Source organism: Cottoperca gobio, chromosome 10 (genome assembly GCF_900634415.1).
Source record: "Cottoperca gobio chromosome 10, fCotGob3.1, whole genome shotgun sequence".
In the NCBI taxonomy this organism is placed as follows: Eukaryota; Metazoa; Chordata; class Actinopteri; order Perciformes; family Bovichtidae; genus Cottoperca; species Cottoperca gobio.
Genome location: NC_041364.1, coordinates 8548569 through 8692747, shown reverse-complemented (window position 1 = coordinate 8692747; position 144179 = coordinate 8548569). Strand labels below are relative to the sequence as shown.

Here is a 144179-nt window from a genome sequence, read left to right as displayed (position 1 = left end):
ATATTAGGAAATTAATATGATCAAAGTTGCCGGACCACCCACAGGGAGGAAACAGCTGGAGCTCAAGAGAACAAGATTGAGCAAAGAAAACATAACGTGGAGCAAAAATGTTGATTTGAAGAAAAGGTCAGATGTATTAGGCTGTTAAAGCAACGCATGAAGAAACATGAAGAAAGATGTTAATCAAATGTGAAATATCAATTAACAGCTACAGTTTCCTACTTCGCCTGTTAGAAGCATGCACAGAAGGTACATGCACACGTCTGCCAATGCACCGAGCAAAAACACTAAACCAGTGTCACTTCACATGAACATGTCACTCGGATTGAAACGCAAATGAGAGCAAAAAGCCATAATCACAGTAATTACAATAACAGCTTCCCCAAAGAATAAATGTCCACTCTACTTAATTGGACAATAATAGCGCAAAAATATCACACTGCTGCACTGCAGACAGAAGAGATCATGAACGCTGCACGAGGAAGTTCATGTGAGCGAGAGAAAGTTTAAGGCAAGTATTACATTTAAAAGTCTTACTTTCTATGTAAAGTATATCAATTGTTATACCTTAAACTGATGACAAGATAAAAGAAATGCCTAACAATAAAGAGCCCCAAGGCAATGAAGTAAGGTTTATGAAGTTAATCTTGAATATGAAATCCAGACTTCCTGTTTTAAGTGTGAATGAGGGTTTTGTGGTGTGACTGGTTTAATGTTTAATATGGGGGAAGGTATGAAAAGTCTCCCCATAGTGACAAACTGAAACTGGCTTTAAGCTAAAACGCTAAATGCAAAGAGACTCCTAAACAGCGATGTGTAATAGCTCCTTCGTTGTACGACTGTTTCATTTGAAGCTGCTAAGTTGGCCGGAAATATTTGATGTTTTATCTTGTGGTGGTGAGATGCTCCGATTGTACCTTCCAGAACAGTCGTAGATATTTATATAGCGAAGAATGTGGAAATAAAAACCCCCAGAATTAAGTTTCTGATCAATAAAATACATTTCTGGGGAAAATGAAGGAATATGTGTCAGGACTTCAGCCTTGTATCAGCGTAAAGAATTTATTCCATATTTCAACAGCTATTTACAGAAGGCAACCCCAAGTGGCTAATTCTTTTCATTCATAAAATATTTGTCCTGCAAACCTCAATACGAAGTTCTCCTGGTGAGATATACTGAACCGCTTTACAGAGGATTTATTTTCCTCATTCATTTATTAATTCATGTTTAGGCCTATTTAGACATACAACACATGTTGTCATCCATCAGTGGTGGAAATTAACAAAGAATATCTACTCACGTGTACTTAAGCTAAATGTTGAGGTAGGCCTACTTCAGGGGTCGGCAACCTTTACTATCAAAAGAGCCATTTTGCCAAAATAAGATTTGTCTGGAGCCGCAAAACATACAGTATTTAATAACACAGCTTATACGTTTTATATATAGTTCTACTATATTTGTTGCATTTATGAAATTACAGGAAACAGGAAACTGTTGAGATCGTATTGCTATTTTTTATTTTAGTTGTTGAAACAACTAAAATTAAATAAATATAATATAAAAATACACAAAACAATAAAATAATGTAATATAAAAAGGAAAAAAAATGTTTTTAAAGTAGCCCACTTTGAAAAAAAGCCTAATAGCTTAAAAAATAAATTATAAACATAAAAGGATAAGCCAGTTTGTATTTAATTATGTCTGTTTCAGTGTGTTTTCATCCACATGGTGGTGGTGTTCATTTCTTTGGCTTTTAAACAAATCACAACAGCCTCACAAATGATATTTAAAAAGATTCTTCTTTCATGTATTCATGTGAACGGCTTTCCACGCCGTACTATCTGAGCGGCCACACAACTAGCAGCACTAGTTGAGTTTGAAGACTTCATCCATTTCTCCAAAAATATATTTGCTCTGCTCCGCTTTCAGCAGCAGTTCAGAAAGTGCTCTTTTTCACTCGTCTCCAGCTCGGTACTTTTGAGCAAATGCTGTGTGTTTGTTCTTGAAATGTCTTTCAACATTACATGTTTCTGTTGTTTGCTCATTTCTCGCCACATCTCAAGCACACAGGTAAACCAGCATCGTTGGCAGTGAAAGCAAATGTATCTGTCGGCGCAGAATTAAACTCTATTAAATTCTTTTTGTGGTTTTGTTCATGGTTAGCATAGGCGGGGGTCTGAAACTCAAGATAAGCCACCTGCAGGGAAAGGCGCCGTGCCCGTAGACGCAGTAGAATGTGACGCATATTTTAGTGGACGAAATGTTTTATTTCATTGTCACAATATCACCTCCAACTCCAAGATAACAGTTTGAAAGAGTGTCCACTGTGCAACAAAAAATACATAAAGATAAATATTTATATCCATGTTTTTTCTTGTCAAAGCTACGGGGAGCCACTGCAGAGGCGTTATAGAGCCGCATGTGGCTCCTGAGCCGCAGGTTTGGAGACGCCTGGCCTACTTGTACTTTAACTTAATATTTCCATTTTCTGTATTTCTAGTATAAAGTGGCAGAAAATGGAGAGTAGAATCTACTCCACTGCAATTCAGAAAGAACTATTGTACTCTTTACTCCACTAAATGTATTTGATCACTTTAGTTACCTTGCAGAATCAGATGTGTACAAATTGTAATAAATTAGTAATAATAAAGATTACATGTCTATGTCAGTACGTTACTGTCTTTGGGTGGATGTTTAATGCATATTAATGTCATTTAGTAAGGAAATGTGCTAAAATTGCTTTGCCTTTCCTTTCCCAGAGTGAATACGCTACATAATTAAAAACCTGGTTAGAACTGGGACAAAAAGGCTCAAACAGTTCAAACAGTCTGGAGAGGACGAGCATCTGCCGATTTAACTGTGGGTCAGTCCTGAGCCCTTGTAGACTTAACATGAACGGACTCACTAAGTGCGTGCGTCTGTCGTGGTGGACATTGGGAGTGGGCCAGAAAAGCCAGTGAGCGTACAGCTCTGTCTGCCAACAGCCAGGCGGAATATTGTGGTAATCAGTCCTAAATTGTCCCGCCCATCGGGATGTCTCCTGATCGTCCTGATTAGGAGTCTTCCACTGGGCTTATTGATTAACATATTGTGGGAAATATTAAAACTTACTAGATGATACATATTTAAACCACTCAATGGAAACCTGACACTCATCTGTGGAGATTGTTTGCAGTTAGGATGTATCCCACTATGTATCTGTATTAAAAAGAGAGGAACTGATTACAGGTGGAGTTTGTTGAAGGGAAGGAATCAAAGCTAAGCCGGACAATTTATAATTGTTCATTTATTATGTATATTACTGGACTGTCACCGTGGATTACATTTGTTCCGGCTTCTCAAACCTTTGCTGGGGTCAGAGGTGCGACAATATCAAATGGCTGAAGCTGAGGTTTAGAGATCCGTATGAGCGCCAGAGTATACCATCATGTGACCTATATTGGGAGTTTAAAAATACCTTTTAGTGGGTTACTTTGTGAAAACAGGCATGCCCAGGCTATTTGTAATTGTTGAGTTTCTAATAGAAGAATTCCTAAAAAATTAAAGGTCTGGAAAGGAATAAAAGGTTTTATAATTTATGTAATGACAACTGCCGGGGGGGATGAATATCATGTTTCGTTTGAATGTAAAAACACAAACATTGTTGAGAATAGAAAGAAATACCTGCCAAAATATTTAGTAAAGCATCTGTTTGTGTTTAAAAACCATTTGCATCAGGAAAGTGGCCAAGCCAGAAAATCATGTCCTTGACAGACATACAGACAAACAAAGTGATGGTTAGACCTTAAGTGCAGCTCTAACTTTGTCACACAACACCACTGACACTAACATGATGTATTACTGAAAACTAACATTCTGTTTCTTCCTCACTTCCCCTGTGGCCGCCCACTGACCCTGAGTCTTTAGTTGCTTCAAACAACAACGTTTAAAAAGAAAAAGGCTTCAAATCGGTCGGTTTTCACAGAGGACACCAGGTTGTCAAAGCATCTCTCTCAAGTGGATAAGGGGCACTCATTGCCCCGAGTAAGTCACGCATCCCCCTGCCAGCTCTCCCCTACCAGGATAGGGGTATGAGAGTTTAGTCATATAGCTGCAGAGGCTGCTTGTCAATTTAAATAGGACAGCCCACTGAGGTGCACTTCAACCACACAACACAATTCATCATCTACAGTGTTAAACCCCCCCCACTGTCACATTCATGCTGGCCAGATAATGAAGCATTTTGTCATTCGGAATGAGTGTGCACCGATTCAGAAAAGTCTCGGTTATATTCCAGAGGCATGAAACAGCTCTTGGTGAGAGCGGTGCGTTACGGGTTTGGATTGACGAAATTGAATCAAATTTATTGGAACAGACCGGAGATTAAAATGTGGTTGTTGGTCACCAGAAACAACTACAACAACCTATTGATAAGGAGAGAGGGGGCTCCCGGACACACACCGAGTAATTAAGATGCGTTTACACCGAGTTGTATTCTCTGAGAAGAAAGTAGAATTTAAAGTATGTAGGAGTGTCACTTTCAAATTTGAAACAAAGAAAGCCAATGAGCCAGCTGCATTAGCACAACTTTAAGCACTTTGCCAGTAACGTTAGCTTAAATGACCAAATGGGGATTACAGTGTCACGACCTCGGACACAGGGAAGGGAGACTCAAACGCACGACGCCAGAAACAAATGTAAAGGGTAAAAAAAACAATACTTTGGAGGAGGATATACGCTGGTTCATTTCACATGATATGACAAGACGAACTGGAACAAGACAAAGGGAGACAGGACTGTTTATACGAGAGGTGAGTGGGAACAGGTGGAAACAGGTGGAAACAATCAGGGGCGGGGCAGACGCTGGAGGGGCACCACACAAAGACAGGAAGTAAAGGGATCTGGATTGAGAAACAAGAGGTAGGTACAAATTAAAACAGGAAGTGACATAATCAGATATGTCCAACTCAATCTGAACTGCATTAATGCTACTAACTTAGAAACAAACATATTTCTCCATATAGAACAAAGTCAAACCAACATTTACAAAGAACAATAGAGTTTAAGGTATCATTTGGCCCCCTGCTGGCATGCAGAATCCATTACTACACTAAACACTAAACAGCTTATTAGCTACTTAATCATTTTGAGTATGTGTGTTACAACATTGTCAGCAGAAAGTAGTTTACATGCCATGGACTCAAATAAAATTCCAGACAGAAAACTATACAGTTTCAAGCCCCCAGGAAAAGCGTTTGGTTTTGAAGCCAATTCTCATGGTGACCAAAGCATGGCAGTACGACTTAGGGGTTCATATCATGATGCCCTTGTTCCAAAAAATACTTTTTCCTGTAGACTTACATTGCCAAAGAGATGTCTGAAAATCAGTGAAAAAAAAAAAAACAAGGTAAATTAACTTTCCAGCCGGAACACTGAAATAGCCCTTATTTAAATAATTATGTCCTAAAAGTTGTAAAATTCCCTTAATAGCCAAATCATCCAGAGTTATTTCCCTGGGTATAATGAACTGCCGTTTAATTAAGCCAACGACTGGAAGGTGGGGTTAAATGAACACTAGAGTGCTTGCTCTATGAGCCCCATGGATGTAGAAGATCAAAGTTATTTTAAGATCAGAGTCATTTTATACTCGGCAGTCGAGCAATTTTGGACTTCATGCACCACTGAGTGAACGGGGCCTCGCTTCCAACACTGTATCCAGTTCTCTTCGTACATCCATGTACACTACACTATAAAGTAAATAGGGATTGATTTCAGACACAGCCCCTGTTTAACTTAGTATAGTATAACTGGTTCAACCCATTACAAATATATACTGAGAAGAGCTGAACACATCCAACAAGCCATCCTAGGTACATGGCAGCATTCATCTAACACTTCCCATTAAGCCACAGTGTGTGGGATGAGAAGTGAAAGTGCTGGGAGGACTTGCTGTCATTCTCCCGCATTTCAAAAAGTATGTCAGCAATCCCATAGCAGAACCCTGCAGTCAGTGTTTGGAATAAGAAGTATCTTTACAATTATGTAGCAGCTAGGTCCCCGAGCACGCTGAAACTAGAGTCCTAACAGGACAGTGCTGTAATGTTTTCAGCACAATAAGTGACCAACATGATTCACCTGCCACCAACAATAAAAACTAAGCAGCCGAGTTGACCTTTAAGTCTACTGTGGGGTTATTTCACTGTAATTTGGTTGTTAAGATAATATCATTGTCACTTAGTGTTGTGGCTTCTGTTCTGCTGAGCAGGACTTAATAGAGCCAGTAGTGCAGCTTGGTTGCTGGCAAATATTATTGTTTTTCTAAAGCAGTTCAAAAGCAGTTCAATGTAATACAATTCAGTGACTGAATTCATCCCCAGTGGGGTAATTAAAACGTGCATACAGCAGAGCACAGACACACAAATCTCAATCAAACATGCAGAATGAGGAATACAATGAACAGATAAAGAGCATTAAAAGAGACAATATAAATGCCAAACATACTTTTGATTAGGGCTGTTTTATCATGTTTTTGGGCTGTAGTTTCCTCGGTTCAATTGAAGGGAAATCTGACTCTATACAATGGTGCTTAAGTCAATAGTGTGTTTCCAATTTTTGGGGAAGGTCATTAATCCCAGGCTCAGTGGTTCAACTTGGCAATGCCCACAGGCACAAAGCAAAATGAATGGTTTTCCCAGTTTGCTGTGAAAGAACTTGACTGGCCAGCACAGAGCCGTGACCTCAACCTCATCCAAGATCTTTGGGATTCATTGAAATGCAGACTGCGAGCCAAAAAAAGTTAAACTTTACTGACTCTCTTTTGGCTGAATGGGAGAAAATCCCTGCAGCCAGGTTAAAAGTCTTTTGTAATTACTTCCCAGAAAAGGGGAGGTTGTTGCAGCAGCACGCCTATATTTAATACAGACATTCATATTGTAATGAATTATTGTTACTTACTCTTTAATGGAGGGGGGGGGCAGATGTGTTATGTTACGTCTTTCAGCTACTGGATGCCTAAATTTCCCTCAGGATGAATAAAGTATCTATCTATCTAATCAATTTGATGATTCCTTAACTAGCCTACCACCATCAGATGATCAAAATTAGTTCCATGACCTGAAGAAATGATTCTCCCATACTTAGATGCTGGTGATAATAATAAGATGTTAGCATGCTAATATGCTAAACTAAGAGGGTGGCCATGGTAAACACGCGTGTTAGCATTGTTGCTAACACACGTGCATTGTGCAGCAGCACAGAAACGCTAATGGGCTGCAGACTCTAGTGTGAAAACCATCTTTCCAGCTTCAGCTTCAATCAATGTTTGCAGTTGCCAAGTTGTCAATCTTGCCATGCAGCAGAAAAGCAGAATAATCAGAGACGGCAAAACCCAATAACAAACAGCAGAATCCACCTCCCCAATCATCTCTGCAAAACATTTTGTCCAAAACGTATGTAAAGTATAAAATGAAAAATCCTGAACTGCCATAATTCAAACAAACATGATGTAGCACATAATCAAGAGCAGAGCAATGTCTACAGAACTTCCTGGAAGAGCTAATCCGTTTCCTTCACCTTTCTTGTCAACAAGAGCCAGAGAGTTGGCATCTGCCCACCCCGGTGATACAGCTTGGTGCCACACAGAGTGACCATCTCTGAGCCTGGCCTCTCCATTTACTGTGTCCTTGGTGTCACCCTGCTCTCACATTGCTGTCACTCCATTATTCATCCCCAAATAATGGCAGAGACTTCGCCAAAGGTAAAACAAGACAGTTTTAGAGTTTCTCGGTGCCGCTGGGGCCACATAGTAGGTGCAGCGGGGGTTTGCCCTTGGGGGACAGTGGCGGAGGAATAACAGCAGTATGATGCACACACTTCAGCACGGATGGCTGCAGTGTGAATCAGAATCATAACCCTTGCAGTGTCAGTGTTGTGCTTTACACATTAAGCTACAGCATCACTAGCAGAAAGTTTATTCTAGCAGTGATGCAGTGACTGGAGTGTACCATGAGCCTGTCATCCAGTCTAGTGTGAGCACTATATCTTAAAATGGAAAAACATGCTCTGTGCAATGCGAGAAATATGTTTCTCCAGAGTGCAGGGATTATGTGAGGAGACATGACTGGTAAAAACGTAGAGGCAGTTGTGTTGGGTGTTCCCACCCACCTGCAGCTCCTGTGAGCCGGTTTGTTGTGCTTTGATGCTTGGTTATCTACTTTAAGAAGTTTTCATTTCTTATCTCACTTTCTCATTTCACCACAACCACAATCTTACCGTCACAATTGTTGCTTTTTCATGTGACAAACAGGTAATTGTTGAGTGTGATTGGTGCTATTTTCACATAATCAGTAAAGCAATCATCACAGTATTCATGTCTGAGACAAGTAATCTGTATTTCTCCTTTGAGAAAGGACCCTAAATATTGCACCGCAGCCAACCATGGACTCAAAATGTATTTGTGCCGGGTTATGCGATTGTGTACGTAGCGCTTAGGATTCCAGTTGTGGAGCACAGCTAGTAATATTTCACGTGTGCAGTTACTGCATCAGTTGTCGCCTCAATCCCACACACCTCTGGGAATATGTTGACTGGCTCTGCTGCAATACTTTGCCTGAACTTTGAACAATTTCAGTTTCCAAATGGGAGGACATTATATGCTGCCCATGTATCCAGTCAGATGTGAAGTTTTTGCCCCTGAGTGTCTGGCGACTGGGGCTCTCCAGAGGGTTAAGTGTTGAGATTACTTGCGGGCCATCTTCTCTGGTAATGAACCCTGTCTGGGTACCAAGATGTAGCTGAAGGGGCGCAGTAGCCATAGGAAGCCTCGTTTTAAATAGCTTTTTTCTCCACCGGGAGACACGACCACAAAACTTTACAGCTCCTTATGAATAATTATGATGACACCTTGTGTTATTGCGGGCGCTCATAGTCCGTCTTTGATATCGCGGCCAATAAATATGACCATTAAATCTGTTTTCCCCCACATTAATAGTGCCCCTGATGCACAGCGATTGAATAACAATTTAACTGGGCAACAGAGGTAAATTAGTGTTTGCAAGCTGGCTATGTGACCACTTGTCACCTCTTCTTTTAACTCTCACTTAAGGATTTTCACAGAAACAAGAGTTCAGTGCACAAGAAAGAGTTTTCTTTTGCACAACTTTGTGAACCTCTCCCTTTATGTACAACCATCTTGTAAGCTTCTGGAAGATGTTGCCCTCAGGCACTGTTCCAGTATCAGCTCACCCCACCCACCTCCCTCCATTAACCATCAGTAAGACTATTTTAAGGTCTCTGTTTCTATCCGTCTGTGTTCTGCATACATAGATGTCCTTAAAATGCACTTTTATTGAGCAAAACATTTTTTTAGGTTGAGATCTAACAATGTACTACACAAACATTCACACAGGCAAGCCCCTCACGTCAGCATTATTCACTCCTATACCGTAAAACCCATTAGATGTAATTGCATTTTTTTATGAAGCTCCCATCGTAGTGTGAAGTGTTTGATTGTTAAGGAGAGGTCTTTGTGTGAGGTTGTCTTACGATCCTCCTTGAAGGGTCATCCAGGTCTATTACCCTGCAGGTCAGCATCACGCCACACCCTGCTGATCACAAGGAGGACTCCTTTCTCTAAGACCTATCTGGTCTTTTAATCACTCACCGTGCTGCTTTAATGGGCTTTCTGTTGACCGTGGTAGATTGTTATCTCGCTCTGGTTGATGCGTTAACTTGCTCTGCTATCTCGAGGCCGTATCGACCTGGATGGAGTTAACATTGAATTTTAAATGTATTTTATTTTTCTAAATCTAAGACAGAAAAAACAAACTAATTATTGCGGTGTTGGATATATTTTGATCATCCATGGAGGAACACACACTGCACTGCTAATTCCTGCTCATTAATGCTATTTGATCGCAAGGACCTCACTATGATCCTCTGGAGCAACAAACTAAAGCATGTAGTGAGATATGTACTGCTCAGCTAAATCATAAATATTTACTACACACAGCCAAGGGTGTAGAAAGCAGGTAGAACACAGGAGACAACGCTTCAGTGCTAAAGAGGATTACGTTTTGCCCTTCAAAAATCCAAAACAAAAAAGTATTGAATGAACTTAACTTCTGATTGTGAACAGGGTTGTGATGGGGACATCCTTCCCCCCGCAGGTAAACCAGAAACACAGAATCAAAGCAGCACTAATCAATACTATATATATTAGTTATAACCGTTCCCATCACAATGTGTCACAATCTTTCCCTAAACCAAACTCAGTAGGTGATTTGAGGGGGGGATGCCATTGTTATTGTTAACAAAATGACCCAAAAAGCACCCCCCTTGTTAATCTACCATCATTCTCTCCATCCCTCAGGGAGAGATTACAGGGCCAGAGGGATTGTTTAGGTGAATGTTAGTCTGGTGTGCCTGATTCATTGATCCTTTATCTGTCTAAACTTTGTGCAAGTTAGAATCTATAGCCCCGACCATGGCTCTGAAATATCAATAGCTAAACTGTGCTGTGTATTGATAAATCCATGGCGCTGTCCGTGGTGCTGAGGTAGCAGGATGCTTTGTAATTGTGACTTTTTTTTCAGAATCCCGCATTTGGTCAGTTTCGTCTTGGATCTACAATATAACTAACTATATAAGATAAGAACGTTTATTGTCCGTTCACATGAAAGTTAGTCTTGCATCACATGCTCCAAACAAGCCACAGAATAACATAAAGGCATCTGTCGGGTCACACTCCAGAAACACTAAAGCTCCTGCTGTTCAAATTTAACAAGTCGCCTAGTGCCTAAACTATACCGTAGTTGCCATAAACGGAAATTGCAGAAAGCGAAACAAATTGAAGAGTTTGCATTCAACATAAATAAAAGGCTGTAATCCGGTGTTTTACACAAACGTTTTTAAAAACTATTACATGATGTGACATGGACACAACAGCAAAGTGTTACAACCTGAATCATTATCTACAAACAGCAATCATTCACCACTTGATAAGTGCAAAGTGGGATTAAAGAAAGTGTCCCTGCCAAACCATCTGTACTGTTCTCATTTGTTCACACTTGGTTTTAGCACCACTCCACAATGGCTAATATTCACATCACCCACATATGCAGGAGAAATATGTCAGTAAAGCACTTATTGTTAATATTAGTTTCAAATGGAACAGAGCTCCCTCTCAGTGTCTATTGTTCCTGTTTGCTATACAAACAATAAGGCATCCTTATTCTTTCTCCTGGTTACAGCGTAATAAGAACGCTTGATTTATGTGGAACGCAGACATCGTCCTCAACCCCAGAGAGAGAAGACGAGCAACTGCGAAGTGCTTGTCCATATTCCAGGAATTTAGCTGCCGATGATCAGTCATCTTCCTCCTCCACAGCACGTAATAAAGTGACAGTGCAAGATGTAGGAAAAGAGTTGTTACAGTATGTGTTGGATTAATGCAGGCCAGAGACAGCCTCCTCCTCCTCACCAGACAAGGGCAGAGAGAGAGAGGTGCAAAAATGGTTTGATCTAATTGCTGTAAAACTAGAAACAGAGGAGAGGAGTCTTTTTGGAAAGTTTTTCTTTACCACGATTCAAATAAGTTTGACCAGACGAGTAGGATGTTGGATATCGTAATATCGCATAAGTGTCTTTTTCTGGTTTTAAAGGTAATGTGATGTAATTATTTCCAGACTGTTCTTTTATTTGTCTTTACCCACATTACTGATAATTAAAAAAAAAGTATTTTGTGAAAATACCAATGTTCATCATCAGAGGTGTTCTATCAAACATATTGTGATATTTGATTTTCTCTATATCGCCAAGCCCTACCAGAGCGCATGAATTTCACACTCAGACTTTGGTCACTAAATTAAAATGACTGGGTAAATATAGTCTGCTAAATAGTAAATAGGGAGAGATTATGGAAACAGCCTTAGGCTATAAAAAAAAGAAAATCTATATTTATCAACCTCAACTGCTCTCCTTCAAAGGCTGCCCGTATGAAAGAGGAGCAAACCTAGCACACATTTCATTTTAGGACACTCAGAAGTTTTCCAATTCATACACAGATGTCTTGCCATGTGGGATTTACAGTCCATCTCTTATGTCTACTTTCTAATGTCTAAGTTCAATCATGGCTGTCATGTTGGAATTGAAATGAGCTGCTCCTTATCAGAGCACGGAACCCCTTCCCACCACCTCCAAGCTGAACCTGTCAGGAGTCTGGAGGACAAACAGATGCCAGCTAACCTTGTCCTTGTGCTAACTGTGCTCGGTGCCACTAAAGCACTGATGTTACGAGACTTCCTGGGGGCTGTTTCTTCCACAAATCACCTGGTTATTGTCCCCTACGCCCATCATATGTTTCCCAGTGCTTCCTCTTTTAAGTTCAGGTCCTTGAAATGCCAGAGTGCAGTGGGAACCATGGCGGAGCTAAGCTAAATGTGGCTGAGTTATGTTGACAGATACATGGCTCCCTCAGTTCCCTCTGCAGCCTACAGCACCCACACCGCCTCCCCACAAAACAAAGTGACATTTCATGATGGATGATATTTAGGAGTTTTATTTTGAGGAATGAAATTAGCCGAGGTTAAAGACAGAAAAGCAAATGCAATGAGGGCATTGATTTTCAGGTAGAAAATGTCTATGCAGAGATCGATTGGTAGCAATAAAGAAGGACCATATATATATATATATGGTAGCTTACAGCGTTGCTGCTCTACAACAATACAGCATTACTGTCGTTTTGTTTTCATATAAGAAATACAGAGTTCAGATAGTGGGATGCTGTTTGACCAGAGGCATTTCCAGCCTTTCTAGCATAATTCCACACAGTTTATCCAAGTTCATACCTGTGGTGAGTCAGACAGTTCAGCATTTACTTGGATGCTTAAATTGCCATTTCCTCAGCAGGGAAACTGTCACCTGGTGAGAACCTAGCTCAACCACCAGAAAATTACTACCTGTCTCTGAGAGCGTTTACTTCCCTGTTTTTTACTCTGAAGGAATACGATATAAGAAGAGCAACTGTGTATCAAAAACTCTATGAATAAATGTGATGACAGCTGATGGATTTAAAAGACAATCAGAGTGATTGATAGCATTAAGAGTCTCTCGCGTTGGCTCCTATTCCTTAAACGTATAGTCTGACATTTTGTGGGATACACCTACTGTGCTTTGTTGCCAAGAATTAGATGAGAAGATCAAATCCATTCTCATACCTGTCAAATATGAAGCTACAGTCAAGAGTGAGTTAACTTATCTTAGAACATGAGTGCAAACCATAGATGTATAAAGAGAGCTGGATACAGCGTTGGAGGCAGGGCCGTGTCCATTCCTATAAAAAGTTGCTCAGGTGGACAGGAAGCCTAAAAAGTTTGACTTCCTGGGTATACAACCTTTTTACCTTTAACCCCGCCTTCCAGCCGCTTGGTCTCGGGCTCATTCACATTAACAACTCTGGATTCTGCTTCCATTTTACAACTTTTAGGACATAATGATTTAAATAAGGACTATTTAAGTGTTCATACTGGGAATGTGCAAGGGGAAAGCCTAGTTCTGTCCATAGGTAACAAACTCCACCTACCAGCACCTGTAAAGCTCACTAATTAACACATTTTATCTTGTTTGTTTAATCCGCACAAAGAAATCAGTATGAAACTAGGACTATTTCTTGACTGGGATGCCCAGGAGCCTCCCAGAAGAACCACAACCTGTAATTTGGTTTTTGTGCAGATTATATGTTTAAGTGTATTCCCCCAAAATGTTGCTATTCCTTAGGCTTCAAACTATAACTAACTACACCGTATTCACAATATTTCAAAGTAGCACAAGAGTTCATCTAAGTGATACAGCTGTAATTTAACTATCCTATTCACCATGAGGAAATATCTGATTTGTAAATAGGCCCTGGTAGCAGATTTCCATATTAATGTCACACTTCAAAGTCGTCTGGTATCAGTGAGAAGTGAGATAGACATAAAGCATGAAATAACCCTTCTATGACTGAAGGCCCAATGAGATCGACATCAATAGACTTCTTTCATTTAAATAAGAAATACATTGCAAGCAAAGTACAAATGGTGGGTATTCCACGCCCCTGAGCCAGACATGTTGAGAAGAATAGACTTCTTCCTTTGCCAATTCAGTAAAGCCTGCACAGCAAATTTCACACAACCATTTTGCGCTCTGCTGATAAAACACTTTGAAAGCCCAATGACACAGACAATGCCTTCAGATAGGAAAAAGCCACGTTTTGTCCCCATCCCTTTTCATCAATGTCCCAAATACAACCAAGACTAACTGAGAAGTGGAACAGAAATACCATACAAGACTCAAACAACCACACACTCTTCAAACACAGCGTCTGGCGTGCACGGCTCAAGTAGTCCTGCTAAAAAACCTGGCTGTGTGAGCATCACTGTTCTAAGAGCGATCTGTGATGCGGTCTAATAGGCAAGTGAAGGGGATCTGGCACAATGGCACTACAGCCGTGCACCTGTCGCCCTCTCATCCACGCCCCACTCAATTTTCATCATTGAGTGTGGTTCACTTAATTTCCATGTCACACTCAAGCTCTTTATTGATGAATAAAAAGACATCACTGGTGAATAAAAGATTGATTTTATTGCCTCACACAAGGGAAAATGAGATGGATTATTGAGTCAGGATCCCGTAAATTATATCACGCCTCCACCTCATTGGGTTTTACTGATCTTATGAGGGACCTGCCGTCGGTGGAAGCCTCATAGCGTATCTAGTGTTATCATCTACACCACTGAAGCACAGAGTCAACAAAGTCTAGTTGGTAGCCGTTTCCCCCTGGTAGCCTGTCTGAGGACCGATAGGAAAGGTTGCTGAATTGAAAGAGACACTTTGGGAAGTTGCCTCCGAGCCGCGTCTGCTCCTCTCAACACCCAAAGGCTCATTAAAACAGGTAAGCCCCCCCGTCATTCACTAAACTCCTCCCCTGAGCAATGATAGTCTGATCATAGCTTTATAACAGAAGGCAAGTCATTTTTTTTGCCTTTTCAAAACTCAAAACTCAAGAGCAGAAGTGTAAGGAATGTCTTTAAACAGTGTTCATCTGCTGCAATGTAAGATTTAAAGATTAGCATGTCTGGCTAGCTGTAACTATCTTCCTACCTACAATAGTAATCCAGCGTTGGACGAGGGATGTTTGCGTTACATTACAGTTCATTGAGCTGAGGCTTTTGTCCAAAGCGACTTACAATAAGTGCAAACAATCACGAGGATACAACTCCAAACAGTAAGAATCTTGCAAATACATTAGCTTCAAATAGGTGAAATCATTTAAGGGCAGAACAATAGTTTCAAATAAACCAAACCAATGTACGTGCAACAGACAAAGAACAGAATTTATTTTCTCTTTTCTTGCAGTCGAAACAGGTGTGATGTAATAATGTAATGTACAGTAGTAATCCATCATATGTTGGACCACAGCCAGACTTATTCACCAAACACATAAGTCCTCATGCTAAAAGCCTTTTTATGTGCAACAGTAAAACATACTATGTGAAGATATGAACAATATAACTTTAATGTCTTGGTGCTTAGCCCCTTGGACAAGTATGGTTACAATAGGTAGGCTACATGGGCTGTTAGCTTCAGCACAATATTATATATATATATATATATATATATATATATATATATATATATATATATATATATATATATATATATATATATATATATATATATATATATATATGTGCATATTTGAAACCCTTTTTACAAAACAAAGTAAGAAATTAAAAATTAAAATTAAAAAAAGACAGAGAATAGAGAAAGCGATTTCAACCTAAATCAAATCAAATCAAATGTATTTGTATAGCCCAATATCACAAATGTGTCTCAGTGGACTTTACAGACTGTACAGCATACGACACCCTCTGTCCTTAGACCCTCGCACCACGCAAGGAAAAACGTCCTAAAAGAAACCCCATAATTAAAGGGGGGAAAATGGAAAAAGGAACCTAATACAGCTATGTTAGCCAGCAGCAACAGATATTATTTCAGCCAAAGAAAAATCAGCAGTTGATGTTTATTTTATTGCAAGATTGAATTTGAAGCAGTAAATCTGCTGCAACAGGTTTATCAAACAATTACAAGGCAATTCTCTTCCAGTGCCCGTTGATGACACCTTGTATTGTTACTTTAGCTTCAACAGCACGTGGCCTGAGAAAAGAGAAACTGTCCATCGCTGAGCCCTGCACTTTCCTACAACAGTGTGGATGGAACAAGTGTTTAAGTGGCTCACTTGAAATTATAGCCACAAACACTTCTTTTCTGTTGGCCTTCAGCTCTTCTCTGACGCAGAGTGGCGATGCAGTGCCCATCATACCGCACACCGCCGCCCTGCCGGCTTCACACCCAACACAGTCAGGTCCATCCCACCTAATCCATCTAACGGCGCTTACCCAGCTCCTTGCCCCCCCTTTTCACAGCTTCACAGCACTGCTTCACCCATTACCCTTGAGCAGGAGCTGCCCTTCTCTGGACCACACTGACATTCAGACGCTATTTAGAGCCATTAGGCCACGAAGGTCATCACTTAACTTACATTTTCTGGCTTCAGGCAGCACCGTTTCTCTTTCTTTTGCCATTGTCTGTAATTGTTATGTTTTTTTGCGGCACACTGCACACAGGGCAGAGAAATTTCTCATTAGCTGCTGGTCTGGTGCCATAACATGTGCTGAAAGGGAGAAGTGGAAGAAAACCAGAAGATTCTAAGCGATATTTTTAGTCATCACAGTTACAGCATCTGACGAATAAGCTGGCACTGCGGGCTATCCTCGCAACCCCATGGAGAACATCTTGATTCTTTAGGGGGAAAATGGGATAAATGCCAAGGATATGTCAGTTTAATCTCAAAGAGCCACTTTGGTTGACACAGAATGTCAACCAATGACAGAGCATCAGGCAGATATCTGCAGCTTCCTATGATAGAGCAGTCACGGTTCCTTTCTTGATGGAGAGAAGGTTGAATTGGTCAGGAACAAGACTTGAGATGGAAAACCATAACTTCTCAGAGCTGTCCGTGGCAGGGCAAAAATTAAGAATGGTTTAAAAAAAGTCCAATGCACAATCTCTTTAAATTAAAAGACCTCAGGAAGAGATCACACAAATAACTAGAGGCGCACTTTGAGAGCACAGAACTCCGCCATGACCGTTAACATAAGTGAAAAATAATGTGTGATTTGGATCTGCTCCAAAATGTATAAAATGGGTTCTTTATTAGTTCTTCCGTCACTCTTCCACCAAGTTTCAGGAATATTTTGGCCCGTAATTTCACCATAATCTTGATGAAAAACAGACAAACTGAAACAATAAGATAAGGTCCTCGCAGGAGATAACAAAACAAACATCCAAAGATAGACAAATGATCTTGTTCCCATTACATTTAATATGTTGTTTTTTATAGTCTGCCAGAAAGAAAGTATGACAGAGAGGGATATTACGTCAACACTAATTTAGTTTTGCTTACTTTTTGATATCACAACTTTTATTTCACACCAATATAATAATTCCTAAGCACTGTTACATAATCATCTGGCATTTGTGCAAAGAATGAAACGGATGCAAGTGGGTTCTGATTATTGTGGAGTAACACTTGAAAAATGTGTTAAAGTTCTGGAAGCAAATGGAGAAAAGAAAGCGTTATAGCACTGAATATTAGTTTGATTTATAATGATATAAATATTAAATAATTGCATTCTTTGATACAAGATCACACATTTACTTTTAATTCTTCAATTTGTGTTTCATCAGAAGATTCATTATAGGAATGACTTAATTCCTCCGCTCCTTTTACATGGCAATTATGCCTTTTATATTATATTAGTCCTTGTGAAATTACAGAATGAAAACCGCACAGTAACTGAAATTAACTCGGCCCTGATAGCTGGCAGCAGAATATTCAGTAATTGCATTAAGAAAACATTTTATTTGCTGTGGTGTGTTTCTGTTAAGCCCTGCAGCCGTGTGCGTAGTATAGTTTGCTTCTTTTCTCTTCCCTGTTCAATATATTTGCCACTTGATCAGTTCTTCTGGAGCGAATCCCAATGTCACATCCCAGCTGAGCAAATGAGCAAGCTGTAAATGAACTTCAATTTCCTAATGACAAATGCAATTCTACTGCAGCAGGGGCACAACATTCATATTTGATGAGCTACTATATCTCACTTCAAAAGGTCTCAATAAACCAGCTAGCGAGCCTTTTTTGTAAATATACAGCACTGCACCGAGCAGACTGCTTCCCCCTCATTGCCTGGTAACTCCCAATAGACTGCTATTGCTCATTCACAGCTCTGTGAGATGTCAGGGTTTGGCGCTTATGAAAAAATTGAACTCCAAACTCATCTTCACCCCAGGCAAAAAAAAATGCTGAACAATGCCTTGTGATATTCACAAAGCGGAGAGACTAATCTGTGAAGTGAAGCAGGTGTCATCAAACCTAATGTTACTGTTTGACGTATTGACGAGGAGGGGAAGGTGCATGTCCGTGTGTGAAGAGCTGTAAAAAAGGAAAGTGTGTGTAAAAGAGAGAAATGGAAAAAGAGAGAGTGGGGAAGGGTAGGGTGATTGCCTTTATTAAATTCCACCAACATTTATTCCAAACATTAATTTCATTGCGCTATCAGAGGCGTTTCAGGGTTGAGGAATGAAGGAAGAGAAGGAACAAATTGCTTTCAAGTTCTACAGAGCATTCCCTCTGGATGGCACAGACTGGGACGCCTCTCCCTCTAATTAAATCCCTGTTGTATTTAAAAGCATAAGATGTAATTAGAACATTTAGTTTAATTTAAAAACTCTTGAATTCCTTACCTCCTACATGCAACAATTTAATTATATTCAGCAAATCGTGTAGTCCTGACAGGAACAGAGAGTTGCTATAGAGATGACCACGGCTCTGCTGTGCTTGGAAATCCTTCAGAGTGAGTCTCACACACGCGCACACGCACACATACACTGTATATGCAAACATGCACAAGGAAGAAACTACCATTCTATCATTTTTCTGCTGTAGATGCATCATGCAAATATGCAAACACAAGTACAAACTGCCACATTCTCAACAGCTCAGCCAGCAGCAGCAAACAAAGCACATTATTCAATCAGGTGCCAGCCTCTTGCACAGATAAAGGCCACAGGAGATGCACCTTTATCACTTGGAGCAGAAAAGTCACCACCACTCCTCCCCCTCTTTTTCTCCCTGTCAGAACCTCCCTCCCTCGCTTCCTGCCTCTCTGTGTCCTGAAGCTGCTAGTGCTGCCATAGGTGTCTTCTTCACAGCCCCCCCCCCCCCCCCCCCCTCCAACCCCCACGCCCCTCGCTGTCTCAAATGGTGCTTTGAAGACAGCACAGCAGAAATCAATGGCAATGCGATGGCCGCTGCCACAGTCATTAGATACCCTTTTCTGATGGAAGAATGGACTGCATTCCTGCTCCTCAATACAGATCAGTTATCCTGAACAAAGTCAACAGGACACCTCACACACATATTCTCACACACTCACTCTCTGACCCTTTTGCCCTTTACTCTCCATTAGCTGTAACCTCATGTAGCGACTGCAGAGAGTCACAATATTCTTCCAGTTGTGGCGCATTTAAGATGCCGAGAAGAATTTTCACAGAGCGATTCAGTCATACCAGTGATTTACTCTCTGCCTTACAGATCAATAGTTATAATACCCAACCAGCAGCCGGCAGAATGGAGGTCACAGATATTACAGAGACAGGTCTTTGTGTCATGCAGAATATACAGGAAAATGTTTCAGCGTCTGATAATGCTCAGCTTAGGCACGGCAGCTTACAGTTTGGTGAGCAGACAGCACACTCACCAAACAACCGCATTAAAAGCATTACACTGAGAAAATAACCTCAAAAACACAAACACTCACAGACTAACAGAGAGCTTCATTTCGAGTAAAAGCAAAGAAATGACAGAACATTTAAAAACCAGGATTTTAAATGTGACTGAATCCAAAAACTTTATGTACAGAGAGTGCAACTCAACATGCTACATTTATGAACAGATAATAGCATGAACGCGTAAATTAAAAGCTGCTAATACATATGACCATCTTAAAGCTGCGGTCCGTTGCTTTCCTGATGTCAAGCTTTTATTTCTGTATAAATAAAACAATCCTAGTGAAAATTGGTGGAGGATATGCGTTGTTTTGTGCCAATTTGCGCCAATTCATCAGATAGTTGTTGAGATATTTGAGTCTGGAACAAAGTGGTAGATGTACAAATGCGTTCCCCTACGGGGGTCTGAAACCTCTTCCACCCACACCTCTCTGGTGTCAGAATTGCAAGAGCGGCGTCTGAACATTTCTGTAACTTTTTGAAGTTGAAAATCCAACATCCCTCTTCATGAAGCCCCACCTACGAGTGTGGCCGTTGAGGACCGTTAAAAACACTTTTGCCTTCCAACGTGGTCAGACAACATGCTGTAAAAACAATTTCTCTCCGAGTACACCCCAGCGACAAGACATGCCGTGCTGCTTCTGACCATAGAGCGCTGACATTAACCTCCCGCTTCACCAAACATGACCCTCTCTGGGTGGCTTGCACGGACGTTAAAATTGAAGACAGAGAAGGGAGGAAAACGCACGTGTCCAGAGGAGCCTTGGTGAACGAGTTGGTGTGATGTCTGGTCTAATTAGCCAGCCTTGCCTGAGGCTCATTACTCACAGACCACTGGGACGAGGAGAGGGGGAGGGGGACGAAAAAGGCCACATGGGGAGCACTCACCACCATTTGAGCTTCATCTCTACCGCTTTCTCACTAGGAAGCGCGACAAGACTTTGATAAGGGCACACGCACCCCACTCAAGACCTCGTATCATCCTCCTCCTGCTCCTTCTTGCCTCCCCACGCTCCACACCTCGCTCCCAACATGCAGCTGCCTCTTCAAGCACTTAGAAGAAGACTCAGTGAGGAAGAAAAAAAAAGTGTGGGTTGAAATTAAGTTGATAAGGCCTGAGGTTCAGGCGCTGCTGTTACCGTGGAAACACGGTTGTACCCATGTTTAGGTTGATTGGAAAGACCTAACCTTAACGATGAAGTGGTTGCCAGCGAGGTACTGTATGTAAATGACATTAGAAAGACAGCAGAGGAATTTCCAAGATGAGGGTCAGCGGGTAGGAAAACAAATCCTTCCTGTAAACGCACGTTATTCCCAAACATCCTTGAAGAAGGCCTTCCTCAGTACGTCATAAAAATGATAAAAGAATAAAATATTGATAAAGTCAACAGGTTAATACTGAGGTACACGTGTCTGTGTTGAAATCGCAAACACTGCCCAGAACTCAATCTTTGAAGTCGTAGAATTTGTCAATTCTGTCTGCGACTGTTTTCACAGGGAATACAAATACCTAAAATAACAACTTTCCCTGGCAGTTTTCATTTCATCTGCTGAATGTGTGTTGCCCTTTGGATCCATTCTCAACCCCACTCTCCCGCCTTTTGTACCAGGATGAAAAGATGTGTAATGCATCACTTTGCCTGGCACTGAAAACAACTTCTAGTTCAGCGCCTGCTTTGTATTCACGTCAACATATCTGCAATTAAAAAAGGTACAAGATCATAAAGCAGTATGGGGGTATATTGATGACAAAAACATTTGAGAGAGCACAAAACAAATTGGAGCTGTTCTCTGGCTGCAATTTAACCTTTGAGAGCGCACAGGCACGCATCTGCGAGCAGAATTAGATTTGTGAGCAAGGGAGGACAGGATTGTCAGCGTAACAGATGATTTGAGCAGCAAGAGGAGTTGTTTAACTACGTTTGAGACAACAATAGAGATTTTCACGATCTTAGTGATCACAGCTCTGCACTTTCTGAATCCCTTGGGAGCAAATCCGAAAGCAGAGCATCACCTGTTCAATTTGAGCTGGAAGTGAAGGGTCATCCTGTTCGACCCTTCTTTCCACTTTCAAGATAAAAGCTTGGGCAGTTACGTTTATTTCTAAACCACCAGATGAAGCCACAAAGCAGTATTTGGTGTCTGTGTTATCTTAAACATTGACATTTGTTGCTAAAACATTATGGGGTGTGATTTTGAGTCAAACTCATTTAAAAGTAGTTACTAGCTATATATTATAGTGGCTGTTTGCTTTGTGTCCATTTCTAATTCTGGTTCTGATTTTCTAGAGAGAGATGTTGGGTTTTCTTACTTCTTGATTTTCTGCATAATTTGAACAAGAGAAGAAAAACATTTATGAATGAGGCTCATTGTCATTTTGGAGCTGAATGCTGCCTGCAGAAATCTAATGAGCATATGTGGTGGTCGGGTTTGCTGTGATCTGATACGACTCCATGTGTGATCAAAGAAACTGATGGTTCAAACCAAGAAATATATATTTAAATATATAAAATAATACTATTATGGGCTAAACTAGGCAAAAGTACGGGATCACTAGAACTTCAATCTACATTTCAGACACGTCCACATAAACAGAAATAGTAGGCTAAACTATAGGACATACAGGCATTAAATATGTAAATCACATCGCTAAATAGTCATATCCAATAACTCCTTACAACATCAGCACCACTGACTTTAACATGACCCTGACATGACTCTCAGAATTTGTTTAGTGCTCTCTCAACTCTTTTTTCATCAATATACTTGTTGGGTATGATGAAAGAGTAAAAGGTCCATGCAGGTTATGAGTATATGATATATAAACACATAACAGTATGAGAGATGACCTTAACATTTTATGAGAGTGCATGAAGGCAGTAACGCTGCCCTCGCCATTTGTGGCTGTCAGACAGAGGTGTGAATGCAGGCAAGTGAGTGTTTCTGTGCACGAAAAGTGTTTGGAGTCTTGGATCAGATCAAGACAAAGGGTACCACCTACTGCAAAAGAAATATCCATTACAAATAATGGGAAACAACAATATTAAAATGTAAGATTACTTTGGTGAGATGTCTTGGATTGGTCCTGGTCTCAGTTGTAGCAGCAAAAAGGGTCAGAAGAGCAACACAAATGTCTTTCGACGTTTTACTTCTGTGAAATACGGCCCTTCTTGTGGATGTGCAGGCAATGAGAGAGAAACCGGTGCCATTTTCTTTCTTTATTTATATTATTATTCATTATTCATATGACTACAAGCAGCTTTCAGCACTTTTGCAGCTTGTACCTGAACCTCTGCTCTTTGATGGAGTTTGGTTCCTCTGTTCCTAAAACAGATATTTAGCATCATCAGTCCAGAGGAAACTGTTTTTCCCTTTTCTCACTTAAGATTTTAAAATAATTAAATATTCATTCAAATTATATCCGTTTTATTGCGACTATATCGGCAGAATTCAGGCGCGAAATGATGAATGAGTTCATTTAAATGTTGTGAGGGGCTGCTGCACCTGTCGCGTCACGATCATTGATCCAACATTCATTGGAAGTTAATCTCATGGACAGTACAAAGTTCTTAACCAGTTTCCATTGTCCATATTCACATTAAAACCTATTGTATCTATTAATACACATGAAGCGAAGAAGCACCACAACCGACCAGAAATACCTGCAGCTCCATGAAATTCCTGTCGTTTTTTGCAGCAAAGTAACATGTTTGACTGCATTGTTTAAAGTTGTGTGACAGGACTGACAGCAGGTCGTACAAGGGCACACACAGACTGAACAGGATACAGGCTGCTCCATGAAAGGTCTGGTTGCACAGCGGTGAAGCGAGTAAATACTCAGACATATTGCTCTTTTTCTACTGACAGGAATGATATAGAGTCCAAGATGCTGCTGATCTCTGAAGTGAAGTGAATCCTGCTGGCGACACCATTTCACTTACACAGCAAAGAACCAGAAGGGGATGTATTGGAAAATAAAACGACAAGACATGAATATTTTGGCCACCTTTTGTAGGTGTATCAGTTTTAATGATCACAGGAAGGAATGAAGGCTGTTTTCAAGTTCTATAGAAAACTAATTGTGCTGATCGAAGCAGGACGGGTCCAGGAGCGAGTGAGTTGAATGCAGAGTGGGTAGGGGAGGGGGAGTACAGCTAAAAAGCTTCCCCAGTGGAGCTGCAGCAGTAGAGAAAAGGTTCTGCACAAGAAACTTCTTCCACTTCTGGGACACCTTAATGCCATTACTATCGTCCCTCCAGTATGTCCTGGGTCTGTCCCGCAGTCTCCTCCCAGTCAGAGTGCTTGAAACACCAGCAAAAGTGAGGCAGCCAGGGGCAACCATATCAGGACCTGAACAACCTTAACACTCCAAATTAGAAAGCACCGGTGACTTCCAAAATCTCATCGAGAATATCACCTTGGAAAGCTTCATTTTATCCAGGAAATAATTATGGTTTCTGGCTATGTGGTGCTGATCGTCATTATGCTCAGCTGCAAACATCGGAGGTCATGGTTGGATTGAACCAAAAGGACAATATCATCTGCAAATGGAGAGATGCCACCTAAATATCACCAAACCAAATACATTTGGCTGGGGATGGTCATTTCAAACAAAAATACTATTCGATAATCACTGGGAACTATGCAACCATTCTTCGAAGATCGTCGCCCACTGCTCTGTGTGCAGCTGCTCCGTGGGAAGAGAGAGAAACAGAGGGGAAAAACAGCTTTTGTGTGTGTGTGTGTGTGTGTGTGTGTGTGTGCTCGCTATATACACACACACACACACACACACACACACACACAAACACACACACACACACATAATTTATTAGATTTCTTTTATAAATTAATGATTATTCAAAAATCATGACCCATGTCTAAAATTAGCGTAGCTCTTCCTGTATCTGTCTTTTTCTGTTGGTCAATGTAAAATGACAAACTTTAATGTGTCAAAGTGAAAACTAATTGATCTAACCGATGTACAACTATATAAGACTAAATATGAGATCGTATGAATATTCCTCCCTTCCAATATTTGGTGGCGGTAACACTTGCAGCCTTAAGGTGATGTAGTCAGATCTGTATCACTGCAACACAATCTTGAGACTTCGTATATTCTTCCATTGTTCAAAACTGCAATCTGTCAAGCGGCCTAAGGATCATACATAACTGCGCTAATCTAAAAGGGCTCTGGTTACATGTTCTCCTTAACCTATCCATGACCAATACAAACAACAACACACCACTGGGGTTCACATTGCAGATACTATTTCTCTGAATCACACTCCTGAAAAAGGCAACGTGAGCGTTCAAGGTGGCCAGTAAACCAACCAAAGTGCTCGTTGGAGGGTTGAATTTATTACATTTCAAGAAAATTGCGTTCTCTGCTGGTGCCTAAATATATACAAACATCACTCTTCCCTTTATGCTTCCTGCATTCCTCTCCACAACATCCACCAAACTGTGAAATATGGATCCAAATAGACTGAAAATTGGAATTGTGTTTTCCAGCTATACTCTTTGAAGTGTAGAAGTAATCCGAATGTAATTAAAAGTTTGTGTGTGTGTGTGTGTGTGTGTGTGTAAGTGTGTATGGCGAGTGTATAATAACTAATATCTTCCATTCTCCTGGACGTCCTCATTTAGATTTTATCGTTAGTCGTAGACCGCCTGAGGCTCCCCTATGATGCAGATGAGCTTCGTCAGTGACACATACGCTCAGAGTCATGACATGATCCATGCAGTCCCACATGCAGAAACAACACTTTCACATCTCCAGGACAGCATCAATTCGAGGACTGTTCCTCCATCTTTTCTGGTCTTTGTTTTCTCTACCTTTCTTGTTCTCTCTCTATAGATAATGCACACTCGGGCACAAACTTTACCCTTACTCAAAATGATGAAAAAAAAAACGACTCTCGCCTGTTTCTTTGAATTTCCTCTCAGGACCATATTAAAGAGCTGGAGTAAAACACGCCTTGCCAAATCTCTTGTGTTTTGAGTAAAAGCATGAAAGAGTACAGGGATAAGGACTGCCAGTGTGAATTCTAGAGATACGTTTTGATGTTAAGGCTGTATCCACGCAAGACGCGATCAGAGTCTGGAGTACGCAGAAAAGACAAGTCTGACATTCAGAATCATGGCAGCCATGACAGCTGTAGATAAACAGTCAGGTGCTATTGAGGTCAGTGTCTTTCTAGCTCAGCACCTACTTAACTCTGTCATCTATCCATCCATCCATCCACCCTGCACGCTACTCAGCTGATTAAACATCAGTGATTGATCTACGCAGCGATGTAAAGTTCATGTCTTTCATTTGACGTAAGAACAAATTACTCTTTGAAGCATTCACTTCAAGTCCATTAGACGAAGAGTTGAAACCTTGAATACTTCATCTTAACCAATATCAGCTCGCACCAAGAAGGTTCTTTATATAAAACAGACTAAAAGAACATAATAAATAAGGCCAGCTCTGTCCTGGGGAGCCCTCTGGACACTGTGGAGCTGGTGGGAGACAGGAGAATGACATGTCCCACCCCCTCCAGGACACTTTCCTAAACCATTTGTGATTTATGAATGAAAAGCCTCATCATGACTCTGACAGACTGGAATCAAGTGCAGAGATTTGAGATTTGGAGTGACTTAGTTTTTTTTGTTAGGACTTAAGCTGCAGTTGAACTTTCTTACCCCTGAGAAAAGTCCATTACAGTATTTCAACCTACTGAGGACAAAAGCATGGATTCATTTTATTTTAAATATTATATGGACACAAATTCTCAAGTTCTTGCAAAGCTGCCTTTTTTTCATTGTTTTGATGTATTTGTGAGGGAAAGCTTCAAAGCCCTGTATGATGTTTAAAATTGCAGAAGCCTCAGTTTCATTTCTGAAATGTCTTCTAAAATGATTATGTAGCTCGGAACTGTTCAAGAACTTAGACAGGGAATATTTTGAGTAACAAAATCCAGTAGTGTTGACTCTGGGGGTCAGTGATGCTCTACTACCTTGGGATGAAGACAAAATACCCAAAACTACATGGAAATGTATTTATATGTATTTGATCCCCATGACAATTATTTGTCATATGTACATGTTAATTTCAGATTTAAAAAATAAGTTAATCACATAAGTTTATTCATGTGTACTAAATGTAATGACATACATCAGCGCTACGAGCAAGTCTTCAGCCGCTTGGTTAGTGAGCCGCAAATATCCTTCAACAAGAGAACTAACTGTTTGATGCCCGAGTGGGTGTATGAAGTGTTTAGCGAACATCCTGCTCCAACTAATTTGTGAAGCAGAAAGCCAAAAAGAAGCCAAATAATTGAGTCCTTATCCAGAGTCATGACATGGCAAAACACCATAAATCAAAGTCGCCACAGAATCCGCCAGCCGGATGTTTAACGGGCAAAGCAACATATTGTATCTTTAGAGTAATATAGTCGGGAGATGAGAGGTTCCTTTCGCACCATGGGAGTTTGGCAGATCACATTCATTGGTTTTGACATGAGTCACTGCCTCCTCACTAAGACTGAGCACCAACAAGAGATTGACTCTAAAAATAAAGACCAGGCCCCATCAGCATTTCCTCACATAGATCTACTATACATCTTGCCCTGGTACTGATACAGCCGCTGAGGCTTCATGCACAAAGAACCAGTCAGAAAACTCCCTCAATGTGAAAATCAACAAAGGCTTTGTATGAGCAGCACCGAGGAGTAGCAGGATGATCTCATTGACATACTCACAAAAAGGTTTTGGATGCAAATTTGGCAATGTGAACAAGTATCTCTGGAGTGTACGTCAGGATTTAATATGTTAAGAGCAAAGGCTTACAGCTACATCTACTGGCACATGTAAAGGTCAAGATGATTGGAGAGAATCTGAAAGGTCAAGCTCGTAAAATAATCGAACATTTGAAACACTGTGGTTTCGCTGAGGTATATTCCACAGCTCTTGGATCATTGGGAAAAAAGCCACAAGTAAAGCTGCTGTCTTAAACTCTCTGCCTTCAGATCAGTGACCTGCTGCCCTATGCCAAAAATCAGGATTTAACATGAAGAAACACTGTCTAACAGGGCAAAGAGTTCTGCAGTCTTGTTACATGTTACTGACTGCTGGATTGGTCTGCATAGCAATAAGTTTGAACTTTTAACACAGCCGTTTCCATAGGAACTAAGTAAGGCGGCTATCAGCTCACAAGACAGATTGATGAGACGCTTTAAGCGCAGAAGCAAGACTATTTATGTTCAAAACACAGCCACAGGGCACAGAAAATGATTTTGGCATTAATTAAGAAGGATTATAACCCAGCTTTATGAAACATATTGAAATAACTTGAGATTTTTCATCATCATGCAGGCTATTTCTACAGCACAAACATCACAAAAATAAACATTGCCTAAGGCAAGGTGCGTAATCTAGAATGGAAAGTCTTTGCATTCAGAAAACAGACCTAGCAAAACTAAAAGATGAAAAAACACGGCTGTTGTATTTGCTGTAGGGGGAATTCACAACAGCCTGCTAATTTACTTGACTTTTGTATATGAAGATTTATTTTCTCCCAGACTTGTTAACTTAATGCCATAGTCTGTATTTTAATTTAATTTATTAGAATTATTCCTTTAGTCTTTTATTGCTGTGTACACACTTTTACATAACTATATTTGCATATACACAATAGCATCCAAGCTCCATGTTTTAATTGTATTGAAAGAGATAAACTGTCAACAAAAAAGAATATGTAGGCTACGTGTTCAACAGCAAGGTATTATGTAATTCAATACAACACAATGTAATGTGTAATAACAACAAGAAATATGCTAACAATCTTCCAGGTGACAGATTTGATGCTACATAGGCTACCGTAGTTAAGCTAGTAGCACTTAGCAACGACAAAACAATAAAAAAAATGTAAATGCATAAATTAACTTGCCATTAACAAAGAATATACCATAAAACATTAAATCTATTTGCAGGTAGGGCCTTCTGAGGGCTAAAGCGATGGTGATGTAGCTATGGCTCTAAATCAACTTCCTGCTTTAGACCTGAGGCAGGTATTTGCAGTGCAGTATTATATAACTAGAAGTAACCAAAGGCTAAATTACTATAAATGAACTCACTGATACAAATTAAGTGAGGGCAAAACAGTACAAACATTCATTGTACTTGCTAAATGTTATAATGTTAGCATGCTGACGCTAGCACTTAGCTCGAAATACTGCTGTACCCATCTACAGCCTCACAGAGCTGCTAGCATGGCAGCTATTCTTCGTGGTATTCTCCCACTGGTGGGCCTCATAGCGACATCTAGTGGACTGCAGGGGTACTGCCAAATGGTTATATAATTATAATAAAATATTATTATTTTTGGTAACAAAGCTAGTTATTTACATGTACATCTAAATGTACTAAATAATTCACATCGTTATTAAAATGCATAATTTTAATGACCAGTCACTTTTGAATATCACCATGATCAAAACACATCATCAGGTAGAAAGTGTTTTGTGGCTGTTAGCTAGCTAACAATACCTCGGGGGCAGTGACACAAAATGAATCTGTTTCTGAAACAAAAACGGGATGTGGGAGACAACCCTGTAGCAGTAAAAGATGCAAAGTGTGTGGTGAGGAAATATGAATACATTAAATCTGGATTCATAATTACAGGTAGTGATGGGTTAGGGTAAGCAGAATTTATTTTGGTCATTACAGCTGACAGTGGCATAACAACATACAGTATTTACAGCCCTGCTTATTTTTTCTCCTTTTTCGTCATGTTCTGTTTTTTTTCTCATTTATTCTGGAAGCTTGTCATCTGAAAAAAACCCGCTAACAAATCAGATGTGGGCATTAAATTAAAAGAGGTTTAGAACGCCTGTCTGAGGGTCCTTTCACACCTATCTCGTTTGGACTTTCCAGTTTGATCTGAACCAAAATTACAGATGTGAAATCTCCCTTGGACCGAACAGCCAAACCTTGGTTTGACGAAAATAAGTGGTCGCAGTCCGGATCAAACTGAACTATGGTTTGGTTGGTTTCTAGTGTGAAGACATATTTTTGTATGGTTGGGACTTTTAGACCAATTAGAGGAAGTTCTAGCAGGTTATCGGCAGAAGCAGAAAAAAAAAAATAATGCAGCAAAACAAAATGAGCCGCAATAGCACATGGAGAGAAAAGGAGTCAACCCTCAGAAGGATCAACAGCTACTCAACTCTATCGGACACTGTCAATGTTAAGTAGTTACTTAACATTGACAGTGTCCGATATAGAGCTGTGCTATTTTTCATTAAAGATACCACCTCTTCCTGTGCTCCCATCCAGAAGACATCCCATGTAATGACATATGTCAGTAATTGAGCGAGCATCGTGAGCAGCACCAAATAAAAGCAGACAGAATTAATTGCTGCCTGCCGCAGTGACCTTTTCCGTTTGATAAATCATAAAACCTAAGAGACTGCCATTAGCCTCGTAGATGGGAAATATACAGCTTTGAGAAATGATCTCGGATCTCAGGGTCTAGATCTGTATCGACCAGGTTTGTGCTTTCAACGCACATACCGCACGCACGCACGCACGCACGCACGCACGCACGCACGCACGCACGCACACACACACACACACACACACACACACACACACACACACACACACACACACACACACACACACACACACACACACACACACACACACACACACACACACACACACACACACACACACACACACACACACACACACACACACACACACACACACACACACACACACACACACAAAGTTGGATTATTCTTCCCCTTTCCACTCGAAATGGGACAGAGATGCCTGGTGCTTTATTTTCTGAGGAGAAGTCAACCTTCTATTTTGTCATTCAGTAAAGAAAGGCATTTCCTTGGTGCTTAATTAAGCTTCAACAGGAGAAGCCACACTAGACTCCCTGGACTGTGAATAATGTAGACAGTCATTAGGTGCTTTTCTACTTCATTTTAAGGGGAAAACCACATTTCATTGGCTTCAGGGGACTTCTGAATTTGGCAAGTTTTCAATTCTATATCTTCAGCTTTTGACTGAATAATTTAAATGAAGAAGAATCGGGAGGAGCGAGACAACATAAAGTTAATCAGCTAGTAATATATCTTGGCAAGAGTAATTATTTTCAAGGTGAAATACAAAGTTATCGAGTCAAGTGGTTTCATCATAATAAAGCAGTTGGGCTACATCATCTATTAAAAACAACAATACGAGGTCATGAACTCAGCTTTGTCAAAATGCTTGAAGGCTGAAGTGTTTTTTTTCTATATCCAACAACTTAACATTTTATTAATTTACATTGTATCAAAACATACATAATGTTTCCTTTTAGGCAGGCAAACAAATCCCCACAGAAACAAATCCACAGTGAAGAGCATTAAGGTACAGCTGAGTTGATCCATTATTCTTTGTTCTCTTGGAAACGCTATTAATTATTTCTGCAATGTGTTTAAGTAAACATAAGTTCTGTTATTAAAAGGGGATCATAAATAAACAAATATTGAATATTTAGCACAGAAAGGCTACAGCGTGGTGAGATGAAACAGAAAGGACTACAAAGTAGCAAAACAGTTTACTTCTGTAAGGCAAGACTTGTTCTGAGGTCACTTGTGCAAATAGACCCAACTTTTTAATGTATCACACTGCATCTTAAACTGCACAGAAAATATCTTGTTTTCCATTAGGGTTCAGGAACATTAATTCAAATTGGGTTTTATTTTCTGAGCCTCCTACGGTTTACACTGGCTCGCTATCAACACTGATACTGACCTTGTTATGCCTGGTGCACAGTAGAGGATTTTCAAATCTTTACTTCTTTTTATTTATATATTTATATATATTTTTATATATATATATATATATATATATATATATATTTTTATATATATATATATATATATATATATATATATATATATATATATATATATATATTTTTTTTTATATATATATATATATATATATTTTTTGTTATATATATATATATATATATATATATATATATATATATATATTTATATATATATATATATATATATATTATTTTTTTTTTTTATATATATATAAATAAAAGACCACAAATATAACAACAGATTTAAATCGATTTTTATTTTATTTTTAAACATAAGACTGCACACACCAGACAATTCAGTCGAGACGCAGATCCAGACACTTGGCATTTATACTTAAACATTTCAGAGCATTTTCATTTCAATCAGCATGGCTTATTATACATTATGCAGCGAGATGCTGGATATGAAGTTTTATTGTTAGTCTCAAACTGGGCTAGTGCAAGCTACTGCTACAAGCTAACGTGTTGGTGGCGCTTCCCGGTCGGCTCGCTCTCATTTGCTACTGCGGGTTTCTGCTCAATATATCATTGCTGTTCCTTTAACAGTAGGATTTAAGAAATTGTGGAAACTCCGATCCAGACTGTAACATAAAGATGATGTCTGTAAACCCATCGCACTGTAGGATCATTTGGACAGACAATCCGTTTAGACAAGCCTAGCGACCTGAGATGGCACCCACCTGTCAGTTAAAGCGGCCATGCCCTTAATTATGCATGTACCTTTAGGCCTTAATACAATTTAAACGGGTGGGTTGTACAACAATTAAAAAAGCTCAATATACAGTAATGATCTGCAGCAATTGTATTGTTTGCCTCACTTTTGCCAAAGCAATTACTGTGTACAATGAAAATCCTGGTAAACTTATCTAAATGGCTGATTGTTCAACATATTAATCTTTTACGAGGCTGTTTGTAAGTCATTCCACTTCGATGACCTTTCATATTTATTTGAAATTGAATGCAGACAAAGAGTCGAAATCAAGAGCACAGAAGAGAAATGGAGGCGGAGACAGGAGAGCAACGTGTAGATCATCCTACATTGTCAATTTCTGTGGCCACTGCACGCTGTGAGGAATGAGAAACACAGCACGGCCAACACAATAGAGAGGCCCTATAAAACTAAAAATGACACACACAAATGATTACAGCAATACAGAATTAATTTTGTTGTTGAAATGACAGGATTAAAGCTCGTGTTGCTTGCACTAATGGCTACAGTTCTAACACTGTAATTAGTGGAGTCGCCGTCACTGCAATGTGTGCAATGGTGCATGTGAGTAAAATGTTATTATGGCCAAAAACTATGAAAATAACACCCAGGCTGAAACACAGGAAAGGAAACAAGCCAAGGTAGACCTACAAGTGTCCTCCAACCAGGAAATAAATAGAAAGGTGAGAGCATGAGTGTGTGTATAATTGCCACAATGTTCCACTTATGCAGATTATGATCTTATTTGTACATTTTACTCCTTCAACCACGCAAACTAAGACATCAAACATCTACCAGAGAAAAATACATAGCAAATGTTCATTCTAAAAGCAGATATAATACCTGCTTCGAATACTTTTTTTTCTCTATTTCATAGCCTCAAGGTTAAACTGGTGAGGAGGAAGGTAGGGAGTCATTTCTAATGAGTTCATCATCTTGTATATGGCAAAGGGGGATTTCAAATTGCCATAAATACTCCATTATGTCTCAAAAATGACATGACACCAGGTGACTCACCGCAATCATCCAAATGTGCCCTTCTCAGATGAAAACAAAAAGAGAAGAGCACTGTCTGCGGTGTGAGCCAGAGCCACAACACACATCCGCTGCATAACATCAACAATGTGCTCCATGAATTTTAAGAAGCGAGCCGAGGTAAAAAACAAAGATCGAGTTGAGTAACCGAACAGTGGAGGACACACTCGAGGTCACGCTGTCAGACACGACGCAGCGCTGATCAGAACATCAGAACATGTCAGCTTTAATTGGAGCGTGTTAGCACATGTGCAGAAGATGAAGTGTGACCAGTGGAGAGCAGACGACGCGTTACCCTAACCAGACATGACACACTAGACAAGCTTTCGGTTCAATGCACAAAATAAGATTTAGTGGAAACAGAATAGCAGCACTTATGTGCTTCAACACAGCTTCGGAAAGGAGTTGCGACCAGGGGAAGCAAACTCAGCAGCAGCCACAAGATGTATGTTGAACTCAGTGCCATGAACTCCAGTTAGTGTGGAACGGCTGCAGAGGACTGCTGATGTAAGGGCATTGACCAGAGTGTTTTCTACATCCTGCAAAGTTGTATATAGGAGTCCATTTGAACAGATTAGATGTAGCTTTGCATTTAAATGATACCCTTTTATCTCGAGCTAGAATGGACCAATAAAGCATTGCAGTGATAAACAATGATCGAGGATGTTGTAAACAATGGATTTTAACTTTAAAAAAGGGGCATAAATCAGTTATCACCGACTAATTGGCACAAGTTTAATCATTCATCCGCTGTGAGATGCTGCTGTCAGAAAGGGGAAATTCAGCGTAAAAGCAGAAATGTTCAGGCAGGGAATATTTAGTGAAACTCCGGTCCCACATGCTGGCAAACACAGATAAAAAGGGAAAACAACCGAAGACAGCATCTCAGGGGTATACTGACAGGATTAAGAAATAACATCACCTTCATATCTGCAGCTCACTGCAATGCTGCCTGATAGTCGTACTGGGCAGAATTTATGATTTATTTTACAGTTGGGAACTTTTCCTCTTCCCTTCGCCACGAACATGTTAAACAGAACTGCAGCCGTGTAGTGGGTCTGTGAGGCTGTCGTTAGAGCTACATATGCTAACAAGCTGATGTTAAGAAGGTGTACCATGTTCATATTCAGCTAGTTAACAGACATTTAGTAAGTTAATACTAAAGACAATTTACAGAGAAAGTTAAAGGGGATGTCATTAGTTTTGCAGGCATTTGGTCATAACCCACATTACTGGACACATTAAAAGTTAGACCGGTGGTGCAAGATGAAAAGTGAAGGGATCACCTAAGTTATTATGATTCATCCTGAGGGGAACATGAATATCTCTACCAATATCCATAGTAATCCATCCAATACTGTAGAGACAGTTCGCTCAAAACACAAATATAAGCCTCATGGTTGCACAAGATTTAATGTTCGGGGATCATGACTGTTTGTACGAAGATATTTTAGTCTGGACCAAAGTGGTGAACTGACAGACAACGTGATCCTTAGAAGGTGCAGTCGGTGATTCTAATCCAATACACTTCGTTGTCTAATTCAGAGAATATCTCCTTGCAGTCCGCTCGATATTCGTTCTGTGTGCACGCTGAAAATAATCTGGTGTTCATACACAACCCAGGCTCTGCAAATAGGAAACAAACAATGTGGCTCGGACCGAGGCACACAAAACTATTCCAGCCAATCAGCAACAGGGGGGGGGGCATTCGTACTTGTGCCCAGGACAGGGGAAAGGATGTAGATGTATAAAGAGAAAAACAGTGGGAGCGAGAGGGACGTAAAATCTGACACACAAACATGTCCAAGAAGAAAGACTGGCAGCGCTCACACACCTGCACTCATGCAAACTCAAACATCCATCACATACTCGCTTTCTCTTTCTGTGTCATGTAAATGTCTCCTTAGTAACACACTGGCAGAATCACCTCGTAGTTTAAAAAATTGGTAATCAGGCAACGGCTCCTCTCCCACTCCCCTCCTGCCATATTAAGGATGACTCGCCACACTGTGAGCCGGCCCTCAGAGCAGCGCCGAGAGCAACGCCTGCAGTGCCAGCAGTAAATAACCAGCATAAACGTGTCATGGGAGACAACCCACAGACACCAACCCATTTAATGTTAATAGGAAAGCATCGGTTACCAGATTCTAAATAATAGCTTGCAGTCACAATGGCCAAGGATAGGTAACGCAGGCTCAGGAATTTATGGAGTTAGCAAATTGCTTTTCTATCCCCATTCTTTCCCCATTTGTCCATTTTGCCATCTCTCAGCGGAGGGTGGGGATGATTGAGAGGTGCAGGGAGATGATGGGCCTGTTGCAGCCTGCTTGACTGAGCACACCTGTCCTCCGGCCACAGAGCTCTGGATGATGATGCTCCGAGGAGTACAACAACTATCCTTCCATCTGGGTCTCAGGAGGGACAGCCACTTGACAGGTCACAGGGACATATTTTTATTCCAGCAGGGCCTGAGGTGTTTGGTTGTGACCGGTGACACTTTTGTAGGACAGGAAGCACAAGCTAGTTTGTGGTCAGTCGGATTACGTTTGCTTACTCACACACACACACACACACACACACACACACACACACACACACACACACACACACACACACACACACACACACACACACACACACACAGGCATGGAGATCGGTGTTCATGCTTTGTAGGAGACAGGGTTGTGTTCTCATACTAATCAAAGAAGAATAGTATTATTACTTAGCAATTTCATTTATTCATTTATTATTTTTAGTTTGTTCATATCAACAAAACCCATTAAAAGCTAATAGTTTGTTTGTCTCCAAAGACTATATAAAGGTAGCATAGAGCATGTTTCTAATCTGTAACTTTTTATTCCAATATTATGTGTTGTGGAATAACTTCAGCTGTGACTTTCGTAGATATTTATAAAACCAGGACAGTATGTGGAATCACAAAATAAACGACATCGTCCATGTTCTTTGTAATGAAGGCTCATTGATGCATTTTGAATAATTATAGACAACAATGGATGTCAGAGGCTCAGGGAAATAAGATATATGAGGCTTTGGGTAAACAGACAACACTTATTAGTAGAATCATTCATTACTCCGTTTGGTCTTTTCATGGGACTTGTTGACAATAAACAATTATCCTTTAACGGAGAATACATGGATGTGATAATTAAATTTGTAAAGCGAGGAGATTACCAGTAAACTAAGCATTAGTGTAACTCAATCACAAAATATACCAGTACTTAATTGAGCGTCACAGACACTTACTCATCCAATCAGACAGTCTGACACGTTATCTGCTCTCTGCATGCACAGTTAGAAATTCAAACATCAAACAAGGCCAGATGAAATGCCACAACAGAGAAGCTTTGGCTAAACCCAATACACCTAATAAATACCTCCTGGTGGATTTGTTTAGTGGAAGTTGTTTCCCATACTGTGCAAGAATGAGTAGTAACAAAGGGCTTCTTCTGAAGGGAGGAAAATGAGTCCTGATAGCTCCAGCTATGCCGACTGTGTGCAGACATTAATGCTAATTGTACTTATGTAAAGAAGAACAGTCTTGACAAATGTCACAAACAGAAACAGAGACAAACTGAGTAATAAAAGCTCTTTTACTGCACATATTCAGTCCAGCAATACAACTCAATATGGAAAAACAAACTGAGGTCTGCAAGCTGCCCCAAGAGCTGACTTCAATAGATAGATATGTAGATGCATAGAAAAGACTTTATTCATTCTCTTGGACAAATGCAGGTGTCCAGAAGCTCACACAATCCTGTAAATATAATATAAATAAATAGATAAAAGCTGCCAAGAAAAAGTGCAATGCAGTGGATGAAGGGTATGGGGAAAGAGAGAGAGAGAGAGAGAGAGAGAGAGAGAGAGAGGGTCAAAGCTGGGGTCAACCGTAATTAAATCCCTGCAGCAGTTTTACCAGTTTGACTCCACAAGGTCTCACTGAGGCCACAATTTGTAAATTCATCACTGCTTTGCTCTGTGTAGCAAGAACATATGACACCAGACTAATTATTCATGATCACTGTGCTTTCAAGAACAGCATCTGACCTACAACCACCTTTTCATTTTAAATAAAAAAAATCTTCCTAGTGAGAATATGTAATGTCACTACAGCAGTTGCTAATTCTTAACGCTCTGATAGAGTTACTGAAGACCCGGGGCAGACTTTAACAGAGGATGACATTTTCAGATCACTCTCCTGAATTAAAAAAAAGAGGGGGAAAAGAAAAACATGCCCGAGACAATCTTTAACACAGATTGCTTCCCACATCACAGCATAAATAATGCAATCCCAAAATACATGTTTAGGATTCATCAGGGGCGACGAAAACAAACCATGAAAGTCACCAGCTCCTCATCTTAAAGTATTGCACATTTGGGATTGACCTTTCACACTCCCAAAACTATGGAAAGGCCCGTGAGCCCAGAAAAATACAAATGCCTTAAAAAGTAACATTTTTGCATTAACATGACTACTAGACTAGACCTTTTTATATGTTGTTTTGAGTTGTGTGGTACAGTTCAAAGCCGTATTTGCACAGTACACTTTTAGATCCATGTTGTCTTAACTATACATTATAACCACATGAAGGATTTTAGTTATCGGACGTCTGGATCTTAAGTTATCAGAGAAATAAGCTGCGAAAGCGTTGGTGGCGACTCAGCTAGCAGCTCCCTGTGTCTGCCCAACAGCGTCAGAGAAACACACTATTCTTTTATGTAAACTGCTTTATTTTGTGTTTTTACCGGTTTCTAAATCATCAGGTCCGTTTGTTTTTTGAGAGCAGGAGAGCTCTGCACATAATTCGGCTCCTGGTAAAAAAACAACAACTCCTGAACCATAAACAATGAAGGAATCCTAACCAGGAGAAGACGAATGCAATGACGTCAATAGTGGTGAAGATAACGACTCCCATGATCCCACGCTTCGTCTTCGATGTCACCAAATTCCGTCTTTTATTATTATTTTGATTGAGAGACTACTAGCGGCAGGAAATTGCATATTGTGCCAACCAGGGGTGTCTTGCATGTACCCCAGGGGAATGGTTGGTGTCAATAGAGAAGTAATTTTAGTTCATCTGTAAGCTGTGGGGGTACATCAGACAAAGAGGGTTAGTAACCACGGTCTTAACATTATCTGATCCAAGTGGCAGTGACACTGTCCTCTTCAGGATAAATAAAAGGACATTAAAATGGGATGACGCTGTGAGATTTAATCTATATTCTCCAAAACACTGCTGGAGGGAGAGTGTGCAAAATGCATAACATGAAACATGACCAGGAGGCATGTAGATGGAGAGAGGCAGTGACAATAGAACATCCTTGTAATCCTTTTAGTGTCTTTCACAATTATAGCTCACAAATGTGTGAAGCCTTAAGAAACACAGCTTCCATCGTTCAGAACTAGTGACGAGAGCAACACATCATATTAACCATTATTAAACCCACTATCTGCAGAAAGATTCCTTCTTATTTCTTACGTTTTCTGATTTTCTTGCAGCAGTCTTCAAGATCAAAAGACATGCAATCTCATTATCACATCAAATTGAATTGCCTGAAGAAAATTCAGATGTGCTCCTGTTAGACTTTTGGATTCTGAGGGAAATGATCTCTCAGTTGTAGGTACTGAAGGATTACAGTCCATGAAAATTACTTGAAGCTATTTTTAAATGAATGCAGATTGATAGAGCGGGAATGTCCTGCAAAATGACAACATGAAAGTCATTTTCAGATGAATTTCTCTGTGAGGCAGGATGTCGCTTCATGCCCCCTACGGAAAAGAAACATTTTCAGCTTTTTCTTTTCAGCAAAATAAACCATTTAAAGCTTCCAGAGACCTTCAATTTCATCCTGAAATGAGCAATGAACACCAAGACTTACCAAGCTTTTATGATCAAAGATGAAACAAAACAAAACCAGCCTGGTGATGAAGAGACCGATGAATGCTTTTGATGTACAAAACCAAGATGATTACATTTTTTTATGAAGGTCATTTCTGTTTATGCCTTTGACTCATTTTTTAAAAATGGACATTAAGTCAACATTGCACACAGCAGCAGTGACAAATGTACTCACAAGTTGAACTGAATGATACATTTAGATGAATTAATTATAGTCAACATGAAGGACATCCACATATTTGACGTTTTAGATGGAAGAAAACAGCTTCATTGGTTTACATATAGCCCTGTTTACCTAAGTGAGCAAACACATGATGCAAACAAACTTCCCTGGTGTTGTAGTGTTAACACCTGTCAATCACATTAGGAGTGATGAAACTTCAGATCATGCGTTTTAGACACCATTTGGTTTACATTTTGGTTCCAAATATAGGCTACTACTGCTGTCACATCCACAGAAGCAGGATTAGTCCTCCCTACAAATATATTCCAGAATTATCCCACACTGTGTTGCTTCCTCCTGGGGCCTTCATAAAAACAGTCTCGGGGCTTAAGACGCACACCGTGTAATTGTAACCATAATTACTCGCGACATCCAGAGTTCAAATCCGGCTCAACACCCCAGTCTGCCATCACACGTCAGTCTCCACCCACACAAACTGATGAGGCAGAAAAGCCCTAAAAATGCTGTTTTTTTTCTGCAGGAAGCGAGACTTGTGGGGAAACTTGCAATGAAAGATCATTCAGGCTGTTTTTTCTTCCTCCTCTGGGCTCCATAAAACAAGCGCACACCGGCGCGCACACTTAAATAAATCAGTGTCGGTAAATTTACTTCCATTGGTCCGCACCTAGTGAATGGACAGATTGTGCGTCTTGTTCCTTCAGGCTGAGAGCTGCACGTTGTTCGGAATAAGGAACAGAAATACATAAGAGGTTTTTCCTATTGCTGCCAAAACGTCCAGTTGCGCACCTTTTATTCTGAGCTCCACCGGCCAGAAGTGCACACACACACAAACACACACACACACACACACACTCGATGTAGTTATCCTGAAGCTCATCCAGCAAACACCATCCATCACACGGATGTCATCTGGTTGAATAAAAAAAAAAATCCAGCTGGCAAACTGTGACCAGGACGATGCACACAGTATCCTAACTGCAGCACATCAGCCACTCTGTACCTCAACATGCACAGGAGTGAGCCAAAGGCGATTAGAGAAGCACATTGTCACACACCATGTTCCTGTTTGCCCCGAATGTGAGGGTTAACCGGCTTTTGTCAAAAACACATTTTCTGCAGTTAAACACACACAAAAAAAAAAGCAGCCTTGAACAATCTTACCTTTCTCTCCCTGAGGCGAGGATTTGGCTCAGGTAGGACTGGCACAGATCAGTTGAATGTGTTGGCGAAGAGGCTGGAATGAGCTACTCCCGTGAATGCAGGCGAGACTGAAGAAAGTGAGCGCAGCAGCAGCGCAGCGCTGTACCGGCGGCGGGGGTCTCTCTGACATCAGCGGGCTGCTTTCTTTAAGGTGGCTCCGCTCACTCACACCAGCGCCGTGCCACACGCGGAGGGCTTCATTTGGATCTCAACACATATTACCAGCATCTCACAAAGCCGGGATGGGAATAAAATGAAATACTAACCAGAAAACTTCAGTGGCTCTGGTGCAGTTATGAGCGCTGCAGGGGGGGAGGCGCTGAAGTCAAGAAGGGTGGTTGTGTAGGGGGCGTCCAAAAAATGTCAGGATGAGATTTAGCTCAAGGTTGAGAGCACATCTTCTCTGCTACTTTTCATTTTCCCACAGTGGATTGACCAGTTCGATAAAGTCCACAACAAGTTAAAAAGATAAAGCAGTGATGTCCTCTTTCACCAAGTTCTCAGTGTTGTTATGAAGACGTACCAAAAAATAAATATTAACCATTAACACCTTGACATGTAGAGGATGTTTGTAGGATACAAAAATAATGAAATGTACCCTCTTTGAGAGACTGTCTCATGTTTGAAAATATTGAAACTGAAACAACTAATCATTTGCTGGATGAAACTGTATGTTGATAATTGGTTTAATTAGTTAAATCAAGCTTAACATTTGATGTTTCACCTTTTTCAAATATTTCATGATTAAAAATTGAATTATCTTTTGGGGATGTTGCACGGACAAAACAATACATTTGAAGATTTGTTTACATTTCATTAAAAAGAAAACAATCAATTAATAAAAAAAGAAAATAGTGGATTAACATGAATGAAAGTTAGTTGCAGCCCTATAGTGACATTGCACTATTGTTATTTTGGTAACAAATGATGATAGTGATTTGAACACTTTCTTAATATAGAAACACAAGTACTTGACATCAATATGTTTCGCCACAGACAGCTGATCACTATATCGCTGCATTTTCACAAGTAGCCGAGGAACCAGAGGACTGTTAACTAACCAGATGGGTCCATCAATTAAAGCAAAATGCTGTTTTCCAGATGGCAGAGCGACTGGCTGAAGAATACACAAGAATACTTATCCATGTCACAGATTCTCAAGCAACTGATGCCATTTGAAAAGAGGCGAAATGCATCATTCTGGTTCACGTGAGGGCACAAAACCAAGACACTTTTAAACTGTGACGTACTGCAGTGTAATGTTGAGACACAATTGATTGATTTTATTTGCTTCTAAAGTAAAAGTCTTACACTTATTTATTTTCAACAAGGTGCAAGAGTCAGGTTTTGCAAAAGGCAAGCTGTACAAGAATACAACACACACACAAAATAAACAGTAAACTGATGAAAAATGTGTTTTCAGCATACAGTAGCTGGTTTAAGGTCGATGTGTTGCCATTAAACAAAGAATGACTGATTTCATGTGGATTATAAATTGTAAATTATTTCTGTGACGTAAAAAACTTTTTCACACCGACCTGACAGATGAATGTGCATTACCAATGATCCCCTTTCAGGTTTTGTTTTTGTTGCAATAAACATATCATCTTCCCTGTTGAACGTGTATTCACTGAACTTAAACCTACTACTGACACTTCTTCTGGCAAAATGCCGCCAGGGCTTCATGGTCTATTATTGCTAAATAAACAGAGCATACACAATAAACACAGATACATCTATGTACATAAAAAGATCACTTGCAAGTAGCAGACGAAATATGTACAAGTCTTTTAACAAATGGGTAAGATGCAAGTGGTTGTTTTTCCTCTCCATTGAGTTGAGCATCTACTTCTGCTTTGTGGACAGGCTGTCTCCATGCCCGTCGCCGGCTGTCAGCTGCCGGCTGATGTTGCTCTGAACAAACTGTTTAAGGCCGTCATAACCCTGGCTGAACAAATACTCCAGGTACCAGCTCCATGGCTTGGAATGCTAAAACACACACAGAAACACACACACAGTCACATCCAAGACATCTGAAGGTTTCTACGATCAACGCAATCTCTCTTAATCTCCGAAACATGACTGTTGCACATCAAACGAACATGTGAAATCTATTAATGCATGCAGAAATTAAAAGGAGAGCCTTCAAACCTTTATGGAATTGAGGTCTATGTCCTTTCTCTCGGTCCAACACTGATAAGAGAGAAGAGAGAACATTATTATTCATCGTCAGCCCATCCAGCTAATTCTCACAAGATCGCTGCTGGATGTTGCAGCTGGACCGAACCAAAAAAAGGTACGTGTATTATTAAACATAATGAAAACCACATGTTATGCAGCACCCATTAATAATAAAATATCCTTCTGTATTAATGTATCTTCTATGAAAGATACATTAATATCACATCTGTCTCCTTGTCTTGCTGAAAGTCCATTAACCAAACTGTACAGACTGGCTGTACGCCGATTCATCGAGTGCCTCTTCTGGTTGAAAATAAACAGGAGCTACATAGGGTCCGAAGAAGAAAGATTTTGTGGTGTGCAGCACGTGGGACCCTACTCAAATATCTTTGTAACCGGCTCCGTACGGGCTCGCGTCTCGCGGGTGAAATGATCAAGTCTTATTTTCCGACAATACGCGACAATAACACTACTTGGTGTTATCATTTTATATGTTCTTATTGTCCGTCATTGTTCTTTGATTGTATTGTTTCTAATGGCATGTCTTCCATTATATTGCTGGTCACTTATGATTCTGTGTTGTGTAATCCTTATCTTAATGTGTAAAGCATTTTGAAAAGTAGTTTACAAATAAAGTTTTTCACCTTTAGGTTCAGTGTAAACATAATGAATGGCTTGTTTCTCAATCATGAGGAAAAAAATAGATCAGGAATACTCTCGCACATATGAAAAGGAAAACTGCACAGAAGGTTTGGCTGCTCTTCTGCTGCTCAATGCTTTGAAATTTGCGGCGAAGACGGAACCGGTATCGACCGTCGCCGTGTGGGCGCGATGCTGACGTGACGTTTACGACCCACACCAGGGGTAAGACACAAGACATCCAGACGGCCCACACTCACCTTCTGGTGAAAGTCGAAAGCGTAGCTCATGAAGGCGGGGTGGTGGATGAGGTCGAAGCTCGTCCAGTATTGTGGCACGTTGCTCTTGAGCAGCAGCTCCTCTCCCAGCTGTAGCCCCATGCCTGGCTGAAACATTTTGGAGTTCCACAGGCAGTTGACCATGACGACTACGTAGTGGTTGAACTCACGGAACGTCTGACGGCTGATGTGAAAGGCTTGCTGAAAAAAAACACACAAACAAAAGGCAGCGACAAAATGAGAAAAAGAAAGTGGAGAAAGAGAGTAAACCACTCCCCATATCTGCAAAGTTTCACAGCCGATTAATTTGCATGCCACTTACCAAGTCCATTTTTCCTAATAAAAAGTGCCGGTGACATTTCCAGGAGGAGCGTGTGTGCTGTCTGACATATACTCATAAATTATCAGCTCGCAGTAGCAGATGAATTAAAATCAACAAGTTCTTAAGTCCTCGTCTGAGAGGGTATTAAAGGTTAGCAGCTGAAGATAGACGCATGTGAATTCCTAAAGAGCTAGACTGAGAGATGGTAAATCTATAAAAGCTACCACAGTGAATCAAAAACAAACAGCGTGTCACTTCGGAAGAGTGCACCAGCTAAATGCCTAAAATGTAAAATAACAATGCAATAACAAGAAATGCTTTCAAAATCCAGATAAGTGTTAAATGATCTCTTCCAATCAAAACACTGCAGTACTTGGTGCAATGGACCAAATGTTACTTGTACAGTATCACAGCAATGCAACTCACAGAATGTTTCATTTACAAACATACAAGCAAGAATATATATATATATATTTTTACCTCTGTTATTTTTTCTTGACTCTTGGCTGATGTCAAGTTCACCTTGTACCTGAACAAAAAAAGAAACATGGAAAACCAGTGACCTCGGTGATGACTGCAAAACAGCTCGTTCTCTACGGTCTGTCAAAAATATATATAATGCAATTACGTTCCAATTTTCTTTTGCCACGGCATTTTAAAGCTCAACTTTGAAAGAATTACTTAATGCACCCTGGGGTGTAGTCAATTAGCCGACACTGTAAGGATTTGTGTTATTAAAGCCTGGAGTTACAAATGATGCTTTAATTCTACATAAAAAGGGAGAAGAGGGCTTAATTGCATTGCTTCTTAGAGTCTCATGGTCATAAATCATGCATTAAGATATATGTACAATTTATCCATTTGATTCCAGCTGTTCCGTCATCAAATATGCATCAACATATGACATACTACAGTAAGGGGGATGCCAGTGTGTGAATCGTGGAAGGTTGTAGCAAAAGTTCCTTTCACACATGGAGTCTATCCCTGAAATGTTCAGGAAAATGTTCTGCATTGGGGTCACGTGTGAATGGGAGAAGGGAACTTCTAACTCTCGCCAACTTATTAAATACATTACAATAACATTGGCCAATCGGACAATAAAACGCTCCTTGCTGGCCACGTTACTGAACATAATAAGAGACGTCTTCCGTGCACAGATGTATGCACACATACATCTGGCCTTGTTTTAGTTTTATGGCAGTTGGCATCCATAAGTGTTGCATTACCCCATCTATTCCAGCAGTGGAAATGTTTCTGAATGTAGTGCATGTGTGAGTAGTGAAAATCATTTGGGATGCCGGAAAGGTTTACCCAGTAATTTGTGTGAAAGAGGCTTAGAGAGGAGTCCCAACCTGTACATGATGTAGGCCAATCTGTCCACGCTAACGGGGTCAGTGGCAAACAGGGCTGGGTAAAAAACTCCAGGTGGAGGCATCACCACAAGGGGGAGCCCATACTTCAGAAACATGTCACACACCTGGGGGGGAGGAGAGAAATATAGAATAAACACCCACACTCTTGGCATCCTATATTAATATTTATGCAATTACAGTTTTTCAAGTAAAGCTGGGAACTACTTATGCTCCTAAAACGTATTTCCGACACTTCATAGCTTCTTAATCCTTTCTGAATTGGAGGCAATCCAAACCTGTCAGTGTTTCTCAAATGTTTATTTGGATGGAATATAAAGATATATTCTTTTTAAGATTTTATTAATTTATTCTCAAGAATTTCTAACCTATCTTTTTTTATATATTTGTTGATATATTTGTTGCCGTTATTTCCATAATCTTACATTATCCCTATGATCTGCTCTTTTGAGTGATACTTTATTTATTTAAAATATATCTTACTTATTTCAGGTCTGTCTTGTATGTTTTGTATTCTTCATTTCTTAACATGTTCCATGTGCTGCTGCTGACTTGACTAGGAAGCTCCTGGTTAAAGGTTCCCCTCCAGACAGGTATTAATAAATAAAATACTCTACTTTGAATAATAATCTGTCTAATGTGTTTAGTTTTTTCAACATAAAAAAAATATCTACTTGGTTAAAAGGTTTTTTAAGTACTTTTCTACTGTCCCTCCTTCAAAAACACAGAATCTATGAATATGCAAATAGTGTGAATGTTAAAACAGGCTTCTAGTGTCAGACTCTGCACGTACATCGTTCCAAACTGTGAAGCTCAAACATCCGAGTGAAGTAACAACACTAAGCAGAATACATTTTCGAGTGGAGAGGATCTTTAAATAGCACCAGTAAAGCCCAGGCACAGGTTGCATCATACCTTTATATAAAAAAATTAAAAATTAAAAGAAAGCCACAAAGCAGGTTCAATCATTAGCATCAGTTCATTTACCGTCTCATAGAAGTCAAGGATGAAGCTGAGGAGGAGAGAGTGGCAGCCTTCAATCTGAAGGCCCACAGAGGCGATGCGACCCACAAAGTCAACCAGCTCCATCACTGAATCCTTGAACCCCGACAGAGTCATGTTTCTGTGACAGAGGGCAGAGCAGAGAGTCAGACACACAATTCAACCAGAAGGAAGTGAAAATTGTAACACCAGTCAGCCAATTTGCCCTTGGAGCATTACTCGATCAGCGGGTCTCCGATACAACAGAAGAAAGCTTCCAAATCAGCCGTGTGGCATTTCATTACAATACAAAGGACAAGCTGAATCAAGAGTGATGTTGGGAACGTGAACACATTACACATAATCAATTATTCCTACATCTAATCACTGAGATGTACTCTGGCAAAATACCAGAGGTGAGTTTGGAAACGGCAGTGAATAAAAAATAGATCCCAACACTTATTGGATCGGTTTTGTTTTTGGGCTTAGACATGCGAGGACTCCATACTGATGCCCAGATATTTAAATATAACAGATACTGACTCCACCCCTTCATTTGGAAACTGGAAAATCATTTAACTAGAGATTAGGGCTGTAATTGTCTGCAAACAAATTAACATTAAAGGATTTGATGGATAAATGGGCTCAAAACCAAAAAGGGAAAACATGTAAATACTCATTTCTGCCAGAGTTGGGTTTTTTTTGCTAATGTATGATAGATGGCTTATATTTCATGCTAAATAGTTACAGTATAGAACAGTGGAGGGGTTCAGTCATGATTTTATAAGATAGAGTCCAAAAGGTTGTGACAAGATGCTCGACTATAAATAAGATGGCTCAGATTAATAGAACTATTAAGCCTCATATTTCAAATAAAAATAAGTAAGTCAACTGGGACACCTACAACTCTGAGTGATTCTTTTTTATTACACTAAACTACAGTACATAAAACTAAGGCAACACCTCAACACTTTTATTACATTTATGAGAACTGATGTGAGAGAATTCGTTTCTTAGCTTGAAAGTAAAACAAGCTATAACCCTAATGCTCTCGAGTAAATTCACAAAGCGTTTTAGGTCTATTACGTAACAGGAAGTAGATATGAGACTCACATGGAGGTGTGGCTGTTGAGGCTGATGTCCAAGTCGTCCTCCAGAGCATACACTGAGTGCCAGGTGAGCCACTTCAACAGCATGTTGTTTAGACACTCCATCAGTCCACACTGCAGACACACGATGAAGAAAAGACTCACTAAGCATACAGTAGTTTAACCACTAAGCTAATACAGGACCCATGATGACAAACACTGTTGCATCTTTTCTATTAACTTAGAGCAGACTGTTTTGATATTTCTAGGAGCTCATTCTACTGCCTCAGGGAGGAAAACCCACCTTGAAAAACAGTGATGATGTGAAGAAGAGCTGCATGAGGGGCTCAAACAGAAGCCGTCTGATTTCTGAAGTGGGGGAAACATAAGGTTACAGTTGTACCAGCGATTATAATTAGACAGGCCTTGCTAACATAGGGACTTTTGTTCAAGTGTAAAGCAAGGCTGGGCTGTGAGTACATGTGCGACAGAGACAAAGACATTATTTTACATAGCGCAGTCATATCGTCTGCAAAAGAAAAAATGCATTTCCTTGCGGTGAACACTAGGGGGCGGACTCCGTATACTATACGGAATAAGGGACACAAAACAAAACTGTGTGGAAATGAGGTGTTAATGTGAAGACAGAAAGAACCCGGGGAAAACTCACGAGAACTGGGGACAACAGGAATGTTGCTCAGCAGGCCGAGGATCTGTGGGCGGAGGAGGGAACCGTCCCAAACATTGAGAAATTTGTAGAGAAAAGCCTCCGAACTGGAAAACCCCTCCTAGAAATGTGACAAATTAAAAACATTGTGAAATCATTGACTGGTTTTACAGTGCAGTGTCAGCTAAGCATGCTGGTGCAGGTGCATTAATACAGGGAATAGTAAATGACATGTGTGAGGTCGCCATCAGGGCCTGAAATGTGAGGCTCACCTGAGAAAGTGCTGTGTGGACAGCAACCTGTTAAGAAACTGCAGAGCTTCTTCTGAATTCTGGGAGGCTCCTCCATCGCCACAGAACAAAAATTCTTCACAAAGACAGAAAAAGGGGTTTTAGAGTGTGATAAAGTCAAGTGAATAAAGGCTGTGACACACTAAGCCGGTATCGGCCGTCGCTCAATGCCTGGCTGTCGGCCTTTGTTTTTGCGGTGCGTCCTCAAATAAATCACTGATTTAGCTGCTCAGCTTCAGCAAATCAGTGCACGAGAAGGGAAACACGACGTGAGGAAAACAAACAACTAAAGCCCTGAGGGCCCACACAGAGGCTCTTATCATTTGTCATCTTCATCTCATCTGATCATTCATATAAATGGATATTTTCACAATGACATGACCACCTGGAATGAAGCTAAGTGATGAGCAAGAGTGGTGTGAAAATAGTTTGTTTTATTGTGTTTATCTTAACAACGGCTTGTATATTAACAGTCACAGGTTTTCCGCTTTACGTTTTCTAATGACCAGCTGTTATGGAGTTATTTCCTCTCACGCAGATCACAAGTACTAGTTTGCTGTAGTCTTTGCTGTGTGCTCAAATGCAACTTTTTTTGCCAAGACGCAGTCAACGTGAGGCGACGCAACAGTCGGCTCACGTTGCCATTTGTTCTTTAATGTCTGTTTGGTGTGTCACAGCCTTGGAAAGAAAACGGCAGAGAAATCCAGACTTGCTGCTTCTTCAAACAGTGACAGCCCCCCCCCAGTCTCTTTTAAACCCATTTAAACCCCACTGAAAGAATCCTTTTGATATGCCAAATAGGTAATGTGTTTGGGTTCAACTCAAGGTTATCTTTGCTTTGGATGAATCTTCCTGATAGAAGATGTCACAACATTTTGGTCGTCGCTTTCACTGCTCCCCCTTACCTTCGTGGAGAGCGTAGCCGAGCCAGAAGTTGAGGCGTAGGAGGGCAGACTCATCCTGTACACAGTCCAGGTACTGCAGTGCCAGACTGGAACCAAGCAGTGAGCCCATCTGAGCGGGCAGCTGGTGGAGGGGAAATGAAGAGATAGGAAATACATGCAATAAAGTATGATTGAGAGTAGGGATGAACAATTTGGAGAAAATAAATGGTGGTCATTTGCAGCTTTATTCTAATTTTTTTATTGAAAAATATATTTTTTGCAAGGATCTGTACCCAATCTGTACTTTTATTCCCAAGTAACTATAAACAAAGTCAAACATTGAATAACAACAGAACACTTAAAATGCTGCTTTACTTCCCTCAAATCAGTTTCAAATCAATCCTGCTAAAGAATAAGAATAAGCTGATGAAGAATAAGAATAAGCTGATGAAGAATAAGAATAAGCTCATGCTGATGTCCTTGTTTTCATAGAGAGGGCCACCAATCAGCTACTGAGCTAATTCTTCAGGGTCCAGTAATCCCCATAATACCAGCACTAGGACATGTCTGCCACCACACTGGATAGTTAATACAGTCCCTTATTGTGTATAAACAGCTGCCTCCTAATATGGGGACTTTATCAGTACAATAAATAAATTAGAATAAGGAGCGGACAGTCTGTGAATGGACACAGCTCAGCTTCAATAATTATGGAGCACCTCTATCATTAAACTGAGAAAGCACAATTCTGCTTTTGATAACAGGAGTGCAGTCAATGAGGGAAATAATCCTTTGTCAATGTCTTTGCTGAATAGTTTTACGAGTGTGATTGACTGTACTCATCTGTCTTTCCTAAGATACGGGAAAGAGAGCTTTCGTGGCAATAAACAAAGTTGACGCTATCGGCGTCTAAAAGGCGTATTGCTCATTTTGGCTTTGTAGTCGGCGAAAGAGGTGAATTGATGTAGCATGACGCATAAAAGTCAGCGGGCCATTTAAAATGACATATTAGTTTATCAGGTCACTGAATCTGCAGGACAAATAGACATTTATAGAGAACCCTCTTTAAATTACTATTTTCTATGAAACTTTGTCCAATGCATTACTCAGATAAATCTCATCTCAAGTCTGTTGCTTTCATTACTCATACAGGAAAGATAAACCACCATATCTGTAAAAACAACAATGGCCTGTTTAAAAAACAAAGGATAAGCACTGTGCTCTTTTATGCTCTAATCTGATAAACAAATTGCAGCCCTAGGCGACCACTGCTGTGGTTTTTTTAGGACAAAGTTGTTAGTGTCCTACAACAAAATTATAACAGTGACACAGCACCACCCTGTGGCTGTTAGGATACATCACAATGTAAAACAGACATTGACAGACAGAGTTACACATCCTCATGGAATGGCAAAACTGTTATTCTGCTGCATAAATCATTTAAGATCGCCATGATATTTAATCTGTTCCCAGTCCAGGTGTGTTGGGACCAACAGCTGGACTGTGAAAGCTGAGGCAGATGGGAGCAGAAAGAGCGAAAGACTGAAAAGGACGAAGACAGTAAAGGGGTAGAACAGGAGCCCAAAGATGCAGAGCTCGGAAATTTTCCCCAGGAGACATTACCTCTATACGGTGCATATTTTCCAGCAGCTGAGCAATAGAGCGAAGCTGCACCAGAGGGACCAGCTTTCTGCTGGATGACGACTCGGTCTGAGCCTCTTTATTGACCACAGAACTCAACACTGGCAGTTCCATGTGGCGGTGTTTCTGAGAAAGAAAGCACAGTAAAAACAAGAAAATAAATTAAAAAGGCAAGCCTTGGGCTAGCTTTTCTAAGATGCATTTTCAAGCTTTTCCAGCCCCTTACTGATGTGGTAAATTACATATTTATACACAGTACATACACTCAGTGGCCACTTTATGAGGTACACCTTTACAATGTAGTACAACCCAATAAGACTGTTTTGACAAAAAGTTTACTTTCATGATGCATATAATCAGTTTTCAGTCATAGAGGTGTTAATTAAATTATATGTTTAGCAATAGCATTAAGGACATAGTTAGTGGTGGTGTTGTACTGGACTGCATTATATTCTGCCCCTCACATGTAAATAAATAGGGAGGACAAAACAATTAGAAACATCTTTCAATATAATGTAGTCCAGTTCAACACAACTGCAAACTACAACCTCGATAATAAACGTAGAATTAAATTTACACATCCCCGACAATGTCAACAAAAAAGGCACATTATATATTTTGTAAAAAATGTAGAATGTACGGTATTAGCGAGCAGCAGCCGTAACTGTAGTAGGAGTGATTGCAAGCAGTGCATCTGACATCTTGAATAGACTTCCATACCCTTTTCCTGGGTTTGGTCTTATTTTTATTTGTGGAGGCCAGGCTGGTGCTGGGGTCAACCTGGGAAACGCCTCTTTTCTGGACAGCAATCAACGCTGATTTCCAGGGCATGTTGTGATTCCTAAACACACTCTGTAAGAAAAGAGAAAAGATACATTTGCGTCGGGGCTTTAGAGATGATGGCATTACCGTATTATAACGGCAGAATAAGCATCAAGTGCACACTCCATGTACAAACCTTAATTTGTGATGGGATGGAGAGCGTCACCAGTTCGGGGCAAAACACTTTGTACAGTGACAGTAGGTTCAGCAGGAACGGCTGCCTTCCCTGAAGAAACAATATCAAAAATATGACACACATTTCAACTCAAAATTTAAAACAAACATAACCAATGATATGGAAAGGATAACTGTTAATGGAAATCATGCATTGTAGAAAAAACTGATCCTGGAATTTCTCATTGAACATATTTTCATACTGAGTAAACCAATAATATAGTAGCTTTAATAAATGGCTCTAGAGGGCATCAGATCAGCAGGAGGTTTACCAGTTTAGACTGTAGCTCCAGTAGCTTCCTGACTCTGAAGACCCGCACTACAGGAGAAGAAGAAAAAAGCAGTCAATAATGATTGTAGAAGTGATACAGAAAAGAGGAAATAATGTACATGAGAAACAATAGTAGTACAGTCATATTTCGGGTGTAGAAATGTTTAACTTACCACTTTCCTTTCTGGTCAAAAGGTACAGCAGATGGCAGATGAAAGGACACTGAAATAATGAGACAAAAGATAAGAACTTCACATCTTAGCAGTTCAGTGGATCGCATATCACATTACAATGCTGCAGTCAGTTACTTACACTGGTGAGCAGACAATCGTTCACGTGTAAACAAACAGGACAGCAATCCTCTTTTGTAATGAATGTATTATCGGCCATAGCCAGATAAATGCATTATATGTCCAGTCATGCAGAAATGAACCTTTATTTATCACACCATGTCTGTGTCTCGAAGAAGGCACATCATCCATACACAGTGAGATGTTTATCATTTAGAGTTTGTTTGAAAAAATTGCTTGAGCATACAAATATGCATTTCATTTAAATGACAAATAAGCTTAGTGAACCATAAACTTGTGGCTCAAAGACATGTGTAAATCTATACAAATTTGATTTGATGCCATCTTACTATAGCAATGCAAATATCATCGACACACATACCAGATTCTCTTCTGTGACGAAGCTGAAGATGAAGCCATAGATCGCTCGAAGTTGGTCCTTCGCATCAATCATGTCAAACATGGTCAACACCCACTTTATGAAAAGAACCTGAAAATTGTACATGCAAGTAAACACACAAAGGGGTTAACTATGGTGCAATCTTAGGAATGATACATTCAAAAGCAGGTCATTAATCTATCGCGTATCTAAAATATTGTTTAATTGAAACAATATAAAAACATTATTGACCAAATTATTATATTATTGAAAAGACAACAAAGCGAAATAGTTAATGATATAACCTTAGTAATTAGAAAATTGTAATTGTTTTTTGAGGGTAATAACATGTGTTTTCTAACCAAGATACTTCTCATTTTTCTCATAATTTCTCATGAACAGAAGATGAGATGAATTTAGACAAATCAAGTTTGCACATACTTGTGTGGCGACAGGTATTTTGCCAACCCCCAGCCAAACCACTGCTCGAACCACAGCCTCCTGTGGCACCACGGTAGCAGGAATCTGACACTTCAGCACCCGGGGACAAAGAACCGTCCCTGCACAGAGAAATTAACAAAAACAAAATCAGTTAAAGAAAGCACATCTTAAGACTGACTGCAAAATGTGTCCAATGTTCTACTTTGCACAGGTGTTCCTACACCTCTGGGTAGAATGAAAGACAATTTGTGTGCCATGTGTTACTTAAAGTACAACATTTCTGCTGCCAAGTGACTGTCTTACCCATTCGGAGGCTCATGGCAAACTCCAGCATAATTGAGATGGCCTCCGGGGAAAGTCCTTTACTGTAGGCCACCTTCTCCACCAGCACCAAATTCCTCTCCACCTCATCGTTTCCATAGACAGGAGTACCTGCTTCAACTACAGGAAGCAGAGATAACATCCCATCAAAGTTTGTATGTGTATTTAAAAATGTTAAAATACTCAGTTTGACACATACAAGAGGAAATGTCAAGTTGAGATTGTTTTTTTTCTTCTGCTAATGTTGATGTTGTGTGACATGACAACAGATCAGCTGGTACCGTGAAAACTGTTTGCGAGAACAAACTCAAAACCTGTTATTTTCACATGCTTACTAGCACAGAAGAACTGCTAGATTCGACAGTTTAGCTGAGTGTTAAATCCATCACAAAATATTCAGGAATTTGGTGGCTTCTAGTTGAGCATCAGAGAAACAGTCTGCCGTGTTGATGTCATCTAGAGACAAATCCTGGAACTGCTCTGTATACATTAATAGTCCCAGTGACGTATTCTTTGTTGACAGGCCAGGGAATGTAATTTCGTTATTTAGGCCATACAAGGAAAAACATTATAATAAAGCCTTAATTTTAGCATTTTTGGAGGATTTTAAAGGTGTAACGATATATGTGTGATGCTAAAATTGGGCTCTAGTGTATTGGGAAAACACTTTTTAATACATCTGTCCTGGATACAGACAGCAGTATTTAAACATTAAAAATGTGTGTTGGATTTAACAATGGTGGAATAATCAACTTAATTTATTGAAATATAGTAATTGAAATGATGCTGAAACAATCATATGTAACCTGACTACATACTGATGCAAGGGGTGAAAGAAAATCAACCAAATGTAAGCCTTTGTTCTACCAAAATGTTGGGATAATATAGTGAGTTATAAAAAGCATCTAGAATCTAGATGTTTAAGTTAAGAGAGGGGAGTATGTCTATAAACAACATAAACGTAATCCAATACAGAGAGAAAGGTTGCTTCCACAATCCTTTTCCTACAATAAAATAAGATGCATTCTTGTTTCACTTAAATTGGGTTTTAAAAGCAAATGTGTAATCAATCCAGACGCCTAAGTATTTATAACGAGGAACTTAAATCTGTGAAACATTAAAGAGTGGAGGACTACTGTCAATTTCCTTAGCTCCAGATCACAAACACAAAAATAGATCGCAATAACTGAAAATCCTATTCAGGTCAGAGAAGTCTCATTTGGAAGTAGAAATTTAACAAAAGGTTTGGTCACTTATTTCAGTGAAACTGGGCCAAAATATACAAGGGCAACAGATGACGTCATAAAACCACGGGTTGCTCGGTTACTCCTATTATCGAGCTATTGTTTGTACATAGCAAATGTTAATAATTTAACGCTGAGACTAGCTCTGTTTAGGGTTGTCTCCCGACTGTCTTATCCACTCAGTTAAGAGGTAATAAGTAGCTAAATTAGCAACATTAGCAGTCAGTAAAGCTAAGTTACACCAAACATGCAAGAAGAAAGTGACGTAAAGTTAGATTAACGTTATACTGGCAGTGTCCATGTTCGGCATATTGTTTGTAATCGCAGTAGCTGTTAACGTTTAAATCCTGGGCAGCCAGTACCGTCAGTAACAGTAACGCCATCATCTGATATCAACCGTTGACTATACTTTACCGTCAGAGAAGTACTTCAGGGCCAGAACAAACGGATCCTGCGCCTCGTTCTTCCTCCTCTCATTTTCTGCGACTCTCAAACTTCTGTTACTGCTACAGCTGGACACAGACTGGCTGTTTAGAGACGAAGGGTCTGAATCCGGCGGCCCCGACAAGTTTAACTTTTCTGCCATTTCTACATTGCTAAAAAAATTAAAAACACTCCGTCTTCAGCCATTCAAACAAAACTCAAATCCTCCGCGCGACCGTTTGGTCTGCGCTTGCGCAGTATAGTCTTTCCGCTCGATAGCTTCTCGGAAGTTGTAGTTCGTTTGCCATCAACCGCCATCATCATTAGGACTACAACAGTCATGTAGCTGTTCGTCTCGTTCTCTTTAAGCATTCATGGTTTATGTGGGTTGGTGTTTCGAAAACTGGTCAGTATTTCACACAAAACCCCCCAGAAAAATAGGCTATTGACGCAACAATACACACACAAATGTAAAGGCCTGATCATACAATTTAACAACCGAACTAGTTTGAGACAATGAGACAGAATGATTTTTAAATGTGAATATTCAAAGGCTTTATAGTCATATGCATGTAAAATGTAATGTTTTATTGCTTTGTGAACATCACAAATTAAATTCCAGTCACCTTCATTTTACTCTATGGATGCAACTACAATTTATGATTATTTCAACTATTGATTATTGTTCTGATTATGACCTCATATAATCACATTGGTCTATAACATGTCAGAAAATAGTGTCCATCGTAAGTTCCAAGGGCATATATTAACCTATTAAAATGTATTGTTTTGTCTAACAAACTGTCCAAACCCCAAATATATTCAGTTTACTATCATAGAAGACAAAAAAAACACAACCAATATCAACATTTGAGAACCCAAAACCAAGTAATTGTCTGTCGACTGACTGATCGACGAATCTTATCTCAAAACCAGGTCAAATAAAACCTCAACGATCTGAACTAGCCGTACCCTACAAATCTAAAATGTTTAGAAAATGACTAAGGAAATGCAGGATGGTACATTCTCTGTAAAAATCTACTCGTTTCTTCATTTAGTTAAATGTTTTGATGTTTGACTTTTCCCTAAACTGTAAACTGTACCCCGAGTCCAGTTTGCATGCTTAGGGGGAGGAGCAGGGGCATAAACACTCCATTTTATCTTGACAGGAAAAAGACATAACAGAAGGACCCTTGTGTACATGGGCACAGTCCTTTTCTGCCCATGTAGGGTTAGACTTAGAGAAGAGTTTTGCCGTGTTGAAAGTGGCACTCAAATAAAGCACATTTTCACCCCATTCCCTAAAAATGTCAGAAATCCTTAAACAAAATAATTTAATCATGGTACTTCCTCTATGATACAATTTCCTCATAGCTACATTAATTTTATACTAAATAAAAATACAATTTCTATTACTTGTCAGGATTTCAAAATTGGCTTGAGTTAAACTGAAATGTACTAAAGTTCATAAAACTGATCAACCTGTAATGAATAGAATAAAACAATTAAACAAATCCATTACAGGTCATGGTGATAAGCACTGCATATCTGGGCACATAACTTTATATGTAGCTTATGTGCTGATATGATGGAATGACCTTGACAGGGACTGACTTCAGTTAAACAAGATTATCCTAAAATCAGCATCCATTGTTGCAAATGTAATTATAAACTTGACTGAAAGACATGCAAGAGAGCTAATAAAACAAACAATATTTAATCAGTCTCACCTCCAATTCTTTATTTAAGTACATCATTTACAGAAATATTGTGAATGTTAAAACTAACTGACAGGATTTTCAATTGAGATTTCATCCCCAAAGGGAAACTGTAATAGGATTGTTTTTATACCTTTTAAAAGAGAAAAAGTTAAACCAAACCGATCAGCAGAATGTTTAGGAGACGGTGCATATTTTAAGACTTCAACTGTGAATTACAAAAAGGTAAAATTCAATTTTTAACAGGCAAAGAGACTTTTTTTGATTGGGTTATGTTCTGCTGAACAAGCTAGCAGCGGACACCTGAGGCAGCAACTGCTGTACTTTCCAGCTAAACAACTTCACTGTGATAACTGAACTGAAAGGAGAAAAAGGATATTCGGCTTATTTTACTTTGGGAGAAAGGATTTCATGCGCACTTCTACAAAAATGTACAGAGATGAAAAATTAACAAGGCCTTATACATTTTTTCTTTTTAAAATGATGTTCTGGTAACACTACACCAAAATAAGATGTGGATATGTAATACTAGTTGATGTATAATCAGTTATTAGTACAAAATTGTTTCAAAAGTGCTCATTTTGGTTCATGTTTTATACTCTTGACCAAAAGAAACATGCTTGAACTACAGAAATTCCTAAATTATCAGTCTCTCCTACCTACAGTATAAAAACAAATTAGAAAAAACAAGCTACAAATATTCTTTCATGAAAAACAGCATTCTCAAATCATTATTTAATATAAATTAAATTGATTAAAAACGAAATACAATCACATTTAACACAGTGTAGGAGTGAAATAAATAGGGAAAATGGATTCACTATTTAGACAATGAGCAGAGCTCATGAGTTTCCACAGGTATGATTGTCCATGGTTATGTAGAGGATATACAGATCAGGAGTTCTCAGTTTCACAGTGAGAGTGCAGAGGAGTAGGTGAGAGTAATCAGTCAGCCAGCTGGATGGAGATGGTGTGAGGGGTATTATTACTGGAAGTGACTGATTCCTTCAAAATTTGAATTACTACAATCCATAGGGGCGCACCAGGTTCCCTTTGTTGTGGCTTGTACCAAAGTAGAAGAGGATCTTAAGACTGCTTGACCTTGTTCTTTTCCTGGTCATTAATGTGCTGTTCCTCTCTGCTGTCCTCTCTCTCTGGCCGGTCGTCACTCTGGCGGGCAATAAGCAGTCGGCAGGTGAGCAGAATACCAAAGACTAGAGCGTGAGCGTACCGTTTCAGGGGGTCTCCTACTAGCTGGTGGAAGAACAGGACAGCGAGCATAACCAGCAGCAGCAAGAAGTTGGCCACATCCTTCGGCCTGCCCGGTACGAGGGTGAGCACCACACCACAGCCCACCTCCAGAGAGCCAATGATCTTACGAAGCAGGACTGAGCTGATGCCAATCTTTTTTAGACCTGGCAATGCCTTGGCATAACTCTTGTATGCCCTTTTCTGAAATGATAAAGTACAAAGATCTTTTTATATACCTCTAACATTTAATTAAGCTCATACAAACTCTCATGTGTGTCTTTAAGTGAGGTCATTGAAGGACCACATAAGGTCACTATTCTCAAGTCAAGTGTTCAACATTAAAATGCTTTTGTTGCATCACTATGGTTGAACAATTACTCTTCGACCTATTGCTCCCTAGTTCAAGAAAACATGTAAATATATACAATCATTATGATAAAATATCCCATGAGCATATTAGTTTGGGTTTTGCATAAAGCCTAAATATATGCCAGCTATCATCTTCCACACTGGACATTTCAACACCAGCAGGTGCATCTCACAGAATTTGCTGGAATCAGCCGCCATTGCTCTTTAGCTGTTGATCTTCATATTAAAACAAGAAGCTTAGCAGCTACAATGTATTAATAAGCTATATAAAGCAAGCTATAATTTAGAAATCTGGTGATTACCCTGCATATCTTTGCATCGTCCAGCTCAATTATATCATGTATTAATACGATGCATTCAATCATTCATTATTGATCCCCTTTTCAGCGTTTACTAGCTTATGATAGAAACATTTTGGATTGTTTTATGTATTCATACAGATACATAGATGTTGTCCGTGTTAATACCGAAATATTTTAAGGTTGATCTTAAAACATACAGGCCTGATTTAGCCCATGTGCTAAATGTGTTACTAACGTTACAGGCAATAACGTTACAGCAGGTATTAAAATGTTAAATACATGAATCTCCTCTGGAAAAATGCTTCACATAGGGAGATTAGAAGAGCCCGTCAATATCGAAAGGATTAATTGTCCGTATCTTTAACTATTTAGGTCAGCATCTCCTCACATTATTCGAGCCTGAGAGCATTTCGCATCTGCAGCCAACACAGAACAATGGGCTTTACCCCAACATATGACAGTTTACCGTTAAGATTTACTCACCATTTCACTGTATGCATCTTTGCTTAGTCTCGGAGTGAGCTTAATGGTTCCCATAAAGACGAAAAATAGACCTAAAGCAAAGGAAAGGGCCACAATAGTAATTGTCCTTGGTGAGGCCATCTTTTGCAACCGCGCGTGCAGCAGGCGCTTCCCACAGTGAAGTGAATGAGAGTCGACTCGGAAGGTTTCCCGGTGAAGATGCACCAGGGGGATTGGCTTCTGTAGGAACAACAAAGATGGCAGCGCGCTGGTCCCCTTTCTCTGCGTCGCATCCGAGAGAATTGACGGAAGCTCATCTACAACTCAAAACTCAGCTTACACTTTCGTTACCACTTCACTTATTGATAATATGTTCTTGATAGGGCAAGCTGGCCTTTTTTATTCTCCATAACCACAATAAATTGTCTCTCAATTTGCTTTCTTGCAGAGAAGATCGAGGTTTTCATTGAGGTTGCCTGGCAACCAGCAAAGACTCCCAAAGAAGTTACTGCGCGTTGGAAAGAAATAGTCCCACAACTCCCCGTTAAACAAGAAATTGACGTTTTTACACTTGTACAGATCAAGCAAATGAGATAAAAGGTGTTAGCTAGAGAGGTGCTGGTAGGTGTATTTTGATACCTTTAGAATGAGCCAGTTGTTCCCCCTGTTTTCAGTCTTTATGATAAATTAAGCTAACTAACCTTAGCTGCTAGCTGTAGCTTCATATTTACCATCCAGACATGAGAGTTGATTGACCTTCTCATCTAACTCTTGGCAAGAAAGAGAGTATGTGTGTTTCCCAAAATGTTAAACTGTTCCTTTAAACTATTTGTGCCAAGACTATATTTAGTATGATAAAGAAACATGCCACAACATTTGATTGGTCTTAAATCTTTAACCCTCTATGGTACGATGTTGCCTCTAGGCAATATACCCATTTTTGACCTTTTACACTCACACAATACATCCCCAGGTATAATGCAACACTTTGAATAAGAGGCAGGACCATAAGGAACCAATTGCAGTGTTTAAATTTGTCACATGAATCGCTGGGGGCCACCCTCAAGACCTTTTTTGCAGACTGTCCCACAAGGATCACTCAACCATTTCTCTCCACAAAAATTGTCTGAATTCGTCATTTCCTGCCCCTTTTCAGTCTTTTATTCACAATAATATATGAGTAAAGCTTCATTTGTAATAGTTTAATGTTCTTTATTTGCTAATTAAGTAATGGAAACTTGCTAAAATGCAAATGTTGCCTCGAGGCAACACCGTACCATTATGGTAAATTGGATAAATGATGGATTTAACTCTAGTGAACGCATGGCTCCTGTACCGCAGAGACTGCAAGACTTTGACATCCTGTACAGTGTACAGCTTCCTGCAATTCAAAGCTGAAGTTGCAAGTTGCCTTTGCAACAAGAGGAAAGTCTTGAAGCGCCTTGAGATTGCTTTTAGCTTGGAAAGGTGCTTTACAAATACAATTTATTATTATTATTATTATTATTATTATTATTATTATTATTATTATTATTATTATTATTATTATTATTATTGAAGAAGAGGGGAGACTATCACAGAATGTTGAGACCTGGATGAAAAGAAGGGCAGAGCCCCTGCCTCTGTGTCAGGTCAACCCTAACCATTGGCCTCTGTGGGTGGGGATAAAGGGCCGGTGCAAATACCTTGTTTGTAAGGGTATAGGGAAAGTGCAGTATTCAAAGTGTGTCACTTATCTATACTTCACTGCTGAGAACTGTTTCATGAATTTCCATAAGCAGTGAGATAGTTAGATAGTTAGATGAAATATGCTTAAACTCTGCGACCCATTTATTCCAGTGGGTGGTTCCACAATGGTACAATGTTGCCTGCAGGCAACATTCAGACATGTAATCTTGTTCAAATATTAAAAATAACAATTTTCATATTTTAAGTGGCATGCATTTTAATCTGTTGAGGCTATTTAGTATTTTCCATGTGTTTTTAAATAAATGTTCAAAATGATTTCTTGGAAACTTCTTTAGATTATGTTTATTTGATCTACTAACATGTTTTTCCAAGCTGGCATCATTGTGCGTACCATAGAGGGTTAAATATGGCAAGTATCTAACTGTAGGCCTAAAACAATTCTTTAGATCTAATCATTTTCCTAGATTTAAAATGTTTCGATCAAATATAAATTCAGACTTTTATCAATAGTCAGGATTAAAAAGATAAATAGGAAACCACTAACATTGTGTTTATTAAATGTATTTTGTATGAAATATATATATTTTTTAAACTGCATATTGTGCATATTATTTACATTGAACTTGTTATGAGTTCATAGATACCAAATATTCAATAAGTGCTCCTTTCTTATTATACTATCTTTAGTCTTTGGGCTTGTGGGTCTACTGGTTTTTCCTCAAATATAATGAAATATATAGAAAAAACAGTCCCATGTGCCTAAAGAATAAATATTGTATGATAAGAAAACCTTTTCAGCCAAACGGTTTGACCAATTGTGAAAATGTCTTCAGATTTGGCAAGCCCAGAGTACACTTTCACCAAAGAAAAGTCAAAAGTTTAGTGAAAGTGGATCCTTCTTAACTATTTGATTTTAAAGAGGGTTCTTATATCAAAATCATAGTTTTAAAACTCATTATTCACTTTCTTTTACACAATGTTGCAAATTTTTAATAGATTTGTGTAATATAATTACCACACATTAAGTGGAGCCATGTATGCTCTAGCTTAGATAAACTCTTATCATTGTACAGAGAATGGGATGACCACAGGGTACCCAGCAGCTAATGTTTGCCTCAGGTTTGGCCAGGCTGGTTCATTTGGAAAGTTTTACTTTTGTCTGCTCGGGGGGAAAAAAATCACACATATTTATTCCCAATCGTGCCAATGTATCTCAAGGCAGAAAATGAGTCAGCAATTTTGTAGATTTAGATAAACCTTCATTAAAAAACCAGAGTAGGCTACTGTGAAATGAAAGTCTACACCTTTAAGAAATATTTAAAATATGACCACAAACTTCACCTCTATGAAGAAATCACATGCCGTTTATTTGCTTTTTAAAAGCACAAACACCACCTGGGCTACGTCAATCAAATGCTCTAACCCAGGTGGGGTTTGTGCTCCTAAAAAGCAATGAAAAAGCCAAATGATATCTTCTTTAATGACAGTACTCATTCTTAGCAGCTGTAGCTCTATATAAATGAAGCCCTGAATATTTTTTTAAAGACAAGGACAGTTTAATGTAAAAGGAGAGTTTAGCTTGGGCACTTTAGCCACCAGTCTTGGCTCTGGAACCGTACTCCTGGATAGGGGTTGGACTCTAATCTTCTCCGGAGTTGCCCAAGGTGTGAGGCGTCGGGCCGGGGTGGGGATACTCACTAGCCCCCGGCTGAGTGCCGCTACGATGGAGTTTATCCCGGTGGACGAGAGGGTCGCCTCCCTACGCCTTCGGGTTATGGGGGGGAAAACTCTGACTGTTGTTTGTGGCTATGCCCCAAACCGCAGTTCTGAGTATTCGGCCTTCTTGGAGACCCTGAATGGAGCCTTGCAGGGGGCTCCAGTAGGGGACTCCGTAGTCTTGCTGGGAGACTTCAACGCACATGTGGGAAACGATGGAGACACCTGGAGAGGCGTGATTGGGAGGAAGGGCCTCCCTGATCTAAACCCGAACTGTCGTTTGTTGTTGGACTTCTGTGCTAGTCATGGAATGGCCATAACAAACACCATGTTCGAACATAAGGATGCTCATAAGTGCACGTGGTACCAGAGCACCCTAGGCCAAAGGTCAATGATGATTTCGTAATCGTATCATCTGATCTGAGGCCGCATGTTTTGGACACTCGGGTGAAGAGAGGGGCGGAGCTGTCGACTGATCACCATCTGGTGGTGAGTTGGATCAAGGGGTGGGGGAAGACTCTGGACAGACCTGGTAAACCCAAATGGGTAGTGCGGGTGAACTGGGAACGTCTGGAGGAAGCCCCTGTCCTGGGGATCTTTAACTCACACCTCCGGCGGAGCTTTTCAGCCATCCCTGTGGAGGTTGGGGGTATTGAACCTGAGTGGGCGATGTTCAAAACCTCTATTGCTGAAGCTGCGGTGATGAGCTGTGGTCTCAAGGTCTTAGGTGCCTCAAGGGGCGGTAACCCTCGAACACCGTGGTGGACCCCGGTGGTCAGGGAAGCCGTCCGACTGAAGAAGAGTCCTGCCGGGTTATGTTATCCGGGAGACCTCCGGAAATAGTTGCAGGGTATCGAAGGACTAGAAGGGCGGCAGCTTCTGCCGTGTCAGAGGCAAAGCAGCGGGTGTGGGAGAAGTTCGGAGAAGCTATGGAGAAGGACTTTCGGTCGGCACCAAGGTGCTTCTGGAAAACCATCCGGCACCTCAGGAGGGGGAAGCGAGGAACCATCCAAGCTGTGTACAGCAAGGGTGGGACCCTGCTGACTTCAACTAAGAAGGTTATCGGCCGCTGGAAGGAGCACTTTGAGGAACTCCTGAATCCGACTAACACGCCCTCTATGGTTGAGGCAGAGCTGGAAGCTGATGGGGGATCATCGTCAATTTCCCTGATGGAAGTCACTGAGGTAGTCAAACAACTCCACAGTGGCAAAGCCGCAGGGGTTGATGAGATCCGTCCAGAAATGCTGAAGGCTTTGGGTGTTGAGGGGCTGTCTTGGTTGACACGCCTCGTCAACATTGCGTGGAAGTCTGGGACAGTGCCTAGGGGTTGGCAGACTGGGGTGGTGGTTCCCCTATTTAAAAAGGGGGACTAGAGAGTGTGTGCCAACTACAGGGGTATCACACTTCTCAGCCTCCCTGGTAAAGTCTACTCCAAGGTACTGGAAAGGAGGATTCGGCCGGTAGTCGAACCTCTGATTGAAGAGGAACAATGCGGATTCCGTCCTGGTCGTGGAACACCAGACCAACTCTTTACTCTTGCAAGGATCCTGGAGGGGGCCTGGGAGTACGCCCATCCGGTCTACATGTGTTTTGTGGATCTGGAGAAGGCTTATGACCGGGTCCCCCGGGTGATACTGTGGGAGGCGCTGCGGGAGTATGGGGTGAGGGGGTCACTTTTGAGGGCCATCCAATCCCTGTACGCCCAAAGCGAGAGTTGTGTCCGGATACTCGGCAGTAAGTCGGACTCGTTTCCTGTGAATTTGGCCTCCGCCAGGTCTGCGCTTTATCACCAATCCTGTTCGTGATTTTCATGGATAGGATATCGAGGCGTAGTCGTGGAGGAGAGGGGTTGCAGTTCGGTGACCTGAGGATCTCATCGCTGCTCTTTGCAGATGATGTGGTCCTTATGGCATCATCGGTCTGTGACCTTCAACAGTCACTGGATCGGTTCGCAGCCGAGTGTGCAGCGGTTGGGATGAGGATCAGCACCTCCAAATCTGAGGCTATGGCTCTCAGCAGGAAACCGGTGGATTGCCTACTCCGGGTAGGGAATGAGCCATTACCCCAAGTGAAGGAGTTCAAGTACCTCGGGGTCTTGTTCGCGAGTGAGGGGACAATGGAGCGAGAGATTGGCCGGAGAATCGGAGCAGCGGGGGCGGTATTACAGTCACTGTACCGCACCGTTGTGACGAAAAGAGAGCTGAGCCAGAAGGCAAAGCTCTCAATATACCGGTCGATCTTCGTTCCTACCCTCACCTATGGTCATGAAGGCTGGGTCATGACCGAAAGAACGAGATCACGGGTACAAGCGGCCGAAATGGGTTTTCTCAGACGGGTGGCTGGCGTCTCCCTTAGAGATAGGGTGAGAAGCTCAGCCATCCGTGAGAGACTTGGAGTAGAGCCGCTGCTCCTTTACGTTGAAAGGAGCCAGTTGAGGTGGTTCGGGCATCTAGTAAGGATGCCACCTGGGCGCCTCCCTAGGGAGGTGTTCCAGGCACGTCCAGCTGGGAGGAGACCCCGGGGAAGACCCAGGACTCGGTGGAGAGATTATATCTCCTCACTGGCCTGGGAACGCCTCAGGATCCCCCAGTCGGAGCTGGAGGATGTGGCCCGGAGAAGGGAAGATTGGGGTTCCTTGCTGGAGCTGCTGCCCCCGCGACCCTATCCCTGATAAGCGGTAGACGATGGATGGATGGATGGACTTCAGCCACCTTCCCTCACCTTAGGAAATCATCTATATTATTATTATTATTACTTTTTTTATAGCGTAACAAACCTTGAACAAACAATAGATTCCTTCTGCTTCAACATAACTATTAGCCATTATGGATTTGCAAGAAAAGCTCATCATGATCACTCAACAAACCACAGAAGTTATTGCTTTTTGCATTTTGTCAAGGACAGGACAGTCAATATTGATGAAAGCTTGCAGCACTAAGACTCAAATCTGTTGTGCCATCTGATAAATACAGAGTTTCTCCAGATATAGGAAATCAATTGTGGATTGTATAAGATTGTCAATATGACTGGAAGGTTGCCATGAAGGAATGTCTTGTGATCAGTGTGTTGTGGGGCTCAGATCTGACAAGAATAATTGTGAAATGTCAAACGGCAGGTAAACAACAGAACCCATTTTATTTGGGTATATGTTCAGATTGTTCTTTTTTCGTTGCCTGTGTTAGATTTATAAATCTAAATAACTTTTACCACAAGTACTTAATTTGCTGTTATAACAATACTTGCTGCTTTCGTAATGTAAACACAATAGATATGCCACACAAGTAGAGACCAAATGTTTATTATTATTATCAACAATGTCCCATACTCTGCCCAGTGCTTTGATCATTTATAGAAGTGTTCAAAACCCATAAAAAAAAGGTATACAGTTCAAAAATCATGTTTCCCTTACAATGAAAATACATATATCCATACAAACAAAACCTCCCGTAACATTTTGGCCAGGTAAACAATTTCAACCTTTTGAAAAAAAATGTTTTTAAATGTATACATTGCTATTTATATTATTAATGTTTCTATTGAGACATGACTATGAAGACCTGCCCTTCACCACATATTGGAACTTGTAGTTTCACTCCTAAAGTTCAGGCATCAGGTCTAAAGTCTATATAAAGTGATGAAGAGACATAACAGAATCTGTGTGTGATGAAGTGTCAACATCCTGACACTCAGGTCGCAGGACTCGACCAGGAATCACTTTCTCTGTGCCTGATCCTGACGTTCCTTCAGAGCCAGTATTGCTTTCCGGTAAAGATCTACCAGGAGACAGGTTCATATTTTTTTAAATGTAAAGCTGTGATTTCATTTCATTTCAGAGTCTGAAGTGTTATTGCATTTGATTTGGAGATGGACGGAGAAGATGAGGCTCACCAAAGGTTGCAGACAGGTCCACGGGTTGAGAGTAAGCTCCAGACATCTCCTCTGTGTTGATCTTGTTCTTCCTTTTTACTTTAACAACTTTCTTCTTCCTCTTCTTTTCCCCTTTAGCTAGACATAACATAAAATAAATGTTAGATTTTCATTCTTAAACATCTAAATAAACAAAACATATGGGCCATTATTAACTGATTTCAACCTTTGAGCGGCTTCTGCTCATTGTCCTGTGACTCTGTCACGTCCGGAATGTCTTCTTTCACCTTTGTTTTGCGTTGCGGTTTGTCTTTTTTCGGGGGGATCAGGGAACTGCTGGCTTTCTCTCTGAGACCAGAGTTTTCATGCTCTCCTTCATTACCATCACCCTTCTTCCTCCTCCTGTTCATTTGTTTCTTCCTGATCTTTTTCACCTAACTTGACCTTAACAGGCTTCTTCTTCCTCTTTGTCTTCAGCTTCTTTTTCAGAGTGTTTTCCTGTAAATAAAATGTCTTTATTTATTATTGTAACATTCATTTTATATTGCATTATTATAGAAGACTTCACAATAATGACAAACAAAATACAAAAGAAGGTAAAAAAGGAGGATGAGATACAGACAGGTACGTGAGTAGAGTAGAGAGTATTAATCTCAGCCGACCGATAAAAAATGAATCAGCCATTTTTTTAAAGAAAAAAATGCCCAAATTCTCTTGTTCCAGCTTCTTAATTGTGAAAATGTAATTGTTTAATTTTTTATTTTATTCCTCTATGATTGTCAACGTAATATCTTTGTGTTTTAGACTGTTGGTTGACTTAAAGTTAATTTAAGTCAACTCTATGGTCATTACTGAGGTCATAATTAGTGGTGTTGTGCTGGACTGTATTGAATTGATACGTGTTTCTAATATTCTTCCCCCCATATATTTATAAAACTTTAGAAACACATCTCAATATATTGCAGTCCAGTTCAACATCAATGCAAACTACATCTTCAATAATAAACATATAGTTACATTAATACCTCTCTGATGGTGTCAATCAAAACTGAACATAATTATTGTTGTAGGTAGAATTTATGACTAAGCTGTTGATTGTATTACATTTTGTTAAGTGGCCAATGTGTGTAGTTTTAGATAAAGGACCAAGATATGTTCCCTGACCTTTTGCAGCATGTTTCGTATGGGTTGCAGCTTTCCTTCACCCTTTGTCTTTTTCTCCTTTTCTTTTGGCTGATGAACCTGGCGAAGATCTGACTTGCTGGATCGCATTCTGAGGTGAGAAAACATTTAACATAAAAGGTCAGATTAAGTAATATATCATGCTTTAGGTTTATGTTAGTCTGTACAATATTTATAATGTTGAACCTCTCTTACCGTTCCACCTTAGTTTTTCTGCGAACTTTCTCTGTTTTCCAGGTCTTTTCCCCCTCTGTTGGTTCCAGAGGCCTCTTTCTGTCCTGGGCTACACGAGTGCACAGCTCGGGGTAATCCAGACAAACGGCACGCAGCAACCAGCGAAGGCCTCGTAGAGTCTTTCTGTCCGACCAGCGTCGCAGGTCCATTAAGGCTGAACATGGCTCCTGAGAGTGAAAGAAAAGTCCTTTACAATACCTACAAGAGATGTATGTTTGTTCAGTTTGCATTAGTTAGTTTTACACTTACAATATGGCACAGAGAGCGGCTCTGGTTGACAAGCTTCTCCAGTGACAGAATCTCAATCAGCTCACTTCCCAGCAAAGCGTTCATTTTGTCCTGTTTGTTAGCCAACCTAAGAAGAAAAGGTGTCAGCACAGGCATAATTTACTCACATTTTACCTTCAAAGTTATTCAGTCATTAGTTATTTCAGTGTCTTCCCTCATCCGCCACCAGAGGGCGCTGTCTACATTGCGCATGATGTCAGAGCACACTTGTAATGTATGTATGAAGTTGAGTATAATTACACTAGTATGGGTTTTCCCGCCACTCTCGGTTGTCTCAGCAGGTCAGCCAGAACCTCCTTGACCCCCTTTATCCTCTGCCTGTCACTGGAGTCCACCACAAAGATGATCCCATGGGCCTCTCCACCGAGCTCCCTCCAGGCTCCTCTCGACTCTGCTGATCCCCCCACATCCAACAAGGAGACCAGGTAGTTCTCCACTCTCAGCTCATTTCGGACGCAGCCATGGGTGGGTCCTGCTTCCACACTATGGGGGACTGCAAAGGACAGGAAGTAAAACACAGGGAGATCATTAGTCGTAACACTTTTAGTTTAATCAGTCTTCAAGTGGCTGTAGAATTACCTCTTAACATTCCTTTGATGGAGGATGTTTTTCCTGCTTTGTCAAGACCGACCACCAGAATGGTCACTTTTCTGCAAAGAAGTATCCATGATATTATATTAATTATTTGGACAACAATACGATATTTGCTGATACTACAAAGTTTGCCAAGGTACGATTTCGATTCGATTTAATTCAAGTCCTGCGAGCGATATAAGACGATATCATATGCCCATTTACATTTACATCAACTCACAAATAGTAACTAAAATGTTATATATGCAATTTTATTACTGGGCTTTTCCAAACATGTAAATACAAAACAATTATTATTTTTATTTTTATTTAATTTTATCATTTTAATTTTTATTAGCAGAGAAATGTCTGCACACAGCAACACTAGGGGTTTTATTTGTTCAAATATGGTGAATCTAGGAGGTTTAACTTTGATTAGACTGATTAAACCTGTGTTTTTGAATTCTTTTGAAAGATATAAGTTTTTCCAAATGCCACATGCATCACTGTTAAAGAAATGTACTATTTGTTACCTGATTGGCTCCTGTATTTTGGAGACCCAGGTGCAGCAGTTGCTCATCAGGTTGAACATGTTTACTTGAGGTGAGCACAGCGGCCACCATCTTCTCTGAAACTGGTGCCTGCAAACAGATGGTCAACCTTAGGATAGCCAGGTCCAGTACAAAGATACTTGTGGTCTCCTGTGGGTTTAGGAAACTTTTACAGATGGTCAGACATCCAGCCAATACTTTCACTGCCAAATGTGTCCCTCTACCTCCCCAGAATCTAAAATTAGCTGTTAGCTTTCCTTAGTGCACTTTCATTTGAATTCTTTACATTTCTGGGATGAATAGATAAGTAGACCCAAAAAACTAAAAGTGTTTCTCTGCGGTCAATCGTACCATGTGTAGGTAACTATGAACGGTCCTCTCAAGTCTGGTAACACACACGCAGCAGGTGTGTCTGAGGAAGTCTGGCCATGTGCTAAAAAAAACACTGGCAGGTCTTTGCGTCCTTTGTCCAGTGCATCTGTTGAGGCTTTGTAATCTGCTAAAGCCAGTTTAGAACCGCCTGTTTTTACAGTGTTGTGAACAAGCTGGCCATATTTGTTTTGGCTGTTAAAGACAGTGAGGGCATCACCTTGTGCGCTTTAGTGTCAGTGAGGATGTTTTTTCAAGTTTGACAAGATTGTTTTGCACAGATTAGAACATATGCAAAATAGGATGTATAACAGTCAATTGTGGAATAGTTTAAAAGGGAAATGAAAATGTGTAGTACGCTAAATTGATTCAAATAAAAGGATGAACAAATATAAAACTGAGGCATGAACACTAGTGTGCACGTGAATTTCTGAATTTTGGATATATATAATATGCACATGCTGGTCCATACTTTAAAATATATTTATGTTAATATCTATGTTGTGTGTTGTGGTATCAGAAAGTTAAAATAAAATGAGAAACGGGAATATTTTGCACAAACAATACCCAAATAAGGTGCCACAATAAGCAGTTATAATAGCCATTAAAAAACCTGTTGATGCAAACTATATTGTTTATCAATTAATATATCTATTAACATAACAGTGCACCAGTTTAAATGAGTGAACAGTACACATGGGTGGTAAAATGCAGTGAGTCATTGGATTAAAACAAAGCATTTTAGCACCTGATACCACTGCACGACTAAATCACATGTAATAGGTGCAACATTTGCAAAGTTTGATCAGATGGGAGAAATTGACAGAATACTTACAGAAGTAAGTCTATGTCCATGCATTTGTTTGGATGCTCGTCTCTACTAACATCTTGTACCCACCAGCTACTAAACTAATCAGGCTCACGGTAAGCCTTAAGTCACCCTATGTGGGAGGTACGACCTGGGAAATGTTGCATTGGTATCTCAACCAATCCCAGAGTGCTCTGAGCCAACCGCTCGTCCCATTGGATGGCGTGGTTCATCTATTAGACCAAACAAAGGTGTATTTATCCATCCAGGAAAACTAAATGTGTCTTATGTTGTGGACTGTGACATTGTGTGATCTCCTGAAAGTGGTACCATGCAGAGCGTTTGGACAGCTGCACCGCTTTAGTCACTGTGGGAGATAATGGCATCATGTCTCTGGTGCCAAGTTGTGTCACACTATAGTGTACGTGAGGCAGGTTTACAGGTATAATTAGCACTAAAGACATTTCTTCTTTTGAGGTACATCTTGATGGTATTAGATGTGGCGTGTTGATCATTTCACAAATACTGTTAATACGGATGGTACCTAACAACTAACATGTTACTGTGCTTGTACTAATATTTATTGGTTGGTGTGTACTGCACATTTATTATGTTGTGGATATTAATCCATATTATTATTGATTTGTTTCTCAAATCACCTTTTTACATCAAAAAGTCAATTTTCTTTAAAAGGGGGGTAACATATTTATAAGGTTTTATATATTTAAACAATAACATGAAAGTATGTAGAGAAATAAATGAAAACCAATTGAAATAATAATACTGAAAGTAACTAACAAGCATATTAAAATAAAACAGAACAGGTTATATATAACTTCACCCTACATAGGTACACATATTCATATATTATTTATTATAAATATATAATTTCCTATATAGTTTGTCTCACTTAAAGAAGTCATGTAAGATTACTTCAGGATATCACATGCAGTCTGGTTCCTTTCTAAGTATATTGTCATTGGATTATCTGTCCCTATGTTTCCCCCATTAGCTTCACTTATCTGGCCAGAGACAACAGAGGAAGATTCGGGCTCACTTACAGCTGTTTCCCTGTTGATCAATGAGAAATGTTCCTGACAAATAAACTAAAAAGAAATAAATATATTAAATGTTATTCAGTCTGGCTAATAAAGAAGAACAAAAACAGGATTATATTTAAGGGGGAAACGCATTTGCCAAGGAAAGTCAAGCTTATTTATAAAATACACATTTAATACAATACGTATAATAAATTAAACTGTAATTAAATCAACAATAATCTGACTGTAAATATACATTTTCAGGTGTGACCGCAGTTCAAAGAATCAATACATTCTGTAATGCAGCATGAGCCACTAGATGGCGTCACATTGACAGAATGTATTTTCACTGCCAGAAGCTTTCTGTGCACTTTGTAGTCTCTGTAAATAATATAAAGGATTTATTCTCAGGTCCTTGACATGCTGAGATGAATTGCTGCAGCTGCATCTCAGTCTACTAAAAGCTGAACATTCATAGTTTTAATTTGCAGCCTATATACAAACCAATCCCCCCATTTCATATCTTAATGTTAATACAATAGTGAGTGGACTATGGAGCAGAGCTTCTGCAGATATAATGATATTCTAAATGTTTAGTGACAGCTTTCAGAAACATGGAGCAATGACTCGAGTGCAGGCCTTATCTCATTATGTCATTAAACCAACGTCCAATCAGGCTCTGCCCTCCTCTGCTGAGTAGACTCATCACAGCCCTGCGTCAGCTGACACACACACACACACACACACACACACACACACAGACACACACACACACACACACACACACACACACACACACACACGCACACACAGCAGCAGCAGCTGAGGACCGCTCCCCCTAACTGCTTCTGTTATCCACATTGTAAACATGTTTCAAAGGCCCCCCCCCCGACTGCTGATATTGCAATCCGTGTTAAATGTGGACTACTTCACACCTTCTGTTATAATACATTAAAAGGAGAAGATCAACATTTTTGTGAAATACTTTTAGGTTTTACAAATGATTACGTACCCAGCAACCAGTGCCCCAAGCAAAGGTCCCACGGTGGTATCTTCTCATCTAACTCTCTGCAAGAAAGTAAAGACACATTTACCTAAATGTCAAACTGTCCCTTTAAAGATAGTTTAAGACAAAGACTGAAGTCAAATAATCAAAACTATGATGTCAATGAAAGATGTGAAGGAGAATTCATAAGGACTTGGAAAAACAACAACCGCGGAGCTAAGAGAATCACACTGCACTTACACCAGGCCACGTAATTATGTGACGATGGAGGTTAATGACGTAGGTTTACCGTGTCGCTTTAAATGTTGCTGCCTCAAGGAATTGTGGGACAGCATCATTCTCCTTTCGTAAAGGATGGTCCAGTGTACACTACGCTAAAGGAGATAGGAAAGGGAGCGTTCAAGAACCTTTCCTTAGCATTTTGAGAATTCGACCAGCTCTTATCATGGCTGCCACTTAATACTTTCGGATCATTTCACTCATTTAGGAACCTTTAAGCTAAATAGACCATTCGCCAAAGACCCTTGTAAAGAATTTGAAACATGGACAAGCAGTGTACCTTTTCACTGGCCTGATTGGCTGTCTGTCCACACGCCTGGTGCTCAGTAATGAGTAAAGTCTCCACAGCACACAGCCTCTGCAGTCTGAAGTCACTGACCCACAGCACTGCTTCACCAAACACATGCATTAGTAATGAGAAGCCTTCGTAGGTTATGTCGACCACTGACTTAGATGAGATCTGCTTTGACGGGGAGCGGTTGGCGTGTTTGTGGAGAGCTGTGTTGAAACTGTACCACAGCTCATGATGAAATACACACAGAACAGCGGTTTTGTTGTTTTGTAGATATAGGGGAAGCGACAGCAAAGTTACATCTACCATAATGGAAGTTCAAGATGACATCAAGCTAAGCAACACCATGTAAATGTTGGGTGTTTCACTACAGATTGTGTCCTTTTCCAGCACTTTTCAAACAGATAATCCTTGTTTGCATAAGTAAGCAAACATCAAACTGGTTCTGTTCTGGGTCACATCTGTCACTGTTGTCTAACGAGCATGTAGCCTTAACTGATAGTAATATAATGAGGAAATGTCTGTGTGAAAAGGGAATGAGAAGATGGAGTGAATTGTAATAGTTGATTCAGTGTGTGTGTGTGTGTGTGTGTGTGTGTGTGTGTGTGTGTGTGTGTGTGTGTGTGTGTGTGTGTGTGTGTGCGCTGCACCTGTTTGTGTGGCTGCTTCCCTCGCAGGCCTGCAGGTCACCATAACAAGGCCAAGTTCTCCCTGCTGGTGGAAACTAAAAATGGAAGCTCAGAGAAACTGATCTCTCTCTGCTCGCCCTCCTCTGTGCTTCCTTTAGGAAAGGACACATGCTGTAGTGTAATAACACTACAGTGCATGTTCTCACTGTCTCAGTAGCAGATAGTTTGAAAAAAGTACTCCAGGCAGAATGAAATGTAAAATTCTCCTCCTATGATAGTAGTAGTACACAAAAAAGAATACTGGCTCCATCGTGTTACGCAGTACTGGGTAAAGTTTACTCAGTACGAATTAACAAACATTAAAGCCACAGGGTTATTTTGACCCAGGTTTAGTGTTTTAATTGATTTTCATTGGGATATTCAGCCATACCAATATGTGGCTATTTTGACCCAGTAACAATGTCATCTTTACATTTCTGTAGGGTTATAGTTTAATTAAACCAAAAAGGGTGGTTAGTTTGACCTAGTGTGGTGTTATTTTTATCAATTAAACAAACATTTTATGTTTTTCTAAACATTTATAGTGTTCTGTTTAGACAAAACTAGCTTTTTTAGAAGTGTAACCTTAAAATTGTCAATCTTGCACATTAAAAGCCACAGGTACCTGGGCAAGATATCACATGTAGGACCATTCTGATACTCAATCCACTGTTTCTATTCGTATTTCAACTGTTTCTTATACATTATATATCTTGTACATGTTCATTCTGTGTTTCCTTTTCTATTTTCCATTAGTAGTAGTATTTCTATGGCTACAATTTGTAACATTTGTGCAGCAGATGCACCTCCATGTGCTGCTTTGTTTACATAAAAATGTAGTGTTTTCTCTCATTTTTAATACATACTGTATGTAGGCTTTTTATTTATTATAACAGTAAATGCATGTTTCTATACTGTAGTTTATTCATTGCTTGTAATGTGAACTATTGATACCGATACCTAGCACTTTCTTTATGCATTGCATCGCCATTTGTACTTTTCACCTCCCTATTAGCCATAATTCTAAATAATAAACATTTATCTTATTTATAAATATCAGATCCATCATGCCATATATCAGAGTACACCTCATTATAATCATTATATTGAGTTGGAGGGAAATGAGAAGAGAAGAAATCTTGAATACAAGTAAAGAAATTAGGTCCAAACAACCATCTAAAAAAGTTAGTTAGATCATATCACGATAAGGAAAAAAGACACACCTGTTGTATTCATAACCTTGTTTCTCATGTAAATAAAGTGTCAGTGTTTAGAAAAAAATACAATTATATATATATTGTATATAATATATAAGGATATATTGTTTTACAGAAATTCCTTGGCACAGAAATGTTTTTCCTGATGAAAAGTTGCATCTTATTTTCTATCTAATCTCTTTTACTTTGAAGGCAGCCTTCCGCCACTTCCGGTATCGCTCTATGTGATTCTGGCTGACTTGACGCAGCTGTTGCATTGACAGTGAGGCAAAAGATTGGAAACACGAGCAGCTGCCAGCAACACCACAAAAATACCGACACGGAGACACCAAGACCTGCTGCCAGACTCATTTACATCTGGAAAACCGGTGTGTTTACAACACAGACCAACACATTTCACGGTACTGATGACAAACCGGGTTTGGGCGATGATCGTCTGGCTGATTTATATTTGAGCCCGAATGACGAGGCTGAACTGAACTGAACTTTCCCGATCCTGCACACCCACGGTGCAACAACAACTGCGGGGATAACACTGCGGGGACGTGCGGTGGTTTCCTCTGGATCAAACAGTGAGGGGGGGGGGGTAACGCCACGTACGACGATAATACGGGATAATACAACTGTCTGTGGGGGTGCAGTGGAGCGGCTGCACAGCCGAGTTGTTAAGTTAAACACAATGTGAAACCAGCGATGATCAACTTGGTGGAAAGTTGGGAGAGACGGCGCATCAAAGGAAGTATTTACACAAAAGTGATGTTTTTTGGAGCACGCTACGGCAGATTAACGTCCACACCTTCTCTCGCGAACTAATCAAACTGAATAACATTATGGGCGAAGTGGCCATGGAGGAGCAGGAGAGAGAGATCTCCGACATCGAGCCGCAGGAGTGCTCCACAGGGCCGGAGAACGGAGTCATGCTGGTGGTCAATCACAGCCGGATCCTGCCCCCCTTCAGCGTCGTGCTGGCCACCGTGCTCTACTGCGCGGAGTTCGTCGCCGCCGCCGTGCTCTGCAGCTTGTACCACAAGACCGAGGATGTGATCTGGATGAGCTTCACCATCGCCTTCATGCTGCTGCCCGCCGTGCTCATCCAGCTGGCTCTGACGTTCATCCACAGAGACCTGGGTCGGGACCGGCCCCTCGTCCTCTTCCTGCACCTGCTGCTGCTCGGCCCTGTCATTAGGTAGGTGATGGTCAGGTGATGGTGGGGTGCTGTCAGAACAAATTGCAACTCACCATGATACTTTGCATTACTCCTGGTTATTTTTTTTTTAGTGTTTACACATTTTCTATTTGCAGGTACCGTTAATGGAGATGCACATGGACACTCTCTATTGAGTGAATAGAAACCCTCCAATGATCTTTGAGAACATGACTCTGCAGATGTTATGAATCCGTTATTTAAAAGTGTAGGCTGTGACGAGAGCTGGAACGATTCCAGCCTCTCCAGTGAGAGGATTTGCTGCTTTTCTTCATCATATGTCTTTGTAAACAGAACTGTTTTGGGGTTTGGACATTTGAAGACTTCACTTACGGCTCTGAAAAGTTATATTGAGCATTTTATTCCTCTTTTTTTGATGTTTCAACGATTAATAGATAAATAATAATGGTTGCAGCCTTGATGCTGACTGATTTATTAAATAGGTCAGTCAGCATCATGGTTTTTGCACTGAATGACAATCACAGATTTGGCACTCATTAACTGAATCACACTCCAGATGTAAAGCCTCTCTAGTATGAAGAACAGGAGGGACGACTCCCACATCATCAAAAGTGTTAAATGACGACATACTTAAAATATTAGGAGCTTTTCCTTTCTGAGCTTCTTTTAGTTTGAAGTCTTCCTCTAGAGCCAGTCTGTCATATGACTGCAGAGCTGGCAGCCGCCCTAGAAACACATCCTTCATATTTATGTACGCCACTCAGTTGTATGACCTCATCTCAGGATAATGTCCCCGAAGGCCTTCGGTGCTGCAGACCAGTCAGGCCGCTGATCAGGCCTGGCTCACAAGGAGAGAGGGGGTTTATATGCTGTCGGTTGATTTATTCTTGTAAATCAAAGCAGTGGAAATGTAAGATTTTAAAAGCTAAAATAAAGTTCTGAACACTGTTGAGGGAGTTGTTCTTTCCGTCTGCACTTCAGTGTTAGTCTTTCTCAACTGAGAGACCTGTTAGGTGAAGCGTGACTCACGCAGGAAGGTGTAGGCGGAGACTTAAGCTCTTTGAAATTCAAATATACACATATTCATACTCCCTTTCTTACTCTTTGGACTTTGATATGTCAACAGTGTGCCCCTAAAGGTGTTGTTCTGCATCTACAGTACTATAAGAGTTAATTGAAGAGTGTGGTTGTTTTTTTTTTTTACAAGGAAAGAAAAGCAACTTTGTCTTCCGCTCTGTGCAGGTTCATGTCACAAGAAGAGTGCTTTGCAGTAGAAAGTGTTGCTATAAGGCTTATAAATAACTTGATTTGCGGCTCAGCTTTCAGTGCATCCTAAAATATAACAAGTTGTGCAGTTTGCAAACATAAGAGACAAAGATGTATAAATATAGATCTCGGAGAGCTAGAGAAGAAACACCCTTTGCAATGCCGTTCAGTAGACGGGAACTGATCTTATCTTCGATGCTGAGCTGACAGTGTGGATATGAACTCAGCCATTGTTTAATGTAGCCGCGCATCAACATATTTTTACAAGTTGTCATAAATGCCATTTGAGTTTATAGTGCTACACAAATCAGGACAATGTAACAGAGTATTTACCAGGAGAGCAGAGCTTTCTTTAAATGCATCGATGCTCTATTCAGATTTGCAGTTCCCACAAATAACTAGACCAAGGTCAACCACAGGTCTTATTAATACGCTTTAGATGAAGCCACTCATGTTATTGCGGGACACAGAGAGACCCCCTGCAGCGCCACTGTCTATTTCAATCTGGAGTGAGAGTGTTAGCGAGGAAACAGTGCTGTGGCCTTTGCATGCATTGGTTGCGTCACATTTTGATTATAGATGACAGTCTGAACTTCATGATGATTCAAGATGGAGAGGTCACGGTGTTTTAACACACTGACGTGGAGACGGTTCATTGTTCTGTATAAGACTAGGACTTCAAGTTGGAAAGAAAATCTAGGAGGGTTATGGAGAAAGTAGCTTGTAGCACGCTACTCATTTCGGCTCAAGGCTTCATTAGCCTAGTTGCATCATGGGTAATGTAGGCACCAGGTTTTGACAAGGAAGAAGAATGCGTCAATTTCGATCATTTCTTTATTTTAAACTGTCCATCGTGAGTCCAACAATGTTATAGAGTGTAGTACTCTTTGTGTGTGGAGGACTTAAAATCTATTTGGTATAGAAGCGGAAAGAACAAAAACAAGACTAAGAGTCACGCAAGAAGCTACTTAGGCAAAGTGAAGCTGTGATCAATCGCCGCTGTGTTACCTCCTTCTGCGATGGAGACGATTATTTAAATGAAAGTCTTTGAGATTGACACTTTTTTGCCACCAACATTTGCACTTAACAAAAGGCACTGCTAAACCTAATGGGAATGTCATTCATTTCCCCAGCATTTACTCATAAACTACAGTATTGTACAAAGGACACATTTGACTTGTGTCAAAGTCAGGGGATCACTGCTGGCATCAATAAAAACCATCCAGATTATCTCGCTGAAAAAACCAAAAGCAGCTGTTATCTGTCAGCTACACACTTGTTTATGATCCCGGACACGCGTTTCCTCCACCTAAGAATGCTTTGCACATACTGGCTACAATGGTCAGAACCATAAAACAGCTTTTAATATCAAAGCGAGGCTGCATCTGTGTCTCTTACGCTGAGCTGTGACATCTGATGATCTTTGATGTGGCAGTGAAGGACGTTTCATTCTGCGCTTTATTCCTCTCATTCCACGTTCTGCTGCTGTAAACACTTCACCTCTGCGGCCTCTCGGCTCAGATGGGAGGTTTCCTGTGTGACTCAGGGACGGAGTGATTTGCTGATCTTGTGATCTACACCGCCAAACATACCGCGTCTGCTATCAAAAGCGGAATTTCAAGTCACAATTTGTACACGTCTGCATATAAACCTTAAGAGCCTTATTTTAGTTGCTTTGGAGTCTACCAGACGATAATGAGACGCAGTATCCACACGCGTATAAGACAACTAAAAGAGGGGGTTGAGTTATTTGCAACTTGTCTTGACTTGTCAACAATCCTGTTCCAAGGGACGGACGACGACATAAATAACCCGTCAACTTGGACCAGTCTTAGCATGCAGAGCTTCTTGTTTTGTGTCTGTTTGTGGTTCACAAACCTTTGACAGTCTCGCGAGGCCGTGTTGTTGTGAGCGTTGTGAGCGTTGTGAGCGTGGTGAGCGTTGTGAGCGTGGTGAGCCTGATGAGGTAATCCCGAGCGACCAAAACAAGAGGATTTTGCTAAAGAGCTGTTGAAAGAATTTCCTGTATGCTCTGCTGACTTTTAGTCGGATTACATCAATATTTCAGTCTCCTCACTTTAAAGCCAGTTCCTCTTTGTTAGTGTGGGACTTGCCACATCATACTGCTACACTGATGGAACAGATTGCATGTTTACATGGAAAATGCAGAGCAGTAGCCTGTGTGTTTCCGTTTTATAAATCCGTAAATCGCTGCCTCGGAAGTCAGCATATTGATTCTCTTGGCTAATGCATTCATCAGCCCTGCTGTTTCTTTTCCCCTCCCCTAAGTGAAACTCAGTCTGCCTCTCAGTCTGAATCCAAAGTGCACGCTGGCTCAGGTTCAGTACCTAAACAAAGCGTCCTCAGCCCCACCGTGCTGCCAAAGTTTCAGGGAAAGGATGTCTGTAAATCAGGTTTTGTGACTTTGCTGTTTCTCGATCGTAGACTTTTACAGGAGAGCTGAATGACCTTCATCTGCCTGTGGCTATCAGCAAGTGCGTGCTGGTTTAGAGATGAGAGAGTGCGTTCAACAACAATGATTTTCCCATTCCAGCCTCTAGCTCATGGGTCAGACACAGTTCAGCGACGAGTGTGAAAGCTTGGCACTGTGCCACATGTGCACTGTAAGTATAGAGTCCAGTTTCCCTGCAAGCAGCAGCTGAAGCGACATGTCTGACTGCTGACTCTGGAGGGTCTGCTGGACAACAACACATACTTGAACCATGGAGGAGTAGATTCATGTGGCATTCAAGTCTCATGTCCAAAGTTGGAGATTTTGGAGCAAAAGACCACATTCCAGCACAGTGATGTTAGATGTAGTGCAGCAGTGTGGATCCTCCCATGGCGAGGTGTGTGTGTGTGTGTGTGTTGAATGCAGATGCGCAGCACTGAGAGTTTCAGGTCATTTAGGGTTAGTGTTATTCAAGGGATTATAATGCTGTGTTGTTGCAGCATGAACATTTGGGTTTTGTTTTTTTTTACATAAGGAAGAAAAAATGAAATCCAGATATTTGTTTCAGTATACACATGAAAAACATGTTTCCCTTCTCTTCATGAATAGTGTTGATTCGTCCCCTGTGGCTGAACACATAGAAGGCATTTACCTTTCAAATGCTGAAGAACCACACCCAGACATGTTCAGTTGCTCCACTCAGGCTTCTGGGACTGTGCTTTCTTTCTTCTGGCTGCCCTCTGCTGGATTCTCAGTGTTGTGCTGGTGTTTGTTTAGCTGAGATTTACAAAGATAGGTTTGTTTATGGTAGATGCCTTACATGAGATCGGTGTTATGTGTATAAATATCTCATTTTAAATTCCTAGACTGAAAACAAACTGCTGAGGATGAAAGTGGGAGGTTCACTTTCTGTTTTACTGTCCTTGTCCTTTCCACGAGGGCATGAGATGTACGTTTTTTTTTTAGTAAAATGACCTTGGCTGGGTGACTTAAGATGTGCTTCAAGATAGGAACCTTTTTTGTTGCAGATTATATATTGCCAAACATAAACCCATGAGAATTTGGCACAAAATAAAAATGACACAACCTCTGATACTTTGCTTTATTTTCCTCATATGTTTGCCACATATTCATACCATGAGGATTAAACGTTGATGTCAAAACACAAAACATCACAACATAACATTGCACTGCCCTCTGTTGGTGTGAAAATATTACTCCACTTTCAGTGACTCTTTTATTACGTCCTCAGGTGTTTCGAGGCTCTGGTGGTCTATTTCAAGGCGGGTAAAAAGGAGGAGCCTTACGTCACCATCTCCAGGAAGATCAACCTGAAAAAGGGACAGGACATGCCCATGGAGTGGGAAATCGGCCAATCGGAGCGCAACCTGGCCACTCACAGAAACGCCTTCAAACGCACCGCAGTCATCCAGGCTTTTCTGGGCTCCGCGCCTCAACTGACGCTGCAGCTGTACGCCACCATCCAGGAGAAATATGTCTTCCCTGCAAGAAGTAAGAACGAGTTCATGCTACTGTTAAAAAAAACATCACTGCTCAACAGTGTTGCCCTCTCATCTTTATTCTTGGCAGGGTTGAAATACAACTTGAGCTTGGCATCATCTTAAATGAATATTGCTGTTGTAGGATGTAAACGCAGTTAAGTCCTTTTTTTTCTGTATTTCTGTCCACAGTTATTAAGTGTATTAACCATGGGATGTTTTTGTATATAGAAGATATCGATTAAATTACATTAGATTTTATATTAGACTTGGTGTAAGTGAATACATTTAAATATGTATATTGATTTAAGATAACATTACATTTATGATATAACGAGTTCTCTGTGCTTGAGACCATTAAAGCTACAGTGCCAGACTATTCCCTGCCAAATTAAAATGTGATTGATTTGATTATAACAAGTTCACATCATGCTGTTTCAGCCTATCAACTGCAAAGACAAATCTATTTCGGAGTGTACTGAAGTTGTAGTGTCTGTTGCGACGCTGGTGCACCAGATGTGAAACCCTGAGACTTCCTCTCAGGATTTTCACACTACGAACGCCCCCCCCCCTTTGCAAACATTTGCATCTGCACTAAACAGACTTTTTTTAAAAAGCAGCAGGAAGGCAAGAAAAAGGTCAGAAGAAGAATTTATCTTCCTCATACCCAAATACATAAACCTGCTGTGTGTTGAATGCCTTTTTGTTTCCACTGTTCAGTCTGGTTGCCTGACCAACCAGCCAGAGCGAAAGGGGGGCAGGAAGACATGATGGAATAGAAAAGCGTGTTTGTGCAATTTCTCTCACTGCCAGAGAGGGGAGACAGAAGTTCAACACTCAAGACATGTTGTAATGGTTTCAGTGATGGGCTGCTGGTGACATTAGTGTAACAGATGACTTGTGTTTGTTTTCTCAGTGGCTCTGATGATCATCACTCTGATCTCCATCACATACGGGGCTCTTGTGTGCATCGTCCTGGCCATCCAGATCAGATTCGACGACTACAAGGTGCAGTTGCGCCCTTTTGCCTACCTGTGCATGATCGTGTGGAGGGGGTTGGAGATCGCCACCCGGATCACCGCTCTGGTCCTCTTCAGCACGGCGCTCACACACTGGGTGATCCTGGTCGGCATGGTTAACCTCCTCTTCTTCTTCTTCCTCCCCTGGGTTGAGTTCTGGGCCAGGAAAGGCTCACTGACTGAGGGCGTGGAGAAAAACTTCTCTAAGCTGGGCACCACGGTGGTGCTGTCCATGTTCACGTTGCTCTACGCCTGCATCAACGTCTTCTGCTGGTCGGCGGTGCAGCTGGACCTCTCACATCGAGAGCTCATCGAGAGGAAGCAGCGCTGGGACCGCCTGGCCCTGTTCTACTGTGGACGCTTTGTGGAGAACTTCATCCTCATCACGCTCTGGTACTTCTTCAAGTCGGACTTCTACGAGTATGTGTGCGCGCCGCTGCTGGCCGTCCAGCTGCTGATCTGCTACAGCCTGTCCGTGCTCTTCATGCTGCTATTCTACCAGTTCGGCCACCCCTGCAGACGCCTCTTCAAGTACAACGTGCACGACTGCCTGCACTGCGTCTGCTGCCGTACAGGGCGGAGGGGAGAAAGAGGTCAGCGAAGGAAGCTGCCTCCCTCGTACTCGACCGCTGCCACAATGGTGCTGGTGCCGGAAGAGCCACTTGAACTGCTGGACCCCCAAAACTCCCAACTCCTCGACCTCACGAGTCAGCTGGAAGAGCAGGAAACGGCTATTGTTGAAGACATGATGGAAGCAGCCTGAGAGGTTGCTTTGTGGGGATTTAAATGAACAAGTTCTCTAATGTAGAAGTGCACCTCACCTGGCGCCGCAGCTGGTACCGCTGAACAAGACCTCAAGTACTTTTAACACAAAATAAAAAGATTGTATTTAAGTTCACAAAACCTTACTAATTCATGGTTGTGAGGGGGATTTAGGTTAACTTCTGATGTCTTTATCGAGGGTGATTATGACACATGGGGCACAGCGAGTACACTAAAGAATGTAGCATGGTGAGATACGCAGCGATGCACAAAGGCTGCCTTGAGAGAGCAGCATTGTACAGAACTGAGCCAGGTGTGCGGGAGACATGCCAAGAGTGTCCGAAAGACGGAGCGGGACACCCCAGTTTACTTCCTCTCAGGGTTTTCACGCTACGAACGCCCCCCCCCCCTTTGCAAACATTTACATCTGCACTAAACAGACTTTTTTTTAAAAAGCAGCAGCAAGGCAAGAAAAAGGTCAGAAGAAGAATTTATCTTCCTCATACCCAAATACATAAACCTGCTGTGTTGAATGCCTTTTTGTTTCCACTGTTCAGTCTGGTTGCCTCGATTTAAAAAAATAAATACATTAAAAAAAAAAGGTTTTAGTTTTACAAAAATACATAATTATATGTCAAAAGTTGGTGAAAATAAGCTGTTGATAAAAACTTTATGGAATATCAGACGTGTCTTTTGTTTTGTTTTGTTAACCTTCCAGTTGATGCATTAACCAGACTGACACTAAATGAGCTTCTACCTTATCAAAGTGCTTTCACTGTTTGCTTATTTTTTAATGCTTTGTCTTGTTTGTTCGTTCAGTGCCTTGACTACTATTGTTTTACTTGAAACTTAAAATAAAATAATCTGATGGCGACACATTCATTCTTGTTTTTGACTTCAAGACCTCTCACTCATTATCACAGACACAATAAAACTCCTGGACGGTGAGAGCAACATTTCCTGTATGCTTTAACTTCCTCATTGCTGCCGTGCATACTAGTTTCTCCAGCTTGAGTTTCCAGCAGGCAGGAATGTGGTCTTTCAGCTCATGGAGGGAAACCTCACCTTTCCTCTAAACCTCCTGAATAACGCAAATTGTCATGCCTTTTAGTTTAATTTCCTTGCGTCACCTTTACACCTGCTCAGGAGGGAGGAGTCGGGGCAGAAAGCGTAAGAGCGCAGACGTGCTGAAGATGCAGGGAAGTTGCTGCTGCTGCTGGTGAGGCTGAAAGAAAGAGCTCGACATGGGTAACTGGATTATCAACCATGGGCTTACATCCCTTATACTGGTGAGTCTTTCTTATTTACTTACTTTCCATTTTCAAAGCGCACAAACAAACATTATTGTCAGCTTCAGTTCATTTGACTTAATTAGTCATATGTAGGATAACACAGGCTCAACCTTCAGTGTTGGGGGAGTAGTGAACTACACGTGTTCACGCTGCTCACACTGTTTTTAAAAACCCTTTTTGATATAAACTTTTTTTTTCTTATTATTTTACTACTGCGCAAATGTTCTGAGAAAAAGAGAAATACAAATTATAGCTCTATTTACATACACTAACAACAATATTGCACATGGCATATGTGTCATGTCGGTGTCCAAACTCCTGCATCTTCAACTCAAATAAAATGAATTTTAATTAAAGACTGAGCTGAGTTTTGGGATTGCTCCTGTTCGCAGGTGGTCTGGATGGCCATCAACATCTTCCTCTTCGTCTGGTATTACTTTATCTACGATCTGAATGAAGAATATTACTACACACGCCATCTTTTAGGGGTGAGTAAAGAGAATCGACATCAGCTAAGATGTTTGTTTGACCAATATAATAACAGACTCGTATTGATATATATATATATTTTTATTTCAGTCTGCCCTGTCCTGGGCCCGAGCTCCAGCCGCTGTCCTCAACTTTAACTGCATGTTGATCCTCCTGCCGGTATGCAGGAACCTGCTGTCCCTGTTCCGAGGCTCCTTTGTGGTGAGATCAGGGCGAGATGTCATCATCTTTAATTCATGTCATAAAAATCAGTTTCACTGCTGTTTGTCCAGGAAACCTAACCTAGTTTGTTTTCTTTTCATTAAATGATTTCTTTAAGTAGTTATATGGAAAGTAGTTATATACTTGAACAGTTTGAGGTTGATTTCAATGTTATCAAGCGTTTTAGATTTCCTCTTAGCTTAGTGAAGGACTTTGAGCTGCAACACTGTGATATTGAGCGATTTCAACACATTTAATTGGCCAAACAAAGAGGAGTATTAGCTTTATGTTTGTTTTTTTACAGTATATCTGACTCATTTAGACGATTAGTTTAATTCAAAACACCTTCCCGACCCCTCCCTCCCTTAGCAGACACGTGAGGTAGGGATCAGTTACTGCTTAGGAAATATGTTCTTTAGCTTTGTTTTCCTTTGTGTAACTACACCTCTTATTCTTTTTCTTCTCAGTGTTGCGGCAGAACAATGAGGAAACAACTGGACAAAAATCTGAGTTTCCACAAGCTGGTGGCTTACACGATAGCTCTGATGACAGGTGAACTAATGATGGCTTTTCTCTTCAAGTCTTTTCTTTGCTTTGCTTTGACAACATGCTTTGTTTAAAGATCACAATAACTAATAACTGTTCAAGATAGCGATAAAAAAGGCTTTAGAGAAAATACCATAGGTGTATTGTGGTGGACAGTTTTCTTCAGAATAAAAGAAAGACAAACAAAACATAAATCAAATGTATTCAGATTCAAATAGTTATTTTTTTTATGTGTGCTCTCTGCCCTGACTAAACACAATATACTTTGTGCATTGTTTACTATATCCCACACTTTGCAAACGTGCCTGACCCGTCCCGTAGCTTATCAGTGTTTATCAGATCAGATAGTTTGCTAAAGAAATGCAGTACAAAGTGCTTTACAATAAGGGAAATAGACATAAAATTAACCTTAAAACAGGGGTAGAATGCCAAGTTAATGGAAAACAAATCCACTTGATAATAATAGTAAAATAAGATAAAACAATGCATAAAATAAGATGAAAATACATATAATGCATAACATAAGATGGAAAATAAAACCCACTAAATGATAAAAAAAGTACCCTTATTTACGGCATGAATATATATATATATATATATATATATATATATATATATATATACACATCAATAAACATTGCAGCAGCATCTAAAAGTGTCTTAGTATGTATAATGAAATCATGCATCAGCAGTAACACATCGCTCTCTTTGTTCAGCCGTTCATCTGATCGCCCATCTGTTGAACTTGGAGTGGTACAACAACAGCAGACGAGGAGTTTACGATACACTCAGCACCGCTCTGTCCGACCTGGAGGACACAGAAAACACGACCTACCTGAACCCAATGCGCAGAACAGACACCGTAAGTTATCCGTACAATATATATATATATTATATTATATTTCATGTGTCCACGTTGTGACTTTCTTCTGCTTCTTCCTCTTGTGCCTCAGGATGCGCAGCAGTCTCCAACCTTCCTCGTCTTCACCTCCATCGCTGGCATCACAGGGGTCATCATCACTCTGGCCCTCATCCTCATCATCACCTCCTCCATGGAGTTCATCAGACGCAGCTACTTTGAAGTCTTCTGGTACACCCATCATCTCTTCGTCGTCTTCTTCGCTGGTCTCGTGATTCACGGAGCCGGGTAAGCGGAAACGTCTCGGCATTTCTTTTCTTTTAAAAACAAAGAAGCATGAATACACCTCAGCTTGCATGTATTACTCTGTTATAGAAAAGCTTCACAGACCAAGCACTGCTCAATGGATGAGGCGGATGTTATCAATGCTTCCATTAGAAAAGGATAACTTGCATGTTTTTGGGAAATGACAGGAGGAGCATTCTTGTTTTAATTCTTTGTTTTGTGTCAATGCAACACTTTTATGTTGTGTATCTGAATGTGGAAGGCTGTATTGCATGGTGTTAAACATTTTAATTAAAATATTGTGAGGGGGGGGGGGAAAAAAACATTGTTGTTTATTGCACGTGGGTTTCACTCGTCTGTTCCATCTTCAGGTTCATCGTGAGGAAACAACTGACAACAGATCCACCGCACAACTACACCTTATGTAAAGACCGCAGCGCTGAATGGGGACGCATTCCTGAGTGTCCCATCCCTAAGTTTGGAGGAGGGCCCGCGCAGGTTTGTCTTTAAAAAAACACTTTATTATAATGTTTCTTTCATCATCTTCCAGACAAGTGTTTACTTCAGAGTCCATTGCACATGTTTATGCATTGTTTGATCCCTGATTGCAAAGGTACATTTTTCAACCTGTGAAACTATTACTAATATCTTTAATTAAGTACTACAAGTGCAAATAAGCGCATTATTTGTGATTTGTAAAATCATATTTCTCTTTCTTTTTTTTAGACCTGGTGGTGGGTGATCGGCCCAATGATTCTGTACGTCTGTGAACGTCTGCTGCGTTTCATCCGTTACATGCAGAAAGTCCAATACAGGAAGGTACGTTCGATTCACGACTGGGTTGTTTTAGTGACGGTGATTTCACCTGTTTTGCTTTTTTTTAATTGTTTTTAACTTTCAGATCGTGATGCATCCGTCCAAGGTGCTGGAGCTGCAGATGGTGAAGGACGGTTTCAAAATGGATGTGGGTCAGTACATCTTCCTCAACTGCCCGGCCATCTCCGAGCTGGAGTGGCACCCGTTCACCATGACCTCCGCCCCCGAGGAGGATTTCTTCAGCGTCCACATCCGCTCGGCCGGAGACTGGACTGACAAACTCATAGACATCATGCAGAAGCTGCCAGAGGGAGCACAGGGACCCAAGTGAGTCATTTATCTCCCTACAAACTGTGTTTATTGGACATTCAACAACACACAGATGTCAAGACAGTTACTTTTTAAGTTTCAGTATTGAGTCAAGTATTAAATACATAGAGAGAACTGAAGTTAGTGGAGACATTAATTAAGTCAACACGGTAGGAAGAGGACAGTTTTCTGGCATTTAGCTCCTTTTCTTGGGTTGTTTGTGTGAAAGGAATTACCCAATTTACTGTTTTTGCTTAAATCACTATTTACCATGTCCTCTTGAGACTGATTTGGATCCAGTGCCGCGCTGCACAATGCCAAAACCTGAGCTAGTTTTCTGTCAAACTGCCTGCAGCTCCCTCAGATCATCTAAATCAAATCTAGTTACGGGAGACTCAAACCACTATAAATAGTGTAGTATGTGGCATTATTCCATCGCTGCATACTTGTCCCTTAAATAAGCATTGAAAGAATAGGAAACTTTATATTCTCAGATGCTGTTTTTCAAGGTCAAGAATGAATTTTGTATTAAGACGATTAGAAGAACTTCTATCGTCTGTGCCCACAACAACGCCAAATACAAAATACATAAAGTAAAATGATTACAGGTTGAGTAACATTAAATTGGAACACTTTTTTCACCTGTAGTTGTTTGTTTCCTGCTAAGTTTATTTATTGCATTGGTGGAAGTATGTGTACTTAAATACAGTTTTAAGGTACCTGTACTTGAGTATTTCCATTTTAGGTTACTTCTACTTCACTACGTCTCAGAGGGAAATATTGTACTTGTTTTACTTTGCAGATTCAGATTATTAATGCAAAAATATAATTCAGCTAACACATTATGATGTGTTTAAAGCAGCCCAGCAGTATATACAGTCATTTTACCAGCTGCAACATTAAAGTGAGGCATCAATCATTCTAATCCAATAATATAATATATAAGATGCACTGTGGTATTACTACTCTTACTTAAGATCTGAATACTTCTTCCTCGACTGATTTATCGTTGTTCCTCAGAATGGGGGTGGACGGACCGTTTGGCACAGCCAGTGAGGACGTATTTGACTACGAGGTCAGCATGCTGGTCGGTGCCGGCATCGGAATCACCCCCTTCGCCTCCATCCTCAAATCCATCTGGTACAAATTCAAAATCTCCAACCCTAAACTACGCACCCGAAAGGTAAGGACCAAAACGTACCAATCAGTCAGCTTTGGACATTTAAACCTGTAAATCCTGTTATTGTCTCTTAAATAAAGAACACGGTGCGTTTTCACTAGTCATCAGCGGCTCTTTCGTAAGAGGATCATTGTGTAACGTGGTTCTGCTTCCTGGTTTCAGATTTACTTTTATTGGCTCTGCCGGGAAACCCATGCCTTCGAGTGGTTTGCTGACCTCCTGCAGGTGCTGGAGAAAGAGATGGAGGCGAGAGGAATGGGGGATTTCCTCACCTACAAACTCTATCTGACCGGATGGGATCAAAGCCATGTGAGTGTGTGAATCAGTCACAGAACAAAGTCCAGTTAGCTTTTCATGTTGTTTTATTCATCTCTCCCCCCCACATGTTGTCACAGATTACTCACGTCGTGGTTCACCATGATGAGGACACAGATGTGGTCACTGGGCTCAAACAGAAAACTCACTATGGCAGACCCGAGTGGGACAAGGAGTTCGAACAAGTCCGCAAAGAAAACCCCACGTGAGAAAAAATAAATCCTCTTTTTACAATACCTTATTTAAATACAGCTGATTGTAACAATGTAAAAGTTCTGTGTACGCAATCCAAGTTAAAGAGCAAAGGCAATATCAGCAACAACAACAAAAAACTAACCCAAAATGAAAATGTGAATATTAATTACTCACCCTGTGTTATTGATATACAAATGATCATTTTGGGAGTCAAGTATTCCTTTAAGTATCAAAAGTAAAATGACTAGCTCTGTAGAAAATATTAATAGGTTTAATGATGCATCAATGTGGCTGCTCAAGGTGGAGCTAGTTTTTGAACTACTTTATATACACTGTGGTAGAAAGTTCTCAAGTACTTTTACTTAAGTGTATTGTCCTTTATACGCTTCTCACATTAAACTCATGTTTTCAGGTCTGTGGTGGGAACCTTCTTGTGTGGCCCTGCAGTTCTAGCAAAAGTCTTGGAGAAGAAATGTGCCAAATACTCAGACGTGGATCCCCGGAAGACCAAATTTTACTTCAACAAGGAGAACTTCTGAGTGAAAAACTCCCAAACAACAGGAAATAATTTGGGTTTTGTGAAAGTCAACAGTTGGTGGAAAGTTTCATTCACTGTGGATAATTGTTTGAGCACTAGCTGGGTGTGTTTTGACACTTTAAATTACGCTGCACACTGAAAGGGGCAGAGCATGCTGTTTTTCAACATTACTCAGGGAACGACTCTTCACGTTTTCAACCATGAGTCATGGCCTCATAATCCACGATGACGCAGGGTTTATAGGGTCAATTACACTCAGACGTTTACTTATTAATCTATCGATTATATGGATTTTATTTGACTGTTAAGACATCAGGACCTCAAAAGGTTTTGTCTCCTATAGTACACTTGTGAGCGCATTGTGGAAAACTACCTTTTTATTCAGATTTTTTTATGAATCATGACACTATGTACTTGAATATTTTTGGATTCATATCGTATTTTACAATGGCTGTAGCCAATTATTTCCATTATTCAATCATCTACTGCAGCAATTCTTTGTGAATTTCCAAAAATAATTAAGAATTTGCCCATCATGGTTTCCCAAATCCCAGGTTAATGTCTGAGTTCTATTTTCTATTCACTTTACTATTAAATAAGAAAAGCAGCAAATCTTACACTGTTAATAATGTAAATGTAATTTTCTTCATCTTATGACACCTTCCTGAAGTTTTACTGGTTAAGGAAACAGACAAGGGTTATAATAACCATAAACTTTGCTGGTATTTCCTTATCAGAGTGACGAGAATAGGAGGAAGACTTCCCGCCATGTCGGTTAATCATCCTCCAAGGACGTGGATTTGCTATTTTTAAATCCCCTGTCTTGTATATAATTCCATACACATTTTAAATAAATGAATACAACAATGTGTTTGTGTTTGCTTTATTGACAAAACAATATCCAGACAAACAGTTTCCAGAGCCGAGAACATGAAAACAGTGGGCTTTGGAGGAAAAAGGATGAAACCTCGTGGCAATCCTCTCTTCAACTGTTCAGCATTCATCATCCACTCAAATGAATCTACAGCACCAACCTGACTCTTTCATACAGAAAACAGACAATAGGATTAAAAAAAACAACTATACAATATTCCAAACTAACATGAGACGTCTTCCGGGTGGAGCCGTTTGAGTCCTGAAATCAAAATGATAAATGTTGGAGGAGGAATAACGTGTCTGCTCTGACGATACAAGAACGCTTCAGAACCAGAGGATTTGCTGGAAGAAACTAAGAAGCTTCATCACCTGAAACCTTTTTAAGTTTTTCCTCAGTCAGACTGTTAAGGAGCCCCTCCTGCGGTCTTCTGAATCTGCTCTTTGAGGATGAGGATGCTCTGCCGCTGCTCCGGGGGCAACATGGCGATCTGTTCTGGGGTCAGCTGCAGCACCTGCATAATCAGGGCAGCCTAAAGGAGGGACAAAATAATGTCATACAGGAAGTAAAATGTGCTTTTGTGTCCACAAATCAACAAAACGTATTGATTTCTCCAGTAAAGTTCACCTGCATTCTTTGGTAACAGGGAAGTCAGAATTCCTCCATAAAAAGCCATTGTTGTGTTAAAACATCACTTATAACCCCAACACCCCCCCCCCCCTCTGGTAACACATACTCAGAATGACTTTCAATCAGTGAATGAGAATGCACAATAGGGGATTAGCATTTTGCTCGGGGGCACTTTAACAAGCTGCTGATAGATAAAGTGACACCCACCTTCTCCTGGTCCTGTGTGGAGACCTGGCTCTGCCCCGGACTGAAGCCTCCTCCCGATGGAGGACCACCAGAGTTACCAGGACCCTGCAGGACACACGCAACGCTCATCAGGGGGTAATGATTATCCACTTTGAGCGGAAAGCACCGATTTCCCTTGCACAGTCATATTCACATGACTTTTACAATGCGGTTTTTTTTTATGTAAGAAGTAAATGTTATAAGTAAACAGTTATTTTCATTATGGATTAATCTGCTGATTATTTTCTAGATTAAATAATTCATAGTTTGGTCAGAAAATAGTGAAAAATGTCTATCCTAATTTCTCAAAGTCCAAGGCGATGTCTTAACAGGTCTTGTTTTGTCTAAAACCCAAAGAACTCGGTTTAATATGATATAAAACACACAAACGCAGGAAATCTTAATTAAACGATTAATCTATTATCAAAGTTTATCAAAATTATTTTTCAGTCTGTTGACTTGCTACAGCTCTAGTTTATCTAATCAGTATTTATAGTCTAATAATTGGTAAACGGTGGAGATTCAAACTTCTTGTGACAATTTATGGACTGTATTCTCTTTTCTCATATTAGTCTTTTTATTTATAAATTGCATGTAGCCAGTTTCATAACCTAAAGAAAAACAAAAGCAAACAGCCGACATAGACAAAGACATTGGACGCAGCGGTTACCGGTCTCGCAGGTGGAGGAGCGTTCGGCGCCATGCTATGAGGAACCGGGCCCGGCATTCCTGCCGCCATGGGAACCCTTTGAGACGCCACTGGACCACGAGTGTCCATCGCCCTCGGGTCACGACCTGCAGAGAGACATAACCACACTTAACGTTCACATCTCGCTGAATGTTGAGTGAATCCTTGTAGTGTTCAAAGAAACAAATTGTTTAAGGCAAAGTCTTAGCCTCGGCGACAGCAAAGCGGCGTTGTATGTGGTAGTAAAAAGGTAAAGAAGGTTAACACAAACATGGCAGAGTGTGTGCAAGTATTCAGAATGAGTATGACAGTGAAAACAAGTGCTTTATGCAGCAGAAGTCAATACCACAATTCAAAATAAATGCAATTGGTTTTCCAACATTTCATTCCATGACCTGGATGTGTTGTATAAGAGCAGTTTAAGGGTTTTACCAAACGATGATTTGGTTAAAAAAAACTGATTCATCATGAGTCAAAGAAAGTTCATCATGACATGAAACATTAACACCCACAACTGTAAAAAGGTGTGTTTGTAGAAGACAGACATGTTGTTTTCTTCTAGAAACATTGTGACACGGATGACCTTTAGGAATAAAAGGAACTAAATATAGGTGTAACCACAATACAATCCGTTGTACCGCACCTTGTAACTCTGGTTTCGAAAGGCGCTTTATAAAGAAAGTTTACTTACATTTTATTTGTAAAGCGCCTTTCCAAGCTAAAAGCAATCTCAAGGCGCTAAACCACTATCTTAACTAAATCATCCTTAGTGGTTTGCACTCCTGTTACAAACAAAGCAGCTACCTCTGGTTTCCATCGGGGGTCCGCGTTGGTCCATCATCGGGGGCCCTCTGGGGTCACCCATCATGTTTCGTGATTCACCCATGGGTGGGCCTCTCATGTCCATTGGAGGGCCTCTCATATCCGGAGGGGGTCCACTTGCCATTGGGGGCATGTGTACAGGTGGGGCTTGGTGGGTTGGTGGAGCTGCCATGTAAGCCCGGCTAATACAAACAAATATAAGAGCAATTAAATCTTTAGCAAGTTAAAACTCGCACAATTACATATCGAGTTGATTTTTTATTGGCCAACATTTGTCTCTGTCACTGTAAGAGCTGTATTATTCCACTGCTAATGCAAAGGGAGCATTTGCTGCTGCTTCACATTAAAAGTATTCAACTGGCAAAACAAGCAGTGACGGGAATCTCAATGCATTCGTCACTGGTTCATCAAAAATGCAGCTGCGAAATTTCATATGTATAATAGATAATTTGCTAAAGATACACTAGTTTCTCCTCTTTGCATTTCTCAGGAAGCAGCTGCTACCGTATCACCGTGCAGAAGGAAGCGTGCGCCTAACTCATGGAGTTAGGTGTTCACTCGTTGGTCGGTGTAGTTCGAAAGAAAATAGTTCCTACATGAAACTGCTCAAAACAAGGTGGAGGATGAGAGGGAAAGAATGCACTTTTGATTTTGGGGTGAACCGTTTAATGTGATGTGGCTGAACTTACTTGGGGTCGATGACCTCTCCAGTGACGGACAGCAGAGTTCCTCCTCTGGGGTCATTAGGACCATCTCCCAGCAGGCCTCTGGGGGGGATGCCGCCTGGTCCTGAGAGGAAGACAATCATACAGTCAACCAACATAACATTCACTGAGCAGGAAATGTTTCATGACCAATCCATTAACAAAAGGCAGAAACTCCAGGTAAGGGAAACCACACACGACTATAAAAAGGAGAGCGTTTGTGCAAGTTAGATATCTCAGGAAACAAGCAGAGCTGTTTTGGGGGAAGTACACAGTGAGCGGTCACAACAGACAGGGAGATATCAGGAGAGTGATGACGAACACAAAAAATGCAGGAAAACAATTCCATCAACATTAAGAGGGAGATTATAAGTGTGTGAAATACATTAAACACTTCTATTCCCACACAGATATGAGAGTCCTGACTTGAGAATATTTTCCTACTTGAGTCTTGTAACTCTGGTGTTATGTTGGCGTCATGACGGGAGGCATGCAGAGAGAAGACCAAGTACAACGGATGCGTCAGTATTCAGTAAACATCAAATAGCATGAATACCTACACAATACAGCGATACTACGCAGAGTAAACAACGGGGCACGATATTTGTAAAACGTTCACTAACAAGGCATGTGTCAAATCTGCTGTCAGTTGAGCTGTGAAAGAATGAGATTGCTTAAGTTAAGACACTGAGACACTTAACTTGTGTTAAGGCTGTGTAAAAGTGGCTCATTTAACATGTTAGAAGGATGTAATGATTATTTCGGCTGGCAAACATTCATTGAGGGGAGAAAAATGGTTGGTTTGGCCGATTTTAGACTGATTCATAAATATGGATTTATTTTACTACATTTCACTGCATCCTGTTATACAGATGACTGGAAGGAGAGCACAGGGCAAGGAGCAGCTAGAAGAAATTGATGGAAAAAGGACGTGTGAGCTGCTGTTGTCAGTGGAACTGTTGTGTGGAGAAATGGCAAGAAATGAGACTGATTTTGGGACAACTGACGAACACAAACAAGAGAAGAGCCATGAAGCTTCATTTTCAAGATACCTTAAAAGGTAACGTGCAGCTTGAAAGCACAGTTCACAATGTCATGTCATTGTGAACTGACTCAGATTAAACAGAAAGGCTTTACTTCCATTAGCGAGAAAGACAAATGTGACAACTAATGACTGCCATTAAAACTGACTCGGCAAAGATATAACGACAGACCTCTCCTTATATGTCAAATCCCTGTTTTCATCTTTATCCTGGCAACACATTCATAAATATTATCTTTACCAACTGTGAGAAACTCTTTACAATCAAAATGAGTCGCACCTGAACTTGCAGTGCCGTGGTAAAAGCACGGAAACACAGAAAATGAGAACAGGCAAATAACGTGCCTCCATCCCAACATCTGCAACATGTGGCCTCAACATCTATGTTACATCTCGTGTGGTCCACTCCACATCCGTCCGTCCGGCTCTATGAGAGCTCAAGTCTCTTCCAAACTTTCCCACACTACGAATAGAAGACTCTGTAAAAGTAACCGCCAGAGTCAAAGTAATTTAATATAGACGCGGAGGTTTTAATGCATCTCTTCTGTTAAATGTTGAGGACAAAACATCCAAACCACCGTCCGTCCGTCAGCATCAGTGCTTGAACTTAAGGGACATGGATGATAAATACATTTTGGGACGGAATACACATGCAGGCGCACACCCTCAGTGTTTAACGTTTATAACAAACAAAAAAAGTAACACAAAGTTTCAATAAAAAATGTATTTCATGCAATTTCTACAAATCAATGAATATGTAGGCCTATTTGTAATAAACGTTTTTCCATAAACTGTTCGCTAATTGCTTTTTTAATCGTTGCCATGGGGTCTCATTTATGCCATGCATCTCCTTTAATTATGGAAATTATTTTATTTTAGAAAAAAGTCATTTTATAATTGGGACAGCCAGCATTTCCTTCAGGACGGTTTACTTTGTATTTTGAGATGGTGGCGAAACCAGTAAAGATCGAGCCCTGCTCAGAATGGAAAATGTTTGTTGGTGCCAACAATTCAGACACTTCAGTGACTCAAAGTTTGTAGTTCATTCTCACGACACAATGGGGACTTGTGCACTGATCCAAGTCACGTCTGCACATTTTACTGCAGCTCACAGAAGACAATCAACTATCCAACAGAGGAGACATTGCCACTGAGATAAATCAATTTGACCTTATGTTGAACTGAAATAATAATAAATCATTTGGCTTCGCGTTAACACACAAAGTAATCATGCAAAAACATTTGCATTCCGGCAAATGCCCTTATGACATAGCATATTCTGCTTAATACTTACTTTAAAATAATAAATAAAAGGGTACATATTTGATTGTAGCGGACATGCAGTCTAACAAACTGTAGAAAGCTAACACTTAATCCCTGAAGTGCTGTGTATTTGGCCTCTCCATAACAGTCCTACGACCTGACTGAACTGAGGGAGTACAGTGATACCTTGAGGCCGCTCGATAGCAGCTTGCCCAGACGATCCTGTGGGAGAATGCTGAAGGTTTCCTGAGCCAGCATTAAAGTGAAAAGAACAGGAGACACAAGACTCAAGAGAGCAAAGCAGAACTTAAGAGCATTTTGACGCGTGCTTATGGCCAACACACACACACACACACGTAACACACGTACACACACGTAACACACGTACACACACACACACACCTCTGGTGACACCTAGTGATCCCAGTGAGGCATGACATGTGCAAAGCGTTAAAATAAAAAAGTGTGGTGAACATACGTGCTATTTTTACACGTGTTGCGTGAAAGTGAAAGTTTGTTGTCACTTTGAATAAATTATGTTAAAAATAAAATACAATTCGGTTATGCCAAATCTATTTTGGCAATCTGCTTAAATAAAACACTGTACTGTGGCGTTTTAGAAAAAATAATATATAGCTATACCAGAATATTACCCCCCCCCCCCTCCCCCTGCATTTTGTTTTCAATCATCCCTAATGAGCCATCGTAATTTACAGATGGTTAAATGTTTTGAAAAGGTCTTAAGATCAGTTTAAATTGACCAAATTACACATCTTTGCTTTTCTGTCATCGTGAAAAAACTGTGGAACTATTTGTCAAACATAATATTAAAACTATAATCCTTAAAACATTTGCACACAGACAGCGGGCTCATTCTGCATGAGGAACGGGAGCAGTGATAATCACACCTCACACATTGACCATCAATGTCAGTTTGATGATTACCTGGGGGTCCGGCCGGTCCTGGTCCTTGTCCTTGCGCTGGTCCTGGTCCCGGCCCAGGTCCCGGTACAGGCATTGGTCCAGGGACAACACCCATGTTGGGGGGCTGCATCATTTGAGGTGCTCCGTTGACATGCATTCCAGGCTGATCATGTGACAAAATGAAAATAAATACTTGAACCTTACATTTTAAATGTGTCGTGATACAGGGGTTCTGTAAGCAAGGCGAGTTATTGAGATTCATTTTAGGAAAACAGTCATAGTATAAACACACAACCATAACAGAGTAAAAATAAATATATGCAGGGATTGTTTCATTTCAAATATTAAAAAGATTTTTGGTTTACATAAGTGATTGTGTCGATAAAACACCAGATTATATTGAAAATCAAGCATTTTTTCAAAGATCACATTTGAATTCAAGCATATGCCTAACCTTAAAAACATTTCCCAAACCCTGAGTACATCATTTGTTGCCAGCATCGGAGCCGAATCATCACGTCCTTTCTCAGGGCAGCGTACGGGACTGTTTTGTAGAACAGAAGTGTAATGTGACCATTACTTTAGAGAGAAAGACTGTTGTACTTACCACAGACTGCTGTGGCTGAGGCACTGGCATGCTGGGTAGAGCAGGAGGCGGGTTGAGGGGCGGTGCTCCTCCACCTTGCCCAATGGGAATCAGCGGCTGGACTGGTGTTTGACGATGGAGCATTTTCTGCATGTGGAGTATATGGAAGGAATGTCTACTGGTTCAAAAGAGCAGACTAGCACTCAGCTCCTTTGACTTACGACAAGGTCACCGTCAGATGAACCTTGCTTCAAATAAACATCACGAATATACAATATTTGACTGATCTGGTCTCCTCTCACCAAGGCTATCTCAGGGTCTACAATCCGCATGACCACTTGGGCCTGCAACAGAGCATAGGCCAGCTGAGGGTTCTGCAGCAGCATGTTCCTCGCCTCCTGGGGACTGTTCTGCACACACAGCTGGAGAGAGAAATCACAAAACAGAATCTTGAAATGTGATATCACAACACTGTGAAAAATTACAATTTGGGCAGAGCAAAGAAAGAAAGTTGGAGGCTTTTACATTTTCCCTGACAGGTTAGGCAAACCCCTGCAGTTTCTCGCTAACCACTTATGATTCAGATACATGTCAACCAAAAGCGGCTGCATCAGCACAAAACATTCAACAAAAGATGTGCAACAATATCTGCGCTATCAGAATCGGAGCCCAAACACTCGCACTCTGATCAGCATATGGAGCTACTGACACAAGCGTTGGTGCCACAAAACACTTTTCTAGTCGGAGGGGAAAGTGTCTGCAGTGTGCCGTTTTTCTGAGCCTAATGAAGCCGACTGCCAGATGTGCAAAGATAAGGCTTCTCTGGCAGAGCGCAGAGACATACTGGAGAGCACAGCCTCTGTTAATGAAAGGGAAGGAGGAGCATCTGCATACAGTTGTCATCCTGGAGGTGATTCAAAATTTGGGGGACGAAATAGAGTAAGCAGCATTAAAAACACACAGATTGAGAACATAACTTTTGGGGAATGCTATAATATTTAGATTCCTCATTATTTGTCTTCTCGTCAACTTCACTTTGTAATATTTGAAAGCCTCTGCAACATTCAGTATGTTCAATCACATTTTGGTTTTTAACATTCTGGCTGATTTAACAGCAGTAGCAGAAGCCAACTAGCTGTGAAAGCCAGACACTGCTATACGTCATACTGTACTGTTATACAAAAACATCAGAGCATACAAAGATCTAAGCATAAATTCATAAGAATAATACATAAATGCCATTGATGCACCAATCCCAGAGAATAATGTATAATACTACATATATAGTATAGTAATAAAATAGAATAGAAGCTGTCCAGAGCTCCGCCGCCCGACTCCTCACACACCAAATCTTGGTACCCCATCACCCCAATACTCAAAGAACTCCACTGGCTACCTGTCTCCCTCCGAATCAACTACAAACTCCTGGTCCTCACTTACAAAGCCCTCCACCACCTAGCCCCCTCCTATCTTACTGACCTCATCTCCCCCTACCAACCCCCACGGTCCCTCAGATCCACCACAGCTGGTCTCCTTTCCACCCCCAAATCCAAGCTGCGCAGCTTTAGAGACAGAGCCTTCTCCAGGGCAGCACCCAGGCTCTGGAACTCCCTCCCCCCAAGACATCCGTGACTCTCAGTCCCTCTCCATATTTCAGTCGCGCCTCAAGACGCACCTCTTCTCAACTATCATTTGCTAGCCCCCTGTGAACCGTATTATTATCATTATTATTATTATTATTATTATCATTATTATTATTATTATTATTATTTATCAGCCTCTCAAAGTCTGTCATTGGCTTAAAATATTGTGTACTACACAATGACTTTTTCAGAGTAACCAGGGTTACTACAACAGCCTCAAAAATTGGTAAATAAATTGATAAAGTAAAATAAAGATTTAGTCTAAGTAACTTTTACTCAGGTTGTACTCACTACTAGAATGTGAATATTTACAAATACAAAAACAAAAACAAAGTCAACTATACAGTGAGATCTTTACAGCCTCTTCTGCAACCTAACATTGAAGCACACATGACGATTGCGCTTGACAGCTCATTTTGCTTATTAGGACCATGGCTATTGATATGTTGATTGACAGTGAGGTAGACCAATCGGTTTACTTATTAGCCTCATTTAAAACAGTGAGGGGAAAGCCAGCTTTCTGCTGGGGCTGATGAGGTTTAGCCACTCAGGATCATTTTGGTGTTCATGCTGCATTAATCAATTTTAAATGTTTATAAAGGATAGGTAAATTAGATCTGTAAAATACTAATCCCACGCAAGAAGAAGCTGTAATACATGCTCATAAAGAATTGAGGCAGTAAAACCTGCCTACCTTCATCTGTTTCATAAGCTCAAACATCTGCTCAGGTGGCAGACTGGCCACAGCTCTGCTGATGGACTCTGGGGCTTCCTGTGGCTGGATGGTATCTCCATAAGGAGACTCAATAATGGGGGCTCCTGTCCCCAAACCTGTGCAACACAGAATTAGCAGAGAACTTTCCGTAAACATCTCTCAATCAAATCAAATACAACACCTTAGTTTGAAAAAAAATGGCATGACGAAAATATGTGCTTACTTTTGAGCTCTTCCTTGTTTTTCTCACTGGCTGCATTGTCAACACGGAGAGCACGACCACTAAACTCTCTCCCGTTCAGGTTCCGCATGGCACTGAGGGCTGTTTCCTGGTCTTGATATTCACAGAAGCCATATCCCTTTGGCTTTCCTGTCTCCCTGTCATATACCAACCTGAGAGCAAGAAGACACATATCATCATGTCCTTCCAATTTTTCCCCCACGTTAAAGGCGTTTTTTGGTTGGGCAGTATTTCCTTTGTTGAAGTGAGGGTTGAAGAGGACAGAGGCTGTTGTATGTAGATTGTAAAGCCCCGAGGCAAATTTGTGATTTGTGATATTGGGCTGGACACTAAATTGACTTGACTTGTCTGATAGTTGACCATTAAAAAACTTCTACTTAACATAATGATAGTTAACTTAGAGTAAGACTGCTTTGGAGAGTGTATCCATGGTCCCCAGCTCAATATCTTCATGTTCATGGTTTCCCCCCCTAGGTCAATGTATGTTACCCTGGGTCAATATGTTGAATCACTTACAGCTTATATCTTACTGGTGTTATACTCCCCAATACACATTCAAACTGAAGTAGAAACGCAATTTGAACTGCGAAGATAGCCCGTACAAATCACGTACAATGTTTACATTAAGAGACACACATGCCCTGGTAACAGAGGGATGATCCTCATGTTTTGAATGGCACCCTCTTCCACTCACCTGAAGCTGACAACAAGTCCCACTTCAGAAAATATGTCTTTCAGCTGTTCCTCTGTGGCTTCATACGGAATGTTCCCCACTAAAACAACGAAATATGAATAACGTTAACAAGACAATAAACAATAAATTCATCTTTTTCATTTTGAAGATTAGTTTTCTCGTTTTTCATGTAGCTAAAGTTAAGTTTGTTCCCTCGTTGCCAAGCTAACAGCAACACTAGCCGGCTATCTTTAGCTAGCTCTTATTAATTAGCCGTTAGTTTTTTACTTAGATAAAATCGTAAAATAACTGCAAGTAACAGCAACAAACTTACCGAACACTGATCGTAAAGAACGATCAACGGCTGGATCTCTATTCGCGGCAACAGCAGCAGCGGCAGCAGCCGCAGCAGCAGCAGCTAAATTCGCCATTTTGGGGACACAAATTAATGTGACACCACCGGGGAATTAGATCGACACAATATCCGTTTGTGGGGGGGAAGGAAAAAAAGGCCACACTCAAATACCAACAGTGCGACCTTTCCTAACCCCTTGACAGTTGACACTATCCGCTGGCGAAGTTGTGTCCTTTTAATAATTAAGTAGCAATGAGCAATAATTATTTGAAATATTAACTGAAGAGCAGACACAGACAAATGGTCAGCACATATTGCTAGGAAAAATAGATGGCGCTGTTGTACGCGGTTAGCTACTTCTCTCGACCGCCTTTAAGCACCGTGACAGCTGAAAGTAAAACAAGTGACTCAGATGTGCATCCGAAAATACACTTTTCCTACAACAGAATAACTGGTGAGTAAAGTAAATATTGGTAAAGTTAACGGTGAAACTCTGTAAAGCATGATGTAATGTAATGTAAAACGTGTGGATCTGCAGTGACACCAGACAGGTGTAAGTTATAAGGTATTTAATATGAACCAAAAATGTAATTATTAACTGGTTATCCACACATTGTCATCAGGAAATTGATGTTTGGCGAAATTGACCCATGTAGCCTATGTACCTGTTGTAAAGTATGATATGGTGGCTGGTGCACCTGGATAATCACACACCTGTTCCCATAGTTAATTATGATGAATCACTTAATTCATACATTTAGAATATGGATTATACAGTGTCTTTGAGTTTATAGAAAAGTTCTATACAAGTAAAATGTATTATTATTATTATTATTATTATTAATATTATACAATAATAAATGCAAAATTATTATAAAAAAAAAAACTGTCCAGAAATTCTTTATTTATCTCCTGCTTGATATAAATACAGATTTGTTTTACTCACACTTACATTTACAGGCACCTTTGTTTAATTAAGCCACGAGAGGCCGTAAATTACAGTGATTTTAAAACTTTAAGACAAGTCTGGTCAATACTTGGCGCTATAAAAATAGTAAAGATGCATCCCACAGAAAAATAACATGAGCCTTTTTTAGCAGCCAGTTTAGGTGACAGGCTCTTCTTCTTGCTCACAACAATTACCTAACAGAGCCCATGTAACCTTTAATGTTTTTTGGCTGCATATACAAGGTTTCTTTAAAACCAAAATGTGATAGAAAATGTGACCATTAAGGCAGGAGACTAATTAATTCATTAAGAGATTTGTATTATAATTTATTAATATTATTACCAATAGTTTCAGAAATATTGTATCATCATTTTGCTCAACAAATTGCTTGTTTAGTCTATGTTTATATCCAAAAACTCATAAACTAATTTCTAGAGATGTGCCAGTATATCAGCAAATTGTTTAATATCAGTATTTGCCAATAGGTGTGTAGCAATTTGGTATTTTTGTCATCTTTCGTTGCTTTGTGTCGAATTATTTTGGACATTATTTTGCTTAGTTTTATGTTGACAAACTGCATTTTTATTGGTACATGTATACATACTATACATCAGTATGGATTTGCTATGAGGGTTTGCTCAGGGCAGCATTTCTGATCTTGAATGTCATCAGTAGTCTCTTATGCCAAGAAATGTGGTGGGCACTGTAGGCCACGGGTCATGAAACAACTGATCAGACTGTGGTGGTATGTACATACAAAGATATCAACATATTATGATCTGATGCAAGGAGTATGGTTGCGCAATCTTAAAGTCAATATACCTTAATATTTGACATAGATCTAGTTATATAAATGATTGATTTTGGGCTTACCAGCAAGTTGGAGGCCTGAGTTTTTGTGCCATGCCACATAATCATCTTTAGTTTAGCTTCTTTATAGGTTGATCTTTTTTAATTTTTTAAATGCACCAACTTTGAAAAATATAAAAGATTTATGGATCACATCCATTGTTAATGTATGCTTTTAAAACACCAGTTACATGGAGATAGCAAACAGCGGCAAACTACTCTTGCTAGTGTTTGTAACATTTGTTTATTGAAATGCCTTTATCTTCTTTTTCTAACTGTGAAGCACTTTGTAACAATGGTTTTGAAAAGTACTACATAATTAAAGTTTTACTTACTTACTAAATATCATAATAATATAATAATAATAATTCAATGAAAAAGGAAATGGAGAAAAATGGGTTATGCTTTTTAAGGTAGAATTAATGATTTATCTGTTGTACTTGCGTTAGATTTTAGAGGTTAAATTGGCATTTAGTGTATTCTAATTTTGTCCAATTAATGGAGATTATATTCTATCGTTTTTTAATTCAATTGCGAACGATTTATTTCATTTGAAGACGATGATCAGTAAAGAGCAGAAAGCATTGTGAGGACAGAAAAGCAATCTGGTTCCACTGGGGCTCGAACCCAGGACCTTCTGCGTGTAAAGCAGACGTGATAACCGCTACACTATGGAACCAACGCACCAGGACTGTCAGCAGATCTATAGTTATACTGTACCAACAGTAGAGTCCGTTGACATTCACTGCACCTTCATGTAAAGATAAGCTTTAGCTCTCTGCTTCGTAGCTGCGGTTTAGTGAAATATCGGTCAGCTAGCGTTACGTCTTAGCTGCTGGTGTTTTTGCTTCAGTTGCGAGTGGAGCCCTCTTGGGACGTTTTGCTTTTGTGGCCGACCACACGGTACGATAGCTAACATGCAGCAACCGAGATGCCAGCTATGAAGTCGCCTGCATTTGTCCGTGTCTCCAGCCTGCCGTCTGCATGCACTGCAGCTGACATATTGAGGCGTAAGGATTTGCGTTTGTAGTTTAAAAAGCTGACTTTGCTTATCCACCCAGCAAGGGACCGACAGAGTGTTTGCAATTTTAAACTTGCGGTAAAATGTCGTTTCACATGAAGCAAGACACTGTCTGATAAATCGTACATCCTTGGTTTCCTTCTGTAAATATGTTTTGTAATATATGTTTTGTCATGAAGCTGAATTTACCAAGAGAGTGAGACATGACACTTAAATAAATCACATATAGCCTACACCAACTGCACTGTAATAACCAAAGTAGACTGTTTTGTTTATGTTTAGTATTTTAAACTGATGCTCAGCCAACCTCGAAGGTTTAAACATTACACATCGCTGGTTGTGTGTGGCATTTTAACAAAATATCACTGCAGAGAGTAACAACATGACCAAAATATAGAATTTCTTAAACACGTTTCCAAATGTGATCAACCGTTTCAAGCTCCTTTGCTATAGGCCAGCCACTTCTCCCTTTTATTAATGCAAGGTCATTAGTCCAGCTCAGAATAAAGGCTATAAACTGGACAACATATTCATAGACCTGCATCACCATCTCCTCATACATCTGTGTTTTCAAACTGCTATCATCTATGCATGTAACAGCGCTCATTCCTCAGCGCTCCTGCACTGTGTGATTCTATCAGTTACATCTGCAGGTGTTGCTGCTGTGGTCTCTGCATCAAATGGATCAAAACTGAAATTTATCAGCCACACGGTCACAATTCTTCTGCTAACTGCTGCTCTGGTGTCCGGGCTGTGTGTCAAAGTCTCTCTAAATTTCTTCTCTACTTAGTTTACTAGTGTGGGGTCTGAAATCCGTGATCACCTTTTTCCGTCCTACAATTTTTACACCAAATAGTTTATTCTCCTTTCTCTCTTAAAAAGGTTTTCCTTCTTCATCGTCCTTCCATTTTTAGCCACTCCAGCTTCCTTATAGTGAAGAAAGGGCAGTAAGGCTGCGTTGGTCAAATGTGGGGATGACAGCTGCATCTGTTTATCATGTGGGCCACAATAGCACACCTTGAGAGGAAGCCAGAGCTACAACACAGCGGGCCAGAATTAATAGACAAGGCAGATTCATATGTGGGCATGATGACCTCTACTTAACAAGCTCAGAATTTGACTGAAATACGATATGTGCATGTGATACTAGAACACAATAATGATTATTTACTGGTGTCAAATTCCATATTTGGAATTCAAAATAAACATTTTGAATGGAAAATGAAAGTATATGTGCAAATGTGAAATATCCATGTAGGGCTACATCGAACTATTATTATTTTCTTTGCTTGATCAGTTAATCGTCCGGTCTTCCCATTGGAGAAGCTGGCATTGTAGCTTGATAAATGAGTTAATGGATTGATTGATTATATAATCAAGCAAAACGTAGGTTTGCTTCCAGAAACAATATGCCTCTACGTCAGTTGAAGCGGTTTCTAAATAGTTGTTCATGATTTTATTTTTGACATTTTAATAGAATCAGTGTCCACTTGGTGTGACATAGTGAAGGGATATTGTATGTTTGGCTGCACATTTGTTGCTGAGGTCCTGCTTCAGTAATTTCTTACAATTGTGTTATTAAAGAGAGTATAAAATATGTTCTAGTAAATCTCAATAGATGCCCGACCTGCCCTCCATCAGGATTAAATTGAATGGCCTTGAAGGTGTCCTGCAGAGTTTACAAGTAATAAAAAGTGTATTTAGATGAGATTAGATTCAGTGTTTCTTAACAAAATCACAGTTGTGTGTATCCTTGAGGTCTAACAAACATGTTGAATACATTTCCTTCCTCAACTTTTATAGAGCTGATTTGTTCTTCTTGTTGGCTTTGTCGGCTCCTTGCTAAGGTTGTTGGCCCGTTACCTTCACCAGTTTAAGTGCAAGAGGACGCATTTGTACGCATAGTGCACACGGGTAACGTAATGCAGATCGCTGCCAATGGTTTCATACTATTCCTCTGATCTACAGGGGGCACTAATGCGCCCAGAAACGCAGCATGCGTCAGCAAAGACAAGGAAGAAGAAGACTGTTAGCAAGTTAATTAGCGAGTGATTTATGAGGAGGAAAAAGGTTTCAACGCGTTTGTTAGACCTCAATGATTTACACGTGTTTTGGACCATAGCACTGAACGTAAACATAATTTATTTTGGCACCTTTAACTGTTCCTGCTCACACTCATGTATGTGCATCCTTCTCTTCTTACAGGGATGGACGCAGGTAGGAGGCTGCCAGGCTATGGTGAACTGGCGTTGCTACCAAGAACATGAATTAATTCAGTAATAACAACATTTAACGGTAATTTAACTGACTTGCCCAAAAAAAGAGAGAGAACGAGAAAGAAATAGATAGTCTGCATGTTTTGGCGATCAACAGAGACACATGGACAGACAGGTGAAACCAGAACTTAACTTTTTATCTGTTGATTATTTCATGCAATTCAGTCAGATAGTTTTCTCTTAGTTTCCATCAAATTGAGGTAATTCCAGGTAAAAAAATATGAAAACGAAAATGAATGATCAAACAGAAGGCGTCGCACATATGCCTGTCGTTTGGAGATTACAGGCGTAGACAAGCACAGTGAATTAAGATGTCTGCGGTAAATGACTCACAGGATCACAAATATTCTAGTATGTTTGAATTTATCGTGACTGCTCGTAATAAATTGAGTTTCAACCTTGAGGCGAAGGATTTTCACTCCTAATCTCCTACAGTGTGTAGGAGACAAGATAAGATGTGCTAAGAAGTAGTAGCCTGCCATGTTCGGTGCACACCAGTGCAAACTCTACAATCTTGAAAATCTGGCATTGGGGCTAATTTAGTGTTACAGTGGGATTTTCAAACGGCACAGTGGGTTCCCAGTTTAACAGGGTTTCTGTTACGCGCCTGTAGCCATTTTGATGGCCACACTTGTGATTCCAATAACGCTGTAGACCCTGCAGAGAGGCTGGCCCTCACAGGCTATCTCAGTCCCCACAGACAGTGCACCTCCTGAGTGTCCACTTTACTCTTACTGGTCCCGTCTGTCTCTTCTTCCTAAGAAACAACTTAAGAATCCTCACCTGTCTTTCTGTTTCACAACACCTGCCATAAAGAGTCAGTTCACTAGAATTACACTAAAGCATTTCGTCAATCAATCCTAAAGATGTCGGGCCATGCAGTGTTTTCAAATACCCACCTCTGAAACTTCTTAATACATACAATAGTCCTCTGGGCACAACGATCGAAGAGAACACTAACCCCTGTCCAGCTTCCTGCTGCAACTCCACACTGACAGCCCTCTCCAAAAATATTATACAAATTACTACACCACACTGAACAAAATGTTATAGAAACTAAAGCCCAATCGATGCAGGATTTTTGATATTTGAGAGTTTAGATAAATAATGACATAAATAAATAAAAATAAAGTTCCCTTACATCAGTTTTTTTTACGATATATAATTGCAACCATGTTCAGTTGAAAAATAAACTTGTCACATGTTCTCTGGTAGATAAACATATCGCACGTCTTTGGCATTTCTTTACTTCAACTTCATTTATCGGCTGATATAGTGATATATCTGCAATGAGCTAATATTAGCAGACATATTGATATCATATGTAAACTGCTTGACCAGGGAGATCTGCTGTTGCCTATGCATATCAAGACATTCCTAATTTGCTCTTTGACTTTCCAACAGTAAATGTTGGGAACAGTCACTTCAGACAGATGCTCTGTCTTCGTTGGCCCCCTGATGTCCAGGCCCATCCGGCAACCAAGCCATGGTAATAAAACATTAAAAGCTTGAAATAACTGTTTCCCAAGTTTGGCTTTAATAAGTAGGTTTAATAAACCAGCAGGTGTACCTGCCAATTGTGGTTTAAAGTATAGTCGATGTGCCATGATAAACTGGACTGTACAGGATTGCCTGGAAGTCTAAATGGCAAAATAAGTGTTTTGTTTAAATTATCATTTTCAGTGTGACAGGTGAGCAGACCATCAGTATATTGTTAAAGTAAAGTGTGGTCAGTGTAACTGAACTTGAAGGCATTATTAAAAATGTTTAAGTGGCCTCCAGGCAGATCTTTGTTGAATCTTTGGGGATAAAAAAAAAACTCTGCCCTAGAAAGACTATTTACGTGACTCCAGCGAAGTCCCCTGCAATTAAAGATTAAAACCCACCGAGCACCAGTCTGTTTGTTATTCACCTGTAGGGCTTTACCCGGCGCTAGGACCCAGCGTGCGCGATTTTCATCTCCAGCTGCTGCAGACCGAAAACTGGCAATAAGGGAAGATCGCGAGGACAAGCCAAAATTGCATACTGTATTCATTCTACTTCAAAATCACATCCCTGGCCCGGCACGGAAGCCTCTGTGTAGACAACAATAGCTTGTTGCGCTGTGTGCAGGCTTTCTGGCTGTAGACAGCTCGGAGCGCAAGGTAAGACGGTGCAATACCATGCGATTACTAATAACAAAGGCGTTACGGGCGAGCAGGGGGCATTAAAGGGGGCATTGCACAACGCTATTGAGGGCGAGTGAAACTCTGCCAAACTTTGACCTGGAAATGTGTATTTTCTAGTTGTTGGTGTCTTGCAGGAGCCCCAGTAGTTGCGGCGATGTCTCGCTGTTATCCCACGGCATTATGTAGGATCGTGTCACATGTAGCCTACGGACAGCCAAGTTGTGTATCGAGATGACATACTTGAGTCTGCTGTCCATGCGTATCGGCTGTCCAAACGCTGACACGGAAACTATAGACTATGTGAAGTGATGCATTTAATTTTCAGACAGATATTTAACATCATCTGGACGGCGCATCGGGCCATCCATTAACCTGGCAAACAAGAACATCACCCTCCACTGTTTCTGTGATCGGCTGCCATCCTCCCTTCGTTTATTGTAGAATAATTCATTACTTATACCAGGATGGAAGAATAATACGTTTAATTCGTACTCAGCGTTCACCCCCCTCCGCCTTCTCAGCCTCGACATTCAGTTTTGACCAGGTGAACCACGAACTTAGACGGGACATCCTTGTCGCTGTAAACCATGGCGGCCTAAATAGGGTCGATAATCTCCAATATGACTCACAGATAGATGACCATGTATGCCCACTTTGAAGACGACATTCTTCCAAAATCAGGCCTTCGAAATAAACAACGTCCCTTCATCTGAGCTATCGCAGTTGTCATAGTGCATGTGCGGAATACCACATCCCTGCTCGAGAGATTTATAATTGCATGCATAATAAGTTTTTTTTAACCCCCACAGCTTCAGACATCCGATGTGGAGACTGTGAACCAAACTCGTCTATAATTGGTGAAGCTCCGAGCAGCCGGTCACTACCGGGATAGCTCCTGCGCGGTCGTTGAGGTCTCCGGGTTACCCCGACTCAGACACAATGCGAGGTGTCAGCTGCCGACTTTGTGATACTCCTGCTTTATGCCGACACGGTTTTCTTCGCTGGCGTTTCCCCTCTTACCAATCGGCGTTTTTTGCTTTCCCAATTTCACATTTGGCCATCTGTCAACGATTTGACTGCTTGCACGCAGCCATTACTGAGCGAATGGCGAAGGGCACGTTAGGAGCTCTCACACACACACCGATCCACTCCGCGATAGGAAAGCAGCGAAATAGTTTCAGCTGGTAGGCTACTGCTCTCGGTGGATGGACAGGTTAGTTGTCCTGCATCGCTTTCTCCGCCAGCAACGACACAGATCGTGCTTGGTAGTAAACAAACTCTGTCTTGCCTCGCTGTGAGTGCACGGTTATTTCCTCACCACCACAAGTGTAGAGAAAAGTAGGAAATCTGTTGGCCTAAAGGATACTCTTGTTAACAGCAGGCCTACACTGCTTTCATGATGCAGGTAAGACAAGTGGCCTAATTACAGCAGAGTAACCTGTACTGCTTACCAACTATTCCAAAAAATGTGATTATGCCATGGAGAGCTAAATATCTTGTTGATAGTCAGAAAACACTGATATTTGAATGATACTTTAAACTTGTGTGCGACTGGAAGTTGCAGATGTGTTGTCATTCACCTCATAGCTGCAAGTTTGAGCTGTTGGTCCTCAAATATTCTTCTTAGCTCCTTTTGTCTTTGTTTTGCAGCACTAATGTTATAGTTAGACTTTATTTAAGTAAAAGCCGACCTCATGTTTTACTGTGCACTTGTTCAAAGTGAAAACATAGAAAAAGTTGTAAGTAAAAGTACATTTTATTCAATTACAAATTATGTAAATATAATATATATCCTCAAGGAGAGGTTTCTTTGTACATCATATTACCTTTTTAGAGTGGTTGGGGCTTCATTTTATAAGTAGTCTGCTTAATGCTGTGTTAAACTCAGTTGCTGTGTGAAGCATGTTTGTATTATTTCAGTATAGTTTTAATGCTAATGTTTTTATGAACTGGCACTGCTTATCTTGATTTTGTGTACAGTCTGGTAGAGAACTAAGAACTACAATTAAAATGTAAGCCTTATCCACATAGTAGTTTTGCTTTGAACTCAGCTTACTTCTCTGTAGAAAACAGTGTGCATGAATCCAGTTAAAACCTGACCTGGCGATAACAGGAAATGTGATTTTGACACACCACACTGCAAGATGTGAATGACGGTGAACTGAAGATGCACCACAGAGTGAGTGTCACTCTTTTTTCCATATTCATAGTCAGTGATTATCAGTGGTCTTGCCGACAAAATGTCCTCACACCATCAAAACCCCGGCCTGGACAAACCAAGAAATCCTAAAGAAACAAGCGGTTTAGTTGGGCTCAGCCAAGCTGGGATGTAGTCAACCCGAATTATTGTTAATAATAATTAATAAAGAAAAAGTATTCGACGTTTACCCAGGAAGTAGAGATGTCATGTCAATGCACAGGTTGTCTTTTTAGTTATTTTTTAGATTAGTTGTGGAGTTTCGTATTTTCAGTGGAGACCCGTAAAGGATTTGAGGGAATATGCAAATGAGAATCATAAAATTGGCTCTACAGATTCCTAATATCACTTTTGGTCTGCAAAGGATTGTGGAAGTGATTACACAGCTCATATTTTATAAACCAGTCTAGTAAAGGGAAGACACGTGAAACAGCCTGCTGACACCTTATGAGCAAATGTGTTGTGCTTCCAGGGATATTTTTATACAACTAAAGCTAAACCTTGTCAGGTGTTATTTAAGTCAGATTCATTGTATCAACACCAATAACCAAAACTTATTGTAGGATAACAAGTCTCACGTAGTTATGGGTTTTGAAATCCCACTTAGAAATCAGTAGAAGAGGCTTTACTGCTTCCCCCATCTCCTCCAGGCTGCATCAGTCTGCAGCTTACAGCATGCAACTGGAGTGCCTCCAGCACCCGGAGTCTTGCTTCCTCGTGTTAATTCCCCTGCAACAGACCCAAACCTCTCCCACTCTTTTTTTTTTTTTTGTATTTTGGCAATTCCGTTTCGCAGCCATCACCCGCTGCTGTGACTGTTAATTGACCGGACTGGCATTGAAACGCAAACACCCACTCAGTAATACACAGAGCCACCTTCGGTTACAAGAAATACAGTGTATTACTTCTTTACCCCGATAAGCCTCTTCAGTTTAGCGCACCGTTACACTCTTTGGTCGCGATCCCCCATTCCCCTTGAGCGGCAGAAGCTCGCATTGCATGCCGGTACCTGCAGTCCTTACCCCTCCCAGCCTCTCCAGCGTCTAATTCTGGGCGTGGATAGCCAAGCACTACATCTCCCATGCTGTCACCGAGCACCCTTCTGCCCCTCTCTCTCCTCTCTCTCTCTCCCACCAGACTGGAGATACGGAACGGACTGTCTTGACGACCCCCCTACCCTCCCCTCCTCCTCTCTCCCTCCCGCCCCCCCGGACTTTTAGAACCGAAAACCGTCGAGATTAGTGAGCAGCCACGGACGGCAGAGGCGAACGGCTGGACACGGCCGTATCCGAGTCGTGCCTGTAACGTCGTTCACATGCCATCTGGACGAGCGGGTTCGTAACTGTTTGTGTCATTAGACATCTTTTATCTCGCCTGCTGATTAGCTCGGGAATTATTCAATATTTCGGCAGAGAGTCTTAAAGGGGGGGGGGGGACGGGACGGGAGAGGAGAGGAGAGGCTTGGTGGGTCGCGGGGCTCGGTGAATGCTTTTCACCGCCGAAGTGGTTCCGTCTGTCCACCAAAAGGGCCGATAGGAGAGACTGGAGCACTTCACGTTAGGTCGGCCGGGGATAAATAACAGTAGCCTGCCTCAACATGTACACCGAGAGTAGTGCGAGGGCTCCGCGGAGACTCCGCTGCGCAGGGCGCTGGAAACCTACCCGTGGTGGTCAGTGGAGTTAAATATACTGTTTGCCCTCCTTTTTGGTGGCCACTCCAGCTGCACAATCCTGTGTAATAAGTTGTGCCACCTACCCCTTCTGTTAGTTGTCCAGCTGGCTACTTTGTTTTTTCCTATTTGCGAGTAACTCAGTGGGGCCAGTTTCTGTGTTATCAGCGCGTGAAATTGATTGTTGTTTGTTAAAAAAAAAAACGTCCACTGGCAGACAGTGTTACTTTGTTGCTGATGAAACGGCATGATGGTCGTCCGGAGTTTTGTTTGTTTGGCTCTCTCCCTTGTGTTTTCTGTGTGGCTTTGCATTGATGTTGACTTACCTTATCAGGCGGAGATGTGACACATTGCCACATTGTGTTGCTCCGACGCAGCAGCCACTCGATGTGGGGGGGGGGGGGGGGCAAAAATCTTTCCTGTCACCCAAACATCTGCCATTCATCTCCAAAATAACTCAATCCATGGTGTATGTGTGTTATTTAGGTAAGGTTTATCTCCATGTGCAGTTTGTTCCCGTGTTTGTCTGTGGATGGTCCGATGATCACCTGAGAGCCAGTTCTCTCATTATGGTGACTGCTCGCCATCTCCAGCGACAGAGAGCGACCCGGAGCTCTCCAGAGTTTTTCCGTGCTGATATTTACAACAGATGAAAGCAAACTGTTTTTGCCTCAACATGCATTGTGCACTTTTTCCCCCACATATGACATTGGGACGTGTGTCTTTTGTGCCGTGGGTGCTGGACAGTGAACTGACCGGGCTGAAGTGAGCTACAACAGAATCATTTGGTTTCGTCCAGACGTAATGTCAGGCTTGACTTTGTTTTGTCTGAGCGGTGTTGCCCACGGCGCGTGTGCCGGACTACTGCATACATTTAGTGGCCTACATCAGAGCTGATGAATGCAAATGTTGTGGCGGAGTAGACCGCGTATGATCTCAGCACAAAGACAAACTAGCTTTAAGCAACTGTTGTACGGTAATGAATGCAGACCCTCCTTGCACTGCGCGGTATCTGCATCGCTGGATCCCTTTCAGTCCGTGCTCGCAGATTCCAGCAGAGATTGGTGTGTCAGTCATTATGTGCATCATATTCGTTATGTTTCACTGACTCCAGTGTAAAACATTCTCCATTCCCCCAAAAGCTTTGACATACATTTTTTTTGCCTGTAGTTTTTTTTTTTAGTATTCTCATTTACTTGCAGATGCGCTCGCCTGCGCTCACCTCTACCTACATACAGTACCACGGGCTCTTCTGTGTATATGAGAGCATTTCCCATGTTTGTAATCAGGCTAGATGACATGTTTTCTTATTGTTATTCATAACAAGTATGCCTGGTTGGCAATGTGTGGTGAAGGAATTATGAATTTTGATGTGAAAATGTCTTTTGTATGAATTTTTAATAGAGAAACAATGGGTTGAATTTCATGTCTAATTTTCAATCACACTATGTGACCCCCAACATTAAGACTGCATTCAACGGAGGTGGGCTGCTTTATTGTAATCATAAATAGTTAACTGTCCGGTGATGAATAAGAAACACACCTTTTACTCACTTCCAGTCGATCCCTTTTCACCAGTGGCCCCATCAGCATATACGACTTTGAGGCTGTCGCTCACTAATAAAAGATCATTTGATCTGTTACAGCTGATTGCTTCTTGGATTAATAATGAGTGGGCCTACCTAGGGCCTGAGGAGTCATAGGGCATGAGCTAGATTCTTTGTTTTTTGACTGTTGGTCATTGAAGTCATAAGGCTCAGTCAAAACGGGTTATGTTTTTCTTTCATGATCCTTTAATGTTGAATATTTGCTGATACAGGCTACAGTAAGCCACATTAAAAATAGTAAGCAATTTTAAATATGTTTGACAGCAAAATATCCCTGCTTGAAGACAACCTACATCAGAGATTTCACAAAATATCTAGTGTTTATTATATGTGTGGGAGAGTCAGTTTAATCTGTTGTGCCAGGAAGGTTTGACGTAGAACTTTAGAGTTAAAGTTAACCTTCAAAATACAGCAGGAAACAGAGGTGTGAAAGAGGTGATGTAGTATTTGTGATTGGTGGTCTTTTACGTGTCCCTGCCAGGCTCATAATCCGTCCATATTGCAAGTGATGCATTAAGTCTCATTACACTTACTGAACATCCTATTTTTAAGATAATTCACTCTCCAGATCGATCAACACACATTGTTGTGTGTAAATAAATAAAACCAAAGGGGGAAAAACAGAACAAATATATTTTTCAGTTTTACCACACCGCTGCCTACCCTGCATTGTCTTTCTGCTCTGAGGAAAGTGTAACGTATATCTGGCCTCCAAGTCTTGAAGAAAGAACTTCTCAATTGCCCAATAAAGGTTACTCTAAATCATTAACTGTTGCATAGAGTAGGCTTTATTCCTTAATGAAGGATTGAATAAAAGTCTTTTCTGTGATTGTAATGAGAACAGCACCAACAGTGATCACACTAAGAGTTCTTTTTCTTGTGTATTCTGCAGCACATCACTGTATTTCAAGGAAAACTCTCACCTCACTGACTCAGCTACCCCTGAGGCATGTTGTGTTAAAGAAACACCTATGCAGGTAATTGTTTTTTTTCATTAGATTACTAGATTAGAGCATTATTTTTCTCTTATCTAATCAACACTGGCCTCATGATCTTCTCTTATTACTCAGGTGGATCCTACACTAATGAATGTAGGGGATGGAGGCACGGTGAGCAGAGAAATCAGTGCTCCAAATAAAGCGTCTGCTAGTATGGTGGGAAATCCCCCCCAGACGCTACCCCCTGAGTTCAGAGGAGATGTTACCCTCAGTCAGCAAAACAAGACCACTCCAACAACAGACTGTAAGACAGCAAAAGCCTGCCTGGACAATAGCAATTACAACCACAGCCCTGAGCTTTCTCCACCTCAACAGGCCAACAATGCACCAACGTCCGGCTCAGAGAAGAGAGCAGACAAAAGGCCAGAGGCCCCTAAACTCAAGGATGATGGTGCTGGGGTCTTCCCCACTCCTCAGTGGTCAAGTGGCGTAAAAGTCAGCCGGGAGGACTCACTCAACCCCTGTCACAGCAATGTGACATCCAGTAAGAAATCACACCCGCAAACACAATCTGTTCAAAGTGTTGCCCCTGGGTTTCAGTGCTCCAGCATGTTTAAACAAGTCCAGCCTGTTGCCTTCCTTCCTTCCACTAATTTCCCCTCTCCTCTTTGTAAAATCACTCTTCCACCAGCATTGGGTCAGATTGCAGCATTAAGAGAAGCTACAGCCAATCAGTTTCAGAAAGAAATTCAGCCTCAAAGCTCCGGTGCCGGAGGGACACCTCTCATGCGGACCTATCCCTATCCGTTCTCGGTGGGCCGGACTCCAGCTGCAGAGAAAAAAGCTGGCACATCATCGTCCAAACTTAAATCTAACCATTCATCTAATAAGAATGCCAAATCTGTGGGAGAGCATAAGTCTTTAGCCTCAGTGGTCGCCTCACCAGCTATTCCTCTTCCATTGCAGCACCCGTCATTAACTCCTGCAGTACCCACCCACTACACGCTGTCTCCCACTGCTGCCATTTGCTGTGGCTCTGCACTGGCCAGCATCGCCTCTCAGAGCAGACTGCTGAACCATGTGGAGAAAAGCAACAGCATAGACAAGACAGCCATGGGCTCTCTAAAACCGGCAGCTCCCTCTGCTTCAGAGGACCATACAGCTTGTTCTGTTGAACCAAGAGATGTACCTCTTGATTTATCAGCTAAATCAAAACGTCCAAAATGCATTAATGACCCTCCAGTTACGATGGTTGAGCCTCATAATGAGTCAAATCAGAGAGATTTTCTGAACTCAACTAGGACTCATTCTACAACCTATAGCTCAGCCGTGCAATACCCTATCTTACCCAACACCCACAGAAATGGATCTCACCAAAAGCAAATAAACAGGCCTCCAAATCACCAGGTCCCAGAGCCCAAACCAACCTGGAGTAAGGGATCTTCACAAGACTCCATAAAAAACATCCCTGGAACTTATGTAGGTGTGGCTAGCCCCATACTGGCTTCTACTCTACGGGGCAAAGACGGAAAAGGGGCTTTTGCCGATGAATTTCAGAGTTTTGCAAAGCAGGAGTTTATATCTATAATTGACCAAGGAGAGCATCTGGCCTCAGGAGGAAAGAAGCCCTCCTGTCCGATGAAGGGCAACCAACATGCTCACAGCGTCAAGCATGTTAAAAACACCAGCACAGCCATAACTAAGAACTGTCCCTCCAAAGGAGCCCTAACGACTGCCCTGTCGAGCTCTGCCAGTGCTCAGACTCCTCAGAAATCTGGAGCTGGTAAAACAGCGGTGCCATACTCTACCTCTGTTGTCAATCCAGCTTGGCAGCAGCCACCTCATCTTCCGCACCAAGCCGCGTCTGTTCAGAGAAAAATCACACAAGGCTCTCCAAAGATGAAGGGCACCACAGCTACAGAAAGATCTAAGTTTCAGAGTTCCCATCACAGCACGTCCAAACCTGAGGATGATAAGTGGGAGAGAATGAAGTCTCCCCTGTCTAACCTTGTGTCCATTGTAAAGCAGCAAGCTCTCGAAACAACAGCACCGACGGGCGAGGGTAATACTCAAGCCTCACCTGTTGCATCAAGAAAAGCTGATGTTCTGAATCCACTCTCTGGGAGCCAAGACACCCAATCCAAACACGCTTCTGCTTTCGAATACCCACCATACTGGTCTGTGGAAGAATGGGCTGGTGTGCCATCTCAAGGGGATTCAACTCAGGCTATGAAGAGGCACGAGAAGGCGAATGCCACTGAGCCTTTGGAGAATAATACTGAATTAAACAGCAGCCAGGGTGAACACACGGGACTACAAGCGAAACAAAGCACCACAAAGCCTGCCGGCAAATCTCATCTCTTTGGGAGCAATGCATCAACAAATGGGAACAGGATGGAGAGCAAGCTAGCCCAGGTGTTAGAGGGGGAAATGTTGAAGAGAGAAAGTGAGCCGTCAAACAGTCCTCCCAGTGAAAAATTGGAGGGCATGGTTGCGTCTATTCTTACAGGCCAGTGTCCGGCGGGAGGCGACAAGTTTGAGAAGAAAACTAATGGAACCAAAGAGGAGTCGCCAACCAAAGCAAAAGCCGCCGCCGTCAAACAAAAGAAAGCCAGTCCTAAGAAGCCAGCAAAAGAGAAGTCGCCACCGGACTCATCAAAAAAGGCTGCAGGGAAAAAAAAGCAAGACACAGAAATCACTCCGACTAAAGTGTCTTGTCAAAAGAAGGTAAATTATCTTTTTAATGTCTAAAATGTCTTCGTTACTTTCTTAATATCTCCCTTTGGTTGAAATGTAGGGACATATTTAAGGTCGCCTCAATCTCATCCAGATTGTAACAATTGAATTGGAGATACAGAGCTCCCTTTCTTAAATCTAAGACTGATGATTTAACTTCCAAGGGCCTATTGTGAGTGTGTTACATGCTTTCTGTCACCATGAAAGCTTTGTGATCAATAGCATCCAATACAGCGTGCTCACTCTGTCCCCTGTGTATTTCAGCAGAAGAAACAATGTGCACCTGTGCTGGAGCAGAGTCTATCAGCGGGGAAACTTTCTCCACAGAGTAAAGAGGCGACAGCGAGGGACAAAATCAGTCCCAACAACGTCGAGCCACCAACCCGCAACAAATCAGGTAACCTCTTTTGTTTCTTATAATCCTGTGACATTTCCAGCCCTTAAAAGTTCTCAGAGTGGAAACATTTCCGATATTTATCACACATTTAATGATGCTTTCAGTTGTGTCAGACATGTAGCATTGTATTGTCCTTACAGGTAGAGCTCTCATAGCTTTAGTTCTGGAGATGAGTAGCCTGCAGTCAGCCTTAGTTGCATGGTTTGTGTATGAAGCAGGCAGAAAATGTCACACATATTGTCTAGATGCTTTTTTTTATGGCTCTGTCATACTTCTATGCAAAGAAGCTTGTGAAAGTATAACACTTAAATGTGTTCTAATCATTTACAGATTGTGGCAGCAGTGTTCAGAGTGTAGAGACTCCCGCGTCTCTCAATCGCTCTGCTATATCCAGTAAGGAGTCCGACGCTACAGGGAGCTCCTTCCCAAGACTGAGGAGAGGTCGACGGCGAGCTGATGAGGCTCGACTTGACCTCTGGGGCTTTGCAACGCCTTCCCCTCCACCCCCACAAATGCCTCCTCCCCCAGTCTCCCCGTCACCGCCCGTGACTCCTGCCCAACCTGCCCGCCGCCCGAGAGGGAGACCTCGCTCAAACCCCCTGCCCGAACGAGTATGCCAGGGCAAGGGAAAGACAGCCAGTGCAGAGTGTGACACGCCTGCTCCTAAGAAACGCCGGCGATGTCGTAGCAAAAAGTATCAGACCGGGGATTACATCACTGAGAAAGACAAGCTGGAAGATGGAGAGCACCTCGAGGAGTCTGACTCCCTGAGACAGGACAGCGGAGTCCCAGCAGGTACGCAGCTTCTCTCCAGAGATTAGTAATGATTTTAATTAACTGTTTCCAGCCCAAGATTTAATCACAAGTGCAGCTGTGAGTTACAGATGTGATACAAACTATTTATACAATTATAGTGTAGACAGCTTCAGAGTATTTTTATAAGTTTTTTGTCATCATTTTGACTTTCATAGACTACTACTGATTATTAATTCTTTATCTGATGAATGAATGAGTCCAGAACAGCAGCGGGCGGCATCCTTTCGTGGTTTAATCCATGTATTCCACCAGATGTCTTGATTTCAGTGGGTTTAGTCAAATTGGAAATAACATGAAGACCAATTTAAGTATTATTATTATTTTATTTTATTTTTTCAAGCATTATTATTTTATAATCAATAACATTATGGCTAACTGAGAAAGTAAAACATCTTGGATGCTCTAATTTAACTTAAGAATTGGGGGATATAAGATCAACTAGAAGACATGCTTATATTTTTACCTTCAAAATAAATAAAAACATAGATGTGTATATGTTGAGAATTTACCGAACTATAGCAAACATGAGCACAAGGTCGCAAAAAGCAGAGCGGAGTAGGTCATAGACAGCAGTTACCCTATTTCATCAGGTACGATGGCTAAGCCAAGGGCCATTGGTTCAGGAAGTATCATGCTGTCTGATATAAGCAGAAAACGGCACCTACAATACTCCATTCTCCATGTTCTGCTTGGCAGATGAGCAAGAGCATGAAGCTGTTCTATAACAGCCTCGCTATATCAAAGATAAGATGTTGAAGTGTTACGATTGTTTGTGGATTTCCACTGTGTTCATCTGTTTGGTACCGCTCCGCATAACCTCCAATCCAGAGGTGGAATTTATCTAAGTACTTAAACTTAATTACACATGTCAGGTACTTTTACTTTCATTTAAATAACTGTTTTAATGCAGGGCTTTTACTTGTAGTGGAGTATTTTCACAGTGGATTATTATTAGATCTGAATCCTTCCACCTTTGCTTCAATCCAATTTGTCATTACAGATCCTCAGTCAGATCAGTGTCCGAGTCCCACCGCCTGCAGTCCAGAGCCTCCTCTGAGAAAACCCTCGTTCACTCGCTCTGGGTCAGTCCGCTACCAAGACAGCGAGGTATCTCCAGAGTGCAATGACAAGCCTTCAGGGAAGAGGAAGTTCAAAAGCAAGCACTTAAGTGACAACGATGAGCAGAAGGTGAGTCGTCTGCTGAGGCTGCTTGTTGGATTACAGTACATTTCACACCATACAGGGATGATAGGAATAAACTACAATGTGCCATGAATATATTAGCTCACAGTGCCCCCCTGTGGCTAGATAAATGCTATGTTTGTCACATTTATGATGGCAGCCGCTTTTAAACTGCACAATAGTGGAACTCATAGCCTTAACTTTCACACACTGCTCTAATCAATAAGTCTGTATTTTAGATCAAGACCAAACGCAGCAGCTTGGGCAAGCGTGCGGCCTCACTTCCCCCGGATGATGATGGTGCTGATGTAAAAAAAACTGAAAGCCCCCCGCCCACTCCAAAAAGTTTGCCATTATCGCCATCAATTAAGAAAGTCTCATCTGGGAGAAGCAGCGGCCCAGAGTCTCTACCCAAAAAACCTGTTCCTCCGGAGGTTCGTCGGCTGATAGTCAATAAGAATGCCGGGGAGACTTTGCTGCAACGTGCCGCACGCTTGGGCTATCAGGTAAAAGCCACCTGCTTACCTGTGTTGCACTGCTAACATGAATGTAACTCCAGTAAACAGTGCACCTCTTCATCATGATGTGACGCAGTACCTGTGCTACCTCTTTTCTGCAGGATGTAGTTCAGTACTGTCTTGAAAAGGACATCAGGGAGGTAAATCGGCGCGATAATGCCGGTTACACAGCTCTCCACGAGGCGTCCTCTCGAGGCTGGACTCAGATTGTCCAGATGCTGCTGAAACACGGCGCTGACGTCAACTGTAGCGCCCAGGATGGGACACGGTGAGGCTTCATGAGGCTTCACAGTCTTAGTTCTAGTTAGTTGAATCTATATAAGAGGTTATTTCCTAGATTCGCAAATAGCATGTGTAACAAAATAATGTTTTTAAAGGTCCACTTACTAACCTTTTAGAGCCTGCTAAAATATGAACTGGTTGAATACGGGACATATTCATGTAGTGGACGTTACGTTGCATTGGTTATAGAAGTGGTTTTAATGGAGTCATGCATATTTTGTGGTTTAAAAGTTTCAGTCGTCGTCTTGTTGTTACATTCACTCTCCTGAAAATATACACCCTCTACAGGTGGTGGGAGCAGTGATAAACAGACTCTCTGGTTATTTTAAGATGAAGTTGGTTTGTTTGATAAAGATGTAGACTTCACGGTAGCATCATCATTTATGCACTGCGTTTACCGTTTGAAGCAAAACACATCACTTGTCCACAGGAGGTTTAAAATAAATGCATAAACACAATACAGGTGTCTCTACAGGGGTGTTTGGTGTTCTCTTCTATCCATGATTTAATACCTCTATTAAAAACATTAAATTGTGTTGCATTTTCAATTCAGTTGGTAGACAGTTCCACAGTTTTGCTCCTTTAACGGACTATACGTGCTGCTGGTGTTACAAATTACAAACCATGTAGGCATTTAAAAATAATCTTTCTAAACTGAACGTATTGTATTTTTCCGAGATTGTGACAATGTTGAAGATTATATTCTGGTTGCATATCTTGGCGAGATGTTTTTTTAAGTGGTAATACTTCCTGTTGCCTGTTTTAAGTCTATTTACTTCTCCAGTCGAAGGAGTTTTCCTCATAACACAATAACAGTTACAAAAACCCTAATAAATCACAGGAAAGTATTTGCTTTACTTTAGTACATCGCACACATCTGATGCTCCAAATACAACGGTGTGGTCTAAGGTTGTACTATTCCTGAAGGGCATTTGTGTTTTGTCTGTTCTTTCTTTAGGCCCCTTCATGATGCAGTAGCGAGTGATAACCTTCCTATAGTCTGGCTGCTTCTGAACCACGGTGCAGACCCGACTCTGGCCACCTACTCTGGACACACTCCGGTCAAACTGGCTCATAGTCCCGAGCATGAAGACCTTCCTCACAGGTAGTTTTTTTATTAACCTCCTTCTCCATTCGCGACTAGCTAGTTTTACCTCCGGCTAAATTCATTTTTCACATGATCAACAACCCCTTCAGACACAATGAGCAACACAGCAGAAAGGCTGTAATAAAGCTAATTAAAACCAGACATGAAAATAAATAATAAAAATGTGTATTTGCCAACTTTACAGTCACCCATCAAGCAATGTGTCAACACATTAATAATCTCTCTGCCCACTCCCACTACATCACATTTTGGCACAGTGAGCAATAAACAGCTTGCATACAGCATACATGAGAAATACAAAATGTTATATCCACCCAGGGCTGTTTGAGTTTGTTGTCTTATCGCTGTGATAAAGTGAAAGGAGCTTTTACTGCTGGACTTGAGCTGAATTTCACAGTTCAAAAGCTTTTCATTGGTTTTATACACGACAAGAGCAGCGCAGTAACAGGTGACGCTCTCCTTGATGACGTGTTCGAGGTCTGAGTTGAGAAGCACTCGTCACCTGCAGCTCTTCATCCAACCAGCTCACTGCGACTCTTTCTTTTACCATTTCTCCCTGGCAGTGTCATCTCTTTTTTTTTTTTAATGACATGCTGAATTGTTTTCATTAAAAAGTTTCAGTGAAGAGATTGAGCACCCACAACCATGCCAATAAGTTCAAATATTAATGGTTGTGTTGCAAAAAGTTCATACCTCGTTTATTTTTGTTTGTTTGTGGGTAAATAAGAATAAACGGGGTGGACAATGTCTGGGTTTTATTAAATCAAATAAAGAACACTGAGATAGATTAACTTTATAAATTAACTTCACATTAAATAACACATTAGTGACCGTTGACTTTGTCCATTTATAAACGTACACATTGAACCGCAGTCTCAGGTTTATTAGCAGCCGTTCGGAGAGCTCTGCCACGTAACGGATTGAGAGCTCAACAGGCTGCGGTTTGGTTTTGTTTTCAGAACCATTACACGCCTAGTAATTAAGGCAGGCAAGGTGATTAATTACCCATCTGGCTTCCTGGGAAACTTCTGACATATTAGACCCAAAGAAAATCCTGAAGCCAGCTTGTTTACAGACACTTGATGGTGTTGAACAGTTGTAAGGATCTTTCCAAACCCTTGGCCAGGTTGTGTAGAGTGATTATGTCACTTCAAATTGGCTGCTGCGTCAGTGTCTAGTGGAGTGTGTTAGTCTCACATCATGCGTCTCAGGTAAATAGAGAGATGAGGGCTCAGTAACTAATGCAGACACGCATTCGTACAGCCTCATTTTTTACTTTCGAAGCTTCTATTGAAGCTTTCGAAATAATGTCTATTGTCATATTTTATGTTGTCATCACCCTAAAAGAAATCCTCCCTTTGCGTGCAACAAGCCGGGGAGGAATTCGTTTTATGAAATATACGTTTTTGAAAGGCTAAAAGCCAACAAATAAGGAGAGAAGCAGATTATTTCTTTAGAAAAAACATGTTGTACATTTTGGAAATGATTACATCGATCTATTTTCAATAAATGTTGACTTTTGGACTTTACAACGCTCTGGAGTTATTGGAAATGTTTGGGTCACATGAGTTGGAAACAATCCTACAGAGCCACCACTGGAATCTAATTCTACAAATGGTATAATAATATTAGTGTAACCTAATCTCTATCTGCAGAACACCAGGTTTAAACGGAATGAAGAGACAAACAAACAAAAAGCTGCTCAGCATTCGAATGTCAACGTTGTGAATTAATCTTTTAAAGATTTTAACTATTCGCTACATTTTTGTATCATCTATTATTTTGTTCAGACAACCATCCCAGTTATATGTTTCGTAAGTGGACAAGCATTGACGTGAAGTCTTCATGTGTTCATAGATTTACACAGGATGCAGATGAAGCAGTGATGACACAGTATGACACAGACACAGTATAACACAGTTTTGTTTTCTCACAGAGTATTTCACAGATCTGGAAGGCCGCAAAGAACAGGACTCCAGTTTGCCCTGGGATTTCTTCAGTAGCTCCCTGTTTGGTAAGAAACCTTAAAATTAAGATCGGTCTTTCTGGTCAATCGAATATTCAACGAAGTTGTGTTGCAGCGATGACGAGGTCGCTGCAGGGAAATCGGCCGGGCTCAGGCACGGCGACTGGGACGTAGAGGGGTGTTGGGTAGTGTTGGGTAGCGTTGTGTACCAGCGTCAGAGCTGTGCTGTTAGCAGCCACAGGGAGCCAGTTCTCCAGCGGAGGATGAACAGGATTAGAGTTGCATGGAAGAACTGAGGAAGACTAAAGAGAAAGTGGACTGCAGCTTTCTGTAGAGACAAAAACATGTTGGTAATGTGTAAATATAAACACTGTTATGTCGCCCACATTAACAAACCTCTTATTTTTCTTTATTACAATAATTGTTTAATGATATATATTTCCCTCTCTGCTAGTCGTGATAAAGTTTCTCCCATCTACCTGCATATATGTTATACTTGTACAGAGTCTACGATATACTTCTTTAAACTAAACTATTCTAGTATAAACTCATTCTTCCCAGGAGCATGATCACGCTCACCACCAACATTAAGTTTACACATTTTAAATCACCCATATATGTTCAGTTTGTGTTGTTTACTAATGGTGTTTACATTTCTGTTAGATATGTATGAGTTAATAGTTTTTAATCTCTGTTCTGTTATTTCTGATGATGCCTTCCCGCAGTGATCGGAGATATGGAGGATCATTTATCTGGCTTTAGAAGCCATTAATGCCACTCATTATAATAATAATCCTGTCACAGAAAACCTGAAGCTTTAATTTGTTAAAGTATCTGTTTAATTGTGTCCCGAGTTTTCGTATCAGTAAACATTAAGAAGCTTACTGTCCATCACCGGACACTTAAATAATAATGTAAATGTTTGCCTGTACAACACAGTGCTCAGGGTGCTCAGGGTGCAGATTTCAGGTGACGTTTCCCTTGTTGTAGTGTCATTACCTCTACTTCTTCATACAGCCCTCCATCATTAGAACAGACCAATAGTATCACGTGGAGCACAAGAAGGCGCCTTAGTAGTTACACTTCTTTAATCTCCAAAGACTGTCGCGTGGACTTTCTCCGTAACTCAGTAATAAGCTGTTAGAGTGGGTTTAGGTGCACACACGTTGTAAGTCCTTGAAGATGAAGTGAAGAACCTACTGCTCATATTATCCAATCTTTTAATATTGGAGATTTTAAGACGTCGATCTTGAACTTGGCCTGTGTTGCTGATACAATTAGGCAGAAAGGTAAATAATCTTATAAAATATATGCCTTGTAAACATAATTTTTATATCCATATGTGTCTGTGTCGGGTGTAATTAACTTCAAGCTGCGACCGACATCAAAACGTTTGTGTTCCTTTTAACTGATCACAGCTTCTCCAGCAGTCAGACGTGTTTTGGGTTTGTGAACAGACTGTCCACTAGAGGGCGTACAAAGCCTGTGTATCGATGCAGCTCAGTGTCAAACATCCAGTGTGTCTGCTGCTCTGCATCTCACCTCAGTGGACCTTTCCTCACAGAGACTGACCAGGAGCCGTGCTGGGACTTCCTGCTGTCTGAGGAGAATCAGGAGCTGGAGGAGGATGCGACAGGAAAGACGGAGCCGGACTCGGACAAAGATTGCCTTCTGTTTGAGTTCTCCTCCGAGCCTCTCTTACCCTGCTATCATGTTCAGGTGTCATTAGCCCAGGGGTGAGTTCACAAAGATGTAATATATATATCTATAAATATAGATATTTAGTAGTATAGTTTCATCTTTAGAGGCGTGTTTCCTCCGCCTCCAGTATTTCACAGAAATACACACAGTGGAAATATCCTGTTGATATTTACACCACGTCCCCCAATGATCCACCAACATCTTCACCGTCAGTTTGTTCGTACACAAGTGTGGGACGATGAACGTTAGATAAATATTCACAAGTCTGTTTAGAAATTCTGCGTTGCTTAGCATTGTTTGTTTTTTTTACAAACACAATAATTAAATGAAGACTTGATGATACAACAAAGATCAGGATGTTGTTGCTCCAGCATTGAAGCAGAGTCATGTAGATTGTGTGGTGTGTTGCAGCTCCTATGTAACTTGTCATAGCACCTGGTGTGAACCAGATCTTTAGTGATTTAGTTTGGTACTTTAATAAACTTGGAGGACTTGCAAGTGCAGAGGCTGAGATATTATGGCGTTTAGTCCCTAGTGTGGGTCAAGCTCCAACACTGCTGGATGCTACATTTCTTATAATATAACTCCATAGCATCTTCGTTAAACTCCTCCCTGCTTGGTAACCACCCACATCTTTAAAAAGTCCACAGACAGTTTGTATAACAAGATTTTATTTATACATTTTTACTCTCCAAATCCAAGTTGTGACGACATTTGATATAACTCTCAAACTTGATTTCAGAGCTTGGAAAGGAAAGGAAAGTTCCCTTTGAAGTGCTTTACCCAAGTGACAGAGGGGGGGCTGAAGAATGAAGCCTATGCAGAAGTGCCAAAAACAGTAGTTCATTGAGTGCTCCAAAAGAAAGTCGACCTCCATCGACCCCGATGTTAAACTGCCCAACTTCACAGCAGAAATAAACATGTTTACAGCCTGGTACAAAGAACAGTCTCTATGTTGGTCTATGCAGCTAATGTCCTTGTTCATGACAACTGTAAGGCGGGTACATTGTTATACAATCAACCCGTTTCTATTATATTAAGGTTTAAAGTTATACATAGGTAAGGACGTGACCGCTTTGAGTGACAGGTGGGTCGCTAATCCGAGCTGGATTACTTGTCTGAAGGAAGTTTTAAATCTGTGTCGGGTGATTTTTGTACATTATTATTATTATTATTATTATTATTATTATTATTATTATTATTATTATTATTATTATTATTATTATTATTATTATCATCAACTGAAACCAAAGCAAAATCAATCTGGAAACAAAATGGGCTAAAACCTGTAAACTATTCAGTTCCAACATGTGGGAAACAATCATTAGTTTGTAGTTTTGTATTCTGTGTGTGTGATGACTGCTTTGCGTCACTGATTTTGTTTTGTTACGATGTCGTGTATTTATACTCGGTTATCAGTTTGCATTAAATCATACCTTTATTAAGTTTAACGTTTATAAATAATTGTGTTAATTTGAGGAAACTTCGTATTTAAACTATGGAAAGCTAAAATAGTTTCTATATATATATATATATATATATATATATATATATATATATATATATATATATATATATATATATATATATATATATATATATATATATATATATATATATATATATATATATATATATATATATATATATAAAAATATACTTTTCTCTCTTTCAGCTTCTGCAACTGGTTCCTCCTGACGGACGTCCTGAAGCGTCTGAAGATGTCGGTGCGGATCTTCCGGGCGCGTTACCCTCATCTGGAGGTGGTAAATCTGTTGCGTGCTGAGCTCTCGAGGCAGGTGTCGATCAGCCAGGTGAGCTCCGCTTTGGCTTCACCTTGCAAGGGCAAGAATAAGGACAAGGAGGAGGAAGAGAAGGAAGAGGAAGAAGAGCGACTTGTGGATCTGGTGCGATGTGTACCGGAGCTCCAGAGACTACTGGGCTCCTCCATTCACATCCTGCAAGAGGATGAGGAGGAGGAGACGCTGACAAACACGGGGAAGCATTGCAGCCGATAGCCTCTCTTACGCCGCACTCCTCCACCGTGCAAACTGTTGTCAACCCGAGTCCTTCCTGCAAGCAGCAGCTCAAAGGAAACCTCTCCGTCCGTGTCACGAGGGTCATGGGTTCTAACTCCAGTAACGACACTCCATCTATAACCTTTGACCTCAGACAGAAGGTGATTAAGTGATCACAAGGACCTGCACATGGGAGTGGTCGGTGCTGGAAAGCAGCTTTCAGGTTCCTATCTATAGGTATATTTGAATACATGAGAACTATTGAGCAAACCTTTTGTATTGATTATGTATGTACATGGTAGTGTATGTGTATATCTTGCCATCAGGGGTTAAAACATTTCGTTATATAAATGTATTCTAGTGGCAAAAGGACAAATTATGTTTAGGACTTTTTGTTTGTTCCCGAGGGAAAGCGATTTTCTTTTTTTTTTTTTCGATGGGAGATAATCCAAGGCTTTTATCTTGGTGAACTCTCAAAGCTAAGACGCTTAAGTCAGGGAGGCCTCTGGCCCGGATGGTTCCTCTGTCAACCTGGGAGACCTGGAGACCTGCAGAGAAGAGACTGTGGCACATAACACTCCAACATAATCATTTCCATGTTCCTCCTCTTTTTCATTTTTCACTTTGTCACCATCGAGAGATCATTACTGAACAGACCTAGGTAGCTTACGATGTTTATTTTTCCTCCACATTTCCCAAAGTAAACGCGGGCGGCGCTGAGCCGTCCCTGCTCGCAGTATGAAATAATGTCTTTTTGGACCTTGAGATTGAGAGTTTGTTTACAGAGCTGTGCAGTGTTCTCCATGCCCCAGGTTGCACCCCTCCTGAACTGATACAGAATCCTGTGGATCTCTCAAAGAGGAAAAGTAGTCCCATCTCTGGGGTCCAGAGCCTGCTCCTGCGCCCGAGGAGCCGAGTCGCCCTCTTTACTGCAACCACGTCCCGATATGGTGTCCCCAGACCCCAGAGTGCTTTGTGTTGCAGTGTTTTATTTACACTGTTTGTTGTGCATAATTTAATAGTCATTAATATATTTGACCTCTTGTGTATCTGACAGCCTATCTATGAAAAAAAATTGCTTTGTATGGTCGGTGCTTCATTTTGAAATGTACTTATTATTAGGATCCCTTTATTCTGAGATTTTCCTCCCTCGTTCAAGAACAGTATTTCACAAAAAAAAAAAGCTAAAGTACAGTTTTATTGTACTGGTGCTAAGATGGATTTTGTGTTGACAATCAATGATGTTTTGGTTTGAAGTCACAAACTAATAAAAGATATTTAAGATGAAGAGACTTAAGGTGTAAAGAAAAGTATAGTTCAGTTACAGAAAAGGGGATACAGCACGGCTGAACGACTGAGCAGTGTGTGAAGAGCCTTTTATTTGATTCTTTTTTAAGAAATCAACAAGAATAAAGCATGATTGTGAATCATCGTTATTATCTCTTTGTTTTGTCAATTGGATTATTGTAATGATTGCTGAATTGAATATTCAGGGCAGAGTTCTCCCTCAGGTGTATTTTACTGAATACATTTTAAATCACAGATAATTTGCCTCTCCAAGAAAGTCGTATGAAGCATAATGACATTACTCTGCACCTGAGGAAAACATTTTTACAACCAAAACACGCTTCATCTCACCGGAGCTTATCTGCGCTATGATGAGTAAATCCCAGTGGAGTCGTGGTCCGTACCACGTTATCACAACGCCACTGGTTCAATACCACCCCTCGTATTCATCCCCCAAGTTACCGGTCTGTCTTTTAAACAAAGCTATTAAATAAAGATTAAAACAAGTTCAATTGTATAATAATTAGCCTTGTGGCAAACTGTAGGAATCAGCTCTCACAACTCTTTTGTATTTACTGTAACACTCTGAACAATCACATCTTATATACAGTTTGGAAAATGCTTAATTTTAACATTATATTTTGGAGTTTAGGAATATACTTGAATTTGAATATACCTAATATTCAACATAATCTGGTGTTTCATCAAAACTAAACTATTTTTTTATGTGACGAGTCCTCTGTTGATCCCTTACTTTAACTAATCATGATAAAACATAGTAAAAGTTCAAATGAACGGCTGGTAAACTTAACAAAATGACAATACATAGTGCTGGGGGTATAAATAAACTCTGTAAACTACGTTTTCTTTGCAAATACATTTATAGTAACAATTTAGAAGTAATGATAAAGCTGGAAAGTTTGGTTAGGTACCTTGAAAAGTGCTTGGATTTTAGCTGTACGAACCCGTATAAAGTATTTCTAAAATACATATATATATATATATATATATATATATACACACTATAATGGCGATGTGCAACAGGTGACTGAACTGAAGAATCCTTATTGTCTTATTATTATAATGTTCTCTTTAGGGTGCTGTGTGAGTGTAAATCTGATGTTTGTGTCTGAAGAAGATCTGATTGTTCGAAACATTTTAAAAACACTGACGGAGCAGAGAACAGTGTCTGCTTGTTATCATGATGTTTGAGCCAGCAGAGTTTTTTGGATGTGCATACTTTTATTTTCCCATAATAACCAGCCTTCCCACAGACGCAAAGCAGGATGAATTCAAGGTTCACTTACTCGCTTGTTTTGGAGCTTTTGATTGTCTCACAAAGTTTATACCATCAGCAGATCGACTTGATGAGATTGTCCTTGGTCCCGCTGGTTATATTATATTCAACTTTTTTTCAACAATCTTCCTTTTATAAATGAAATGTTTAATTCATAAACACACTTGCTCACACAAAGTGTTTTTGCTGCTCCAGCCTTACTTGGTCTGGTGTCTGAAGTCTTACATAAATATTGCCGCGTAGCTGACGTTACTGCTTCAGTTCGCTGGCTTCATGACCTTTCTCTAGTTGTGCTGCCACTATAGTGGGATTTAGTATTTATAGTCTCACTTTAAGCCATCGAGGATGAGACGTGTTAGAGGTTCTCATAATCTGCATTTCCTCGTAGGAACTCAATCTACAGATAAAGTGACTCGAAATCTCCAGGAGGAGGAACAGTTCGTGGACCTCTTAGTTAAGATTGTTCTGTCCAAGGTCAAAAATAAACTGTCTGAGGACTGGAAATGCCTTCTGATAATTCAGACGTACAGTGTGAATGACTTTATTTTATCCACTAGATGGAACCAATGACAGTGAGTCTGTTAATATTCAAACTGAAAGAGCAAATCTGCTGTTTCACTTCCTGTATCTGATCTCAGTGAGCTCACATGCTGACTTTACTGTCACTACTACTGAATGGAGATGTCCTGCTTTTCACTGCAAGGTCAAGCGATTGAAGTATACTGAATGAAGCGTACACTTTAACTGATGTTCATTTAGGTGCCTGGATAAGTTTGGCTGCTGCCTCAACTTTCAATTAGTTGCTTATTCTTTTATCCGGCTGGCAGGTCAGTCTTAGTCTCAATGTATAATATATAAACATAGTAGTCAATAATATTAACTTTCTAAGTTACTACTAACTTTTGCTTAATGTCCTCTTCCCAGGTCACACAGAGGGAGAAGAGGTCGTGTGGCTCTAGCTGCTTTTCATACATGTACACATTATATGTATCATTTTGTCATATGGATTGTCTCATTTTATTTCTATTACATTATTTATTCTGTACTCACAACATCTTTTGCTCGTCTGTCCATCCTGGGAGAGGGATCCTTCCTGATGTCTCTTCATTATTTTTCTCTTTCCTGTTAAGAGGTTTGTTTTGCGACGCCAAAGAGATTTAAATAAGGTGCAGATGTTTTGTTGTTTTTGTTAGTGCAAACTATTTTACTGTAGCTTGTAACGGTTGTTTTTCGAGACAAGATGGAGCCTCATGCAGTGAAGTAACAGAGCCAAATACCAGGAGGCGCTCATCATGTGAGACGTGTTTCGACTTCTGTTTAGCCTGCAGGGCAGCTGCTTGTTCATGCTGGGAAAGTCTGCCCTCAGTGACTCAACACACAAACATTTCATATCCACATGAGATTCTGTGGATGTGTCTAAAACGTAACATCATTACCCATTACAATGAAACAGCATTCATCGGTTTATGTCATTTATGTAAAAAAAAGTACTATTTCTATTTGAATTCTGATTAAATAAAGTTACTTTAAAAAGGCAAGCAAACCGATTGCCCTAAAGAAACTAAGTAAGGTTACGTGTTTGACTTATAGCATACAGTACGTTGTAATACACTTATACTTGAGTTTAAGTAACTTTTACATATTGCGTAGAGTGGCTAAAAGAAAAGCAAAAGATTGTGCTTAAAAATCTCCTAAAAGTGCCTTTAGATCACACTTATTGATCCGTTTTACTTTGTGAGAAGAAGAAGAAGAAGAAGAAGAAGAAGAAGAAGAAGAAGAAGAAGAAGAAGAAGAAGAAGAAGAAGAAGAAGAAGCATATTTCTCCTAATCATGCGAGTAATAGTTGAGCTCATGGAAAGACCTTTCAACATTTAATCATTACGGTAATAGCAATAGTAGATAGCAGAAATTGATGTCAAAATGTTAATTCTTGATATAAACAATTGATTTCTTCCTAGTGAAAATGTTCATTGTAGATATCTGAAACTTAATTACAACTATACATTTGACGTGTTATAATTCCAAGTAGATGAATCCATAATGTAAATTTGACTAGCTTGACTGAGCCGCTATAATAAACTGTAATTCAATGTACTCTGGAGCACATGGGCCTCAGTTTGATGTTTCAGTGTGAATGTGAAACTCAGAGAAGTGTCATTGTGCCGGGACATACGTGACATACTAGTGGGTTCCCCTCGCAGGGCCCCACATGGTACAGATGGTCCACCGCACAGTGAAAACTGTGCTGTCCCCATGAGGTTACTAGAGTTCAGTCTGAGCTGCTGCAGGGCGTTATATTCCAGGAGGAGAGATTTGAGACTGTAGATTTATATTTGATTAAAGTATTTTCATAATTCTTGATAACTGCACATGAAGAATTGATTCTAAAATTAAAATTAAATGTTTTTGCTTTTTTTGGAGTTTTTCGTCAAAGTAAATTTATATTTTATTTTTTTTTCAACTTTATCCGGTTGGTTTGAGAAACTCCAAGTGAAGTGATCATGTTTCTGTGAGATTTAAGAGTCTTGGGAAAACTTGACTCTCCTGTAAATCAAGCCTGATTACATCATACATGGAGCAGTTGAGCTCTTGGGGCAGCCCCCTTCACCAAGCCTCTGCCATACCTCGCCGCTCATTGGCCGCCTGATGTGGGGCAGTAGCGTCTGATAGGATGAAAACGAGGGCAAGTCTGCACAAGACCTACTGACAGACTGACATGGAAAGAGGAAGGGAGACCAGCCTTACATGGAGACACAAAGGGATGTGAGGCAAAGCAATGTTTTGTACAACAGCACATTATTTATATATATATCAAATGGATGAGTTGTCTTTATCTTTTCATTTAACTTAAACTTCCAATATGCAAATATAAAGAATTCTCTGTTTCTTTTTTACCAAAACTTTCAATAAAACCTGTAAATTCAATCAATGCTTCAAAAGGCTTTTCAGGTTATTACTTTGTGCCTGTCTGTACATTATTTGTTATGAAAATGAGTTCCTCGGGTTCACTGAGGACACCCGTTATGCAACAGTCCTCTTTTAAAAAGAAACAAAACACACGGAAGAGGGGAGTCCCGCTCACTTAGCTTGCATATAGCTTCCCTTTTTCTCACAGTCCCCATTGAAAACAGCCACGCTGACCAGAATCTTAAACATGCAAGAGTAAACGTTGTTTCTGTCTGAATTGTCCTTTGGACGTTTTGGGAATGTTTTAGTGCCTGAGACAGATCGAGACCCGTGAGACTGCACAGGGCTCTTTTGTTAAGATCAGCAGGTTTTAGATGAATGTGTTCTCTGCTGAATGTCCGTCTGTGACATTAAAACATGCTGAAGCTATAGCACTGCTGTGACACAACTCTAAATAGGATGTTAAATGTATTGTGTCCGTGTTGATATCAAGAGATCTAATGCGGTTTAATTTGCTGCTTTCTCTGGCTCGATGATTTCACAAACTCATCTCCAAAGATAACCCAGGCGGTAAAAATAACACTGTCATGCATCGGCCCTCACTTGTTGCAAAGGCTCGTCCAGACATCTGAGTAAGTTTTGGTATTCATCCAATTTTTCAGCCGGCCTGCACGTGCACCTGTCTGAGAAACCCAGTGGCCCAGACACAGGAAGGAAATCTGATTAGAATGTATTTGCACTTTGTATTTACAGCCTTGTGAAGGTTGAACTAGAGGAGGAATATGTTGAGGTGCAGATATCGTAAGATTCAAACGGGTTGAAATAATTATTTGCATGTGAAATAAATTGCAGTTGCTGTAGAAGCACTGAAAGGAGCTGAAGGGTCAGCTGAAGCGTAAGAAATGAAAGCAACTGAAACTTAATTCAACACGAAAGCACTGAAAGCAGTTGAGTCGTCAGTTGCATGATAAATATTATCTGGGAGTTGCAGTTTAGTTTGCAAAATAGTTTGAAGTGTCAGTTGATGCTGAATGGAGTTGGAGCTTAAAGCAGTTGAAGTGTAATGGCTGAAAGCTTGTGAAATCTTAAGGCCCTGTCACACAGCTCCGTATGGCAGAAACGTGCCGGCGTATATGAACATTAGCTCAACATTTGTCCAAATACGTCCAACTTTTCCACAGCGGTGTTGTAGCTGACGTATACATAACAAATTATTATACGTATGTCAAACATGGATAGCGTATCACTTACTTATTTAAAACGTATCAGAGCGTCTGGCCAACGGAGCTGGAAAAGTGTCATTTGGTTCACGTCATGTTGATGGCTGGAGAACAGAATGTACTCTTGTCGCAGCCGCTCAGCATCCTCCATGCTCTCTGATGATGGAAGACGTGCTGTGAAGAAGTGAGGATGAGCTACTCACAGGGACCCTATATATTATATTCAAACCCCAATAAGCTCCCAAAACACTAGCTGAACGCTAGCTGTACTGTAGAAACACGTTTGATAAGTTACTCCGTCGCCAGGGATAAGTTTAACATAGGTTACGAATAGGTTATCCACTCGTTATCAATAAACTGGCTGTAGGGTTCACCGTCAGCCGACGTAAACGTAACGTACCTCTAACGTAGTCATGTACGTATTCACGTATGTCTAACGTAACGTAACTTATGTGTAGCGTCTGCATAACTTATGAATCACATGTTGGGTACGTCCGAAAATTTCGAACATGTGCAAAACATTTTCACTGACTCAGCGTTCAACAACGCACCCCAGCGTAACACAGCGGGCTCTTAACGAATACTACTCAAGGTACACCAGCGTATTGCTGATATTTTGTATACGCCATATTTTTGTATACGTTATGCATTCGTTGGGCATTCGTCTGATACATTTTGTAAGTAAGTGATGCGCTATCAATAGGTTAGAAATACGTATCTGTATACGTTCACTTTTCCGATCCGATCCGATGAAAGTTGGACGTATTTGGACGTATTCCGCCATACGGATATGTGTGAATTAAAGGGCCTTTAATTCAAGCGCTGCAGGAAGTTGAGTTGAGTTTTGTCTGTAAGCATTAAAGAGTAAGAGCTGAAGAAGACTTAAACTCTCAGCTAAAGTGTAAGAGATGAAAGCAGCTGAAGTGCCAGTTAATACATCAGCCATGAAAGCAAATGTAAAGTAAGTTGAAGTGTAATACCTTAAAGCAGTTGAATCGTAAGATAAAGTGTAAGTGTTCCTTTTGTGTGCAGCCAACGTTGCAGCCAGCCTACATGTGGCAAACAAAACCCAGTCACCCAGACATGAATAAATAGAATCCCTGCCCTCTGTGTTTCCAGCTACATGAAGCCACATTTTTGGATTACTGAACGGGCCAAGCAGGCACAAAGTGTCCGAGGGCCCCTCTGGCCTTTACCTACAAACTGTCACTCAAAAACACACATACAAACAAGGAAGACACTCAAAATGACCACAAAGAAACATAAAGACTACAAAATGACACAAAAAGACTACAAAATGACACAAAATGACACAAAGAGACCAAAACATCTGCATAGAGGCAACAAAGAGATTCACATTGACTATGAAAAGGGGCAAAATAACCACAAAGAGACTTAATTGTTTGCATCTAAAAATATTTCAGTTGCAGTTTAAGTTGGAGGATGTGACGGTCAATTGAAACGTTAGAGTGAAAGCAGTTGAAGTACAATCACTAAAGGCATGTTAAGTCTCTGTTTGAAGAGTTGCATGCAGAGGGGAGTTCAATTAGTAGAGCTGAAAGCAGTTACATTGTCTATCTAAAGATGGCAGTTGCAGTTTCAGCACTTACAGGAGTTAAAGTTGAAGTGTCAGCAGTGTATTAGCAGCAAGCAGATGTGACATTTCAGTTCACATTTAAGCACTGAAAGCAGTTGAAGCGTCAGCTAAAGTGTATGCAGCAAATATTTCAACCAGCCTGCACGTGCCTTTAAAACTCACCCAGACATAACATCTGTTCAAATTGAGAAACTCTTCACTTTATATTTTTTTTTGCTACATACACAATACTACACAATAATGTGAGGCCTCTTCAGATTTGACGACATGCTGGTTTCTTACCAGCAAAAATAAAAAGTAAATAAAAGCACATGAGAAACACAAAATCCTCTTGTTTGGATGCAAAGCTTTAGCTACACAAACACTCAGAAATCTGATCACTGTGTTTCCAATAGCAGCACTGCCAACAGAGGGCTTTATTGTTGTGAACACACTTTGTTCCTTTGTCTTGCATTAGATTAAATGCAGCAGCCAGAGATGGACACAAGCACTGACCTCCAAAGAACTCACGTCGTGTCTGTCTGACCTGATGACCGTGGCCCTGAGAGCAGAGGGATGACCTCCATGGTTATCGCTTATATACCTGATAATTACTGTAAACTGAGGACGTGAAGATCGCAGTATAGTTTAGTTTATTTCTGTCGTTTTCAACCTATACAACTCAAATACACATCTAAAGAATAATAAATAAACAATATTAAGTAATTACTTTTTAAATAGTGACAAATCGAAGGCATTTGATCCTGACTGAAAAGGTTAATCTGAAGTTTATGTGACAACCTACCCTTTTTACATTCATTATTTTGTACGATTCTCATTAAATGTATACATTGAAAACGAAACAAAATCAAAATAAATGCACCCATAAAGTCCCAAACAAGAAGCATATACACTTTAGTGTTCATACCTTAGTTTTATATTTGTTAATGATCTAATCTTCAACACAAAGTAATCTCAGTTATATATGTGTTTACCTTATTTTTAAACATTTAAAAGAAATTAAGTGAACTAGATATTCTGAACTGCTTGTCAAAAGTTAACATCTGCTCCTTTAATTGATCCAAACTCTTGTTTTTTTAACCTTTTCCTCTAAATTCATACGGGCTCTCTCTAATGTCAAACTACCTCTGAATACGGTTATGTGTGTGCATGACAGAAGGTTGTATTGACCTATATTAGCAGCACATGTGTGAGCAGCAGACAGGGCCAGGCTGAGGGGATTGTTTGCTCTCAGAGACACTCTGTGTCAGGCTGTAAGCTGCTCCAGCTGGACTCCACACTCACTTGCCTCTTACATAACCTCGAACATCATCCCTCCCCTATATACTGATCCTGCTGTGGTGTTCACCAGCGTTGGCAGAGTGGCGTGTTCTCTGGGGTTGGCAAGTGTAACATCGTGGGAAGATGGTTTTCTGCTGTGGAAAAACAAAACAGGCTTCATTGTGCTCTGAGTGAATTCATTCTCCTCCCATGACTGCGCTTCACTAGCAGTTGTAACCCAGACAGCACACAGAGTTATTCTTTTCCCAAAACTATATAACACAGAGCTATCGGTCCAGCACAGGTGGTACAGGTCTTATCAGAAAGTGCAGGAATAAGCAAGAAGAGGGGGGGCTCTGTGTTGTGGGGGTTCAGTGGGAAAGAGAACATGATGTTCCCGGCTTCACATCTGCGTCTCAATGCTGACAAGACAAAAGAGCAGGAGCTGAAAGACTGGACAGACTGACACTTAACACTTAATCTGCAATCTTTTGTGACATAATGAAGGTTTAATACAGACACCCTGATCAAATGTCAACGTAATAATGTAAAGAATATCAGCCTGGAAATGTTGGTCTGCAGAACTCGTGGTGGAAGAAGAATTCAGATCCGTTACTTGAGTAAAAGTACTAATACCATAATGTATTAAAACTCCATTAAAAGTAAAGCTTTGCATTCAAAATCCTACTTAAGCAAAAGTATTATATTATGCAACATGTACTTTGAGAGTTTTATGTTTTACATATATTTTTGGATTATTATTATTATTATTGATGCAATAATATGGAAGCAGCATTTTTGTTGCAGCTGATCAATGCAAAGCTATTTTACTTACTTTATATCATGTCCAGTTTACTCGATAGCAATGCATCATATTTCATACTTTTCATATATATTTTGTGGATAACATATTCATTTGTAAAGTAACTTCATTGCATATTGCATATTGTATTGCATATTGCATATTGCATATTGCATATTGTATTGCATATTGCATATTGCATATTGCATATTGCATATTGTATATTGTATTGCATATTGTATATTGTATTGCATATTGCATATTGTATATTGTATTGCATTTTCTTTTTATTCTTAATACTGTTGTCCTTTGCACACCCTTAGAAGATATTCTTGCACATTCCTGCCGAGCTCTTTAATTTTAAATTGTTACATTATACATCCCGATGTTATAAAATATAAAAAATATAATAAAATATAAAACGATTTCTTTTTACACATTTCTTTTCCATTTTACAATTTGTTTTTATTATAGTTTTTTTTTCTTTCAATATTTGCCCTTATTTTTCCTTTTTTATTTATCTTTCTGTGTTTATGTATTATCCTTTTATGTGCAAAAGCTACTTAGCAATAAACCTAATTTATTTTATTCTCTTATTCCCAGGGTCCTATGTTCTTGATATAAACTAACATTGTAAGAGATGGTAAGAGTTATCTTCGCTCTTCAAATCCAGTTTGAATGGTAAAAACTGTTCAGCTACTGTTGAGATATCAATGTCAAAAGTCAAGAAAACTGTCTTGGTTTTAATTAAGGAGTATAACATCAGTGGGATATAAGCTGTGGGGGGTTTCAACACATTGACCAAGGGGAAAAACATTGCTGGGAACATAAAACCATTAATATGGTCTCCTTAACGTGTCATATTAGAGGATATTGAGCTGGGGAACATACTGATCCTGCAGACATAAGATATGCTATGATATGATGTATGATATTATATGATACAAACTCTTTCATTCTGGGTGTCTTGCTCCAGACTTCAATCAACACAGAAATAGCTATCGACTGAAGCTAAAGCCATCATTGAGACATTATTAGGTAACACATTGATATCCAATAATCACGGTACAAAGTTCACACAGAGTTAGACATAAACAAAAATAAGAGACATCTTTTCACTTCCTTGCATGTGGTTGATCTGTTTTTATTGTACAGCCTTACTATTACCTGTGTTCTTTAAAAGCACATGGAAGAAGAATTGTAATTTCTTATTAAATAACATCATGCGTAGCTGCAGGAGAGCCTCTGAGTTATGGATGTCATCCTCACAGAAAGAAGTCTGTGCGATGTTGTTAGCGAGACGTCAGACAAACAGAAAATGTTAATGACATCAGTGAGCGTGCTGGTTCTCATTACTTCTGCAGCGCAACAAGGCGGCATATTGTAAGTCTGAGCCGGGCACGATGATGTGGGTTTCCCTGTCTTTCACATGAGAAAACTTTACACCATGGCAACGCTGCATGTGGGCAGCATACATCACATCACATTACACAACAACAGCACACCTGCAGTAATCACAGGCAACAGCTACCTGGGGACCAAGTTAAACTCCTGCTGGAGGTTGATTGTAACTAAGAACATTTACTGTGCTGCACTTAAAAACGATTTTGAGGTACTTTGAATTCTTTTGATTTGATAGGTACAATGACATTTAACTCCAACACAGAGCATGACACTGCTGCACAGAGAGTTCAATACTGTTATTGTTCATGTTCAACTTTAGTCCCTATTTGGACTTTTACATGTACGGACTTTAAACTTTGTTTGTGTTATTACGTGGCTTTAGTGAATCTGAACTAACTTTTTAAAACACTAAAGTCACACGATAACAAAAAGCAACTAATTGATTGAGGCAGCGGTAGACCAACAACTTCTGTGTTCTGTTTTTTGTCGAAGGAGTCTGGTGACTTATTATATAACGGCTTCAGTTCCCTATTGGAAGGGGCTGTCTGGCTGCAAGATAAAGCAAGCAAAATATTCTAAATATAGCGAACACTTGGACCTGAGATTTAATTTTTTCGATGTGTGTGTGAATGTTTATCTCTCCTGATGAGCAGGTGACACCTTGTATGGTAGCTGTATGAATGTCTGTAAATGCTGACATGTGTTGTAAAGCGCTTGTAAAGATTGGAAAAGCGCTATATAAAAACAGTCCTTATACGACCCCATAACAAAATCCAAACTATCCCTTTAACACACTGCTGGAGACCTCTTTACATTAAGCAAATGTTTTCTTTGTTGTATCCAAATCCTCTTACAGTTTCAACCGACACATATTTGTCTCTTTTGTTTGATTTCACAGTTCACTGAAAGCTGACGAGATATTAAAGCAAACAGCACAGTGAATGCACTCAGGTGTTTGCTCAGTGAGCAGTGCTGTTCCCAGAGGCTGACCAGGTTGACAGGAGCAAACAGGGTGTATACGTGGCTGCCAGACATGTATATTGGCGCTGTAAGCCAATGCTAAAAAGGTATCAACCTTTATTTAGAAGGTTAACTTGACCTGCATCGTAAAGTATTAATCTCTGGCTGTCTGGAGCTTTATTCCTGCGAGACAGAAGTTTTACAGCTGTTGAGCAACAGACAAGGCTGCTGAGGTGAAGCAAATCTCTGCCAGGGAAGGGTCAGCAGCCTGCCAAAGTCTGTGATCACGACGCAGCCTCATGCTGGAGGGAGAGGTGGGGCAAAGAGCTGACAACCACACAGTGCTTCAAGAGGCCTTTCAACACCAAACGTCTCGTATGTCCCAAGATATGTCGGTCACATTGCACTGAACCTAAAAGCCCTTGCAACACGCCTGCACAGACAAAAATATCAGACATGCAATCAACTGTTTTGCAGCTAATTTCCCAAACACATTACATTTTAGCATGTACTTGAATTACTGAGTTTGTGTGTGAAATGAATTAAACGTTGTGGAAGTTGCACATACTAGATGTAAATATGCATCTGGTACATCACATTGGCACGAACTGATTGCCTTTAAGAGTCAAATACGTCCGAGATTAAGGGAAAATGGCACTGAGATTTGTCATAAACGGAGACATGTGCTTCCAATTGTCGCTGCCGTGTTGAGCCTCATTTGAGAGCTCGCACTAATCTCATTTTTCTTTTAGTTGAGACTCTAGAAATGAGACGAGACACCTGTAAGAACATGCAGAGAACTCACACAGAGACCGAACTATGAATATTACTCAACGATTGAGATGAATAAGAAAATGCTTGACTAGGAGATGTAAATGTGATATAAAGGAGATCTTACCTTGAATTTAATTGAATTAAGGTTCTGACAGAGTAAATGTAATTTACCACTTTAGAATATGGACTTTGAAACAAGTTTCTAAACAGCTGCTGTGCACGATGAAACAGCACTTCTTCCTCTAAACTCTGGAAACATTTCAAAACGGCAATGTACTGAGTGGTTGCAACGATTTGCTCTCAGGTTTCTCAAGACATTACTGTGACTTGGAAGACTTGTGCATGCCGACAGTCTGAACTATATTACAGAATATCAATGTCATGGTTCAAGCCCTGCTTTGAGATTTGTTTGGCGGTAGGCTGCAATGGAAAATAACATTTTAGAAGAATATATTTGAGGAGATATCACTGCAAAAAAGAAGTAAACAAATAATTTACTGTCATATAAAAGTAGTTTTCATAACATATCTTTCTTAAAAAAGTTGATTGATGCCACTCTTGTCAGAAAGAGAATAAGCAAATATCCTAGAAAGTTGAGTTTTGCTTTAAGTTCGGAGAATATGTAGATTTGATCGCTGTATTTTCAGATGTTTAAATACTGTACGTAAAGAAACCCCTGTTTCTGTTCACATTCACCATCTGCCCAGCTGTCACCAGTTTGGTTGACCCAGTTTATCAGAGTGGGTTGAGGCGCTCTGACCAGCACAGCCATTTTGATTTGAAGCCAGTTGTATGGCCCATTGTGAGTGGAAAGAAAGAGGAGGGCTGTAGTCTCGCACCACAGGGCTCATGCAGCAGTTTTTATGCAAACTCTCAAACCACGGCATGCTCGCTGCTGCTGGTCAGAGGAGCACCAGTTTGACCGCCTGCCCTTCATCACACCACAATCTCCTTCCTAATCACCGCTCCGCCTTTGAGGAGGAAAAAAAAACCCCCCCATTGCAACCGGATTGGCTGCTCGTGGTGTAGCTGTTGCTAAGGGGAGGGTTTCACTCAGTGATGGATAGATGTGGCAGCTGGGAGGGAGTTTGAGCAACATATAGATCAATTTAATGTTTAATTTATACTACACTGCCATTATGTTCAATGTGACAAAACTGCAGCAATAAGTGATCGATTTCCTCTAAATCTCGACAAACACCTGCGCAGGTTTTAAAGACCATGCGTGCCGTGCCACCAGGGTGCAGATTATTCTTGTAATCAAGTTTATCGTCTCACGAATATATAGTCTCATCTCTTCGGATGGGTCAATGCCCTTTCCAGCTTTTATAACCCCGTTTGACATTTACAGCTGTTGACTGTAAATGTCAACAGCATTTTGAGATTAACATGGGAAATAAAACAGGCTGCATGCTGGAGGAGTTTGTTGCATCATGTGTGGGACAATAAAAGGCTCAACTGCGTTCTTAACAAGCTGTTCTGTAAGGACATATGCATAAATGGTGTTTTAAGATTCTGAACTGGATATAAATAGTTAACTCGCATACATTTTATGATTAAATGTGTTCCTAATTGCAGCTACATTGTAAGCAAACCCCCCCCCCCCCACTTATTTGCTTTACCGCACCCCGAAGTACAAACAAGCTGCAGGATATTCTTGCAGGCCATTTGACTTGCTGTGAAGTTAACAATGCTGCTCGAGAGCATAACCTCTTTTGCGGCACCTTCGTAAAGCTTCTCCTTTAGGTAAATCCTCAGCAAAGCACTTTTAAATCCTCCCAACAGCAACATTATATAAAGCTGCTAAACATGCCCTACATAAAAAGGAACGGCGTTGTCGTTTACATGTTGTGGCATGTTAAAATGCACCGGAACACATTCCTGTGCAGCCTTAAGCACCGAGGAGAAAACCTATGTTTGTTTTTGAACGAAACTACAAAGAGGAAAAGGCTGCAACGCCCCCAACATCCTTCCTGTTAGCAGTGACAAGACAAAGCATACTTCAAAGTTTCCAATTATTTATTTCAGTTTTACTGCGTCAATATAAAATTTGAAATATCCAAAGACAAACAAAATGAACACCTTGATGAACCACTTAGGCAATCGACAATGGGGAGTAACTGAACAGGGCATGAGGGTATACAAAAAGTCAAGGCACGCCATGTCACAGTAATACCAAGTGGAAAGATTTAAAACCTCAGCAGGTGAGAGCCCTTCAGCTCAGCTTTAAAATTATTTTGATAAAAAAAAAAAAAGGAGGGACAGAATAACCAGCATTCAATTTCTCCTACAGTCAGAAACCTTTTATTCACAAT

The 144179-nt window shown here is 40.6% G+C and overlaps 7 protein-coding genes and 1 non-coding gene across 9 annotated transcripts; 3 read left to right on the top strand and 5 right to left on the bottom strand.

Annotated features, from left to right (window-relative positions):
- Positions 1–41680: 41680 nt before the first annotated feature.
- cenpi (centromere protein I) lies at positions 41681–55839 on the bottom strand. Its single transcript, XM_029440887.1, is given in 20 exon segments — positions 41681–42786; positions 42949–42990; positions 43878–44096; positions 44698–44746; positions 45570–45694; positions 46575–46710; positions 47682–47791; positions 47961–48025; positions 48327–48441; positions 48592–48689; positions 49519–49639; positions 51121–51264; positions 51859–51990; positions 52097–52186; positions 52407–52453; positions 52579–52627; positions 53078–53185; positions 53516–53634; positions 53819–53956; positions 55495–55839. Coding segments are annotated over 20 exon segments (2223 nt in total). The 5' UTR covers positions 55667–55839; the 3' UTR covers positions 41681–42642.
- A 1384-nt stretch (positions 55840–57223) lies between these two features.
- tmem35 (transmembrane protein 35) lies at positions 57224–60273 on the bottom strand. The gene is made up of 2 exons (XM_029442416.1): positions 59627–60273; positions 57224–58673 (listed from the first exon to the last, which is right to left on the bottom strand). The coding sequence occupies exons 1-2, from the start codon at positions 59744–59746 to the stop codon at positions 58308–58310; spliced, it is 486 nt and encodes a 161-aa protein (XP_029298276.1). The 5' UTR covers positions 59747–60273; the 3' UTR covers positions 57224–58307.
- Positions 60274–66325: 6052 nt separating this feature from the next.
- On the bottom strand, positions 66326–72975 carry arl13a (ADP-ribosylation factor-like 13A). The gene is given in 11 exon segments (XM_029441002.1): positions 66326–66783; positions 66899–67015; positions 67104–67267; positions 67269–67375; positions 68042–68150; positions 68255–68460; positions 68543–68648; positions 68822–69074; positions 69161–69231; positions 69688–69795; positions 72935–72975. Coding segments are annotated over 10 exon segments (1254 nt in total). The 5' UTR covers positions 69747–69795; positions 72935–72975; the 3' UTR covers positions 66326–66721.
- Positions 72976–75612: 2637 nt separating this feature from the next.
- On the top strand, positions 75613–84425 carry xkrx (XK related X-linked). Its single transcript, XM_029441001.1, has 3 exons — positions 75613–76570; positions 81520–81779; positions 82683–84425. Exons 1-3 carry the CDS (start codon positions 76215–76217, stop codon positions 83546–83548), a joined length of 1482 nt encoding a protein of 493 aa, XP_029296861.1. The 5' UTR covers positions 75613–76214; the 3' UTR covers positions 83549–84425.
- Positions 84426–84681: 256 nt separating this feature from the next.
- nox1 (NADPH oxidase 1) lies at positions 84682–91443 on the top strand. The gene is made up of 13 exons (XM_029440997.1): positions 84682–84836; positions 85232–85327; positions 85419–85529; positions 85997–86081; positions 86792–86937; positions 87029–87222; positions 87591–87717; positions 87946–88038; positions 88121–88362; positions 89365–89527; positions 89687–89833; positions 89920–90044; positions 90447–91443. The coding sequence occupies exons 1-13, from the start codon at positions 84792–84794 to the stop codon at positions 90571–90573; spliced, it is 1701 nt and encodes a 566-aa protein (XP_029296857.1). The 5' UTR covers positions 84682–84791; the 3' UTR covers positions 90574–91443.
- cstf2 (cleavage stimulation factor, 3' pre-RNA, subunit 2) lies at positions 91440–102096 on the bottom strand. Of its 2 annotated transcripts, XM_029440999.1 has the most exons (14): positions 101937–102096; positions 101624–101702; positions 100912–101081; positions 100668–100804; positions 98633–98752; positions 98352–98477; positions 97766–97907; positions 97007–97066; positions 94501–94600; positions 93794–93993; positions 92972–93096; positions 92284–92367; positions 91818–91978; positions 91440–91707 (listed from the first exon to the last, which is right to left on the bottom strand). In XM_029440999.1, the coding sequence occupies exons 1-13, from the start codon at positions 102031–102033 to the stop codon at positions 91853–91855; spliced, it is 1566 nt and encodes a 521-aa protein (XP_029296859.1). In that variant the 5' UTR covers positions 102034–102096; the 3' UTR covers positions 91440–91707; positions 91818–91852. The 2 variants fall into 2 exon arrangements, with proteins under 2 accessions (XP_029296859.1, XP_029296860.1); XM_029441000.1 differs by lacking the exon at positions 97007–97066.
- A 2265-nt stretch (positions 102097–104361) lies between these two features.
- On the bottom strand, positions 104362–104434 carry trnav-uac (transfer RNA valine (anticodon UAC)). Its single transcript has one exon. It is a non-coding gene; the product is annotated as a tRNA-Val (tRNA).
- Positions 104435–112626: 8192 nt separating this feature from the next.
- On the top strand, positions 112627–129788 carry bcorl1 (BCL6 corepressor-like 1). Its single transcript, XM_029441922.1, is given in 13 exon segments — positions 112627–112751; positions 115587–115671; positions 115765–118359; positions 118633–118765; positions 119096–119560; positions 120582–120769; positions 121003–121269; positions 121383–121549; positions 122522–122642; positions 122644–122668; positions 124608–124685; positions 126202–126373; positions 128014–129788. Coding segments are annotated over 12 exon segments (4560 nt in total). The 5' UTR covers positions 112627–112751; positions 115587–115665; the 3' UTR covers positions 128357–129788.
- The last annotated feature ends 14391 nt before the right edge of the window (positions 129789–144179 follow it).

Coding starts and splice junctions, on each gene's coding strand:
- tmem35 (XM_029442416.1), bottom strand. CDS start 59,746: ATGGCCTCACCAAGGACAATTACTATTGTGGCCCTTTCCTTTGCTTTA. Junction 58,674..59,626: donor AAGATGCATACAGTGAAATG/GTGAGTAAATCT, acceptor TTATCATTTCAG/AAAAGGGCATACAAGAGTTA.
- xkrx (XM_029441001.1), top strand. CDS start 76,215: ATGGGCGAAGTGGCCATGGAGGAGCAGGAGAGAGAGATCTCCGACATC. Junction 76,571..81,519: donor CTGCTCGGCCCTGTCATTAG/GTAGGTGATGGT, acceptor TTACGTCCTCAG/GTGTTTCGAGGCTCTGGTGG. Junction 81,780..82,682: donor ATATGTCTTCCCTGCAAGAA/GTAAGAACGAGT, acceptor TTGTTTTCTCAG/TGGCTCTGATGATCATCACT.
- nox1 (XM_029440997.1), top strand. CDS start 84,792: ATGGGTAACTGGATTATCAACCATGGGCTTACATCCCTTATACTG. Junction 84,837..85,231: donor GGCTTACATCCCTTATACTG/GTGAGTCTTTCT, acceptor TCCTGTTCGCAG/GTGGTCTGGATGGCCATCAA. Junction 88,363..89,364: donor GAGGGAGCACAGGGACCCAA/GTGAGTCATTTA, acceptor GTTGTTCCTCAG/AATGGGGGTGGACGGACCGT.
- cstf2 (XM_029440999.1), bottom strand. CDS start 102,033: ATGGCGAATTTAGCTGCTGCTGCTGCGGCTGCTGCCGCTGCTGCTGTT. Junction 98,753..100,667: donor AGCTTATGAAACAGATGAAG/GTAGGCAGGTTT, acceptor TTCTCTCTCCAG/CTGTGTGTGCAGAACAGTCC. Junction 93,097..93,793: donor ACCCCCGATGGAAACCAGAG/GTAGCTGCTTTG, acceptor GTCTCTCTGCAG/GTCGTGACCCGAGGGCGATG.